At 38.5% G+C, this 114,014-nt stretch overlaps 2 protein-coding genes across 2 annotated transcripts; both read left to right on the top strand.

Moving 5' to 3' along the window:
- Window positions 1-9,218: 9,218 nt before the first annotated feature.
- Window positions 9,219-82,081, top strand: LOC145771456 (damage-control phosphatase 1-like). Its single transcript, XM_082583177.1, has 7 exons — window positions 9,219-9,375; window positions 26,336-26,441; window positions 48,185-48,324; window positions 61,050-61,145; window positions 65,877-66,042; window positions 78,741-78,911; window positions 80,317-82,081. The coding sequence occupies exons 1-7, from the start codon at window positions 9,338-9,340 to the stop codon at window positions 80,920-80,922; spliced, it is 1,323 nt and encodes a 440-aa protein (XP_082439303.1). The 5' UTR covers window positions 9,219-9,337; the 3' UTR covers window positions 80,923-82,081.
- Window positions 82,082-85,451: 3,370 nt separating this feature from the next.
- On the top strand, window positions 85,452-92,445 carry LOC145788495 (damage-control phosphatase 1-like). The gene is made up of 4 exons (XM_082600259.1): window positions 85,452-85,511; window positions 90,032-90,265; window positions 90,708-90,890; window positions 91,217-92,445. The coding sequence occupies exons 1-4, from the start codon at window positions 85,452-85,454 to the stop codon at window positions 91,820-91,822; spliced, it is 1,083 nt and encodes a 360-aa protein (XP_082456385.1). The 3' UTR covers window positions 91,823-92,445.
- Window positions 92,446-114,014: the final 21,569 nt, after the last annotated feature.

The following is a 114,014-nucleotide window of genomic DNA, read 5'->3' as shown; positions in this document are numbered from 1 at the left end:
TAATTTTGCAAAAAATTTTCGAGGGAGCATGCCCCCGGACCCCCCTAGAATACGCGTGCGTTCGGCACGCTCTCACTCTCACCAGTTTCATTGCTTCCCCTTGCTCAACCCACCAGGATACGCCACTGCACATCAGGTGGCGATGTCTTAAATCAAACACTTTGTCGTTCTCTTCAATTCATCAAATATTTGGCCCCTCCATTTTTTTTTCCTGGCTACGCCACTGGTGTAGACTATCGAAACCGAAAGTAGGCTACGCTGGTTTGAAGCCATGCTAACGATTTTGTTTGTGGACATTAACATAAAAATGTCACAATGCATCATTTTAATGTTTGTTCTTTGATAAAAATTAAATGCCCCTCCCCGAAAATATTTGCTGGTTGCGGGCCTGAGTACCCGTACTCCCATCGATTCTTAGCGAGGAATTCACCTTACCCTGATTCAATGTCATCAATTGTTGAAGCAACGTAAAAATCGAGTTTTCCTGCTTGAATGGAAGCTACCCAGACAACAAAATCTATCATTTTTGCATTGATTCAACGTCTGCGTCTACATTGAATTAATATAAGTGGTCACAACGGTCAGTGGCGTAGCCAAGGAGGGGGGTTGGGGGTTACAACCCCCCCTTTGGCACGCGTGTGACGTCACGATATTGAGAGTGAATGATTTCAGTCTAAAAAAAAATTGCCTAATTTTAAACAAATCTGCATTAAAAGAGCGAAGTTTGCCAATACCAAACATTCAAACATCTCAGCCAGGAATTAGCAACAAGAAAACATAGAGACTTAGCTTTATTTCCGAAAAATGCCGAAGAAAACATGATCTTATCCTTTTGCTATGCCACCGGACAGCACCATTTTACAGGAATATTCATACGCACATTTTTGTTGAAAATGCTCTCAGAATGCACCAAATTCAATGTAATTTTTCAAAATTTTCTGGGAAAGGCCCCCCAGACCCCCCGCCGCTGGGTGTCGTCTTAGGCGAAGAAACCCCCCTTTCAAAATTCCTGGCTACGCTACTGGTCTGAATTGTTTGCGCCAGCATATGGTTAGGGACTGTAATCATACAAACGACTGTCGTCAATGTGGGCCTAACAACGATAGGAAAGACTTTTTTCTTCTGTATGATTTTTATGTGACGTCACGTGATTCTCTGGATTCGGTCGGTAAAGATAGTGCTGGTGCCAGAGTTCCTGTGTGTAATGTTGATTGATTGATTGATTGAATCTTTATCCTCGGACTGGGAAAGCTTCTTGCAGAGCTTAATCCTGGCAGTTTCGCATACTTGTAGAGGCTTTGAATCACTGACGCAGGCCCGGTCACCGAGATTGACAGAGTGAAGTTTCCGATTGTTGAAGTCTTGTTGCTGAGGAACTATTCCATCCATTAGGTGCCGCTGAATGGAGAGCAGTCCTTAACGTGCGTGCACGTCTGGGGGGCGGCACTTTCAGACAGGACGTTTTTTTTTGTTGATAACGCAAAATTCAATTCAATTCAATTTATTTTTCTTTGTTAGAATGCAAAAGAAATGATATTGTGAAAAAGAAATACAGTAACAAAACCAACAAAAGGAAAAGGTGGCAAAACCTTAATGGTTTAAGACGTGCATGAAAGGATCTAATATTGCGGTATATGCATCAATAAATATAGTTAAGCACGGCCAAGTGCACGGAAAATAAAAGCAAACAGAATGGCAACGTTCAAAACAGTGGCGTAGCCAATGGGGAGGAGGGGTTTGGGGTTTACAACCCCCCCTTTGGCACACATGTGACGTCACGATATTGAGAATGATGCTTTCAGTCTCTATGTCTCTAAAACAAAGTTTGCCTAATTTTAAACGAAACTCCATTAAAAGAGCGAGTTTTGTAAATACCAAACATTCAAATATATCTCAGCCAGGAATTAGCAACAAGAAAACATAGAGACTTACCTTTATTAAGTTAACGAAAAATTCCCAAGAAAACATGATCTTATCCTTTTGCTATGCCACCGGGCAGCACCATTTTACAGGAATATTTATACTGGGAGATTTATACTCACATTTTTGTTGAAAATGCTCTCAGAATGCACCAAATCCAAAGCTGCTGCTGGGTGTCGTCTTTGGCGAGGACGTCGTCAGGCTTCGCCCGCCGGCCCTTAAAACCCCCCCTTTCAAAATTAGGCTACTGGCTACCAGTGACGTTCGGTGGCTTAAACCATTGGGAAAGCAACTTGGAAATATGCTGCAGCAAGGTAGTAGGCACGAGGGGCGTAACCGTCGTAACCGAAGGCAACACTTCCAGCGGGGGGTCTGGGGGGCCTCCCCCAGAAAATTTTGAAAAACACTTCCAATTTGGTGCGCTCTGAGAGCATTTCCAAAACAAAATCTTCGGACTTTCCCAGTCCGAGGATAAAGATTCAATCAATCAATCAAACTGGGACTAGTCTAGAATGTTGGCTGCTTTTTTAGACTGAGCACAAAAACTTATTGTCAATGTCATCTGTAAGCATTTACGACATGCATTGGACTGGTCGGACTGGTGCACTAGTAAAGAGCAAATAATTAGCCTATAAATTAAGCTAGTCCATTCTTGAAGAACACAAGTATGTTTGCTCTGAACTTGTGATGTCAGTCTGTTGACCAAAAGAATTTAAAAAACACTTGTGCTGTTTCAGTACTGGTTGGTTATGGTTAATGTACCCTTTGGAATTGCATGTTTTATTGTAGAATCTATGTTTTTTTTGGTAAGAGAACCAGCTTTATTTTCAGCGTACTCAGTAGCCTATAGTTACAAGCCCGAAAATTACTCATGCGTAGAGGCTGTATTCCTTTCGCCTGAAACCAAAAGCAGCCGCTATGAGATACGCATTGACGTCACTGGGAAAGCAACTTTAACCATAACACCAGATAACAAATCTGATTGGCTAAGCAGCTGGTGTCGTTTTGCAAAACGATTGAGGATTGGATAAAACGAAGGCGTTTTTCAATGTAGGGTAAGCAATTTTGAAAGTTGATTTCCCTGGAGCTTCAGTGATGGTTTCTGACAAAAGCGTTTGCGTTAATTGGCATTTATAGGCAAGACATGCGGTTTGGTGAGGACTTAGACTACTCACAAGCGTTACGAGTAATTCTAGTCACGAACACAGTAATTTTCAAGTTAAAATAGACTTGATTAAAATAATAAGAAGTTAAACCTAGAATTCAGTCATTATATTTTGCATAGTTTTCGCTCAGGTAAGCACTGCTTTCCTTGCTTTCCCTCACCGATCGTCACTGCTGGCTACGCTACTGGTTCAAAACATACAATAATTCCACTTTAAGTCAATTAAAAAAATTTCATTTTCACATGCTTTTTCTTGAAGGGGCGGCAAAATCTGAATCTGCCCCGGGTGGCACATTCCCTAGCTACGCCACTGGTCACTGCGCTCAGAATGTCACTGTAGCTCAAGCTTCCACAGCTAGAGCTAGGTATGGACGAATAAGCTAAGTTATATAGGCCTACTGTCCACCATAGGCGTAGCCAGGGGGGGCGAAAGGGGCCATGGCCCTCCCCCCCAATTTTCAAACTTGGATTCCGAAGTTGAGCCCTTTGTTGAAAATATAATAAAACTTGTAGAAATTTATATCGTTTTCCAAAACATCTGGCTATTTACGCCCCCAGGACTTGTTTTAGACACACAGAAAGACACCAATAAATTTTGCAAGTCGTAAATCGCACAAAGTTTATGCGATTTACGCTTCTTTTAACTAATCTGTGGAAGCAATTTCAGAATCGCTTACTCTGTTCGGTTTTTGTGTAGTTTTTGAGCTTTTGTGTAGCTGAGTTTTTGGTGTTCTTTAATTTTAGCCGCAGTTTTTGCCCGTTCGTGTGCAAGACCTACCTTTAATAAGTTAATAGCTGTTTATCTGCTAATAAATTTCATACAAACATTACCCTAAAAGTGTTTCCAGAAAGCGCTATAATCCATTATTTGAGCGTAATTTTGAAAACATTTTCCGGGGGAGCATGCCCCCGGACCTCCCTAGAAAACGCGTGCCTTCGGCACGCTCTACCCCCCAACCAGTTCCCTTGCTTAACCCACCAGGATACGCCACTGCACATCAGGTGGCGATGTCTTTAATCAAATACTTTGTCGTTCTCTTCGATCTATCAAATATTTGCCCACCCCCAAATATTTTTTCTGGCTACGCCACTGCTGTCCGCTACACCGATCAAACAGTGTTTTAGATTAAAAGACCGGTGCCGGTCTAATAGCCACTGCCAATTTTTTTGGCCTGCTTAGTGACCAGGGTTGCCAGATGGCCTTTTTTAGGCCAAATTCCAGAAAACTGGCCTTTTTAAATTGCAGTTGGCTTAAAAAAATTGATGCAAATAAGGCCAGAAAATCTGGCCTTATTTGGCCCTTTTTATGGCTGCAAGTTTTGACCGGTGTAGAAAGTATTATTTTAAGAAAATTCAATTTCAATTGTAATATAAAAGTATCACTTATCATCACTTAGAGCCTGACCTATATTTGTTTTAATTTTAATTAGTGAGTAGAGACATAGGTAGAGAGTAGAGAATGTGTTAGCGGTGGACAGGGCGGTTCTATTAAGTTGCACCCACCGTAAACCGTATAGGGTGTACCTTAAAAAAAAAAGTTTGATAATTTATGCTCTCACCCCCTACATTTGTGCCATTTGACCTAAAAACAATGTCTGTTAAATTTGAGACAGATCCATTGATATTTAGAGGTCAACCTGGGACTTTGAATTTTTATACTGGGTCATTCCATGCCAAGCGTCCTAGACCTATCAGTTTGACCCTCTTCGATTTTGCTTAAACTTGGTTAAAATGTTATTTGGCATGATTTAGCCATGCATTACAAATTTTAGCTCAGTATCTATTATAGTTTTGAAAATGTGATGCTTTAAAGTTTTAGGTACCCCCTAAACTTTTCCACATTCGGTTTTTTGGATCATTTTCAATTAACCATATCTTTTTCTCCGAAGGTTATACAGTAGAACTCGGTTAATCCGGATTCGATTTGACCGGCGATTCCATCTGGATTAGGCGAAGATCCGGATTAACCGATGACGGTTCTATCAAGCCTGACGTTACCTAGATAGAAGGGTATCGGTAAAAATCACCGAAATTGAACGCATTAGTGTGGTCATCTGCCAATTCCGAGACGCGCGATCACCACGTTAGCGATAGAATTCTTTTGAAATGCAGTATGCATGTAAAACGAATATATTTGTAGACTCTGCGTCTAACGCAAGAACACACTGGCAAAAGTTATATCTTAAGACATGCGTGTCGGAATAATCTGTAGTCACTCAAAACTTTTGAAAACAGTTACAGAAGACAAGTTTCTTTGGAAAACTTACAAAAAATCAAACAAAGTCTTCTATTGGAAAAACATCACCGACATACCGCCGAAAATTCCACCGACATCTTTTCAAGTTACAGTACGAGTTTGAGCATTTGCGCACGAATTTTGCGTTAGGAGGGATTACTGTTCATGAAAAGAAGAAATCCGTAATAATTTGTTGCGTCACATTAACGGAACGATAGATAAGAAATTTCTCGCAATAAGCCACGTTACGTTTTAGCATAAAATGGCAAAACTGTCGGGAAAATCCGGATAAAGCGATAGAGAAAGCGCAACTTTTGTCCGGAATAGGCGAAGATCCGGATTAAATAATCCGGATAATCCGAAGCCGTTTCTCAAGAAAAAGATTACAAATCATTTGTACTTCCAGTTTCATCCGGATTAGGCGAAGATCCGGATTAACCGAATCCGGATTAACCGAGTTCTACTGTATTATATAAAGTTTAATTTTTGTAAAATGATTCACTTTTAGCAATATTACATGATGATTGATGACATTGTCAAAATACAATTAATTTGCAGCATAATGGAGTAATCAAGCCTCAAAGTAGCTCTTTTCTTCACCAAAAACAAATTTTGTGCCATATTTGGAAGTCTGTAACTTTTTTATGAAAAGTAGGATGGTTATTATATTTATCATGTATGCTCTTTCCCTACCAGGCAACAACTTCACCAAGTTTGATAAGTAACATTATATTTGTTAGAAGGTTACAATGCATCAAATTGTGCACCCCAAGCAAAAAAGCCTTATTTTCAGCTCCTGAAGTGAAAATGGAGGTGAAAATCTCTTCTACCAGAAACAAGAACTGGGAGGCGGTCAACATACTCGTTTGCTGTTATATACCCATTGCTCATCTACCTCAATAGATTGTTCTAACGTTTTTTTACATATCTGCTTCCTAACCCTATGTAGGAGGTTCGAGCCGGAGTAGTCAAAAAGCAAATGTGGTGGGGCGATAACAGGCAAACACCGTAAGGTTAAATTTAGTTTTTAAAAATCATTCTTTGCCAAGAATTTTGTGCATATTAATTGTATTGTCACAATTTACTTTGTACAATTCATGATATTATAGTACAGTTGATATATATACAGGGTGACACAAAAAAAAACGTTCATCAGTAAAAATCGAATAACTTCCAAAAATTTATTTAGATTAACACAAAAATTCAGCTACATTAGGTTAAGTATATGTAGCAGACATATCCAAAGTTTCAAGTCTATACCACAAAAACTCTTTGTTTAACTGGCGCTCAAAAAATGTGCTCTAAATGAGCTCCCCGTTGCTGCAAGCACATTTGGATCCGGCGGGCAAAGTTCTCGATGACCCTCCCACATTCTTCCCTTGGGATTGCTTTTATTGTTGCTGTAATTGCTGCCTTTAGATCAGGAATAGTCTGGGGGTTGTTGCCATACACCCTATCCTTAAGGTAGCCCCACAGATAAAAATCTGGAGCGTTCAAGTCCGGTGAATACGGCGACCACTCCGGGTCACACCTGCGGCTGATCAGTCGGTCAGAAAAACGCTGCTGTAGCCATGCCAATGATTGGTTTGATGTGTGGAGGGTGGCACCATCCTGCTGGAACCACCGTCAGGGACCTCCAGTGGTTCCAGAAGGATGGTGCCACCCCCCCGCACCTCAAACCAATCATTGGCATGGCTACAGCAGCGCTTTCCTGACCGACTGATCAGCCGCAGGTGTGACCCGGAGTGGTCGCCGTATTCACCGGACTTGAACGCCCCATATTTTTATCTGTGGGGCTACCTTAAGGATAGAGTGTATGGCAACAACCCCCAGACTATTCCTGATCTAAAGGCAGCAATTACAGCTACAATAAAAGCAATCCCAAGGGAAGAATGTGGGAGGGTCATCGAGAACTTTGCCCGCCGGATCCAAATGTGCTTGCAGCAACGGGGAGCTCATTTAGAGCACATTTTTTGAGCGCCAGTTAAACAAAAAGTTTTTGTGGTATAGACTTGAAACTTTGGAGATGTCTGCTACATATACTTAACCTAATGTAGCTGAATTTTTGGGTTAATCTAAATAAAATTTTGGAAGTTATTTGATTTTTACTGATGAACGTTTTTTTTTGTGTCACCCTGTATAATGATATTATAGTTGAGTGACAAAGTCAAAACTTTGTACTCAAGTTCCTTAGCTAATGTTCTTCAAATGGTTAAACAGTTTATTTTGTAAACACTTTTTACAGGGGTATTTTTATACCACAAGATGGCGTTATTTTGGCTTTATTGCTTGGGGTGCACAATTTGATGCATTGTAACCTTCTAACAAATATAATGTTACTTATCAAACTTAGTGAAGTCGTTGCCTGGTAGGGAAAGAGCATACATGATAAATATAATAACCATCCTACTTTTCATAAAAAAGTTACAGACTTCCAAATATGGCACAAAATTTGCTTTTGGTGAAGAAAAGAGCTACTTTGAGGCTTGATTACTCCATTATGCTGCAAATTAATTGTATTTTGACAATGTCATCATGTAATATTGCTAAAAGTGAATCATTTTACAAAAATTAAACTTTATATAACCTTCGGATAAAAAGATATGGTTAATTGAAAATGATCCAAAAAACCGAATGTGGAAAAGTTTAGGGGTTACCTAAAACTTTAAAGCATCACATTTTCAAAACTATAATAGATACTGAGCTAAAATTTGTAATGCATGGCTAAATCATGCCAAATAACATTTTAACCAAGTTTAAGCAAAATCGAAGAGGGTCAAACTGATAGGTCTAGAACGCTTGGCATGGAATGACCCAGTATAAAATTTCAAAGTCCCAGGTTGACCTCTAAATATCAATGGATCTGTCTCAAATTTAACAGACATTGTTTTTAGGTCAAATGGCACAAATGTAGGGGGTGAGAGCATAAATTATCAAACTTTTTTTTTTTAAGGTACACCCTACCGTAAAGTATACACTTGCCTTGTTTGTTAATGTGATGTGTTTGCATTCCATTTGTGCAATCTTGTCGTATTTTGTTTGCTGCTAAATAATTTCAAAACCGAGTACGGTATTAGTTTTAGTTCTTATGACATCTTAAACGTATTGATTTCGTACTGGGTTGGTCTGTGAATAAGTTTATTATAAAAGCCTACGACAACACATTTCACTGATTGTTGAACACTCCACGTTTACTTCTGATCCGGTTTGCAATACGCAAAATGCTACAGAACGACAGGGAATCTTTGCATTCGTTTATTTTTGATGTTTTAGATTCGTGGTTTTAAACTTCTATACATCAAATAAGTTTTGATGTGAGTGAAGGCTATATTTTATATTGTTATTGCAAAATTGAATTTTATACATTGTTTAGTTGATACAAACAGTGTTTTATTTTAATAATTCTTCTGTAGTCATGTATAGCACTGAAAATAGTTTCCAATCCTGTAGTTGTAGACATCCCTGGTACATATACTCAATAAGACAAATTCATCCTCATTGCTTAGCTCATTAGCTCATTGCTTAGCTAGATGTTCCGAATAGCACTGTTCATGAATTGAAGTAATAATGGTTTCTAGTTCATCTGCTACTACAGTAATTTTTCATTAATCAAATTATGCAAACGAACCGGTCATTATGCTCTGACAGTGCTAAATTATTATCTGTCATATTTGATCGTAAAATGGCATTTTCAAAAAATTATTTCAATTAAGTTGTTAGCGTTTATTTAGCCTTAGAAGTAAATAAAAAATTTGGCCTTTTTTTGGCCTTATTTTATAATGGATTTGGCCTTACTATAGCTTGAGTATCTGGCAACCCTGTTAGTGACAACAACGGTTTTGTAGGTAGGCTATCATTTGGTGTTTCCGACCTAGCCTACATGTTTTTTTAGTTTTGTAAGGAAATTTTGTAGTTTTTAAAAGCCGAGTTAATTTTTTGAAAATTGGAAAAGAGAAATTCTTTGTTGCAGTAAAACAGTAGCAATAGTCATAATCTCCACAAAAAAACCAACAAAAATGAATTCTCCTTCGTCACTGTCTGCAAAGTTTACTGGGTAAGTTTCATTTCAGCTTGTTAATACAGTCGACTTCGCTTAATTCGGACACTTTGGTTCCACTCACTTTTGTCCGAATTAAGCGGAAAATCAATTGTTTGTTTTATGAAAATCAATTGTATCATTTCATAAAGGCAGGCAACGCATTAAAAATACCGTTCTGTTACCGGTACGTAATAAATGAATTGCAGCTGCGCTATACTGCAGTAATTGGCACTGATCGCATAAAACGCACAAGAATTATACCTTCTGGTTAGATGTACTGTACAGTATTTCGATACCAAGCGATTCAACAAATATATTACTTAGGTTATTCCAAAAAGAATTTTTTTTTTCTTTTTTAAGTGCTCATTTATTTTTGAGCTCCAAATGGTTAAAAAGTTAAGTTCCCAAAGTTTCATAGTGATTTGTTTACCAGGCCTCGAAACTGAAGGCGGCCATCGCGGCCATGGCCGCGATTAACCTACAAAAACCGACATTTTGTCCGCCGGTCTCGCCCTTCCGTCGGCCGCATTTGTCCGCCATGAAGTTCCGAGAAAATTTTACGCAAACGGCCTTGTGAATAAAGTACTTTGCCACTTATAATCACAAAGGATTAAAAAGCAGTCAAAGCACCAGATAAATCATAATACACACTGTCTATGCTTGAATTGTTAACATTATTGATTGACCAAGCAGCTGATGTCTGACATAATCAGGATGCAAGTGACATCACAATACACTTTATTGGTGCGATATATTCAGTCTTCGAAATTAGCGTCGGCAATAAAAATGCCGAGGCCACAAGAGCGCTTGTAAGGTTAGGATTAGACATTCCTCCCAGTCGTTATGGCACAGCCATAGATTTGTTCCTTAGTCAACACCCTGATGGAGCTCTATGAAAAAGAAAGAGGCGTGTGGATTGGTATCAAAGCCGCAAAACGTGGACGCTTCATTGCGAAAGGCGAAGACGGTGTAGATTTACAGCCAAGCCTCTTGATGTGTCTGATTCCAGTGATGACGTGACAACTTCGTGCTCCGATACAGCATCTGATGATTCCGATTCTGACAGCTAGTTCTTTATCAAACAGACTTTGTGTTGTTTGCAGTGTCGCAATTGTGCCAAAATAATGTTAGTATATACGTAAATCGAGGCAATCTTCTCGCAGGGAGCTATTAATTTGTTACCGGTACCTGGTTGAGCAATTAACGTTGTTTTATGATAATTCAATGTTGCTAGATGTCGAATTAATGTAAAACAAACGTAAATTTCTTATTGGGCATTGTTGTTAAGCAGTATAACCCGCCGGAAAATTAAATTGATCTGTGCTGACTCGAACGTTGAATCAACCCAAAATTAACCTGCCTTTCCGTCCGTGAGTTATTTAACGTGAATTACTGTAACAGCGTGCGACGTGCGTATCTTGTTGCTCGCTTTATCGCTACTTTTGGTATTATTACATCACAACAAATCAAACAGTGCGGTCGTGATAGACTACTCTAGTATATTTTTCGCTTCTCGTTTTACATGTTTTGGTACAATTGTTTCGTAATAAACGTTTACAGCAATTGCCGAGGCAATTTCAACTTTTGTCGTTTGGCCTCGGCAACGTTTCTGCCGAAATAAAAATGTGCTAATTTTGAAGACTGTATGTTGATGCGTGACGACGTTCCGATGGCTGCCATGTGCTTGTGATTGGCCGCCGAACAGCTTGCTTCAGTCGGACACGTTTGGCCGCCGGAAAAAAAAAGTTGTTTCGAGGCCTGGTTTACTGTAAGTACTGCCTAGAATTTTTCATTTTTTCAAAAATCTCAACCTTAAACCATGCAAGAGGTGACAATATATATGTCATTTTTTCAGTACGAAATTTTTTATACCGGTAGTCACTGTTCCCTATCAAGTAATTTAAATGAAAGGATGGATACTATAAACTACAAAGTAAAGATTACTATGAAGTAAAGAATTTTGCATATTTGTACATGATTTTAACCCCAATTTGGACAAAAATCATGCTTGTTTGAAACTTGTGGGAAGAACTAACTGGAAAAGGTGATCTGGTACTATGACACTTCCTCAAATGGGCGATCTACCTAATACAGAAAGCATATCACTAAGAAAACAAATCAATAGCTTTTTTTCCCTAAAGTCTGAACCTTAATTCATTTGTCCAGGCAAACACTCACAATAGTATTTCAATAAAATTTAAAATTTAATTTATGTCGTGGAACCGGTTTTCGTTCATTAGAACTCTTCAGCACAACTGGATCGAAACAAAATTACTTGAAACAAAAATTAGCCTACAAAATTAATAGATGTCACTGTCAGCATAACTGTACGGCACAAAATTTTGCAACACAGTACATGCCTTCAAACTCGTTTTTTTCGGCAGCCATTGTGGCTTACCGGGAGCTCCTTCTCGGCGGCCAAATCTGCGTGCTTGGAGGCCAAAATACAAATAATAACGATAGCACAAGTAAATAGAATTAAACTTGCAACAATGCTAAAATGATCACTCAGCGTTGTTGAAGGCTGGGCCTGGGCGACGTCCTACAATAGAATCGTTACACCACGCAATAACTGCTTTATCGGGATTGTAATCTAGGACTGCGGGACCATCTAACAACACTCGCACGAGTGTCTCCAATGTGGCTGATTTTAAAGAAGTTGGCCACTCCCCTAGACTTCTTTTTAGCAACGAAAAACAACGTTTGACATGAGTTGACAATGACCGCAAGGTAATAAAATAAGTATTTCAATGATGTGAAGGACATTACTAAAAAGAAGCATAATTTTTGCAAAATATGATCAAAAAATGTTTTCCCCTCTGATGTCAACTAACTTAGTTCTCTTTTTTAACAACGATTCAATGTCTGACAACATCGAATCGACATAAAAACGACAATATTGCCAGCCGATGTAAATTAGCACTTCGGATTAAGACTTTGTTAAAATAAATGTCGGGAATTACAAACAAGACTTACAGCGCTGGTGATCGCAGATGGATATCTTCCATCAATAACAAAAATCTTCCCGCACAATGCAACAGTGGCGATTATGACGCGCTGACGTAATTTTGCGTCACTCTTTGATACTACATATTTTCGACAGTTAATCCACGATCATTCTATTGCGAAATTAAATAATTGGCTAGAAGAGACCGGCGACCAAACTTGGCCGATTGAGGAGGTAGCACCGGCATTCATTCAAGCGCTACTTAGTGGCCATGGCCGCAGGCTGCTTTAAGGCTTGACAGTAGGTGACATCATTATAACATAGCATGATGCCCTTCTTTGTATACCGGACACTTGTAGGCTATCATTGCTCAATACATAGTGAGCTGATAGATTAGCATTATTGCTATATCTTATCTTGAAACTTGAAAAAAAATTTGCCTTTTAGTAAACAAAAGTGCCCTATTTTCGTAATCTTGCCCCCCTAGTCAAAAATCGTTCCGGCGCCCCTGGATACCAGGATATTGTTTTCTGTGTCTTTCCACAACTTGAATAAACTGTTTTTGTAATTCATCCTGGGTCATCAACACATTGAAGTCGCTAAATAGTTTTCCAGCTTTTCCAGCAGAGTTGTTTACTACTTGATAGCCTTTGACGATATCTTTTGCCACTTTATAGCTTTCCAGAGGATCCCACAGTTCAATATCTTGATGAAAAAAAATCAAGGCAAGCTATTTTATTTAATTTATCAAAAAATAAAATAAATGATCTTGGCCATCTACCGTGCATGGTTGAAGGCACCTGGAAACCGGAAGCGTACGCCACGCTGTGAGCTTTCTCCAAGAAAATTAGAGCAACTTTAATAAGATCCTGATAATCATCCCTCGGTACTACTGTTGAGTGTAAAATGAAGAAATTTTACTTTTTTTTTTCTTGAAATCCGCGAGAGTGGTTTGCAAACGAGGATCATCACAAACTTCATAATGCATCTTTGTTGAGGCTTGACCACTTCTTGTTGAATCTTTTAAACAACAAAATGGTTAGAGCTAAAGATGAACCACAGACAGCAGAAAATACATCACCGCATATAATTTCGTGTATGTGATGCCTACCCTACAGGCTAACCAAACCAGTTTTCATTCCATTTCCCTTTCCAGCAAGTGACAAGCTCCATTAATAGACCCAGTGTTTGAAGCTGTAGTGTCAAATGACATCCCAACAATCACATCATTCCAACTCCAATCTTCAACAGCCTCGAAAACACGCTTGGAAATCAGAGCCCCTTGTACCCCTTTCAACGTTCGAAACACCTAAAAGCTTTTCATCATTCTTACAGGTGACGATTATTGTAATTCTATCTTCTTTTTCCTCATTCCCGTTTATTGATGGAACAATTTTTCCATCCCAATGAACCATAACTCCTTGCCATCCTTCATTCCTTCAACGCTTCTTTTCAGTCACTCGGTTTTGTATTCTGGTTTGAGAGGACGATAGGTTTGAGGACTGCTATAGCAGCCAGCCTTTAAGAATGGATGAACTTTTAGTATCTGAGTGCCTTGGGCAGCACATTAATAGGTATCCACTATCCATCCGTATGTTTAATCGCGGTGCGCGTAGGGATGGGCAAAATAGAATACCGAATATAGAATAACCGGTTGTGAAGCCTAACCGGTTTCAAAATGCATATGAAATCGGATAATTGAAACCGCTTTAACGATCGACTTCGTAGTTCGTACCGCTCCGTCTGGTCGCAACGAATTCGCTGCAGCGAAAGTAGAATTGTTTATCGATTTAGTGCAATCCGCCATAAGAAAAACGTATGAGTTTCATTGTTCGCATTAAAGAGATCTTTCTTGTCAAGCGCAATAGTTTTGTGTATCTGCCACATCTGCTTCTTCAGAGAGATGTTTTTCAAGTGCAGGTTGAACTGCCACTAGTGTTGGGCGATATTGAAAAAAACGATGATGATGATGATGATTATGTGCCTGATCTGATACAGACGTTGGCGATCATGGTCTTCCAAACTCCAAACAGAAAAAAACGATACGATATTTGAAAAAATACTTGATATTTCGATACTTTTGTTCTAATTAAGAAAAGAGTTTCTCAGTCTTTGAAATTAGCGTCGGCAATAAAAATGCCGAGGCCACACGAGCGCTTGTAAGGTTAGGGTTAGACATTCCTGCCAGTCGTTATGACACAGCCATAGATTTGTTCCTTAGTCAATACCCTGATGGAGCTCTGCGAAAGAGGCGTGTGGATTAGGGTGGATCAGAAAAAACGAATTTTTAGGTTCAGCTTAGTGCATCTGCCAAAAGATGCAGTTTGGGCTATCTTTTACATTGGTACTTGAAAAAACATTTTTTGACCCCGTTTGACCCCTATCCAAGAGCTCTCTAGTGACCGCCGAGGCAAAATTCCTTAAATTGACTATAATTTTTTTTCTAGTGGGTGCAGGCTAGTGGTTTTGGTGTCTATCCCCACTAAATCAAGTCTTGGGAAGTCATTTCTGCAGTCTAAAATCATCTATGGGCTAGCAAAATGACATCAGAGCCTTTATTCAGCAAAAATGCTTGAAAAAGTTGGAAATTTATTGTTTTTTTTAAAAAAGGGCAAAGAAAACCAAATTCATAATGCTTCTAAAGGTATTGCTGTTAATACACTGAAGCAAACATATAAAAGCAAACAATTACCGTATGAAGTTAATTGCAAAAATGTTGCCTTTAATTTGTGCATCCAATTATCCATAGCATTACAGTAATGGACACAAAATGCATGACAACGAGTTCAGGCGAAATCAGTATGTTAGTGTTTTGTTGAGGAGCTTATATCAAATCCTGCAGACATATCATTCTTAAAAGGAATGATGGCAGACAGGACAGCCACAATAGCCGGATTTGACTCTATTTTATTCGCACGAGTCAGAAGGAAAGAAAGTAGGATTCTTAGTGCAGAAAAACGACAAAAACACTCTAAAAAAAGAAACGCAAAAACTGCTTTTACTGTAGCTCTTAAGATAAGGAACTTTTCTGGTCAGGTTGTTTACATCACTTTGGTGAAATCGTTGTGTCATGTATCTTTGAAGATTTGAAGCTAAAGGTTTTAAAATAACCAGAAATGAGCATCTTCATAAGACTCCGCAATAACTGGGGTTCTATTCCACAGTGGCTAACTGCTAAGTACACTGGATATCAACAGCTTTCCAGTAACAACACACGATCTCATTCAGAACCTCAAAGATGACGTTCAACTTGCACAAAGCAAATACAACTTCATTTGAGGCGACTATAAATAACTTATGAACTTGTGCAATGTGCATTGCTTATATCAGTCCTGGTCTACAAAATGTGAAATTCTACCGTTCTGGGGCCACACACAAGGCCAGATGGATGGCCAAATTGATTCATTCCTATTAATTGGTGCTACTGGAAAATCAAATGGCTAAGTTACCTAAGGGAACTATCACATCAGGTTCACAAATGGCTAAACTGAAAGATCTCATGAATTTTATTTCCCTCGTCTACTGTATATATTGGTTTCGGTGTAGTGTTGCTGTAGATGCTCCTTGGAACCGTTTGACTATGTACAAGAACATTCTCAGATATGGAGCAGTGCATAAGTTAATATCAGATGCCGCTGAACGTAGCTTCAAACGTCAATTTTGGTATCTCTCTGCTGAGATGGTACCACTGGACTGGCACTGTTCAGCTCTGAAGTTCAGGAAGAGGTAAACATCAGATGGCTGATGAACTTATACATGTAAAACCTACAGATCCTGTTTTTACACCAGCAGATTGGTTTGGCACTGGCCAGCTACGGACCACGTTTTCCATCAGAAATCAATCTGGAATCAAAACTGACAAATTTTATCACAAAGGACTCTCGGTTCTTTTTCTCTGTTTTAGAGATAAATGATGATTTTCTTCCTTTATCAGTAGAGAAATGGTCTGAATCAGAGTCGTACCAGAAAGCTGTTTACAATGTGGCTGAACATGGAGTTAAACTGAGCACCGATTACCTACATTGTGCCAGAAACGAGGAACATTATCAAAACACTTTACAAATAGTGGAAGCTAACAGAAAAGACACACCTAATTTGAGAAAGGAAAAAAACTAATATCCTCTTGCACAGATTAGACTAGTCGATCACATTGCCTTCTGTGACAAAATGTGTTAGTAAAAGTTTACAGTTACTGTATACATACAGATTCAATACCAGGCTTTCATGTAGCAAACTTACTAGCCTATATTGGTAACTTTCTATGGTATTTGATCTATTTCGATTGTGAAATTAGAATTTTAGACCACTTCCGCTCACTGGAGTTGTATTTTTAGCTATTCCAACGCTATCTTTTTTTGTATCATTTTAGCTATTCCAACGCGTAAAAAATGTGAATTCACAGACAACTCGTATAGACAAGCATGTTCTTTTAATTCCCTGTACGATAGATAGTCGAACAGGCAAAAGTTTTATGCATATTATTTTGTTGAAACATACAAATTCTGTTGAGAAGTGTGAAAATACCGGTAATTCAATATTTACTTAATGGCAAACCTAAAAATTTGAATGGGATGGTGGCCCACATAAACGTGCCCCAATTCTACTGATTTTTGGACCAGCAAAGATTCTTGGCTAGTGGAACAATCTCACAAATCTACAAGTCAATAGTACAAAAAAAAGTAAAAAACAAGGGGGTTGAGTGCACACTACCCAGGATGTGTTCAATGGGATGCTTATTGCTTAATGCTTATTCAGAAGCCAAATGCAAGTTTTGCCTCTATTAAACATTATATAAACTCAATTAAGTTAAGTGTGATCAGATACTTACAAACATTGAAATAAACAATATCTAAAGCTGTAATAAATGCAATAGTTAAGTTTACACTATCAAATAAATATATATATATGCGGCATGCAGCTGCACTATTGTATGCTTCTGTAGTCTATTGGACCTCATATCACCTCAACCACCTCATTGGACTAGAGGCCAGTTTGCACACAAATGGTCACATCCTTGTGTGTTTTACCTAGGTTACACTTTTTTTAGTATTTCATCCATAAAACTGCCCAAAATATCTAAAAATGCCATTTGTTTCCCATAAAATGCCTTTTTAGAGCAAAAATGTCATTATGCAATTTTGGCTGCCCATGCATCATTTTAAACTGCAGAAGTGACTTCCTAAGACTTGATTTAGTGGGGTTAGACACCAAAATCATTAGCCTACACCCACTAGAAAAAGTATTATGGCTAATTTAAGGAATTTTGCCTTGGCGGCCACTAGAGCGCTCTTGGATAGGGGTCAAACGGGGTCAAAAAATGTTTTTTCAAGTACCAATGTAAAAGATAGCCCAAACTGCATCTTTTGGCAGATGCACTAAGCTGAACTCAAAAATTCGTTTTTTTTGATCCACCCTAGTAGGGTGGATCAAACGAATTTTTTTTGATCCACCCTATTGCCCAGCCTCTGTCGATCGTTATGGTGAAGTCCAGTGATAAGAGGGTTATCTGCTGTTGTTTGTTCAATTTCAAAGTTAATAGCTAGGTGCACTTGATTGAGGGCGTTTTGGATGGCAAGAGCTTCCCTGTGTTTCTCGGCAGTCGAGTGTAGCAGGAACTCAGCGATAGACACGTGTTTCGCCCATGAGGCTGGGCTCAGCAATACCGCATGGATGGCTAGTGTGGAGGCTACGCCGGTAGGGTTAGCGAAACACAATGCTCACTGTTCTATGGTGAGTAATTAGGTAGTGCTGACGCCAGGAAAATCGCTCCTTTTCAACAAGAGCTTCCCTGTTGTTGAATGTTGAGTGTCAACAACAATGTGTCGTCAACGTATCGTCTGTAGCACCGGCGCCGAGTCCCGGGCGGGCGGGCCGCGCCCGCCGGACATTTCAGGAATTAAAAAAAAAATTAATGCAATTTAAGTCCCAAAATTTCTGTAACCATCTGCCACCTTCTGATCCTAGCCTACTTACCTTATTCGCAGGGTTTTGTCGCCATATGATAGCCCCTACTAGACCTATTAATTAAGCTATTAGTTTTCGTCAATTATTGCCATTGTAACATTCATGCAACGTTAAACAACGTTGATTCGCCGTTAAGCGAGCAAAAGTGTCCGGCCGCGCCGTTTGTCTCCACTCTGCCACTCGTAGCCCAGTGCTATAAATTAAATAAATTGCGCAAACATGCGAGGAACTTCATTTGCGCAAAAGTCAGACCTCAATTTCCACTGCTTTTACATCGTTTTAACATCGCCAGATGTTTTATCGTTGTAAAAACTGTAGCATTGTTCTTCAAAGGAGTAATTTTCTCTCAAAAGACGTTATCAATTAACTCTGCTGCCAAAATGCTCTATTTTGTCATCTCAATCATCACAGTTGCGTCTGTTACGTCACTGATAAGAAATGTGCACACCTGTTGGTTTGGCTGGATGAAACCGTTGGTTGTCATTAGTTGCAATTCAGCTCCTTCGTTATATAACTGTTCTAATTGTAGATTCAATGTAAGCTCGGTTCAATAGCGCAGTTTATCGCTAAATGGCTTCTCGGGAGCTGAATTGTCGTGAAATCGCTTCTGCGTTGCATTACAGCATCTTGTTTCTTATCTGTGCGCCCGCTAGGAGCGACTAACCCACCGATGTATCGTGTGTGTGTTATCGTGTTGTATCAACAATAGTAATGTAATTATGGAACTAGTACAGTATTGCAGTTTTCGTCCCGCAACCCGCACATACCAATCACAAAAAATATGCGGAACTGAATTACCAGGACCAGACGTTGTTGCGTACCAATTACATTTATTACTTGTTTCCAAATCGTGTTAGAGGAGACATATACTTAAATGTAAAACTAGGCTAGCCCAACAACCTCGCAAAATCGCCCTTTTGAAAAACACACAAAATAACCTTCATGATGTGACAGCGTGTTCGCCCGCCCAGCTATTTTGAAAACTCGGCGCCTATGGTCTGTAGAGGGTGAGGTTCGTCTGGTTCTATAGTGTCTGCTTTTCAAGGGTATCCATGAAGAGGTCGGGTTTTTGATGGAAAATTAAGTTACTTGTCACTCAAGCCTACCAAGTGTTTACCTTTGAGTGCCTCCCCAGACGGCAAAATCCGTCATTTTTACATCAATGTAAAATCCGGTATCAATGTAAAAATGACAGATTTTGCTATCTGGGTAGCAAATATCCTAAGAATCAAGACAATGTCCTTTAATGCAAATGTTGATATCATCTGGACAACAATTATAAAATTATATAAACAAATTGATGGTGTGGCAATGGGCTCTCCTCTGGGTCCAACACTTGCTAATTTCTTTTTGGCACATATTGAAAAAAAGATATTTTCTGAAACTGATGTGAACTGCCATCCTCAATTGTACCTATGTTATGTTGACGACGTTTTTGCTATATTTAATGATGATAATTCTTGTATGCAGTTTCTCAACATTCTCAACTCGCAACATCCTACTATAACTTTCACGGTAGAAAAAGCCAACCAGACCATTCCCTTTCTCGATGTCGAAATTAAAATTAATAAAAACAAATTTGACACTTAGGTTTGGCGAAAACCAACCAATACCAACCTCCTTCTCAATTTTAATGCTGTATGTCCTTCTACCTACAAATCTGGATTAATTAAATGCCTGCTCAAGCGAGCACAAGATATTTGCTCTAATTTTGATAATTTCAATATTGAAGTCAATCGTTTATGGTCTTATTTTATTGCGAACAACTACCCTACATGGTTTTTCAATAAGGTGCTGAAGGGGTTTTTGGATTCATATTCTACGCACTCTCAAGCGAACGAACGTGAATGGAAAAACTTTCTTACAGTTCCCTTTGTGGGTAAAGCATCGAGACGCTTTGTCAGTAATATGTCAAGTTTTATCAAAATGAAGTTCAACGTGGATATTGTTCCTGTGTATAAAACGTTCAAAGTTGGCTATTATTTTCAGCTTAAATCTAGGACTCCCTCCTACTTGTGTTCAAATGTCGTGTACAAGTTCACTTGTTCGCATGACGCGAATTCTACATACATCGGTATGTCTACGCGGCATTTGGCCACGAGAGTGAGGGAGCACTTAAATTTAACTAATTTGAACAAGCAAAGTACCATTAAAGATCACATATTCGATTGTCAAACATGTTCTAATAACAAACCATCCTTGGAGTCGTTTGGAATTATGCGTAAATGTTCCACCGAATTCGACACTAAAATCCACGAGGCTTTGCTAATAAAATCATACATTCCTCGCCTCAATACACAGTTCTTTGCCTCAGGCGCTTCTTATTTATTCAACGTCTTTTCTTGATGCGTCTTTGCCTCGTGTAATTTAAACGCCATGTGATGTGCCTTTCTCCTATGCTCTGCCATTTCATTTTGCATTTCGTTTTTCAATTCAGTGTTTAGATTAGTTATTCATTTTCAGTGTAGATATGATAAGCAGTTATTTTTTTTTGTTACTTGATAAGGGCTGACGTGTGTATGGCCGAAAACGTTTGTAGCTTATAGTTTATGTTCAATTTTAATGGATTATGTTAAATGCCGTGTGGTTGCTTGGTTGTATATGTTTACAATTCAAAACTGTAGCCTAGGGAACTAACCGGATCGGATAGGGAACAATAGGGAACTAGCCGAATCGGACTGTAGCTGAATAGGGAACTAGCCGAAACAAGCTATTTCGGTATTATCACCTAGCCAACCTGACATCATTGTTTTATGCGGGCCGTTAAGGTTTGACATCAACTTCAACGATCATGTTACGTAGTAAGAACGATTGTAATCCTACACGCAAAAATAAAAAAATAGATCTCTTAAAACAGCTCTTTCTGCTGTTTTGTCTCATGAGCTTTGCATATTGCTCAATAAGTGCATAAAGTTTAGACTTGACAAGAAATTATTAAATTTGAAAAGTAAGTTTGAACGTATTCAAAACTTTTACTTCGGCCGACGTCATTTCACACTCTGTAATCTAAGTCGGCAAAGATTTTTCCGCAGCTAAAGTGCGTTCATTTTGGAAACTCCCGATCTGGAGACAACAGCTTGTCCCATGTATAAGTTGAACTTGTCTTTTTGAGGTGAAAATCACTTGCAAACAGCTCGACCTATACGCGAGTATATACGGTATTATATGAAAGACTAGGCTATAAAGATTTTCGATAAAAAACAGAAGCGAAAACACTTCGCAGTTGTTAACGCTTTGAAGGTAAGTAATTAACAAAACAAAAGCAAAACGAGGTTAATGAAATTGATAGCGGGTTTCCACTCTGCTTGAGATCATCATTTTTTGCGTTTTATTTCGATAACTTCACTGTCTTGATCGTTGTTATTACTCGCACGAAAAGGAAATGAATCCGCTTGTTTTCCAACTGTTCCAATTATGAGCTAACAATATCAGAATTTTTACGGAATGGCCCGTTTCGGTGAGTCCGATTCGTTGAGTTTCCTATTCGGTGAGAGCCTTTTTCGGTGAGAGCCCTATTCGGTGATTTTATTTTAGACTATAGGGTACTGTAGCCTAATTATCATTGCCGTTTAGGGTTAGGGGTTAAGGGATAAGGGTTAGGGGTTATGGGTTAAGAATTATGGGTTAAGAGTTACGGGTTAAGGGTTACGGATTAGGGTTAGGGGTTAGGGTCTTATTTCAACGTTTAGCGACGTTAAAACGATGTAAAAGCGGCAATGATAATTAGGCTGCGGTACCCGATAATTTTCAAAAAACAATCACCGAATAGAGCTCTCACCGAAAAAGGCTCTCACCGAATCGGACTCACCGAATAGTAGCAGACCCGAATTTTTACGACTAGGTGTACTGCATGCGTAATTCTAATCGTCTCAAGCAGCAGTTCTAATAAATTCAGTTTGCGACCTAGTGTCATTATAAACAAGACAGTAAGCTTAATCAAAGACTATTTTAATTGAGTAATATAGTGTTATGGTTATGCAGGCCTCGAAATTCATGTCCGCTGTCACAGCATGTGATCTCCGCGGGAAGTACCATCTAGATCGGTCATATTTGTCCGCCGAGAAATAACACAGGAACTAGCGATACAAATAGTTATTGCATAGCACAAATAATTGTTGCAAGAATTTCCCACGCATCTAGAAAATGTAAATACTGTATATTAGGGTGGCCCTTAAAAATCATTTTTCTGAAATTTACTGCTCCAAACCCTTAAAAAGTTTCGTCCTTACAAAAAATGAGGTCTTGCAAAAAAATTTTTAATTTGAAGATAATTTAGAGGGTGCACAAGACCCCTCAAGTTCCGCATCCCCCTAAAAATGCAAAATTTGGATATCTCGAAAACCGCTTGAGCTAGAGATGTGCTTTTGGTGTCTAAAGATGCAGAAGACAAGGTTTTCTATATGCTTTCTGAACATTGAATATGCCTATCTTGAGTAGAACAGCAATAATTTTGAAAAAACTACTTTTTAGGGGTTTTGCGTGTAAGATTCATAGTTAAGCAATAGTGCAGACCAAAAACCACAATTTTACAATTTACCTTTCTAACCTGTTAAATTGTGATGTTACAAGTAAACAAATAGAACATTGCAAACATGTGTTTTAGGGTAGTAGGGTGGTCCTCACACAAATAACAAGGTCGGGTAAGGCGGTCCTTACGAGAAAATGCATGTAAAGTCTGAGATTCGGTAATTTGTTTTTGAAAAAGGCTACAAAAGCACTTCTTGTAGTCAAAAATAGGAAATCAATGCGCAATAAACTATATGCTACAAGGCATAAGCTTAGCATTATGACAAATTATTGGGCTTTATCGGAATATCAATCACTGACGGCAAAATTAACTAGCTTTTCGCATTGTTTTGGCATGAAAATCACATAGTTTTTCTGTCCGCATTGTTAATTGTTTGCCAACACATGCTTGTCAGCTTTATTGCAGTTTGGAAATCGTTTCCGAAGGTCTGCAACCACCTGCATCAGATACTGAACCTGTTCTTCATTGTGAGTGAGGATGCGGTTATTATTCCTCTATGAAAGCTACACCTCGCTTAGCGTGGTCATCTGTGACAGTTAGAGTGTCTACTATGTTTGATGCCTCACAGTAACCATCACAGATTGCCCAGGTTTCTGGATCCTGTTCCAAAAACTCAGTTGATATGTCCAGTTTTTTTGAACAGTGACAATGACCCCTTAATGACCTGGTCAGACAACTCCAGTCGATCAGCCATTGCAGAATTGATTGTCCGTCGTTAAGGGGCATCCTCAGTTTCTTCCCGCTCTTGTATTGCTTTAACCATGAGTCTTTAGGTTTGGGCCGATACAGACTGATCAAAAAAGGCAAGGGCAGCTAGTTCTTCAGACAGATACCACAGGTGGGAGGAAAACGTGGATAATACAGCATTCGACACTGCATTGTTAATGCTGGAATATGTTTTAAAAGACTTCAAAAGATTTAGATCGTTATTCGGGGTTGCAGCAGGAGATTCTATCTATGCCTTAAGGTACAATTTTGTAGCAAAAATACACATCTGCAAGAGCCCACTCCTTTCTCTTTCTGCAAGTTTGAACTGGTCATAAAACATCCAAACTTTTAATGAGTACAAAATCTTCGACATCCATCTAGCATGATGCATTGGGCCAGGAATTATAAAATGAACACCTCTCGGAGGAATAGCTCCCATAAAAATTAATGAGAGCTGTATAAATTCTCTGTTATCATCATCGTCACGTAAATCTTTTCTTTCCTTCAAAGATTTTTTAGCCCAAGCTATTATAGATCCACATCGATGATTGCATCAGCTATTTCTTTGTTTTCAGCTATTGTGGTGAACCTCGTATTGCCTATAAACTCCCAGCGTGTTTGAAATCTTTTAAATACCAGAATATCTGGTGAAGCAGTGCTTCTCATGATTGTGGCAAAAGCTATTTGTACTAGCAGCTCATGAATATGATGGCAGCATGCTAGATACAATAGATCTTTTTTCAGCTCTTGTTCAATGAGGACACATGAGCCAAGCTTTCGCCCTGTGTTGGAAGCAGTAGTGTCAAATGATAATGCAATCACTTGTTCTTTTAGGCCCCATTCATTGAAAGCTTCTACAGCAGCTTTTGCTTGTTTTGATCCCGTTCCGTTTGGCTATTTTGCTACTTGCAACAGCTGAGAAACCCCATTACCAGTTACAATAATCGGCAAGCGGTCGACATGCTGTTTGGTTGTTAAGTCTCTGAGAAGCTTTCCATCCCAGTTGACAACCGCAGGAACATTAGCTCGGAACTCAGCTTTAAGTTTTACATGAATTTTATGAAGTTTTACATTAGCTCGGAACTCAGCTAGACTTAGGGACATGAAAACAGTACTTACAGGTTGTTAAAGGTTATGAACATTGTGTATCTGATGCCCAGGTCGCTGGATTTCTAGCCACTTTAAACAGGTTAGAAAGGTAAATTGTAAAATTGTGGTTTTTGGTCTGCACTATTGTTTAACTATGAATCTTACACGCAAAACCCCTAAAAAGTAGTTTTTTCAAAATTACTGCTTTTCTACTCAAGATAGGCATATTCAATGTTCAGAAAGCATATAGAAAACCTTGTCTTCTGCATCTTTAGACACCAAAAGCACATCTCTAACTCAAGCGGTTTTTGAGATATCCAAATTTTGCATTTTTGGAGGGATGCGGAACTTGAGGGGTCTTGTGCACCCTCTAAATTATCTTCAAATTTAAAATTTTTTTGCAAGACCTCATTTTTTGTAAGGACGAAACTTTTTAAGGGTTTGGAGCAGTAAATTTCAGAAAAATGATTTTTAAGGGCCACCCTACTGTATATATCCCGTAGCTTCCATATAAGCAGGAAAACTTTCAATTTTTACGCTGCTTCAACAATTGATGACATTGAATCAGCGTAACAAAGGTGAATTTTTAACTAAGAATCAATGGGAGTTACTGTACTTCTACACCAATCACGCGCAACTTAGTTCAAGTCTTACGTCACAATGTCTGGCTTTGATCTCTGAGTAATATTGATAAATCAAGGTTGGTTACAAAATTAGATTATACGAGTAGGCTATTACAGCAAGATGCAACAAAAGTTGTTAAGTTTTGGTATTACAGTTAGAAAGAAAAGGCTCAGGGAAAATTTACTTTCGCTCACATGACACGCAAAAATAAACCCAAAGAAACAAACTTTGCACAGCAGAATAGTAGCGTTAGTGTAGAAGTTTTGCGACTTGTGCCCAGAGCATTGTGACGCAATAAGCCACACGACCTGGTCGGTGGAAGTTAATCAATTATGCGACGTATTAAGCAACTACACGGCGCTTTTCCGCTTTGACTCTTCAAGCGCACGTCGTTGGTCTGATGAAAGCCTTTCAGAGTGACTTCGCTGAAATTTTAAAAAAGCCTTCTAAACCGCAGCTATAGTTCTCAAATGGCGAAGAATTATCAAGATAAAGTGATTAAGCATGACGATCGACGTTAAAACTGGTGTGTCCGCCGTGAGATTTAATTTGTCCGCCGAGATAGCTGCTCAGACCAGACACGTTTGTCCGCCGTCAACAAAAACAAATTTCGAGGCCTGGTTATGCCATCATCACCTTCCTTGCCCCCCCCAAGGTTTTTTGAAAAGTCGGCACCTATGATAGCACATTACCAGGGAACTGTGTTCCGAAAGCTAGTGTAAATTGTTATTACCACAGCGAACTCGCAGCATCAGGCTAAAACAGGTCATTAATATTTACATTGTGAAATAACTTTTTATTGTTGTTCCACAAATAAGGAAAACGAATAGCTGCAAACTAACTGTGGTTGGTTTGTGTGGATGAAATTTTTGTGAAATAAGGAAATGCAAACCGTGTTATTAAAGATTGCACTGGTGCAGGCAATGCAATAAATTTTTGTATTTTTCTAGTTTGTTATTCCACACATGATATTACATTTAAGAACAATTGGACTTAAACGTGTCGTAGGGCTACTGTATTGATAGTGTCACTACCCCTCAGTCTTTTCAAACATAACATTTTGAAACAAAGTATTTGCATTAACAATATTAACCATGAAATCTTTTAATATGCAGGTCCTTTGCTTATGATACTGTTAAAGATCGCATTCCCAGAATATTAACAAAAGTGATTGACGTCTGTCATAGACATGTCAGTGAAGTCAATGAAAAATACGGAGAGGTTGGTAAAACGCAGTTGTCACATTATCTTTTTTAGTTGGATAAAAACGCCAATGTGGCAACTCGGGATCAAAGTGTCATTCCACCATCACAGCGCCAAAACCACTTCTGTCATAATATACATTGTAACTTCAGTGAATTAATGAATTAATCGAATTTTTCATGACTTTGCTGCTCAAGAGATGGAATGACATTTTGATCTTGATTATTTTATTGCAATCTTTTTTATGATGTTGGTAAGAGCGCAGTATCCTTCCATTTGCCAAAAAATACTGTTGGACAAACTAATATTTTTAGCAAAACTGGAGATTGGATAATAACTACAATTAGAGCAAACAAGTTTTTACCGAATCAGAATTACTGACATTTCGCTTTAATTTATTGAATTAGACAACTAGAATTATCTATAGTTGTCCAAATGTCCAAGTCTGCTATCAAGAGCTTACCAAAGAATTGTTTTTTGATATTTAGCAAAAAACGATTCTTTAGTACCTAAAGCAATATTGCTTTGACCACGTTTGAGTGCAGTACATGAATTAATACGAGTAATACGTGAGCATGAGTGACCAGTTTCCCATATCGCAGTACATGAATGATGCAACTTGGTCATTTGGCTTACTAGATTTTGATAGAAATTCAGAACTCAGAACAAAGTGGTGCTGTGATGACAGTTGTCGATAGGACTTGTTGTGATGCATTACCTGCAGTCCTGGGACATGCAGGTAATGCAAGTGACATGCAGGTAAAATGTTTGCATTAAGGTATATTCTACAGATCAAAGAAAACTCTCTAATTTTGCCGAATGCCGACTAGAGCTGGGCGATATTGGTAAAATCATTTCGATACAATATTACCAAAAATAAAACGATATTATCAAACTTTCGATATTTTACGGCGAATTGCGAACTATGATTTTAATTAAAGAGGCAAATCTTCTGCGGTTACCCCAAGTAATGAAAAGAACACTAATTCAAAAGCGTTTTGAATCTTTCAGACAGTTGCTCACATTTTCTTTGCATTTTATTCTCCTTCGCTTTTTCTCTTCTTTCTCTTCTCTTCTTACTTTTGATTAGGAAACTTTGATAAAGAATCGGCAATTTTTTTTGATACCGATTCCGATTCTCCAAAAATTGCTGATACCTGCCGATTTCGATTAATCGGCACATCCTTAGTTTTCATGGAAATAATTGTAACAGACACTTATGAAGTGTTTGTTACAATTATTTCCGTTTTTGTTAAACTCTGAATTATCCAACCAACTGCAGCTCAACTTCTTGCTTTACACTATGTCTCTCGCTAGGTATTCGACAGAACAAAGCAATTCCGCAACAACGCTGCGTTGACATAAAGGCGGTACTCACTGCATTGTTGTTGCTACGGCAACTGCCACACGCTGGCAATTCCTGGTGAGAGAAAGCCACGTTTGATCTTTCCTCCGAATGGTCTCACTTTCGTTATGTTACAATCAAACTTCGGTTCCATGTCAGCATAAGGGAATATGAATATGACATCATAATGAACATGACAATAAAATAACCTGAATACTGAAAAGTTTGGGTGTTCATCAGGACAATTATCGTTTCTAGCACTAGTTGCTACGTTCATCTGATGAAATTGAAAGTAAAGTTAACAACAAACAAGATGGTTTATTGCTTTACTGACGTTTCGCGCAACATGACAATGCGCATCTTTAGAGTGAATAACATACAAAATAAAATCTCACCAGGTTATATACTGCAGTGCGATTGAAGGCAAGAAAAAATAAAACACGCAATATTTAAAAAAAAAAATTGGCCAATGATGTGTGAGCGGTTACTTTCCACGTTAAATTACGTAAAAACTTCCAACAATATAGTGATTCCTCTAAACCCGAATTTTTGGTAAAATAACCCGAAACACAAATTTCAAATAAAACAGGCTAATGTGTGTTCAAACTCAAAAACTGAAATGGCACAGGCAAGAAGATTGCTATCCCTATTTCTGCACTAAAAATTAGACCAAAACCGCTTTTCAGATTGCAGCAATCAGCAAATATTTCACCTAGGCCCAAAACCCTGTCCCTAATAAAATTGAAAACTTTCTGACCGTCTGCACTAACTTTGCTGTTAAATCTCTTCTGGTGAACCTAGAATTGCCATTGAAACATCAATAAAATCGGAAAATAATACTCTAACGCCATGTGGCAAATAAAAGTTCAAAACAGCAACCTCTAGATGGCGATAGTAAATATTGTGCATTCAAGCAATTTTATCAATGCGCAATAGCGTCCATGCTTTTATTATATCCGTTTTGATCTGCTTGAAGCAGAGAAATGTCAGTGTTCATAATAAACATGTTCATCTGTTTCTGCAAGTCCACCAATAATCCAATATCCACTGCTTCTAGCAAAGTGAATTTTATGGCACAATTTCTCCATTTTTTTGCAATGTCGCATTGCTGTGTTGAATAATTGTGTTATTGTAAAAGTAAAACTAATGTAGTACTTATAGTACAACCTAAAATTAAATACTAAACCTAAGTAGCGCTAACGCTAACCTAAGTACACTAACGCTATAGTAGCGTTAGTGTAGAAGTTTTTCCGACTCGTGCCCAGAGCATTGTGACGCAATAAGCCACACGACCTCGTTCGGTGGAAGTTAATCACTTATGCTTATGCGGCATATTAAGCAGCTACACGGCGCTTTGACTCTTCAAGCGCACCTCGTTGGTGCGCTTGAAGAGTCAAAGCGGCTAGTCCGGCTATGAAAGCCTTTCAGAGTGACTTTGCTGAAATTTTAAAAAGCTTTCTAAGCCGTAGCTATAGTTCGCAGAATTATCAAGATAAAGTGATTTAAGCATGTCGATCGACGCTAAAACTGGTGTGTCCGCCGTGAGACTTAATTTGTCCGCCAAGATAGCTGCTCAGACCGGACACGTTTGTCCGCCGTCAACAAAAACGAATTTCGAGGCCTGCATGTATCCAACATTATCCATCCATCATCCAATTACAACCGTTCAACAAGACGAATACAAAAAAACCGCAATTTAGTTTACAATCCACTGCCATCAGTTTACATTGATATAACCAATAACGTCAAAAAGAATAAAGTGTTATTCGGCATGGTTGAATAATCTCGGAATGGCCCGTTTCGGCTAGTTCCCTACTCGGCTACAGTTTTGAATTGTATTTTGTATTTTATTCCACAATATTCATATCGTTTCTTTTGCATTCCGACCAGGGATATCTAGAGAAGGGGATATGAAGGCTCGCAGCGATTGCCTTATTCTCATGACACTACCAGGGCGGTAGTTTGTAGTGCTGTAAACATGTGGTTCTTTTTAAAATCGTAGAAAGTTTTGTAGTGCAGCTGGTACAATGAGCTACAGGAAACAGTTAGCAAATGCTACGTAGAGCATATTTAAAGAATACTTGTTTACAGAGACAGTTGAAAAGTTACCAGTAAGCTGTTTTTTTTTTAACAAAGCCTTTGCAGCAGGCTGGATGTAACGCAAGTATACGGGTAGTTGAATTAACAAGCAACCATGAGCATGCTGTAAATATCCAGGCCTGATTCTAATAGCGCAATGCAAGTTATCATAACAAGATTTATTAAACTACTATTGGTGCCAATTGTCATTTTACGATAAACACAGATTATTTACGATAAACAAAAGCCCTTCTATTGTCAGGCGTAATAAAAGCCTTCGTATCCCCTTCTTTAGATATCCCTGATTCCGACAAAGAAAAAGTCAATTTCAAGCTCATTAAGAAAGAATTTCTAAATGCTGTCGCCCCGTACATCGATTGCATGTTCAACATAGTCCCAATTGCGGTGCTATCTTGAACAAAAACAGGAATACAATGTGTGTTCATTATGAACACCAAAAAAAATGGCGGAAAGGTTGTGAAATAAAGCGTTCAGCAATTTCAAATTTAGACTGCTTAATCAATGAATCTCAGCCCATAAAATAAGAACAAAATCGTATTAAAAAAACGTAAAATTATGATTTTAGTCAAATTTTTCCCAAAAAAGTGTTCACAATAGCCCCTCCTTACTGTAAATTGAAATTAAATTTAGCGCAAAATGTTTGAACTATTAAATTGAAATGTTTGCTCACATAAAATCGATTTGTATTCTACGTCACCGTCTGTATGCAAACTTGGAAAATATTATAATCCTCAACTATTACAAAATTCTAAATCCAACGATGCCTTCTGTTTATTTGAAGAGCTTGTTTCCAAAACCGCTTAGGCGCCACTTTTACCAAAATTGAGTTTAAATTGTCATTAGGTAGAGTATTACCATAGGTACCTACTATCAATTCCTTTTTTTCCAAAACTTTCTCTTTCTGCTTCAAATTCGACACTAAAAATTGCGTTTTCTTCCAAAACCGCTTACGCGCCATCACACTTTGTTTCCAAAACCACTTGCATCCACAATTTACCAATCATATTAAGCCATTGTATCATGTGACATATCGCTGATTGTTAAACCGTTTTCGTCATCGTTTCGTGATAAGCAGCAGTGTTACCATTTGGCAAATTTCACTACCAAATTCGAGATTTGGCAGAATTTTACGTTGTTTGGCAGTAAAATTTTGAGTTGGCAGAATTTTGGCAAACATTTTTGGTGAGTTGACAGTCAGTCTCTGGTCAGTTTGGCAAAATTTAAAATGTGTTTGGTAGTTTGAAGCATCTACTATCTGGCAACACTGATAAGCACTGTTATAGGCGTGCAGCCTATATTGTTGCAGCAACCAACTTTGCTTAGACTGCTTAGTAGCCTACTTGAGCTTTATAACTGTGTTTTTTTGCTTTGTTTAAAGTGGATTTGGATTGTGGTGATGAATTAGTAGTGGTCAGCTTGGAAAAATGGTTTCAAAAATTGGTTTCTGTCATTCTGGCAATTTTTATTCTCCAGTTTATTTCCAAAACCGCTTATATCCACATTTCTAATTTTATAAAAAGGCGATTCTAAGCCTTCTAATATTCCTTAGATCTGGACAAACGTCATGGCTCAATTCAGTAGGTAGTTATATACATCGTTAGAAATTAAAAGCGCATTACATTTACCAAGCGAAACTGTCATAAACGTTTTTTGTGGTTTTCTCGAAATCACCGAAAGTGGATGTAAGCGGTTTTGGAAACAAGCTCTTCATTTAGAGAATATTGTATTTTATTCCACAATATCGTTTCTTTTATAGTTGGAATTATCGAAGCTTTAGATGAGTGGGGTTTAGACATAACCACTGAGATCTTAAATCATATTTATGACACCGGAAGGGTCTGCTACTATTCGGCTAGTCCGATTCGGCTAGTCCGATTCGGCTATTACCCTTTTCGGCTACAGCCCGATTCGGCTAGTCCGATTTGGCTGATCCGATTCGGCTAGTTCCCTATTGGGCTACAGTCTTTATCTGTTAGTTCCCTATTCGGCAATTTTTTGAAAATCCAACGATAATCCTTCTGTAATCCAACATCGTTTCTTTTGCATTCCGACAAAGAAAAACAAATTGAAATGAAATTTAGCGAAAAATGTTTGAACTATTAAATTGAACTGTTTGCTCACATAAAATAGACAACGTCTTCTGTTTATTTAGAGAATGTTGTAATATCGCTTCTTTTATAGTTGAAATCATCGAAGCTTTAGATGAGTGGGGTTTAGACCTAACCATTGAGATCTTAAAACTAAAAAGCGAATTAAATTTATTTTTGAACTATCAATGTTTGCTCAGATAAAATTGACATGTATCATGCGGCGTCGCCGTCTGCATGCAAACTTAGAATATATTAGAATCCTCAACTATTACAAAATTCTAAATCCAACGACACTTTCTGTTTATTTACTGTAGAGAATTTTGTATTTTGATCTCGAAGCTTTAGATGAGTGGAGTTTAGACCTAACCACTGAGATCATAAATCATATTTATGACACCGGTTACATCCCTAGTGATATGGTACGTTCCATATTCATAACTTTACCAAAGAAAACCGGAGCAACAGAATGGTCACTCCACAGAACAATTAGCCTTGTGAATTACGTAACAAACAGCTTACTCCGAATCATGTTGATGAGATTGAGACCAAAACTACAATCGGAAATTTCAACAGCACAGTTTTTATTTGTTCCAGACAAAGGGACCACAAAAGGAATTTTTTATATTAAAAATGATAACAGAGAAATGTATGTCCGGTTCTTCTGTTTATTTAGAGAATTTTGTATTTTAATTCGACAATATGGTATCTTTTGCATTCTTGCATTTTATCCAGTGTTTACCTTTGAGTGCCTTCCCAGACGGCAAAATCTGTCATTTTTACATTCATTCAACGTCTGCAGACGTTGAATCAATGTAAAAATGACGAGTTTTGATGTCTGGGTTCGTTCAAAATATGTGTTTTACATGAAAACAACAGTTTTCATGATTACCAATAGGGGTTAATGAGATAAAGTCTCAGCGAAAACGTGTCAACGAAAAAAAGACAGTTGCCAAATAGCGTTTGCAATAAAAGATGAAGTTAAAACCTAAGTGGCAGTTTAGAGTAAACCTGGGTTTCGGCGTTACATGACCTGAAATTCCTTTGGTTAGTTCCTTCGTTAGACTCTCAGTTGATGTTACTTGATCATGGCAGAGGAATCGATTAGTACGCAGCGCAAAGGTGAGGTTTTTCTACATAATGGCTACATGTTTCAACTAGCTCAATATAGTCCAGACGGGCTTAAGAAATACTGGCGTTGTTCCCGACGTGATGAGAAATGCAAGGCTCGCATCAACACTTGTGTGGCAACAAATCAGGTAATAATGTGTGTTATGATGACTATATTTTGATCATTTGAGAAAATGTGCCAAGAAATGTCAAGTACTTGAATTGTAATAATTGCAACCGTTGTTCACCTGCATTGACGTTGGACCTGGGAATGCACCACGGACTGCCCTACCCTAATAATAACAACTGCTTTGATAGTGACGTTGTGCTATTACTTATTACTAGGGCCATTTTTTTACCTAAAAAATTGAAAAATATGACTTTATTTTTTGAAATATATGATAATATATGACTTTGTTTTAAGCATCAAATTTATGCTAATCTCTAATTAATAACTCGTATGTAAGTTTTTACATGTATTTTGAACAATAACACACTCGAACAACTAACAAAACACTTCTATTTCACTTGAAAATCACTACAAAAATTCAAATGTCTAATGCATCCACTGGCGCCGACTTGCGGGGTGGCCAGCCACGCCACCCCATAACCTCTATGGCATGATGGCAGCCACCCCGTTTAGGTTACATTACTTACTGCAAATAAATGTAATTTGAACGGACGTTTAAATCTTTTTTTGATTATTGGTTTTCGCTTCAAGTCAACGTAAAGCAAGAGGTGAACCAATACAGTATTGCGAAGAAAATGATTGTTTTTGTCACAAGCATGATACTTGCGTAACATCAAGCAAGCTACGTGAAGATTACGCAACACGTGGCTACGATTTGTTTCCTTGTTGTTGCGATCGTTTTATTTGTTACTTTTCATAAGTCATTGTTACATTTGTTAGGTTTACAATGGGATTTATTAATCAATAAAATACGATCTTTCCATTGCCTCTCCCAAAAATCTTTTTTGAAAAATTTTAAACTGCTTAATATCGCTATAAATTATGACAGCTATAAAATACTCGGAAATAAAATTAGCTCCACCCCCTAAATGAATATCTATTTTCAAATTAAAAAAATGCAATTTTCGAATGCTTAGTAAAAATCAAACAAAAACATGCAGTTTGAAAGTTTATAGGTTGCCATATTGTGCTATCTGCCACCCCGTGCAAAAATAAAAGTCGGCGCCTATGTGTAGGCCTACCTACCAAACCAGCTACTTAGTAGTACGAGTCAAAGCTCTGTACTCGAAAAGTACCCTTGACTCTTGAGGTCTCAGCACTGGTTGACTTAGTCGCCGTTAAGCTGAACTATCGTAAGTCCAAATTTTTCAAAATTGCGTTTTTGGTTGTTTTGATATCTTTATAAACTACAGTTTATTTTGTTAAAGCATCGTAAGTCCATCTGCTTTAGTTTTGATGATACAGAATGATGAACTATCGCAAATTGGAGTTACGATAGTTTTGCAAAATAATAAAATGGGACTTACGATACTCTGCTCTGAAAGTAATTTTACACGTTTCACGTTAACACTCCCTTTTCTTTTAGGTAATTTTTCTTTCAATCGTTTTTTGCATGTTGATATTCAAGGCTTACTTATATTTCTTTCTATTTCGCATAACAATTTTGCTGTTTTATTGTAACTACGTTTCGACAATTTTTTATTGTTAAACTATCGTATGTCCATACTCATTTTTCTAACGTTCAATTTTTGCAAAAAAGAATTATCTTTTTTTCAACAACAAAGCTCCATGAAAGACAATGTATATATAGTTTTCATGTTTTTCCGTTAGAGAACTTTTAGAAAGATCAAACAATGTACAGCAAACACAGCGTGAACTTTAAAATTCAATTTTCTCAAAACTGCATTTTTGGAGTTACGACGGTTCAGCTTATTAGCGACGTAGTGGCCTACTGCAAGTGTTTATAATGTTCAGAGACTGGATTGTGTGTTGCAAAATAATGTGTCAAGATGATGTCACAATGCAAATTAACATCAAACAGCAAGCGCTATTACTAGGCTACAGAAAGTAATAAAAATGTTGCTTCTAATGCTAAGTGAGACTCAGCGTGAGAACTCTCATTGCCTCCCTTCCACAAATTATTATCAAAGTTCAATGTCTACAGGAGCTGTTTGAACTGCATTTACAAAGTTACTCCGGCTCAATCTTTGTATTTTGAAGTAAAAATGAAGTCATATTTTATGATCTAAAACAGAAAATATAACTTTTTATGACTTTATAACTTCTTAAACAGACACCGTAGAAACGTCGTTGTTTCACTGTTATCGGTTTGACAACTTTCTGCATTACCAAAAAAATATGACTTTAATGACTTTTACTGGCCCTACTTATTTCACAGGTAGTGAACACTGGCAAGAATCAGCATTTTTAGAAATGAAGACGATGTTCGATCAAGCTCAAACTTTCAGGAATGTCGTTTTATGATTATTCGCAAGAAAGAAAGTTTGTAGCAATGAAATCGGAGAAAAAGTCCGTTTCGACCCACCCTACTTGTTATGTACCGTATTGATTGTATTGACTTGTTAAACTAGGGATTGGAATTTTGTAATAGTTGAGGATTCGAATATATTCTAAGTTTGCATACAGACGGTGACGCAGGATACATGTCAAGTTTATGTGAGCAACATTTTAATTTAATAGTCCAAAAATAAATTCAATTCGCTTTTTATGTTTCGCTAAATTTCAATTCAATTTATTTTTCTTTGTCGGAATGCAAAAGAAACGATTGATGATGATTATGTGTCTCATCTGATACAGACGTTGGCGATCATGGTCTTCCAATCTTTTCTGTCATTTGCCATTCGTATAAAATCGTTCGTTTTAACTGTTGTGTTTGTGGCCCATTGATTCAATCTGTTTAAATAAGTTAATCTTTGACGGCCACTGCTTCTTTTTCCCATCCCAAATCTCCCTGTCTGTAAATATGACCTACAAATTGCATCTGGCGCCTTCTAACTGTTCTTATTATCATATCGTTACTTATTGTCTAGCATTCACATCCGTAGGTTAGAATTGATATTACATATGCTTTCAAAAGTTTAATTTTGGTCTTTGTTGTCATGTTGCGATTCCTGAAGACTATGCTCATTTTACTGAAAGTATCCTTTGCTATAGCGATTCTCTTTTTAATTTCAGTGTCACTTTGCCATCGCAAGTTATAGTGTACCCAAGATATTTCAATTTATCAACTTGTTTCACACCATTGAGTGCAACACACCATTGAATGTATGGTTGCAATTTGGATAAGTTTTCATTTTTGATACGGTCATACATTCTGTGTTTGAATTTAACTCTTACCCATTCGTGTACTGTTATTGACAGCACAATTTAATAAGTCCTGTAGATCGTTTGCAGATTCTGCTATCAGGACTGTATCATCATTCATCAGCGTATCTCAAGCTTGTTACATTTTGTACCCCAACCTTTACTCCATTCATATGTTCGATGTCTCTCAAAATCATCTCACTGTAAGCGTTGATAAGATCTGGAGATCGGACACATCTCTCTGTTATCATTTTTAATGTAAAAATTCCTTTTGTGGTCCCTTTGTCTGGAACAAATAAAAATTGTGCTGTTGAAATTTCCGATTGTAGTTTTGGTCTCAATCGCATCAACATGATTTGGAGTAAGCTGTTTGTTACGTAATTCACAAGGCTAATTGTTCTGTGGAGTGAGCATTCTGTTGCTCCGATTTGGTTTGGTAAAGTTATGAATATGGAACGTACCATATCACTAGGGATGTAACCGGTGTCATAAATATGATTTATGATCTCAGTGGTTAGGTCTAAACTCCACTCATCTAAAGCTTCGAGATCAAAATACAAAATTCTCTACAGTAAATAAACAGAAAGCGTCGTTGGATTTAGAATTTTGTAATAGTTGAGGATTCTAATATATTCTAAGTTTGCATGCAGACGGCGACGCATGATACATGTCAATTTCATCTGAGCAAACAGTAATAGTTCAAAAATAAATTTAATTCGCTTTTTAGTTTTAAGATCTCAATGGTTAGGTCAAAACCCCACTCATCTAAAGCTTCGATAATTTCAACTGTAAAAGAAATTTAATTATTCAAACATTTTTCGCTAAATTTGTCGGAATGCAAAAGAAACGATGTTCATTATGCAAAACCTTGCTACAACAAAGTTATCTCATGTTAAAGTAAACTGTTGATGATGTTAGAATTTAGACCCAAAGTTACCACACATCAACTCAAATAGGCAAGAGATTAGTGTGCTGGAATTGGTAATGGCACCAACCTTCACTTTCACCACTGGTGGCGCTAGTGTTGCTTCTTAATCTTCCTATTTTTCTCACACTTCTCAAAATCATGCCAAATATTCAAAAGTTGATTTTCACTTGTGAGCTATCAGTAAGTAAGGCATTAGATGAAAGTGTTTTAAGAGCAAAATGGTTGTCATTTTCGGATTTATCATGGTCAAAATCATGGGAAACAATACAAGAGTCTAAACAATGCAGGTCTAGCCAGTTCCTGTACTATTTCCTGATCACCATACCTCATATCTCCTCTCTTAAACACCTAAACTTGCGATGGTTAGTGGTTACCTCCTCCATCTTACTTCTTTTAGACAACATACACCTGCTTTTCTTTTTCTTAGTTCTAAACAGTAGGCTATACAATTACAGTATACATCAACATATTTCGGTTTCTTTTCTACACAAACTTCTTATATTGGTTCGCTTGGTTTTGAATCTTTACTCTCAGACTGACAAAGCCTTGATAGGTTATTCCTGGTAGCTTCACATACTTGTAGAGGCTTTTGACGCAGGGCTGGTTGTGGTTAGTGCTTATCGAGATTAACAGAGTGATGTTTTCTGATTCTTGAAGTGGTGTTGCCGGGGAATTATTCCATCCATCAGGTGCGCTTTATGGAGAGCAGTCCTTTGAATGTGTTGCATAAGCACATACCCTGAGAGTCAAACCAGCACCGCTTGATCTTGAAATTTCTAAATTCACAAAGTCACTCCCTATCCAACTGACCTATGCGGGTGCAGGGCTGCGATGTTTTCTTTCTTGTCGAACGACCAAAAATTCTCCATTTATTTGTCGAATAGTAATATGATGTCACAAGAGTCAGATAAGCTATAAGTCTGATAAGTTTTAGCCAGCCAGTCGAGGCTGTTGCCTGTAAGGTGGAATGTGGTCCCACTTGTTAGCTTGGTGTGTGATCAAGACCAGAGTTACCAAAATTCATGGTTTAAAAACACATGACGACTGCCCAAACAACAAAGGTGCTAGTTGTCCCTTGCACTAAACCTTACTCACACTAAACCTCGAAATACGTGTTTGTAAAATCTGACAGTGTTGCTAGACACTGTCAATCGGATTAGGCTACCCCACAGTCGTTTTGTAAATTCCCTTATCGCAATTTCATTTTACCAGTGTTTTTCGATCGCATTCACAGTCCTCGTAATTAGCGACGGCACTCGGCAATTGCCGTGGTAAATGCCGCCGTAAACGTCATAATGGCCATTCTGCTACGGCAATAAAAATGCCGCCGCAAAATGAGCACTTAATTAGAACAAAACTTGTTCAAAATTTCTTCCTGTGTTATTTACTCGCAGCGGGAGTTTAATCAGCAGAAACATTGCACCAAGACCTCACCTCGGACTATTTTACTTGCTGTGAACACTCACGCAGTCTTCGAAAATATTATATTTTATAGCATATTTTTACTTGGCAAGAACTTTGCCGAGGCCAAACGGCAAAAGTTGAAATTGCGTCGGCAATTGCTCTGAACGTTTATTACGAAACAATTGTACCAAAACATGTGAAACGAGAAGGGAAAAGTATACTAGAGTAGTCTATCACGACCGCATCGTTTGATTTGTTGTGATGTAATAATACTTAAAGTAGAGATAAAGCGAGCAACGCAATACGCACGCTGTTACGTTAATTCACGTAAAATAGCTCAAGGGAAAAGTAAGTTAATTTTGGGTTGATTCAACGTTCGAGTCAGCACAAATCGATATATAATTTTCCCGGCGGGTTATATTGCGCATCCAGACAGCAAAACCATCATTTCTACATCGATTCAACGTCTACAGACGCAAAATCAATGCAAAAATAACGAATTATGCTGCCTGTGTAACAACAATGCCCAATAAGAAATTTGCGTTTGTTTTTCGACATCTAGCGACGTTGAACCATCATAAAATAACGTTAATTGCTCAAACAGGTACCGGTAACAAATTAATACCTCCCTGCGAGAAGATTCGCTGGATTTATGTTTATCTTAACATAATTTCGGCACAATTGGGATACTGCGTGCGAGCAACACAAAGTCTGTTGGATAAAGAACTAGTCGGATATCATATATAAATCGGAATCATCAGATGCTGTATCGGAGGATGAGGTTGTCACGTCGTCACTGGAATACTTGAAGACGCAAAACTGCCTGTTCATGAACGCGCAATGCCATATGATTGGAAGCATTATTTTACTGCCAAAGAAAAATTTATCCAATTTTGTTCTACTTTTTTAACTTGACCCCTTAGCTTTTCTAATTCCGATTTGTTTCCGTCATAAAATTCTTTATAAATTTTGTAAAATACCACACTAACTTTTTCCTTCTGTTCCCTCTGTTTGATAACCTATAGCAGGTAAATTCTACTTTTTAACTGTATCCTTCACCATGATTTATATTCGCAACGACACCGGTAAACAATAAGCATTCGATGTAACAATAACTTTTTCGTAACAATTAAGCCACTATTTACAAGGTTGCAAACTTTTTACAGTTCACAAGAGCATTGTCAGCGCGTAAAATAGCTTGCGTGATGCTCTCCGCTACCGCCGTATGAAACACGAAGAATAAACGCATAAAATTTCGTTAGTTTAAACTTTAAAGCATACGGCAATTGCCGCCGCAATCCAAGGTTTGCTGATTTGGCGACGGCAATGTTTTTGCCGTCGTAGATGAAAGCTAATTTCGAGGGCTGCATTCATGTGTTAGCAGGCCTTGAAATTCACGGCGGTACATGTCCGCCATTTGTTTTGTTTGTCATATCCAGGCTTACACCTGGTGGTTGAAGATTTAGATTAAGTGGACGGGAAGGCAAGGAAGCCAATCTTCATGTCCACCTTCAGGCATGCCTTTAAGTGTCCTGCCAAAGACACAGCCGCATGCTCTTGAGCGGTGTCGAACCGGCGCCCTTTGGATTGCCGTTCCAGGGTTCTCACCACTCGGCAATGCAGCCGACACAGCATGTGATGTTTGTCCGCGAGAAGTACCATCTAGATCGGTCACATTTTTCCGCCGAGAAATAACACAGGAACTAGCGATACAAATCGTCATTGCATAGCACGAACAATTGTTGTGAGAATATAATTTCCCACGCATTCTAGCTCGCATCTAGAAAATGTGAATACTGTATTAGTGTATTACTGTATCCCTTAGTTTCCATTCAAGCAGGAAAACTTTCGATTTTTACGTTGCTTCAACGATTGATGACATTGAATCAGCGTAACAAAGGTGAATTCTTTGTTAAGAATTGATTGGAGTACAGGCACTTCTACACTAATCACGCGCAACCTAGTTCAAGTCTTACGTCACAATGTCTGGCTTTGATCTACGAGTAGGCTATTAAGCAGCAACACGGAGCTTTGACTCTTCAAGTGCACATCGTTGGTCTGATAAAAGCTTTTCAGAGTGACTTTGCTGAAATTTTAAATAGCCTTCTAAACCGTAGCTATAGTTTAGTTTCGGGAGAGAGTTTGCTTTTTTATACCAAAGACAGGCAAGACACAACAATACCACAGGGTTGAGCATTACAACAGCATATATCTTTTACATATTTACAAAATAGTTTAACATTCAAACGTTTTCGGCTTAACCTAAGCCCTCATCAGGAATCTGAAAATATTAATAAAATGCAATAAATTTCAACTTCTTGAAGGTAACTAGCTAACTAATTGTAAGCATCAAGAAATACGCAGCGGTTAAAAGCAATAGTGTGGAAAACAAACAGATGGACGGAAAACAAAATTACATTAGAAAAAGGCAACCACATGACTACAAACGAATTAGCACCACAGGGAACGTGATCCATCTAACTTAGTAAATGTTTAGTAGAATGGACGCGCCGCCAGCGCACACAATTGATAACGAAACTAATTCCATCGGGCAGTAAACAATTGATAACAGCAAACAATTGATAACGAAACTAATTCCATCGAGCAGTAACCCCGGTAAATTATACGGCTTGGTAAAAGTGCACAAGGAAGGTAACCCTCTTCGGCCTGTTGTATCTATGATAGGCTCTCCGGAATATGAACTGGCAAAATTCTTAGATAGCGTGATCAAACCGTACATTCCAAATTCGTATATGCTTAACTCCACAAATCATTTTTTAGAAAAACTAAAAGATTATTCTCCGTCTTCCGGACAGATGGTGGTTAGTTTTGATGTTAAATCTCTGTTTACGAACGTACCTTTGAAAGAGACTGTTGACATCATTGCTGACTACATTTATTCGGAAACAAAACCCACTCAATTACCTTTCAAGCGTGACGTATTTGTCAAGTTAATGACTTTAGCTACCGAAGGCATATTTATGTATAAAAACCAATTGTTTAAACAAATTGACGGCGTTGCCATGGGATCTCCATTGGGCCCTATTATTGCTAATTTTTTTCTGGCTAATTTGGAAACAAAACTATTTAAAAAGCATCTTACTTTTCACCCAAAGTTGTTCTTACGATGCATTGATGACATTTTTGCGGTATATATTTAATAAGGAGATGTCTTGTGCGGCCTTTTTGGAATTGCTGAACTCTCAACATAAAAATTTACAATTGAAAAAGCATGCGAAACTTTGCCTTTTTTGGACGTTGAAATTAAAATTAATGCTACCGAATTTGATGCTTGGGTTTGGCGCAAACCAACCCATACTGGTTTGTTTTTGAATTTTGATGCACTATGCCCATCAAATGGAAATCTGGTCTGTCTGATCATGTGCCTATTAGCTCGGGCTAAAATGATTTGCTGTAATGATGCTCTTTTTAATATTGAAACAGAGAAATTAAAACAAATGTTCTATAATAATGGTTATCCAAAATTATACTTTGAAAAAATATTGAATCGCTTTATCTCCACGAATTCCGACCAACAAGAAAAGGCTGAAAATGAATTAAATATGAAGCATTGTTTGTCCATTCCGTTTGTGGGAAAAGATTCTAAAACGTTTGCTCGCAAAATCGGACAGTTTATGAAAAGTAAATTTGATGTGGACGTTTTTCCTGTTTATAAAACATTCAAAATCAGTTCGTATTTTCAACTGAAGTCCCAGACGCCTTCGCCTCTCTGTTCAAATGTCGTATACAGTTTTACATGTCCGTGTGATTCGGCATTGACATACATCGGTATGTCCACCAGACATTTGACCACGAGAGTACGGGAGCATTTGAACTTTAGAGACTTAAAGAAAAGTGCCATCAAAGACCATATTATGGAGTGTTCCTTTTGCACAAATCGAAAATTCTCTGTTGACTCATTTAAAATTTTATGCAAAGGCAAATCCCAATTTGACACAAAAATTCAGGAAGCGCTATTAATCAAACGCTACAACCCAAATTTAAACAAACAATTACTTTCTGGCGGCGCGTCCATTCTACTAAACATTTACTAAGTTAGATGGATCACGTTCCCTGTGGTGCTAATTCGTTTGTACCGGTAGTCATGTGGTTGCCTTTTTCTAATGTAATTTTGTTTTCCGTCCGTCTGTTTGTTTTCCACACTATTGCTTTTAACCGCTGCGTATTTCTTGATGCTTACAATTAGTTAGCTAGTTACCTTCAAGAAGTTGAAATTTATTGCATTTTATTAATATTTTCAGATTCCTGATGAGGGCTTAGGTTAAGCCGAAAACGTTTGAATGTTAAACTATTTTGTAAATATGTAAAAAAGATATACTGTTGTAATGCTCAACCTTGTGGTATTGTTGTGTCTTGCCTGTCTTTGGTAGCTATAGTTCTCCGTGACGCGACAATTTATCGAAAGACAATTTATTGAACGACAGTTTATCGAAAGACAGTTTATCTACCAACAATTCTTCGAAACGACAATTAATCGAACCGACTGTTTATCGAAACGACAGTTCATCGACCGACTGTTTATCGAAACGACAGTTTATCGGACGACGAATCTCCCGAAACAAATTTTATCTAGGGTAAGTCGTTCGATTAATTTTCGTTCGACAAACAGTCATTTCGATTAACTGTTTGATTTATTGTCGTTCGATCAATAGCACAGGCCAACAAAAAAGATAAAAAATTTTGTGTCTGCAATGTAAGATGTGATTTGGGGTATATTGAGGCTGCTGATTTCAAAAATCACATCAGATTTTACCCATCACATCAGGTTTTTGAGATTTTTGCATGATATTTTTTCTCATAATATTTGTATTTTGGCCGAATTTTCTCTTCCTGTTACCGTTTTATAAAGACCTTATTAGCCAATAGTGTTTGAAAATTTGTCATATTCATGGAAATGATTTTATTTTGTATATAACATTTGGAGATGTATGATGACACCATGACCATTGGAGTGACCGACCTACCTTCCGAAGGTACACTAGTCAGAAGCTCCCCAAGCTAGATGGTCCACTGGTCAAAAGAGTCACCTAGACCATCTGGCTAGTGGACCATCTGTCTATGGTAGACCATCCAACTTATGTACCTTCTGAGAACTCTCCATAAACCACCCCTTACAGGCAGGGTTACATTCACTTTCGCCCGAATGCTTAGTACCATTCTACTTTTTGATATATAACATCGGTTTTATCTTTTTCGCTGAACGTGGAGATTTAAGCTTATGTGAAACTTGTCTATGACTCATTCTTATTTGAATTTTCATGTATTCCGATTTTTCATATTAGCAAGGTGTTAATTCTGTTTGTGGTGTGAATAAGTAGCAGAATGACATCTTCAAAAAAGAGTGAAAATGACCTTGATGTTCTTCGTTACATATGTGGCAGTTATAGGCTACTGTTCCTGACCAAAGGCAAACCATAACAAGTTTTGTGAAACAAGCTTATCTTACATAGCTACTTTAAAATTCGCCTGGGTGATCAGGACAAATCATGGGCTCCACATATGCTGCATGTAAAGCTTGTGTGGAAAACCTAAGACGATAGATCAATGGAAATCCTAAATCCACTCACAACATTCACAAAAATCATGCAAGCGAATGTTTGTCCAGAGTAACGTTTCCCTAATGTGCATGTAAATTTCCTTTTTTCTGTAGAATTGAACCTATTTTTAAGTGTCTATTCTATTCAATTTCTTCAATTTTATTTTTCTTTGCTGGCGCAAACATAAGAGCGAATGACATTACAAACACACAACTGTAGCACCAACAAATGGAAAAGATAGCAAAACCAAAAGGTTTAAAATATGTATTGGGGATTTGCAAGCCACCAAACCTACTTCTTACCACGAAAAAAATAACAATGTAGCCTACTCTTGTAAAAAAAATGACGCTGAACGTTTAGTGTTAGCAGATAAACTTTGAAGAATTGGGTTCAAGTTACCACACTTCAATAAAATTTAAAAAAAATAAAATAAAACAGGTCTTGAAATACTTCAATGTTTTCATTAATATTATGTTTGTATCTCTTGTGTAGACTTTAGACTTTATCGTGATGAATTTAGACTTTATCACAGACCTTGTTGACAAAAAGAGTTCAAATTCCATAAAACGACATTGTCTACCAATATAGAATAGGAGTCGATTTTACCCATTTTTACCAAAACAGCATTCAGATATCATAAAATCCTGATGAGATACAAAAAATCTGATGTGATTTTTGAATTCAGCACCCAAAGTATACCCTAGAATGACATTTACTATGCTGACACAAAAAGTGTGTTGGCTTGTGTAGTTGTTCGATAAACTGTCATTCAATAAACTGTCGTAGTACCTAGTTCTCAAATGGCGAAAAGTTATCAAGATAAAGGGATATTATCAAGATAAAGTGATTAAGCATAACAATCGACGCTAAAACTGGTATGTCCGCCGAGATAGCTGCTCATACTGGACAGTGGACACGTTTGTCAGCCGTCAACAAAAACGAATTTCAAGGCCTATGGCTATACAGACGAAATCGGTTAATCGAATCACCTATTTGCCAGACGTTTTGATACGATCATACGATTGATTCGTTTAACCAATTTACTAAAAAAAAAGGTTGATTGTGAATGGGCGTAATTGTTGGGAAGATGTCTGTGCTGACTAGGCTGCAACGCACAGTACAACTGATGCTTCCTACAACTGTTTACAATTCTGGTTAAACTTTAAAGAGTTTACTAGTTCTGTGTTACATAACACTATGCTGTATGTTCCAGCCAGCACAACTGGTCCTTTTTACATTGATTTATCATCTGCAGACGTTGAAACAATGTAAAAAAGACTAGCTTTGCTAACTTGGCTGAGCAGGTATGATCAAAGCGTTTTTCTGCAAACTGCCGCAATCGGACTTCTTTTAATCTCACCGATCTCTGTGGCGTCACAACGCGAACTTTGACGTTGACGTTTTTGATTCAAGCGTGCTATTTTTAGCTCGTACCAGCTGTGTAGTTTTGAGTATGGAACGTGGCCTACGAAACTAGTGGTATGGCAGAAAAACACGGCTCACACTCATTGTTTTGAAATCGCAAAGTTTTTTTTTCAAGTCTTTTGCGCTGTCTGGTAAAATAATTAATTTGTAATGTTCTTCAACTGAACGAAACTGCACAAATGAAATTATGCACTGCATTTCACAACAGTAGGCTACTTTTTTTCAGCAATTAAAAAAAAATTCTCCAAAGTTTTCTGGTAAAAACTTTTGGACATGCTTTCCAACACTTCCCTCTTAAGCCGAAATAGTTTGTCCATGTCCATTCCTTGGAAGGCCAGTCGCCGACGGATGACATCTAAAGCATTTAAACTTCTTTAGTGTGATTATTCCTTTTGTGTGCTCTTCTGTATTAATGAAGCCCAGCTGTGCGAAAATTGGTTCTTTGTAGTGCGATGTCTAGCACATAAGATTATGGCCTGGGATTACAGACACTTGTCTTTGTTTTGAGCGCATGCCTCTGTCTCACCTTTGCTTCATTTTGCCTTTGAACATTGCAGACAATAATGCAAAGCAAAAAAGAGACATTCTTTTTTCGCTAACGGGTATAATTATACGATTAAATGAATGAAGAATGCAAACTAGAATCAAATCCTGATGCATTTAACCAACTTATTCTTTTAAGCGGTATGCGCTTAACCGATGTTTTTACTTAACATCAGATTGGATTTGGTTTGGGATTTCAGGTTTTGATTCAAATAAACGATTGATACGTTTAAGCAGTATGTTATATACTATTAACCGATTTCGTCTGTATTAGTGTCTTTCTCCAACTTCAAGATTAATTCTAAAAATAAATATTATGAAAAGTTGTTTTTTAAACCAAAACTTCGTTTTAGTAAGCATTTTTTGTCTTTACTCTCAATTTAGATTCGTTGTATGCATGAAGCGAAAGAAAGATACAAAAAACGCAGAAAGCAACGTAAAGCTCTGTGTGTGGGCTACGAGATGGGCATTTTCGAATACGTAGTTAAAGATTCAAATCTATTCTAGCATGGTTATACCGAATCCATAATATTGAGTGCGATTTGATGTATCTCAGCTAAAAGTAAAATAATAAAGCAAAAACAAAATTAAGCCAAGGTTTTGCTTAGTTACGGCTACAACCTGAGTCTATCATAGAGTAAAATTATTGCATAAGAATTACTTTTTAATCATCTTTTTATGATGGAGCAATTCAGGCAACATCTCCCGATTGCTACAACTAGAGCAATGTCTTCATATCAGTGTCTATGTCTATGAGACTGCTCTATTAATCATGATCATCAAATATTAGTTAGCCTAGAGCAGTGGTTCTCAAACTTTTTCAGCTTGTGGCACATTAGAAAAAATATAAAACGCACGCGGCACACTTGCAAAAGAAGGAAAGTTGCTTTAAAAAAAATTATTTTCACGTGTCAATGCGATGGATGTGCTTGTTTATACCAATATAAGCTTCGACTAAAACGAGGACCTTGCATTGTTGACAAACATATACCCGAATTTCATCGTCAATTTCAAGCAGTCTCTCTCGTTTACAGCTTTTAATTTCAGTCAAAACAGAAAAGCCATGTTCACATAGCCATGAAGATGCAAATGGCAATATAATTTTGATTGGTCTTGCACGGGATCATGAAATAGAATTTGGAAGCAGACAGCCAAAACGCATCTAAGTTTTCTTGTGGAAACAGCGTTTAAAAAAATGGGTCGTTTTATAAATCAATGAGCTGTTCTTCTTCTGCAGAAAGATTGCTTGATTCATTGCTTCCAAATGGTGGGAAGTAATGTTAGCAATAGCTAACATAGCAGCCCAATAGTGACGTGGCAATTACCCTGCTGTATCGGCAATGCCATAATTGGTTTCATCGTCACATGTGCTTATTTATCAGCTATTGAAGGAGTTAAAGCGCTTTTAGTTAAGTCGCATGCTTGTCTGAATGGCTTATTTTAAATACTTATACAGTTCTTTTCCAAAATTTCAAAAAGATTTGCGGCACACTTGAGAATCTGTTGCGGCACACTAGTGTGCCGCGGCACACAGTTTGAGAATCACTGGCCTAGAGAATCGGCGTTAAAAAGCAAGAAGAAACTTTGTCTTATTTTGATACACTTCTCATTACTTTGTACTGCTGCAATACTATTTTGACCAAGAAGCTTCTCTATAATTGCTCAAGCCGTCAATCTTGTGCCAATAAATTTTAATAATTCGTGGTAATGCACAAACCTGTTCAAATTCGTTTTTGAAAAGACCTATATTTTCACTTCTTTGAAGACTTTCATTTTAGTTTATCATAATAAGTTTTAACTGGAAAATTTTGTCGCTTTTTTACATAACCATAGCAATGGCAACTGTATTGAAACTTTTTGGATTACACAACATTGCAAACAGTGCAGCGCCACATCACTTAAAGAAAGAAGTACCCGTAATAGCATTTTGTTGCATTAGCAGCTATTATATTGATCCCTTTTTTAGGAAGGACGCAAGGATGCAACAGGAGTTGTTTCAAAATTATCTCAACTGAGAAGTGAGATCATGACAGATAAAGTAGTGCCGATATTAGACGATAAATTGATTGATGTTGAAGTTTGGAATACTAGAAGAGAAGAATATTGGTTTGTAAAAATTTGAAAATTTCTTTAGTCTTTTGGTAGGCTGTTACCTTTTATCTTTTTTTCACCTCATGAGACTTCTGCTGGAGTTGATTTCATACCTACAAATAAATAGGCCTACTACATTTTAATCACATCAATTAAATTACAATATTTATTGGAGTAAACATCACATGAGTGATTGAGTGCATGATGGCTCAAATTTTCCAAAATTTGTTCTGTATCAGTGTAGTTATGTAACATGAAGTTGCTTTGTATGTTCTAAAACCTTATGCCTGAGCAAAAACTATGGTTAACATGTGCAACGCATGGCTTCTCAGCATAACATTTCTGAAATCGAATATTTTTCTGATCTAGGAGCATACACCACAAAATTTTTGTGTAGCTGACCTGAGACCCTTTTTGAGAGTGCGCTGTGATATTTTGCTGAAGCTTTGCAATACCCTCATGTAATTTCACAATGTAAAGTCTACTCAAAACGACGTGAAGCACCTTAAGTCAGTGTTATAGATTTTTTTTTGGTGCAACACACATGGAAGAAGTTACTTGATTCCATGACGTACTTATAATTAGCAGGTATGTTATGCTGAGTTGCTGACACACAAACCAAAATTAATGCTGTAATCTGTATGCTAATTAAATGTTTTCTGTAAATAAAACTAAATAAGAGTTAATTGCAACCTTTACGAAGAATTTCTCATGTTTTTCATTTGTAGTCAATATCTCGTGCAATCACAATCATCGCTTCAGTAGTTTTTGCCATGCATTAGTTCTTTTATTAACTTATTGTTCACGTTGCTTTTTTTCATTTATTCATGTTCTTTTATACTCATGGTTATTGCTCGAAAGGATTAATTTAGACTTCTTTGTACTTATAGACTCTATAGAGCCCAGCTGTGTTTAATTAAACTTTGGAGTACAAAAGGTTTGACAATTGGACTTATTACACGTTGGTCGTTGGTAATAAAAAAGGCAATTCCTAAGTTTTCTGCTGGTGGGTTTTGGAGCTGCAGACCCTTGAAAAGGTCCAATGAGTAGCCTACTTTTCAGTACAAGCCTCACTTTTTGCAGGGAAACTATGTTTTGTTCTGTTAGCCTATCTCAAAAACAAACTTACCAGTAAGAAATATTTTAGTTTCCAAATTTACAACAAATTGTAGGCTACTTTATGCACTGGTTTCAAAACACCAACTTCAAAGGAACAGTTTTGGCCATTTTTATTTAATAGAGGCCAAGTAAAGGTCACGGCCCTATAAACTGCACTTTAGGGTGGTCCTTAGTTGTACTGTACACTGAAAAAATTTTTTGGAAATTTGTTGGTCTGACCCTGCCAAAACATTCCTTTTGGTTAAAAAACACCACTTGTAAAATTTCACTGATATTCATTAATGTTTAGACTTTAGAGGTGGCTCAATGGATCTGAAATTCCACCCAGATGAGGTATAGAACGCATAAGCACTTCCATAGTTCCATAGTCAACCTTCCTGCGTTCTTCTTGATAGCTTTCCGCTTCTTAAAAAGTCCAGTTACTTTTTTAATATAATCCTGCCTGTAGCGAATGGGAGTCCTTGCCCGATTCCAAAACCCTTCTGCATTTTCAACAGTCTTAGTAGCAGAAGCATGGACAGTTTCGTTCAGCTTGCTACAGGTTTTGTGCTTGGAACCTTTAATATCTTCCTCATAATTCTCAATCAGATACACATGTTTACGTTTTTCATCAGCCATCAATAACAAAATGTGGAAAAAAAGGCAGTATGTAATCAGTACATATATCCTGAGACTCCTTATTTGAGAGAAATTTCAGATCCATTGAGCCACCTCTAAACATTAATGAATTTCAATGAAGTTTTACACATGGAGTTTTTTAACCAAAAGGAACATTTTGGCAAGGTCAGGTTAATAAAAATAAAAAAAAAATATAAGGACCACCCGTCCACCCTACTGCACTTTGACATCTGTGCAAGGTCACGTCTGTGCTGTGATGATGTCTTACTGTATTAATACCATAAATGCAATTGTGCGAAATCAGCAACTTCAGAAAGGAATAAGATACAGTAGAATTCGCCAATAACGGCTTCGTTTATAACGTTAATTCGCCTATTACGTCACATTTCGCTCGGTCCCGGCAGAATTCCTATCTTTTACGTACATTGTAGTTCGGCTACAACAGCATCGCCCATAACGTCAATTCGCATATAACAGCACCCTTTATTGGTCCCCAGATGTCTTTTGTTCGTTTATAACGTCACTTCAAGCTATCACCTTCACCACTAACGGTCAGTCTTTTAATCCAGTTAGCGCTGCTGCTTGCAAAATGTCTTCTCTTTATTTTGCTACGTCATTCGCAGCAAGGACTTTAATTAACCGAATTAACTTTTTTCCCCGCGTGAAAAACTATCACGGGTAACAAGCAGCTCTACAGCAGCTGACCTTTAAACTCAAAGCAACAGTTGTACGTGCAGTACTGTATAAACTATGTAACGAGCCATATTGCGCAAATTTTCTGTACCTTTTGCTGTAGGTTATTTTTTTTAAACAATTTCTTTGTTTTCTGTATTTTCTGCGTGACTTGTCAGTTTGGTGGTACACAGTAAACCTGACTGGATTATACACCTCTTTCTTTAATCAAAAGACAGTTTTGGCATAGTTTGCGGTAGTTCGTCTATAACGTCACTTTTTGCAATCCCCCTAGAGGTGCCGTTATAGACGAATTCTACTGTAATATCTTACAGATAATTGCTTAATTATGAAAAACCAGGAGTTACATAGGAGTCAAAGGACCCCAACTTGCCTTTTTGTAATACTTCTTATTGGACATATTGAAAAATATCCGTTCAAAAGGGATAGTATGGGGCATTGTGCTGTGCAGTAGGGAGGGCCGTCAATGAATTTTTTTTTGTCAAATCACTTAACAACTCGGCTCAAATAGGAGGCTTAGGTTACAAACAAATAATCTGAAAGCCTTTATTTAGATCGGGCCGTGGGAAAACGCCATACACAAAAATCAATGTCATCCAAATAAGATAAAAAACTTTGTTCTTCTGAAAAAAAAAGCGTAATAAAAAAATAGAAAATACACAAAATGACGCTAAACAGTCAAAAACAATCAAAGAAGGGTGTTATCCTTTTTGCCGTCAAAGTAAAGGCCTTCAACTATTGTGCCGAGCAAACTGGAAGCGAAGTTATTCGTCTCTAAACGGAGCCGTTTTTGTGCACAAACGAGCTTGTTTTTGTCGACTACCATCGTCGGATTGAAATCATTGTTTGTGTCCAGTTATGTTGCGAGGGAAGCTGCTGTTCGACTTGGAATTCCATACCTTTCCGCCTCACGCACAATTGTACGAAGATCGATAGTACATCGCTCCTACTCTTCTTAGAGTTCTTCTCTGCCTATCGAGCACTCTGAAGGGAAGCGCCTTCTGGGAGATTCTTCTGTATTGTCGTCATCCAAGACATTCTTCGCGTTCCTTCTGCTCATTTTCTTGCTTCTTTCTCGAAAGCAGTTGCTCCTTCTGCTCATCCCTCTTCTTCTCAGATTTTACCACCTCCCAATCGACGTTTCCAATGAAACCAATGCGTGCTCCGTGTTGGTCCTTAACAAAATCAACCTCGCGTGAATGCAGCAATTTGTCAATGACGTCGAAAAGAGTGTCGAGGCAAAGACGCCTTCATTGAAGCTTTACATTCAGCCGTCTTTCTCGCCGTGGGGATTTTATTCTTCGTCTTAACGATGGCCTATTCCTTCAGAATCTTCTTGATCACTCCCTCACGTGTGATGATTGCCAGTGTGGCAAAATCTTAAATACTTGTTATCTTAATCCCCACTACCTCTGCCATTTTGCGCAGCCCCATTTCCTTCGTGTAATCTCCGGTGTCCTTCTTCTTCACGATTTTGTATTCTTCTTTTACTCAAGCACAATATCGGAGAACGTCACCACTGGTGGGAAGAACCAGCTCATTCATTTCCAGGCCTCGAAATTCACGGCGGACATTTTACAATGTCTGGCTTTGATCTCCAAGTAACATTGATAAGGCACGGTTGGTTACAGAATTTGTTAAGTTTTGGTATTACAGTAAGAAGGAAAAGGCCCAGGGAAAATTCACTTTCGCTCACATGACACGCAAAAATAAACCTAAAGAAAAACGTCTAGTGAAATTTACACTGCAGAAAATACTAGCCTTAGTGTACAAGTTTTCCGACTCGTGTCGAGAGCATTGCGGCGCAAGAAGCCATACGACCTCGTTCTGTGGAAGTTATGCGTTGTATTAAGCAGCTACACACTACACAGTGCTTTGACTCTTCAAGTGCACGTCGTTGATCTGATGACAATCTTTCAGCGTGACTTTACAAAAATTTTAAAAAGCCTTCAAAACCGTAGCTATTGTTCTCAAATGGTGAAGAATTATCAAGATAGTGTGATTAAGCATGACGATCGACGCTAAAACTGGTGTGTCAGCCGTGAGACTTGATTTGTCCGCCGAGATAGCAGCTCAGACTGGACACGTTTGTACGCCGTCAACAAAAACGAATTTCGAGGCCTGCATTTCTTTGGCAATGCCAAACACCGGATCAGAAGATTGAGTATATGCGCCTTTATGCGGCCATGTTATAACTATTACAGACCAATTAACTGCAATTAATTGATAAACTGCCACCGGTACTGATTATTTGTATTCAATCAATCAATGTAAAATACGACTTGTAGGCTACCACTACGAATTACTGTATTGTATACCTGCAGAGGTGGGCAGTAGCGCGCTACTTTTGTAGCGGCGCTACTTTTTTGGTAAAAGTAGCGGTAGCGGCGCTACTTTTTAGTTGGAGTAGCGGCTGCGGTAGCGGCGCTATTTTTATTCCAAAGTAGCGGGAGAGGCGCTACTTTTTTTCAGTCGCACTCCCGCTACTTTTTAATTTAAATTGAAAAAAATGCATGTTTTTTTGCAATTCTGGCGTGGTCAAGCACCTATATAATCGGCTTGGTTGCAAAGTTTCGGTCTTTTCTAGCTGACGTCAACTTCTTCGGCGAATATCTCCGTGTGATGAAGCCTATCTGCCAGGCTTTAGACATTCTCCAGGGCGAGTCCAAGGCATATTACAGAGTCTTCCTTCCAACCATCACAATTTGCAGGACAAGTATAAAGTTTTACCCATATTCCCGCAATGCAGGATAAAAATACAAAACAAACATCAAAGATGAAAACTTATTTTATTTGGGAACTAGGCCAACTACTTTTTGAGATAAAAAGAAATTGACCTCTTGTCGTTATGCACCAATAAAACCATGATGCATAACTTTAATTTTTTTTTTTGGGTAGAGGAAAGATTGACGAAAAGTTTGGCAAAAACAGAAAAGTGATAAAGTTTCAAAGTCCTGCAAACTAGTTCAAATTGGATGGATTAAGTGCAACCATACTTCTTTTAAACATGTCTATGACAGCACAATGGTAAGGGAAAAACAAACATGACTATGACATCACAAAGGAGTATTGAACCTCTTCAGGGAAAATAAAAAACATCAAAATGTTTGGCCATCTTTCACTACATTTAAATGTGATTTGGGCTAAAAGTTGGGACTTTAGCACTACACTGCTTTTGCCAAACTTTTCATCAATCTTTCCTCTAGTCTACCCAATAATTTTTTTTTTTTAATTTACGCATCATGGTTTTATCGGTGCGTAACGACAAGAGGTTAATTTCTTTTTATCTAATAAAGCAGTAGCCAAAACTTGTTTTAATGTTCATAAACAGATAGCCCACCCAGAAAACATGGGGGTACAGCTAAAAATTATGCAAATATGTTGAGCGGTTCTTGAGATATTGCCGTTTTTCTATTGCTCCTTATCTATGAAGCCATCTAGTGGCTAAGTTTATTTCACTTATAACTCGAGAACCGCTTGTGTGGTTTTCATCAAGTTTGCACCAAATGCACATCAACTGGAACAACTCTTGACGTTGTACTGGAAAAGGTGTGGTGTGCTGGTCAAAAGTGCCTTTGTGAAGCAGAGAAACAGGACACTGACCACCTAGTCCTAACATGCCCATTAACCAAAATGCCAGATGGCTTCGAAGCTGTACACGAGTGTGGTACTGCATTTAACAACTGGCTGAACCAAATTACAGCCAATACTTGAGATGTGCCAACCATAGAACACTGTTACTACTATTTGAGACGATGAGAAATGTTTATGGCTCGTGTGTTGAGACTTGAGAGCTACAAAATTGCAATGAAACAATATACCAGACATATAGTCTGATTTGAAGTAAGTTATACGAGTTATGAGACTGTTTCTTTGTTGAAAGAGACGCTATTGCAATGAGTTTACCCTAAGTGCTGCATATTGTGACATTTAATGTCAAAATAGGTAAAAAAAACAAAAAAAAAAACGAATAAAAAACAAAAAAAACGATAAAAAACAAAAAAAAACGAGCTCGTTTTTTTTAAAAACAAAAAAAAACGTTATCCATAGGCGCCGAGTTTTCAAAATAGCTGGTCGGGCGAACACATACTGTCACGTCATAAAGGTTATTTTGTGCGTTTTTCAAAAGGGCGATTTTGCTAGGTTGTTGGGCTAGCCTAGTTTTACATTTAAGTCTATGTCTCCTCTAACACGATTTGGAAACAAGTCATAAATATAATTGGTACGCAACAACGTCTGGTCCTGGTAATTCAGTTCCGCATATTTTTTGTGATTGGTATGTGCGGGTTGCGGGACGAAACTTGCGAGTTTAATATCAGTGACGTAACAGACGCAACTGTGATGATTGAGACGACAAATTTAGAGCATTTTGGTCCTGGACAAGATGTGCTTACTGCTTATGCAGCATCTCCTTAGCTGTGATGAAATACCAGAAGATGTAACATTCCAGCAATGGATTAGTACAGATCGGGCTAAATTGATCACATTAGTTGAATCAAAAACTGAATTCACAGAAAAGCTTTCATGTCAGATTATGAAATTGACAAGACATAGTTACACTGCTGAGGCACAACATAAGTATATGAACAATATGAAGACAACCATAAAACCGAAAACTGAAATCATTGTTCAAGGTAACTTTGCAGAAAATTACTCATATGTAGTACAAGATGAAGTGCAACGCTTCCACTGGGATAATAGGCAGGTCACTTTACATCCGTTTATTGCATATCGTCGACTGGCAGATGGATCACTTGAACACAGAAATGTATGCATCATAAGCGATATCATGGAACACAACACCACGCAGTTTATGCTTTTTTACAAGTATTTATTGATTATTTGAAAGATGAATTTCCTGAACTTGAAAAGATTTATTATTTTACAGACGGCTGTGTTGGGCAGCTGGCCAATACAAGAACAAGTCAAATTTCATCAAGTTATGTAATCATGTCAAAGATTTTGGCATCAGGGCAGAATGGCACTTTTTTGAAACTCCTTATATCTTATGAAACTCTTTATCCTTGAAACTCCTTCCATGATTGCATCTGGCAGATGTCGTTACACTATTTCCAAAAACGATACAATTAAACTTCACAGGTTGTGTAAAAACCGGTCAGCTCAGTGATTGCTGTCTATGGAAAACTTTTAGAACCTAACATTTTGTCTGTTGTGTCTTGACTAAACTGTGTCATTTAACTCATTTTTATGCAGTATTAATTGGGAGCGTTTATGTATTACATCATCAGAATTTGAGATATTTTACCCCCTCTCCCATTTGCCATCATTTCCCAATGTTATAAGCTTATTTTAAAAAAAACAAACAACCCTCATCATCATTTTGGACCCATTCTTTCTGATGATGCTATGTGCATATCGTTTCATTTGTACATACCATACTATTTTTGAAAGTGATTTTAAGAAAATTTGTTGAAAAATCATGAGACATGCAAACTTTGAGTGAAAACTATGGCTAAAATAGAAATATTACCTCTCCCATTTTTTCATATGTTATAGAGATAGTGTCAAAGAATATTTTTCATGTAGACAAGTTTTTTGTATCACGTGATCCACAGGGTCATAGTCAAGGTCAAAGCAAAGGTCAAAAGGTCATTACCCCCAAACATGCTTATTTTTGAAAATTAACCACAGAAATGAAATCCTTGACCAATTTCCTGCAAAATGACACCAATTTTATTAAAATACACCCAGTGGTTGCTGAGAAATGGCATTTTGAAATAAGCCGGGTACCCCCATTTTCCCCCAAAATACGAAATTTCACAGGCCCATATCTCCAAAATCACTGGCCGGATTTTGATAAAATTTGAAATTCATGCTTTTTTACCCAGAACTCACACACAAACCAAATTTGAAGAAAATCGGAGGTGGTGGTGTTAAAAATTTCATTTTTTTAGGTGATTTGATGTGGAATGACCCTTCACTATTGTGAATAAATTTTTCACTGGAACAGAACCCAATTATCCTTGCTTCAGTCAGTAGGTTAACACCCTACCTGTTCTGCCTTCTCTGAGCACTGATACTTACCTGATACCTGAGTAGGCCGTATACCCTGCCTTCACTTTTATACTTACCCTACCTGCAATGCCCATACCATCACATTTTATATAGGCTACCAAGTAGGCTATTTGCATACCCTGCTTATATTTAACCTAGTTACCTACCCCTATAGCCTAGCTTACTCTGAATCCAGGCAACCCTGCCTGCCAAGAAGGTGGCGGTGTCAAAGCTGCAATTGAGATCTTACTAGGAATTAACATGTTCAAGTGGCTACCAGTGTGTTTTAAGCTCTGAGCACACATGTTTCCAATATATTTTTTCGCAATTTCGCAATAAAATTTTATGTTTTATAACAAGAAACCTGTAAAAAACTGGACTGTCATGCATTCCAAGCTTTATTACTCCACTGCAATATCCCTGGAATGGGGTGATTTACTGATTAGTTGGACTCTGTTGTGCACCGGCTCATGGCGTTCAATTCAAAAATTGTTTTCAATTTCGCTATTTACTTGACAAACCTCCAAAGAGATTCAAGTTGCTAAGCAATCTGTTCCCGACGGCCCTCCCTATTGTGCAGGTGCTGTATTTTTATGTTAAAATGATTTTTTGTTTGATTTGCGTTAGATCAGTGGTGTCTACTGTAGCCTACTGTCCTTCCGCCTTGAACCAAAATACCTCGGTGTGATATTAGGCAGATTGCTCACATACTGCCACCATTTGGTGACACTGCAAAAAACACTCATCTCCCACTACCCTGCTCAAGCGCTTGGCAGGTTCCAGCGAGGGCTGGCACTTTGGGTATAGCAGCCCTCGCCCTTGTCTACTTCTCAGCAGAGTAGGCTACTTTGCACCTGTTTGTTGCTCACTGCCACAACATCGATACTGCCATCAACAGCTCTCTGTGCCTGCGTCCCACACCATTGGACAGTCTTCCCATTCTTCCTGGCATCCAACCTTCAGCTTCGTTGCGAAGAAGATCATCCCTTCACATTTCAACAAGATGGTACACCATCTCACACCTCAAAAAAGATGCAGGACTGGTGCTCATGTCAATTTCCAAGATTCTAGAGCAAGAAAATGTGGCCTCTCTCTCATCGCCTGATTTAAATCCCATTGACTTTTGTGTGTGGTCGGTAGGCTTACGTCATCATACGTCCTGGTTTAGGCAGGACAGTCCCGCTTTTTCATGTTTTGTCTTGACCGGTCAGCCAAACTGAGTTTCACCAGTTCTTTCAGGCATCACCCCTTCTAAGTTTCGCTGCAGAGCTGCCACATGCTCCCTGTCTCGCTGGTCACTGGAGCCACATCACACGTTCCACAGCTACATCACCAGACCGGCAATAAAGAAATGCCTCTAATCTAAAAGTTCCTTGCTCAAACACAATCCTTGCTGGAGCACAACACCAGTGCCTCATCCTGGATCACCAATACCTGGCAAGAGGAGTGGACACACAACACCTCCAGACTCCACGCCTTTGTCCCCTACGCTGGACCCATGTCACCAAGAAAGGAGCTCAGCCGACCTGCCTTGGTACATCACAGCTAAGAGGTTTTGGTCTTTGGAGGCTTCTCGCTTTGAAGTCACAAAAATATGGCAAGCCTAGTTATTGCAAGCAAAAGCCTGTTCCGTTGCTCACCCAAGTGTTAATGCTCTGAAGCAATCATTCCTGCGAGAATCAGGGTAGTCGGTATTTTATCCAACCCAAAAAAAAACAAAAAAAACATAAAAAAACCCAGAGCATCATATTTGTCCAATTTTATCAGAAAATTGAAAAAATGAACCAAAGTACTACAAGGTACTTAACACAAACTTCAAATTAGGACTTAAGGATGTGATTGTGAAGGAAATTTCCAAGGATAAGTTGAAAACACAGTGGATATTTCTGTACACAAAAACAAGTAATGCCACTTTGTACTACACTAAAACTCATAGTTAAACAGCCCTAGTGCATTATTTTATTGAGTTATGCCAGCATGTACTGTGAGTGAGAGGCACTTCATTGGTAATAAGTAGTATTTGAGGTGAAATAAGCATGAATCTACCTTTTTTGCATCTTTTTTAAGTAAAACCCAATAAAACCAAAAAAAAACGTTTTTTTAAAAAGAAAAAAAACCATGCGGGTCGGGCTTTTTTAAAAAAACCCTGGGTTTTTCTCAACCCTGGCGAGAAGTGGCTAAAACACCCCAGGATGAGCTACGTGCCTCAGTCAAAAACTACCAACAAAGAATTGAGAAAGTTATTCAAGTGAAGGGTAGGCTAACCACATTGAAAATAAAGAAATCTATTCCTTTTATTGTGAGCTCTCATTCTGATACCTTTTTGATGAATTTTTATTTATTTTCTATTTATAAATCGTTTATAAGTTGGTCCAAAGACTTTCTGTTCACCCTGTATTTTTGGTCTGTTTTTGATTATTTTTGTATAATCTTTTTCTTGCATAGTGCGTCTTCTTTTTCTAGTTTCGTATTTTCTTGTATCTTTATGCATTTTTTTTGTATAGTGCGTCCGAAAATTTGCAATATTTTCGTTTGGTTATTTGTATGATTTTCTTTGACTTGCATTTGTGTGTGCTTTTTACTCCTGTAAAATTTGTCAACATTGCACTAAGTTCAAAGCTTGAAAGCATCATTTCTCATGGTAAAGCATCGTTTAGCATGCCAGACTTTGCAAATTTAATGCTTTAGTAAAACATAGAGATTTCGTTGTGCTGTACTAACACTTCAAGTGATTCCTCTGAGCAGCGCAAGTTCAACAACAAATACAAGAAATAGCAAGTCCCGCGTAATTTAGATCCTTCGGTATACTGGGCTTGCGCCATTTGAACCGCTGCATGAGGACTTGCTTCATACTTTTAATGAGGTCTTGTCTAAAGAGCACGATTGGATACACTTGCACTCAAAAAAAAATTAAAAGTCTAAACCTTAGATCAGGGGTTCTTAAACTTTTTGAGCCGCGCCCCCCTTTGACGTTCCATCCAAACTTTCGCCCCACCAGACTACAAAATTAGCAAACATTAAAGTGTAATGATTACAGGAATTTATATTTAGCTTTCATCAATGTGAGGGATGTAATTGTTTTTCGGAAACCAAAAGTTTAATTCGAGGCTTTGTAGCTGATAATGCACACTTCAGATCGGCTTCACAATCAATAAGTTTGTTTCGATATTTTGTTTTTATGTTCAAAATTGTAGAAAAGCCACTTTCGCACAGATAAGTGGACGAAAACGGAAGAAGTGTGCGTATCGCCACGCTACCCACTTCCTTGTATGTGTGCAAATATTTAACCCAAAAATCAGTTAGTGGCATTGCTTCATAATCGTCTTTTGCAGTGGAGTTACACTTTATTTCCAAGAATTCCTCTTGCAAACCGTCAGGAAGAATGTCCTCGTTAGCACGAAAGGGATTTCTTGTCATCTTCCATTCTGGAAGGTCGGTGTCACCCAAGTCTGGGAAATAGCGTTCGAATTCTTGTTTCAAAAGCTGAAGGTGAGCCTCCTCTTCAGCCTTAAGCTCACCTTCCAGTTCAAGTTGCTTTTTGTCAAGTGGAGTATCTAGGTTGGTAAATGAAGCTGCATTTCCTATTTGTATTCGGCGGTGCCACAACCCCAGCTTTGCCACAAATGCTCGAATGGAATCATAGCTATTAATCCGGTTAGTATTTCTGCCCTGCAAGAGCAGATTTAAGTTATTAAGGGCCTCGAAAATGTCCACGAGGTATGCCAACTCCAGCTGAAACTTCTCTGATGAAATGGCAGAAGGAGATCTTGCTTCCCATGAGCTTCCAAAAATAGCATCAGTTCATCTCTCATTTCATACACGCCGGCTAACTGATTACCTTTCGATAACCAACGAACAGATGTATGGAAGAGGAGAGTCTTATGGTTCGAATCCATATTCTTGCACAGCTTGGTAAACAGTCTCGTATTGACGGCACTGGTTTTGACGAAGTTGACGGCTCGTATGATTACTGTAAGCTTATCTTTCATTGCAGCTGGTAGAGTCCTGGAGGCCAGAGCCTCACGGTGAATCACGCAGTGAGATCCAATGGCATTGGGACTTTTTTGCTTTATTCTGGCAATAAATCCACTTAGTCACATGCGTTTAGTCACATAGTTCGACATCGCTCGCGCCCCCCCCCTTGTGAACCTTTTGCGCCCCCCAGTTTAAGAACCGCTGCCTTAGATGTTCTAAATCTCAAGAATATCGTACTCATTATCAGTGTTGGGATTAGTAGTTATATGTCATTTATAATAACCAACACTGCGCTATGATGACATTTGACTTGCTTTCAGTGATGTTCACGGTAGCGAGCCATCATGGTTCACAGCACCTTGGTTGTATGTGGAATGCTTTATGTACAGAAGGATTGCTGGAATATTAAAGTCCAGGTAATTTACCCATATATATAATCAGGGGCGCAACTAGGGGGGCTGTCTAGTCGGCATGACAGCCCCCTTTAAGATTTGCAACTTCAAAAAGAGGGACGACTAACTAGACTGAGACTTACGTACTACTTAACGTATGTCAGTTCAAGCTACGTTCTATGCATACCAAACTTGTTTCACGCTCAAGTCGTATAAACCGCAATACAAAATATTAACAGACCGTCATTTATTCACGCAATAATGATGTCATAAAAACAAAATGGCTGACTTTCCAGGGTAGTAAAACTTGAAGTGCGGAAACCGGCTCAGCTTTACGCTTGCAACGGCATGAAAAAGAAGCTTTACAAAGCCATCATTTTAACAAGTTTCATTTTCAAGTTCAATCGTTTTCTTCTTCTTGCCTTTGTTCTCTCAAAACAACACACGCGCGCGCACACACACGTAACGGACCTCTGTTAATCACATGCAGAAACGGATTGGCATGCACGACGCACGTGACTTGCGGGCGTTTTGCGGATGGCGGAGCATTTTTTCAAAAAATTTTTTATATAATTTTTTTCCTTTTTTCAGTATTATTTCCGAATCCAATTACCCGATAAAAAAGCAGTTTTTAGATTCGATTCTGGATGGATTCGAATGGAATCTTAAGGATTCGAAATTCTACTTTAATTTTACTTTGGGCATCCCTACTTAGGATGCAACCTTATTAACCCACAAAACGAAACTGCAGCTGGCTTTAGGCTAGTCTGATTTGTAATCTTTGTATGGTCGCAACTTCACGCATTCTTAAACCAATTTTGATATCAAAAAGACGGCGAATAAATTTTCTTTACAATCTTGTCAAACTTGACGTGTATCCAGGCCCTAAGCTTGTGTGGACTACTTTTTAAAATGTGTGCCTGCAGAGCAAACAATGTGCTGCGTACTTTCGAAAGCGCGAGAAACTTTTTTTAAGAGTGAGTAGCAAGCGCAGACAGAGCGAAAATGGTCGCTTTGCACGTCACAGAATTGGATCATTGCGCTGTCAATTACACTAGGCTAAAATTCTAACAATCGAACTGTGATATATCCGCTTCTACAAATACTTGTTAGTTTTGTCTCTCGTTGCCAACCCCCTTTGATTTTTTCTAGTTGCGCCGCTGTATATAATGCACCAATGAAACTGTATCAACACTTTGGTTAATTCAATATTATACATTTTTTCAAAGTTGTTTTTATCTCAATTTAAGTCGAAGAAATTCGTCATGGGAGTAGCTAATTACAAGCATGTTATTTGAAAGTGTCCTTCCCGGCAGAGCTTCACCTACCCTTGAGTAGTGGCAAACCGACGTTACAGGCGCTCACCGGCTACCGCCCTGCCACGGAATGGCCCGTTTCGGCGAGTCCGATTCGGCGAGTTCCCTATTCGGCGAGAGCCCTTTTCGGCGAGTGCCCTATTCGGCGAGTTTTTGAAATTTTTAAAAGGAAATTATCGGGTACCGCAGCCTAATTACAATTGCCGTTTTTACATCGTTTCAACGTCGCTAAACGTTGAAATCGTGCAGAAAGGAATAAAAATAAAATGTTTGAACTATTAAATTAAAATTCTTCATGTCAGTTCAGTTATTTTAATTTTTGACCATCATATGAAAAACAATACACGTCAACATAGCAAAGGTAGAAGCGACAAAACGCGAACGTTAAAACGTGCTTGAATTCGTCACGTCAGTTCAGTTATTTTTATTTTTGACCATCATATCAAAAACAATACACGTCAACATAGCAAAAGTAGAAGCGACAAAACGCGAACGTTAAAACGTGCTTGAATTCGTCATGTCAGTTCAATTGTTTTTATTTCTGATCATGATATCAAAAACAATTCACGTCAACATAGCAAATGTGTAGAAAAAAGTAGAAGCGACAAAACGCGAACGTTAAAACGTGCTTGTGACTGAAGTAAGTTATTGAGTTGAAAGAAATTTATCACGGTTGCATCACCTTCAGAAAAATTTAAGATATGAAGGAAAAATAAAACAAAGAAAATGTTACAAAAAAAATAATGTTTATGTCTATAAGTTAGTACTTTTGAATAGTTAAAATCATAGGCGCCTAACTATTTTTTTGGCCGTGGGGGCGAAAGCGTGTTTTATCAGCAGCAACGTAAATTCAGCGAAATGTCACGCAGATGGATGACGTCATTATGTCGTCACACTAGGATTGCTGTTATAGCCACACTCGGAGTTATCGCTACGTTCGACCTACCGTTAATTATTATAAACAAACGACCAAAACACATGCTATGCGTCTGCGTTGGCTAGCGGTTGATGGACTGCGACTCTTTAAGCTAAGCACAACATAAAGTTTAGCAACGAACTAGATTTATTAGCATGAAACAAGAGACGAAAAGGTTTACTAAAAGGTATACTGTAAATGGAATGAAAATACTAACTTGATCATATGCTTGAAAATATACCTGTTGAAAGCAAAATCATTCATGTTTACATCAATTCAACAGCACATCACCTTTAATAAATTTAAAGTTGCTGACATCCGCAAACAGCTCTTGAAAAATAGTTACAGAGAGACGTTTGATTAAGTTTTCGACTTGACATTGCTCCCTTTTTCAATATCGCAACTTAAGGCTGACCAGCTTTCAAGTTTCAATTCGCTGTAATACGCTCGTTTCCGTGTTGCAAATGAAACAAAAGATGCGCATATTCCCCGCCTTTGATCGGGTTTCTATGGCAACGGACGTGTGTGCGCCATGCAGTTTGCGCTAGTCCATTGTTGTGTTGATTAGGCCGCTTGTGCGACTGTGGGCAGTGCGGTTTGTACCAGCCCTTGTTACGTTGGTCAGTGGTAACCTCGGGCCGAGACTTCAAGTTCATTTTCACAGCAACCGATTCACTGCCGCGACAATTCTCTGCAGAGGTTTCGACTTTCGAAAGCGACAGCGAGGCTGTTTGCACATTAAGTTAAACGCACGTTGCGTCAACGTAGCAAATTATGTTGTTTTTGGGTGCATTCAAAATCTGATGACATTGAATCGACGCAAAATGGTAGATTTTTGCTATGTCACAGGCAGCAAAATCAGTCATTTTTACATTGATTCAACGTCTGCAGACGTTAAATCAACGTAAAAATGACATATTTTTTGTCTGGAGTGGGATTGTAGCATCGCTACTCGTTCTAGTGATTATTTACTGCGAAGCTGTTGCGGTTTGCATTTAAAAATGTTTTCCTGCTGCCGATCGCTAGTTCATCTATTGTTTTATGTATCAATGCCGCATAAAAAGTTGCTCCCACGCGGAAATATGCGTGGGGGCCTGGCCCCCACGGCTTAGGCGCCTATGGTTAAAATGATTAGTTTGGATCAACAAATGTGTGACCTACACTCCTACAGCTTAGATTGAAAGGAAATTATCGGGTAGGCTACCGTAGCCTAGTTATCCCGACCAGCAAAAATTTGTTCCAAGAACCCAGTTAGCCTAACAGTTCATTTTTACATTGTAGTAACAGAATGAAAAGGCTAACCAAACGTGTGGCCTATCGTTTTAACGTCGCTAAACGTTGAAATCGTGTAGAAAAGGGTGCTTTTGCTGACTAGGATACGTTGAAACTGAGAAACATTCACAGAAGCCCTACGATACGTTGCATTTTTAAGATAATGTATTCAGACGTTGAATCAATGTACAAATGAAATGTTATGCTAAATGGGTTCTAGGAACAAATCGTAGGGCTTCTGTGAATGTTTCTCAGTTTCAAAGTATCCTAGTCAGCAAAAGCTCCCTTTTCTACACGATTTCAACGTTTAGCGACGTTAACACGATAGGCCACACATTTGTTTAGCTATTTCATTCTGTTACAACAATGTAAAAATGAACTGTGTTCTTGGCACAAATTTTTGCTGGTCGGGATAATAGGCTACGATACCCGATAATTTCCTTTCAATCCAAGCTGTAGGCCACACATTTGTTGATCCAAACTAATCATTTTAACTATTCAAAAGTACTAACTTATAGACATAAACATGATCTATTTTTTTTTTTTTTGTAACATTTTCTTTGTTTTATTTTCCCTTCATATCTTAAATTTTTCTGAAAGTGTTGCAACCGTGCCAAGTTTCTTTCAACTCAATAACTTACTTCAGTCACAAGCACGTTTTAACGTTCGCGTTTTGTCGCTTCTACCTTTTTCTACACCTTTGCTATGTTGACGTGTATTGTTTTTGATATCATGATCAGAAAGATAAACAACTGAACTGACATGACGAATTCAAGCACGTTTTAACGTTCGCGTTTTGTCGCTTCTACCTTTGCTATGTTGACGTGTATTGTTTTTCATATGATGGTCAGAAATAAAAATAACTGAACTGACATGACGAATTTTAATTTAATAGTTCAAACATTTTATTTTTATTCCTTTCTGCACGATTTCAACGTTTAGCGACGTTAAAACGATGTAAAAACGGCAATTATAATTAGGCTACGGTACCCGATAATTTCTTTTCAAAAATTTCAAAAACTTGCCGAATAGGGCACTCGCCGAAAAGGGCTCTCGCCGAATAGGGAACTCGCCGAATCGGACTAGTCGAATCGGACTCGCCGAATAGTAGCAGACCCGCCCTGCTAACATGCAGTTGGTGAAACAACATTCTACTTTTAAAAGAAACCCCGACTCCATGGCCAAGTAATTAGAGTATGCAACTCAGAAAGTATGTCTCATTATTTAATCATTGAAAGTTTTGAATTGCAGTCGATTTTTGAAAGAATTCGATCCGTTTTCTGAACAGAAAGATTTCTCCTTGCAGCAATCCATGAATGGGATAGAAAATCTTGCTACACTCCACAACAAAGTGATTAATACAGTTTGTAAAGACGATGAAGTGATGTTAAAGCAGCATTTTGTTGACTTCATTGAGGTATAAAATAGGTGATGAGCGAACTCTATCTGAAAAGTTAATTGTCCTAGATTGTATTAATAGTTTGCCACAATAGCCCAGTTGCTTAATGCTTAAGCTCTCAATTTTATAATGAAGAAACGTCAAGTTCGAACAGTACTTGTTGGATTGTCGATGTATGCTTGACTGACGCATTTCAAGGATAGCTCTTCATTCAGCGGTCTTTAGTCGATGGATAATTTAAACAACAAACTTCAATAAGCGGTGACTTTACTCTATCGATCTCACAAAGCTGGCATAGAAGCTCTCTCAGTCCGAAAATGAAGATTTTCATAATCAATCGACAGTAAGATTTATTAAAGCGGTGGGATGGCACAGCGGATAAGGTGCTCGCTTTCCAATCATGCAATCCTGGTTCAACTTAAGCTGGTTGTTGAAAAACACCGCTCACCTCTACCCAGGGTGTAATAAATTGGGTGGGCGTAGTTGCTGAAGTAAAGGCGGCCGAGAGAAAGGAACTGGCCACCCTACTCTCATTAGTGCCGAAGGCTTAGTATAATGAGAACCTTATCTTCTCACCCCCCGATGTTTGGATTCAAGTATGGGACTCTCCTTTACCTTTTACTACTGTGCCTGATGCCATAATGAGACCCTTCAAAGGACAAATCTTTTGAGACTTAAAGTAGAAAACGTGTAACATCTGATCTGAACTTGCACGCATAACTGTTCAGGGCTTGTATAATGCACAATGAATTAGCTCAAACCAAAATCAACCTAATTTTTTCCAAATTTATTGACAAGATCTTCAAATGATAAAATACGGTCTTTTTGGAAAAACGTTTCCACTTCATCACCAATAATATTTCTGACTTTGTCGTTGTTCAAGGTTTGCTTGGGGGACTGGGGGTGTTGAAACTTGGAGGAATACAATGAAAAACTGTTGAAGGTTGTTTTGGTCCGCCAATGCTTTTCACATACTGAAGTAGTGAAGTGTGTTGTGAACGCGATATGTTTTCGGTACACGACAACTGGGCGAGACAAAGTGGGCGATACCCACTTGGGCGAGACCAGGTGGGCGACAGACCAGGTGGGCGACGAGTCAAGTGGGCGAAGAGCCAAGTGGGCGACGGACCAAGTGGGCGACGAGCCAAGTGGGCAATGGCCAAAGTGGGCGACGGAATCGAAAGTTTAGCCGTTCGGAAAAAATATGACTTTTAATTTTTACTTTAAAATACAATGGTTGATTTGTAGAAGGGAAGCCATGAGAGTTCTCACGCTGAGTTTCACGAAGCATTAGAAGCAACATTTTCATTATTTTTTGTGTAATAGCGCTTTGCATTGTGACATCATCTTGTCACATTATTTTGCAATTTGCGGCGTCAGGGTTTATCGTGAAGCTTAAGAGAAACCCCTCAGGAAAGAGACAAACGAATGGCCAAAGAGTGGTTGAAGTCAGTTATGAACGTTCCCTAACCGTTATCAAAGCTTGTCAGTATAAAATATGACTTTTAATTTTTACTTTAAAATACAATGGTTGATTTGTGGAAGGGAAGCAATGAGAGTTCTCACGCTGAGTTTCACGAAGCATTGGAAGCAACATTTTCATTATTTTTTGTAGTCTAGCATAGTCTAGTAATAGCGCTTGCTGTTTGATGTTAATTTGCATTGTGACATCATCTTGACACATTATTTTGCAACACACAATCCAGTCTCTGAATAATATAAACACTTGCGGTAGGTCACTAGGTCAGCCAGTGGTGAGATCTTAACTACTGAGTAGCTGGTTTGGTAGGTACATGCATTAGACATTTGAATGTTTGTAGTGATTTTCAAGCGAAATAGAAGTTTTTGTTAGTTGTTCGAGTGTGTTATTGTTTAAAATACATGTAAAAACTTACATACGAATCATTAACTACGGAGATTAGCATAAATTTGATGCTCTAAAAATAATCCATTAAAATAAAATTTTTGACAGAATATCTAAAACTAAAGTCATATTTTTCAATTTTTAGGTCATAAACAAAATGGCCCTAGTAATGACTGTCAGTCGCAATGTGTTCTGTAAACTGCTGATGCGGCTACGCAACGTCTAGACTAGAGCATTCGGATTAAAGTTTTATTGGTACTTTCACATACAACATTGTAAATGTAAGTTAATGGCAAGTCTCTATGAGACATTGGATTTTCCGCGCACATACGATTTATAGCGTCAAGAACACTAATTGTGCGCTGTTTTTTTTTTTTCGGTCATTGACCGATTTTTTAGAAAAATGTCCGAAAAAAATATAGCCTAGCCTAGCCAATTCGGTCAAAATGTGCAAACAAATATATAGTCAATTCGGCCAAGTGTTGCAAGGTTGAGTTTCGCTGATGAACGTTGAAGAAACGTTTGTCTGTTCCAACTTTTCTCAGGTAAAACACGACAACGTTTCTCAGCGAAACTTAATGTTGTAGCGAGTCAGGAAGTGCAAATTTTGGTTTGTATCAGCTACTTGAAAGGAAATATTTTCATCAGAAAAAATGACCGAAATAAATAAAAAATGACCGAATTTTTACAAGTCATTTCGGACAAATGACCAAAAAGTCTCAGCGAAAAAAAAACAAACAGATTGCGCGTGCTATGTTGGTGGCTGCAGCGTTTTTATTAGCATTGATGATGACCGGAAGTTTTTGCAAAATACTCCATCGATAATGATGTTTGAAATTCTTGATGATACGTTGGTCTGAAAGATGGACAGAAGAAGTTGTGTTTGCTGGAAATAAAACACAACTTCTACTTGCTTAAGGTGAGTTTTGTCAATGTTGTTGTTACGATGGTTGTTCAAGAGCTTTTCCCTTGCCTTCCATATCCGTGAAATTTGCGCCTGTGCCACATCAAATTTTGCTGCAACAACTCTCTGCGGCGTTTTCCTTTCTAACTCTTTGATTACAATTAGGCTACTCTTACTACCACTCTTTGACCTTTCGTTTGTTTCTTTTCTGAGGGGTTTCTCTTAAGCTTCACGATAAACCCTGACGCCGCAAATTGCAAAATAATGTGTCAAGATGATGTCACAATGCAAATTAACATCAAACAGCAAGCGCTATTAGTATTACTAGACTACAAAAAATAATGAAAATGTTGCTTCCAATGCTTCGTGAAACTCAGCGTGAGAACTCTCATTGCCTCCCTTCCACAAATCAATCATTGTATTTTAAAGTAAAAATTAAAAGTCATATTTTTTCCGAACGGCTAAACTTTCGCTTCCGTCGCCCACTTTGGCCGTCGCCCACTTGGCTCGTCGCCCACTTGGTCCGTCGCCCACTTGGCTCGTCGCCCACTTGACTCGTCGCCCACTTGTCTCGTCGCCCACCTGGTCTCGCCCAAGTGGGTATCGCCCACTTTGTCTCGCCCAGTTGTCGTGTACCGATATGTTTTCACGTGGAATGCTCTTGATCCACCGATCTCTTTCTTCATTTTTTGGAAGTCTAAAGACAGTTTCTTTGTTGTTTTTCGTCATAGTTTCGGTTGCATCTAGTCAAACAACATTTTCGAACTATGTTAAATTACTTATTGATACTAAAGCACGCTTTTTAAAACTTGACTGTATTTAAAACATAATGATAATGAATGATGCATCTTGAAAAAAAAACTTGCATAGTATTACAACACCATGCATGTATAATTGGATATCATTTAGCACGTTTACCTAGTAGTCCAGTCGTTGAAGGGTTTTACCTTGACTTAATTGGTGTAAAGCTGAAATTTTGAACATTGGTTCTGTTCATTGTGTACAATGACCAAAAAAAAATCCCCGTGAAAATTTTTTGGTGAAAAAAAGTTATCCGCTATTTTCGAAATTCCGCCATTTTTTTTCAAAATGGCGGATGTACAAATAGTGAATTATTCAATTTTATGAAATTATTGTTAGTGTTGGTGCTCATTTAAAAGTAAATTTCATACTGCATACTGCAATTATTTCACATTGGCAAAGTTTTGGTCCACCGTGATTGCCGGAGGAAGTTTACGGATACACGGAAAAAGGGTTCAGGGAAAATGCCTGCAAAGAAATTACGATCTGTGACAAGGAAATTCAAGCTTCTGAAGCCTCCAGTATACTTAGTCAAAAGGGTGCTGATGGGATTAATGCTGCTAGTACTAATAGAGGGGACAACACTGTTGCGACAGCTGGTCGGAAAGTACACATAGAGTCATAGACTGTTGTAAAAGTTATAGGTTACCAACCCAATCGATATACAGCTAAGGAAGAACAGAGAGGAAAGTGGGTCCTGCGTCACGAGGAAACGAAGTGTTTGAATTCTGGATGGCAATTTCCACAGTAAGACTCATTGTTTGTTTTGTGGGACTCGAGCTCACGGACAGACCTGGCTTTAGTTTTGTTAAAACAGATGTTTTTGCAAGGACTATATTAGAGTAATGTGAGAGACGTTCTGACGATTGGTCATGCGTCGTGAAAGGTCGTATTGAATATTACGGTAGCGATTTGCATGCTGCAGACTGTTTATACAGTACCATCATTCTTGTAGTGTTAATTTTATATATGGATTTAACGTACCCTTGCAATGTGGTAGAGTACCTGAGGCAAAACGTCGAAAATCTGGTCGACCGAAGGATGAGGAACAGGACCAGGTATTTCTAAAGATGTGTTCCCATCATGAACAGAATGATGAAGAACAGTTAACGATATCAGACCTCAGATCTAAAATGAAGGAGTTTTTAGCAAATGATGATTGCCTTCTTTGTGGATTAAAATATGTGAAGACCCAATTATAGAAACATTGCGGTGAATCTATTTATATAGCTGAAGGTCAGGGCCTTCATTGCATTGTCACGATGAGAGAGAAGACATCCGAAATCCTCCGATCTCATTAGGCTACCTAAAAACAAGGCATGAGGATGATGAAGAGTCACAAAAGAGAGAAATAATTAAAACTGCAGCAAGGCTTATCAAAAATGATGTTGCATCTGTTAATGATCACTATCCAAGCACAGACGCACTCAATAATAATAATCGTGTTTTATTTGCGCCCATTGCGATACATAACATAGCCTACAGTAACACTGCGATCACAGATGCGATAGCCTCCAACAGACGACAGGGAGCAGCGAAGTGACATTTAGGCCTAGTCTTCGAGTCAGCTGCTCCCCTTATTTTGGCTTGCCATTAAGTGTCTGTGCCGAGATACAGCCGCGTGCTCTGGAGCGGTATCAAACCCACGTCCTTTCGAACGTCGCGCAGGCGTTCTCACCACTCGGCTACGCAACCGACACTCAATCTCGGTCCTGCTCTAATGTAGCCCACTTGCCTAAAACTTTGCGAACACTGTTGAGTTCCTTAGTTGTAGGAAAAGACACAAAGCAAAAGGTTGCAAGTATTAGCCAAGCTGTCAGACCACGAGCGGTGATTGCACCATTGCAAATTGGTCTTGCTGTTCAAGGACATCATTTATACAGGTCGAGATTTCTTGTTGATACTTTACAGTTTACACAATATGGGATATTGTTCTTCTTACGCAGAAGTCCTGAAGTTTGAAAAGAATGCAGCTGATTGTGTAGCGTCAGAAGCATAGGCGCCGAGTTTTCAAAATAGCTGGGCGGGCGAACACGCTGTCACATCATGAAGGTTATTTTGTGTGTTTTTCAAAAGGGCGATTTTGCGAGGTTGTTGGGCTAGCCTAGTTTTACATTTAAGTATATGTCTCCTCTAACACGATTTGGAAACAAGTAATAAATGTAATTGGTACGCAACAACGTCTGGTCCTGGTAATTCAGTTCCGCATATTTTTTGTGATTGGTATGTGCGGGTTGCGGGACGAAAACTGCAATACTGTACTATAGTTCCATAATTACATTACTATTGTTGATACAACACGATAACACACACACAATACATCGGTGAGTTAGTCGCTCCTAGCGGGCGCACAGATAAGAAACAAGATGCTGTAATGCAACGCAGAAGCGATTTCACGACAATTCAGCTCCCGAGAAGCCATTTAGCGATAAACTGCGCTATTGAACCGAGCTTACATTGAATCTACAATTAGAACAGTTATATAACGAAGGAGCTGAATTGCAACTAATGACAACCAACGGTTTCATCCGGCCAAACCAACAGGTGTGCACATTTCTTATCAGTGACGTAACAGACGCAACTGTGATGATTGAGATGACAAAATAGAGCATTTTGGCAGCAGAGTTAATTGATAACGTCTTTTGAGAGAAAATTACTCCTTTGAAGAACAATGTTACAGTTTTTACAACGATAAAACATCTGGCGATGTTAAAACGATGTAAAAGCAGTGGAAATTGAGGTCAGACTTTTGCCGCAAATGAAGTTCCTCGCATGTTTGCGCAATTTATTTGATTTATAGCACTGGGCTACGAGTGGCAGAGTGGAGACAAACGGCGCGGCCGGACACTTTTGCTCGCTTAACGGCGAATCAACGTTGTTTAACGTTGCATGAATGTTACAATGGCAATAATTGACGAAAACTAATAGCTTAATTAGTAGGTCTAGTAGGGGCTATCATATGGCGACAAAACCCTGCGAATAAGGTAAGTAGGCTAGGATCAGAAGGTGGCAGATGGTTACAGAAATTTTGGGACTTAAATTGCATTAATTTTTTTTTAATTCCTGAAATGTCCGGCGGGCGCGGCCCGGGACTCGGCGCCGGTGGTCAGAAGCCATTGTTCTAGAGAACATAGACCTACTCGAAAGTACAATGTTATTTGCAGCTGACAATATTGATCATAATATTATCACCCTGGATGGGAAGGGGACTTTCCACGGCATGGGAATGGTTGCTGCCTTGACACCGAGTCAGAAAGCAAACCGTATGATTCCAAGGCACAACATATCACAACTCAACATCATAAAGAAGTAGGATTGAAATCATGCAACTCCGCTTTGCCAATAAAGCGCAGAAGACATCACTGGCTGGTTATGTACCTTTTTCTCAGGATCAAACCCTGAGCAATATTGTGAATGGTGTTGTGGCGAGGATGACGTTAATGTACATGAACATACACAAACGAAAAAATGATCGACTTGATCAGTAAAACACATCGGGGTAGTCTAAAGGCTGCGAAGTGATCAATGCTCCAGGGGATGCTGATGTTCCGATTGTGAAGGCTACTGTTCTTAATGCAGTGTCACACTTGACAACGTTGATTGGAGAAGACACAGATCTGTTGGTCCTGCTTCATTATGCGCAACAAGCAGACAAAGATCTATATTTCCGTTCCGACAAGGAAAATGCTGACAAAGTGTATCATATGAACGAGCTGAAAATGGTGATGGGTGAAGAATTATGTTCCCAATTACTTTTTCTACATGCCTACACTGGATGTGACACAACATCAAGAATCTTTGATGTGGGTAAGAAAATCTGTCTTTTACAAGCTGGTAAAGGGTAATGCTACTCTGAAAGACTGTGCTAATTACTTCCTTCTTCCAAAGCAGACAGCAGCATCCATTGTGAACAAAGATTTTCAAGCGATGGCTGTGACTTTTGGGGGCACGCGGACGGATTTCCTCTCGTCATTGCACTACAGCGTACTAAGAAAAAAAGTAGTCTCTTCCCAATCATTTGTGACACCAGAACGCCTACCACCTACTGAGTCATCGAAAAAATTTCACTGTCTAAGGGTTTACTACCAAATAATGGTGTGGCTAGGACAGGAGAGTGATATGGAAACTTACGGGTGGGGTTGGAAACTGGAAGGCAGTCAGTTTGTGACATGAATGCATGCTGACCCAGATTCCCTCTTATAGATTATCCACTGCAACTGCCTGTGGCACTGCCAGGTATAGCTGTAGGCAGAATAATCTACCCTGTACCTCAGCATGTGGACAGTGCAACTTGATGCCTGTGACAATACGTAGGCTACAATCAGTCATTACTGGATGAAGATAATGACCAGGACTTATTAAGTAACTGAATGTAAATAACTTAATAAGTGGTCTGCGATTCTTGTACTGCCAGTGTTTCACTATTGTTTTTTTTTCATATAAGCCTTTCCATTAAACTAATTAGTTAATTTCATTTTGAATTGTCTTATTGAATTCCATACCACCTTAAACCTAGGGATAGACGCCAGAATTAGAGCTCTAGCATGAATATTAAGTGAATTATTGTCATTATACTATTTTGGCGGCCATCTTGAAAATGACAACTTTCCGGTGCTCAGATTCTCCTTGATTTTTAATATACAGTAGAACTCGGTTAATCCGGATTCGATTTGACCGGCGATTCCATCCGGATTAGGCGAAGATCCGGATTAACCGATGACGGTTCTATCAAGCCTGACGTTACCTAGATAGAAGGGTATCGGTAAAAATCGCTGAAATTGAACCCATTAGTGTGGTCATCTGTCAATTCCGAGACGCGCGATCACCATATTAGCAATAGAATTCTTTTGAAATGCAGTATGCATGTAAAACGAAAGTATTTGTAGACTCTGCGTCTAACGCAAGAACACACTGGCAAAAGTTATATCTTCAGACATGCGTGTCGGAATAATCTGTAGTCACTCAAAACTTTTGAAAACAGTTACAGAAGACGAGTTTCTTTGGAAAACTTACAAAAAATCAAACAAAGTCTTCTATTGGAAAAACATCACCGACATACCGCCGAAAATTCCACCGACATCTTTTCAAGTTACAGTACGAGTTTGAGCATTTGCACACAAATTTTGCGTTAGGAGGGATTACTGTTCATGAAAAGAAGAAATCCGCAATAATTTATTGCGTCACATTAACGGAACAATAGATAAAAAATTTCTCGCAATAAGCCACGTTACGTTTTAGCATAAAATGGCAAAACTGTCGGGAAAATCCGGATAAAGCGATAGAGAAAGCGCAACTTTTGTCCGGAATAGGCGAAGATCCGGATTAAACAATCCGGATACTCCGAAGCCGTTTCTCAAGAAAAAGATTACAAATCATTTGTACTTCCAGTTTCATCCGGATTAGGCGAAGATCCGGATTAACCGAATCCGGATTAACCGAGTTCTACTGTATTATTCTTAATGAAAAATACTAGAAAAAACATTTGGAAAACCTTCTGTAGGAAATTTTTGGGGTCTTGACCTGATATATATTGACCTGACCATAAGTGAACAAAATTATCGTTTTTGGAACTATTATACATTATCGTACCGGCAGGCTATTATAGGCTATAATATTTTGTTTATGTCACTTCGTTTAAAGTCAAATATAGATGTTATTGAGTACCTACTTGCTTATTAATTGTGACAATGATAATATCATATTTTAAAGAAGCCGTAGTATGACGATACTTCGAAAAAATATTCAAATTTTGTTTATCCGCCAATTTGAGAAAAAAATGGCGGATTTTCAAAAAAGGCTGATAACTTTTTTTCACCAAAAGATTTTCACGGGGATTTTTTTTTGGTCAATGTACATAATCAACAGAAACAATGTGCAAAGTTTCAGCTTTACACCAATTAAGTCAAGGTTCGGCCCTTTTTTTCGCTTCAACGACTGGACTATAGCACATTCTGGCTGCAATGTATATACTCTTTTCATTGCTATATCATGTCTGCTATGTCCATGAATCTAATTCCGCAAGTTAGATATGCACCTTACATTCAAATTTGTGTAGTCTAAGCTTTTAAAGTTGTTTCTAAATTTGACCGACTGATGTGCTTCATAGAAATTGAATTACTAAAAAATTTTACCAACAAACTAGCTCCGACTTCTATTTTATGCTTAAAAACAATCAGCAAAACCATCGCTTAATTTTTTTGAGGTGAAGCTGTATTTAATCAACAACATACCTTTAAAGAACGACATTTTCACAACAAATTAGCTAATTTCTTGCGGCGAAGAATCATCCATGCGGCGAAGAAAGTACAGTAACACAGAAGCGGAGCAGCCAACTCAAACTCTTAAACGATTCCAGACAAAAACTGCTGACTCAGCAAAACGCTTATCTGCAGTCACAAAAAACGGCGCACGTACACGAGGCCTCCAAGTGAAGATGTTCACAACGGTTAACATGTTGTACTGTCGAACCCGCTTTGCGATCAACATTCCTCTCTTATTGTGATGGTAACATGCCACAAAATGTTTGCTGACCAAACGTTTTGCTTTGCTTCCATCATGGCACATTATAGTGCAATCAAATTACTGTCGCAACACAGCAAATGTTTATAAGCAGCGAAAGACTCAGTCATCGAGTTGGCTGTTTTTGTTTTGGCATGCCATTAAGTGCCTCGTTAAGACACAGCCACATGCTCCTCAGCGATGTCGAACTGATGGCCTTTCACTCGGCCACGCAGTCGTAACTGCAGTGTTTGGAAAGAAATGAGTAACGTCATCATGTATAGGCTAACCGTAACTTTTGCTCGAATGCAGCTTCGGCTCGTTTTTGTGTCGATAGTATTTTTGCAACCTACACATTCTAGCTTTCATTATCTTTAATTCATTGAAATGCTGGATTTTCTGACATTATCCTACGTCTAAAAACTTGATACAGTAGTCCCCGCTTATTAAGCCCATGGTTAATAGGCCACCCGCTTAGTAAGCCCAAATTCGTCCGGTTCCAAGGTTAGCTTAATAACCGGGAACTGCTGTACTAAGTTACACTTAGTCGAATAATTTGTTCAAATTGGATGAATTGGATTATACGATTACCGGTGTTTGGTAGCTGCTCGGGACTATCTATATTATCCAGAATACAGAATTTATCTATATCCCACAAGCCGGGAATGACATACTTAATCATCTGCTTCCTATTTTGTATTCTCTATCTTACAATTAGCTTCTGTGTTTTTCACCGTTCACGTGCAGTTTCAAATGTTATAAATATATTAAAAACTATAGACTTTTTGAATGAAAATAATCATTTCTGAATGTAATAACTAAGCTAGGCTTCATAGAAGTACGGATGCACAACTACAAGAAAAGCAAAGGTGCGTTAAACAAAAGTGTTGCCAGATGTTTTTCAAACTTTTCTGAGGAATTATTATTTTACATGACCATAATCGTGTCTCATGTAAGTAGGTGACCGTGTTGTTGCGCAGTCTGCTTCAGGCGGTGATGGCGGCTGAATGTATATTATTTTACAGTAACTGTAACCAAAACTTTCCAGTACAAAACTATTCCAAAATTAATCTAAAGTAATTTAATTCTTTGCAAATTTATTCGTGAAGCCATACATTCCTGAAGTATCCTTTGAATTTTTGTAAAATGTCATGTCTTTAAATGCTCAGTATATATATATATTTTTTTCAGGGTTGAGAAAAACCCGGGTTTTTTTAAAAAAGCCCAACCCGCCCGTTTTTTTTAAAAAACCCGGGTTTTTTTGGGTTTTATTGGGTTTTTTTTAAAAAAGATGCAAAAAAAGGTAGATTCATGCTTATTTCACCTCAAAACTACTTTTTACGAATAAAGTGCCTTTCACTCACAGTACATGCTTGCATAACTCAATAAAATAATGCACTAGGGCTGTTGTTGCTTGGATGTTGCATCATCCATTAATTTCAAGATCAAGTTGGATGTTGCATCATCCACTGGTTTCTATACCAAGTTGATGCTACCGTGGTAGAAATCACATTATTGCATCATTTGCTTTAGATTTGAAGGCAAGGAGCATTTATGCCATCATGTTTAAATATTTTTTATCATATATATATATTATATATAGTAATAGATGAGCAATTGAGCGATTGCGTGGCCAATGGCTATTTAGGCAAATGCTCTGAAACAGCCATGCGTTAGAATCCAGAATCTGTAATTGGTAAATAGCCTCCTAAATTGCATTTCACATCATATACACACTATACAGACTACAGTAGAGTAGCACTTTCACCAGTTTAACTATAAGGCCTTCTTGCATAAATGAGTTTTAATGTAGTATACACAAAGTGGCATTATTTGATTTTGTGTACTGTACAATATCCACTGCGTTTTCAGTTTATTCTTGGAAATTTACTTCACAATCACATACTTAAGTCCTAATTTAAAGTTTGTTTTAAGTGCCTTGTAGTGTTTTTGTTCATTTTTTTAATTTTCTAATAAAAACTGGACAAATATGATGCTCTGGGTTTTTTATGGTTTTTTTTAAGTAGGTTTTTTCATAAAAACCCACCCGGGTTTTTTTGGGTCGGGTAAAATACCGACAACCCTGATATTTTTTTTCAATTTATGTTTGTAAGTAAATTCACAATCTAATATATAATTGCAATATAAAATCAAATATAGTTATTACTATCTGAAGCCTTTACAAATTGTTTCACCTAACGGATCATCAGAAGGTCTGAAAAAAACATGCAAACAATAAAGAATCGATAATTCTGAAAAGATATTAAATATTACAACTGTAATTTAATCTGCCAAAAAAATCTCTATCTTTGATTTAACAATTTGTAAAGGCTTCAGATAGTAATAACTATATTTGATTTAATTCGCTCTGCTTTGCCTTTTTGCTTGGCATTGAGCACTTTTTGTAGTATTAATAGTTTTCATTGTTTTAATTGCAATATAACGTTATTATAATTTGCTTTGAATTAATTTTGTGCAACTTCAAGCTTTGGGCTACCACTACTTTAAATATTTTTGGATATATATAGCCTATCGCAGCACTTTATATAGCCTAAGCCCTACCACACCCTTCGCTTGTGAGATGCTGCAGTCTAGTTGGTCATCCCGTACTTCTATGAGTTTCTGGTAACTGAGGTTTGTTTTTGTCAGGTTTCTTTGTGGGGCAACAAATGCGACCTGTCAATATCAGGTGGTGATGAAAACCACAGTGCGAGCTTGGATCTTCACCATAACCTTCAGTTGTTTCGCAAACGTCAGTTGGTAGATGACTCCTTGCTTGTGTGGGATGGATTGTGGAATGCAAGGAAAAACAAAAAACAGGCAACGTGTTCATCATTATTTGAAGGCTCGTAGAAATTAACTTAACTGGTCAGTTGTCAGAGTTTCAATTTCAGACAATGGATGCCTTAACAGATGGCACTGAAACAATTTTTGTTATGATGCTGATGATTTGGTATTGCTTAGGCATGGACTTCTAGTATTTAGAAGTCCATGGCTTAGGCTACAAGCTAATGATAGTGGGTATGGGAAACAGTTGGAAAGATGTGGAATAAAAGTACGTTAGGTAGTTTATACTGAGAATGATGGGAATTAACTGAATGGATAAGATCACTAACGAAGAAGTGTGGAGACTGGAGACGCTCTGGGTGTACCCCTGGCGTCCTCATCACAACTATCAAAAAAGGCAAATGACATTTATCGGGCATGTCTACTGTCTAGTTGTCTACCGCAAACGCGGAATTGAACATTCGGCAATGATTGGACGACTCAGACGGTCAGAGGCATCGGGGGCGTCCACGTTTGGAAATCTTCAAAAATCTTTCAACATGGACAAACTAAGATTTTGTAAACTTAATAAGAACTGTATAGCTTTGGTAGAGAGATACTTTTTGAAAACCATAGACAGATAATCGATAACAGCTTCATAAGATTGAATTGCATAATTCAAAAAATAATACATAAAATACATAATTCAAAAAATAATATTAATAAGAACTATGGACAATCGATCGTTGTGGAGACTCACGGTAGCCGACATCTTATTCAGGCATGGTCCATGATGATGATGAGATGGGACAACTAATATTTATAAAAGGTGAATGTTAATAAAACGAAACCATTGAGAACTGGAAGTCTCCAAATTAAATATTGACAGTTGATGTTATAGACCCATGTGCAACATGTGGCAAAAGTGTGATATGAGTATTTCTATTCAGTGTATTAAATGCAAGTGCACGAGATGTGTTGGTATTCATGGAAGATTGATGAGTGGTGAGATGCGTTACAAGTGCAGAAGATGTAAAGATATTATAGGTGATGAAAAGTACGAGAAGTATCTGACATTGGAATGTGATGAAATAGAAGTTGTTACCGGATATAAGAAAAAAATAATTGCACCAGTAAAGCGGTAACGGCAAGGATATGTGCTGGTTAGAAAAAAGCTGTTTCTCGCGTGGATGTTATTAGCATTGTGGACTCATGCGGCTCTGAGTACTTGGAAAAAACAGGTACCATCCTTCCAAGGTTGCCAGATTTTTTTAAAATTTCTAACCCCCATTTCAAAAACTAGCTCAAAAAGCCCAATCTCTTCATGAAAAAAAGTCCAAAAAATGAATACTAAATAAAATAACCCAATACACAGCTTGATTTCCTTTCTGCTCACAATCTTAACGCGATGTTGGGTTGAAGTTGATAATCATTTGATTGAAATGCTTTATTTTTACAGGTCAGGGTGGACATAGTGCTGGACAACAGTGGATACGAACTGTTCACCGATCTGATCTTGGCTGATTTTCTGCTGAGTTTCAACATCGTCGACAAAGTCGTGTTGCACCCGAAACCCGTGCCCTGGTTCGTGTCTGATGTCACTCTTCGTGACTTTGGGTGGACTTTAAATTATTTGATGACGTCATCAAATACAATCGTTGTGAAGTTGGCAAGAAAATGGAGAAACTATGTCAATGAGAAAAAAATTATTTTGATCGAAGACGAGGAATTGCTAAAGTTTTATTCACTGCCCGATCCGTATTGTTTGATGAAGAAGTCGGCACCTGTGCTTCACGACAAACTTTCTCAATCTGACTTGATTATTTTTAAGGGGGATCTGAATTATCGCAAACTTGTGGGTGACTTGGACTGGCCTCATGACACGGATTTTAAGCTGGCTCTCCGAGGATTTAGTCCTTCCAACTTATGCTCTTTACGAACACTCAAAGCGAACGTGGTGGTTGGCTTGCAATGTGGTCAAGCATTACAAGCAGAAGCTCAAGACAAGAGCTGGATGGTAACTGGAGATTACGCAGTTGTACAATACTTACCTCGACAAGTCTGATAACTGTATTCTATCAAACTGGATATAAAGCGCCAATTGTTTTTACTAAACATCAAGATTACACTTACTTGCACCAGATTTGCTAAACAGCTAAAGTAAAAGCTTTGTAGTCGGATAATTTCTAGGTGGCGATTTCAAAAATAACCTTGGGTGTTCCACTATTCCTGTTACGCCAATTTTAAGTGCAACTATGCATAAATAACTATATGCCAAATCGCTTATTTTACAGAGTCATTCACTAGCCTATATGCGTTTATACCATGGTTTATAATATTATTGGTTCCCCACCTTTTTAGGCTTACGGCACACCACAGAAGAGAAAAATATTTTGTGGCGCATCAACAATCTGCCACTTCGGATACAGCAGGTTGTTAGAAGAATTCTTATGCGTTTTATGCCAAACACTTTCGATATGGTATATATAGCTTCTCGGCTTGACTTTCAGCTCTAATGCAGTAGAGAAAAGTAAGCAATGTCGCTTTGTTAATTGTGCCTTTGGGAAGGCCATCACAATTCAACATACAATAATAGTACTAGTAGTAACACGGCAATTTTACTTGGAGATTGAATGCTATTTTGAAACGGTTATTGGAAGAAAAAAGTAAAGTTTTACTTATTTCAAAGTTAGTGTGAAATTTGTTCTTGGTTTCTCGTGCAAACCTCCTATTTGTGTGCGTGCACATTCTATAGAGCTCCCCTCATGTCTTGTTTAAACATAAACAGCTTTTTATTTCAATGTTCGTCAACACCGAAAGTCCAATCTTGCATAGGTATGATGATGTGGAAAACTAGAGTAAAATACTAACGCCCTTTCTCCAATGCAAAGATATTCAATTATTCATTTTGAATTTTTATCCAGAATTTTTTATTTTGACACCTATCGTTTAAAAGCCCTATGTTTCCGTCGTTAATCATCTATCAGTTCTTCTTCCTCTTTAAAGTGCCTCTGACAGGTAAATAAATTCGCTAAATTTACCTAAGATACCAAAAAGATGACACTAACAAACTTCCCTGACCAGCAAATCGTAAAAAATATCAACAGGCCACTAAGTTACACGCTTGCAAACTTTCGTTGACATCGGCGAATCTGGCACTCATTCAATTGCGAAAATAAAAACGGCAACACCGCTGTGACGTCACAGTAAGCGGGAAGGATACATTCTTTCTCTGTGATGACTTTGTAAAGTATGGTACGGCTACTGCAAAACGTGAATGTGTGGGGCTCTGTTGGTCTAAAGCATGTGCAAATTAAGAATTACCGAAATGAAAAAGTGAACTTATTATTACTATCAGGTTTCGATCAAATAGGTTGAGTTTACTTTTATCAAACAGCATCTCAATTCAATTGAAATTGCAGTTTCATAGGGCTACAATTTTCATACTTTTTTATTTGTCCTAATCTGGCTATAGGCATTTGCAGTGTAACAACAGTATCTCACAAACAGTACCTTTAATTCATGGTTGAGGCAATGCCTACAAATTGCTGTTTAAGTGACATTGTCAGTGACAAAGACCGTGTGCTTTCTTTTCACACTTTCCCACAAAACAAGGTACTGAGAATAAAATGGTCAAAGTTTTCTTCAAGTGTTCGAAAGTGGGATGGGCCATACAAAACTAGTCGTATATGTTCACTTCACTAAAGATGATTTTGTTAATACCACTCAAGTAAAAATGTCTACAGGCATGTGTTGGAGTGAATACTACAAGGTGATGCTCTCGGAAGCAACAATCGGATTGTGATGCCGTCATGCATTGTTTGGCGAATCCGAAAAATTTTTCCAGATCCAGATTGCCGTTACACCGGATTTCAATGGCCAACTGAAGGCACATTATGAGAGAGAGAGAGAACTTTTATTTATATTTGAATAATGATGATGAGTTAAATATGAATGATGATTCGTACGATTTCTTCATTTTTCACTTCAAGTATATTTTAGGTTTCGTAGGAACGTATCCAGTACAGTTTTATTAAACTGCAAAAAACAATAAATCTTCGAAAAAAGCAACCGCTTGTACCAACTCCGACCAAACTGTGATCCATCAATTACATCTAGGAAGCGTTTGTTTCATCCGTTGCTAACGACGCCCACTTAGGATGACGTAATACCACCAAAGTCGTCCCAGAGCAGTGAAATATAGAGTTTCGCCTGTGGTGGCGCTGCGGAGCAGTTGTTTGATTAAATTACGCCCTAACCAGTCGAGCTACGAGGTTAAGATTAAAAAGTTCGCTAAGTTTAATTCTGCGCTAAGAAATGCTTTAAAAAGTTACTATACTTGGATACAACCTGTCAGGGGCACTTTAAGATATAAAATATGATGAGAGTCCGGTGGTAAAAATGAATCTCTTACCCATGCATCATTTTTTATGCATACCAAGGATTCACGGTGCTGGGTAATAAGATTATTTCTTTCTTTTTCATTTCAGAAAAATTGAGGACAGATGACAAATGCATGGTGGTGTGCCACATTAAGAATTTGTGATTTCGTAACAAAAACAATCGTGCATGAAAATTTTTTCAGCGACAATGATCCTAGCTAACCATTTGGAGACAGATAAAAATTGAATATGAGAAACAGCTCGTGGCATGCCAGAGTAGTGTAAATGTCCGTAGCTGGTCGTTTAGTCGACAGGACGTTTGGTCGACAGGACATTTGGGTTAGGTTAGGGTTAGTTAACTAACCCTAAAATGAATCGTTCTGTTGACCTAACGTCCTTGCGACCAAATGTCTTGTCGACCAAACGTCATGTCGACCAAATGACCGGGTACCGTAAATGTCATCCCTCATGGGAAACACTGCCATAAGGAGTTTGTTGAGGTTCGTAGAGGAGAAAATTTCTTATATAGTAAGTTGTATTGATCGAATTAGAGCAGGTGATGTTGTGGAGGCTCTTCCCATATTAAGAATAGAATATTACAGTGTTGAATGAAACAAGGAACTGTCCATAAAATCGTTTTCATAAAATTCCATACCCCCATTTTCGCACTGTGTCAACCCCCTTTGTCCGTGTTGACAACTTTACGGATATTTGTGAGCTTTAAACTCGAAATGTTTTCCATTCTTGAAGAGCTCCTGAAGAGAATCAAATGAAAAACTGCAACTTCGAGCTATAAACAACATTATACTCGCCATCTCCGAAATGAAAGTGGCCATAGCAAAGGGCGGCTCGCTAGTGTGTGCTGCGGTGTTGCAGTTTGTTCGCCCTGTTAGCTCAGTGGTTACGCGCCCGCCTCAAGATTACGCTGTGCTGGTTCGACTCTCGGGGTGTGCGCTTGAGCAACGCATTTCAGGACCGCTCTCCATTCAGCGGTAGCCTACCTGTGAAGAGGGGTGCCGGAACGGTTTTTGACTGGGGGGGCAGGATTATGAAAGAAAAGGGCACTTTTATTGCTGAAAGGCCAATTCTTTTTAAAGTTTTAAGATACGGTACAATATAGCAATAATGCTCATCCATCATCGAGTAATGATACAATTGCCCGGTATAGGAAAAGAACAATGGCACTGGAGGGCATCATGCTATGTTATGATGATGTAGGCTAATTACCTATTGTGATACAGAATTTTGTGTCATGAATATTATTTTGAGGCAGAAATGAAAGATTATAAAGAAATAAAACAGAGTAACCTTAGCGGGTTTAACATACTTTTTTACACACAAAAAATATAACATAATTAAAATAAACTCAAACGTTTTCGACACGTACGCAGTAGCGCACCAGCATGGGGCTAAAGCCCCGCCACAAAAAATTAAGTTTTTGTATGTTCCCCATTTCTACCTTTTGCTTACAGGTTAGATATGAATAAGACACAACAATACAACAGGGCTGAGCATTATAACATTATATTTTACATATTTACAAATAGTTTTAACAGTCGAACGTTTACGGCTTAACTTTAAGCCCTTATTAGGAATCTGAAAATAAGTTAATTAAAATGCAATAAATTTCAACTTCTTGAAGGTAAATTTACATTAAGAAAAGACAACAACATAAATAACTACAAAAAATGTGCACCACATAGAACGTGATATATCAAGTAAATGTTAAAGAGATTGGACGCGCCTCCAGCAAATAATTGTTTGTTTGAAACAATTTGGTGTCAAATTGGGATCTGCCTTTGCGTAAAATTTTAAATGAGTCAGCAGAGAATTTTTGATCTGTGTAAAAAGAACACCCCATGGTATGGTCTTTGATGGCACCTTTCTTCAACCCTATCTTAATACGAACTGTTTTCGTACTCGGGTATAACACGTCACGGGCTATCTTTGCCCCGGGATAATTGTTTGTTTGTATATCTTTATCCTGCATTGCGGGAAAGCGGACTTGAGCGCTATGCATCGGTGTACGCCTTCCGACGTACACCTGACCCACGCTGCAGCCGACGGCAATGTCTATTTCCGGTTGTCTACTCTGCTTATGACTTAAATTTGGTACTACCCATTACTCGAAATCGATCACTGGGTAGAGGCAATTATCGTAAAGTTTCTTGCCCAGAGAAACAACAGCAAGTGCGGGTGGCTGGAGTAGAACATGCAGGCTCTCGACTGCGAGCCCAAAGCGCTAACCACTGAAACGGTTATCGATCACTGGGTAGAGGCAATTATCGTAAAGTTTCTTGCCCAGAGAAACAACAGCAAGTGCGGGTGGCTGGAGTAGAACATGCAGGCTCTCGACTGCGAGCCCAAAGCGCTAACCACTCGGCCACTGCTGCCGACATCGCTAATAACGGGAGCTATGAAAATCACAGAACCAAAATATATTACAAGATAATAGCAATGTGTATTGTGCGGTAGCCACTTTAACAAGTCGAAATTCTGCCACTAAAAATGACTAGAATGAAACCGCCAACCAATCATTAGCTACGGTACTGTTTAAGTGACGTAAAAAATGACAAAAAGAAGATGATAGAAAGCAAATTAAGTGATGGAGTTTTTGTCAGCTGGTTAGCTTAGTGGTTAGGGCTAGAAAGTAGTCATTTCATTGACGCGGGTTCGATTCCCACCACTGCTATTGCTCTTTTTCTTTTCTAATTACCAAGTAAAGTTCAAAACAAGCATTAACTCTCTGGATGAGTGCTAGAAGGGTCACAATTGGATGGTAGCCTCTTATAACATGTTCTGATTGGTTGGCGGTTGCATTGTAGTCATTCGCAGTGGCAGAATTTCGACTTGTTAAAGTGGCTACCGTATTGTGCGTATAGAAATTAAATTTTTACCCAACAAATTTATTGAACTAAAGTGTTTGAGATGAAAAGACGTCAGAGAGTCGGTTTTTATTCTACTTTCCTAAAAATAGCTTCAAAATTGAAAGTTTTGAATTATTTATAACAAAGTAATGTTAAACTAAACAAAAATTACTTTTGCTCATAAATATAAGGCATTTTTGGGCGTTTTTACATTTCAAAGTAATTGCAGTAACATTTATATTGCATTTACATTAAATTATATATATCTAGCATTGCACAAAAATGTCTAGCCACCTGAGACGAAATGCTTATTGTGAAGGGCAGGAAGGTAAAAAAATGACCAGTGTAGGTTTAAAAAATTCGCAAAGAACAAAATCTAAAAGTCAAGAAATTCTACATTTCTAGCATATTTCCTTTTGAGAAATATTTCACTACTGGAGTGGGGCGTCCTCATTAAACCTCGTGTCGCTACAGCTAGGGACGGGGGGGCGGCCGCCCCTACCTGTAGCGATACGAGGTTTAATGAGGACGGCTAGCAATTTTTTGCAGATGGAGGGGCAGGGGGGCAAAGGTGCCATTTTAAATTCATGTAAGCTACTGCACATTTTGCAATATAACAATTTCTGTTATTCGCATTTAGCCTAATTATAATCATTCATTTTTGCCTCAAAATAATATATACGGCACAAAATTTTGCAACACAGTAGGCTACAGGCCTTTAAACTCGTTTTTTTTTCGGCAGCCATCGTAGCCTACCGGGAGCTCCTTCTCGGCCGCCAAATCTGCGTGCTTGGAGGCCAAAATAACGATAGCACAAGTAAATAGAATTAAACTTGAAACAATGCAAAAATGATCACTTAAGCGTTGTTGAAGTCTGGGCCTGGGCGACGTCCTACAATAAAATCGTTGCACCACGCAATAACTGCTTTATCGGGATTGTAATCCAATACAGCGGGACCATCTATAACGACACTCGCATATGAGTGTCTCCAATGTGGCTAATTTTAAAGAAGTTCGCCACTCCCCTAGAATTCTCTTTAGCAACGAAAAATAACGTTCGACATGTGTTGACGATGACGGCAAGGTAATAAAATAAGTATTTCAATGATGTGAAGGACATTACTAAAAGAAGCATAGTTTTGCAAAATATGATCAAAAAATGTTTTCCCCTCTGATGTCAACTAACCTAGTTCTCCTTTCTAACTAACCTAGTTCTCCTTTTTATTGTCCGACAACATCGAATCGACATAAAAACGACAATATTGCCAGCCGATGTAAATTAGCACTTCGGATTAAGACTTTGTTAAAATAAACGTCGGAAATTACAAACAAGACTTACAGCGCTGATCGCAGATGGATATATTCCATCAATAACAAATATTCCTGCACAATGCAACAGTGGCGATTATGACGCGCTGACGTAATTTTGCGTCACTCTTTGATGCTACATATTTTCGACAGTTAATCCACGATCATTCTATTGCGAAATTAAAGAATTGGCTAGAAGAGACCGGCGGCCAAACTTGGCCGATTGAGGAGGTAGCACCGGCGTTCATTCAAGCGCTACTTAGCGGCCATGGCCGCAGGCTGCTTTAAGGCTTGACAGTAGGTGACATCATTATAACATAGCATGATGCCCTTCTTTGTATACCGGACACTTGTAGGCTATCATTACTCAATACCAGTGACGATCGGTGAGGGAAAGCAGTGCTTACCTTAGCAAAAACTATGCAAAATATAATGACTGAATTCTAGGTTTAAACTTATTATTTTTATCACGTCTATTTTAACTTGAAAATTACTGTATTCGTGACTAGAATTACTCGTAACGCTTGTGAGTAGTCTAATTCCTCACCAAACCGCATATGTCTTGCCTATAAATGCCAATTGACGCAAACGCTTCTGTCAGAAACAATCACTGAGGCTCCAGGTAAGCAACTATCAAACTTGCTTTCCCAGATTCAAAAATGTCAAAAAACGCCTTCGTTTTAACCAATCCTCACCCGTTTTGCAAAACGTCACCGGCTGCTTAGCCAATCAGATGTGTTATGGTTATGGTAGGTTAGTTGTGCTTTCCCAGTGACGTCAATGCGTACATTCGCTAGAGCGACTAGACTAACTCGTTAGAATGGTATCTCGTCACGGTAAACGCACAGCATCATAATGCCAAAAAGCTTGTTGCTGTTTTTTGATGTCTCCTCGCCATGTACTTTAGCCTACTGTACTAGCTTTCATAGTCATGCCTTTGCCCTTTTTACAGCGTTGATATAACGTTACTTCGCCAATGAACGTTCAGGTGCGGATGCAATATTTAGTTTGTTAAGCTTCTATACGCAGGAGGCAAACTTATCCAGCTTTTTGTACAAATTGCTTGCGGTTGTAATGTTTAGGCCAAAGTGTTAGTTTTTGTAGTGTAGGCTTAACTGAATATCTGAGAATGAACATTCATGACGAATTAAACATTTAGACAACTATTATTCCATGTCTAACACAGGATTTTGGTCCTGCAACGTTAAAATTAAGATTGTTCATGACTTCTAAACATTAAATGGATGTATGATCACGACATAGGCGAAGCACAATTTGACAGATTTTTATTTTTGATTTGTTTTGGAAATGCTCTCAGAGCGCACCAAATTGGAAGTGTTTTTCAAAAATTTCTGGGGGAGGCCCCCCAGACCCCCGCTGGAAGTGTTGCCTTCGGCAACACGCCTTCGGGCTTCGCCCGACGGTTACGCCCTTCGTGCCTACTACCTTGCTGCAGCATATTTCCAAGTTGCTTTCCCAACGGTTTAAGCCACCGAACGTCAGTGCTCAATACATAGTGAGCTGATAGATTAGCATTGTCGCTATATCTTATCTTACAACTTGAAAAAAAATTGGCCTTTTAGTAAACAAAAGCGCCCCTTTTTCGTAATCTTGCCCCCCCCCCCAGTCAAAAATCGTTCCGGCGCCCCTGGCTAGGGTTAACTCCCTAAAAATTAGATGCTCCCGCACTCTCGTGGTGTAAAACTGTATACGACATTTGAGCAGAGAGACGAAGGCGTCTAAGACTTTAATTGAAAATGCGAACTAATTTTGAATGTTTTGTAAGTAAGAAAAATGTCCACATCAAATTTACTGTTTACAAAATTAGTGTTTTTTTTTTCAAACCTTTTTCGTGCTAGTTGTTGTTTTCGCACTTATTTGTGTTGGCAAACGGAAAGCTAATTCTATTTTGTTATACATGACAAAAAAGTCGAGATCTATAGAAGATTGCGAGAGTGGACGTCGGGATGAGAGTGCTGATGGTTCTAATAACTGGACAAATATGATGCTCTGGGTTTTTTATGGTTTTTTTTGGGTTTTTTTAAGTAGGTTTTTTCATAAAAACCCACCCGGGTTATTTTGGGTCGGGTAAAATACCGACAACCCTGATATTTTTTTTCAATTTATGTTTGTAAGTAAATTCACAATCTAATATATAATTGCAATATAAAATCAAATATAGTTATTACTATCTGAAGCCTTTACAAATTGTTTCACCTAACGGATCATCAGAAGGTCTGAAAAAAACATGCAAACAATAAAGAATCGATAATTCTGAAAAGATATTAAATATTACAACTGTAATTTAATCTGCCAAAAAAATCTCTATCTTTGATTTAACAATTTGTAAAGGCTTCAGATAGTAATAACTATATTTGATATAATTCGCTCTGCTTTGCCTTTTTGCTTGGCATTGAGCACTTTTTGTAGTATTAATAGTTTTCATTGTTTTAATTGCAATATAACGTTATTATAATTTGCTTTGAATTAATTTTGTGCAACTTCAAGCTTTGGGCTACCACTACTTTAAATATTTTTGGATATATATAGCCTATCGCAGCACTTTATATAGCCTAAGCCCTACCACACCCTTCGCTTGTGACATGTTGCAGTCTAGTTGGTCATCCCGTACTTCTATGAGTTTCTGGTAACTGAGGTTTGTTTTTGTCAGGTTTCTTTGTGGGGCAACAAATGCGACCTGTCAATATCAGGTGGTGATGAAAACCACAGTGCGAGCTTGGATCTTCACCATAACCTTCAGTTGTTTCGCAAACGTCAGTTGGTAGATGACTCCTTGCTTGTGTGGGATGGATTGTGGAATGCAAGGAAAAACAAAAAACAGACTCAGACGGTCAGAGGCATCGGGGGCGTCCACGTTTGGAAATCTTCAAAAATCTTTCAACATGGACAAACTAAGATTTTGTAAACTTAATAAGAATTGTATAGCTTTGGTAGAGAGATACTTTTTGAAAACCATAGACAGATAATCGATAACAGCTTCATAAGATTGAATTGCATAATTCAAATAATAATACATAAAATACATAATTCAAAAAATATAATTAATAAGAACTATGGACAATCGATCGTTGTGGAGACTCACGGTAGCCGACATCTTATTCAGGCATGGTCCATGATGATGATGAGATGGGACAACTAATATTTATAAAAGGTGAATGTTAATAAAACGAAACCATTGAGAACTGGAAGTCTCCAAATTAAATATTGACAGTTGATGTTATAGACCCATGTGCAACATGTGGCAAAAGTGTGATATGAGTATTTCTATTCAGTGTATTAAATGCAAGTGCACGAGATGTGTTGGTATTCATGGAAGATTGATGAGTGGTGAGATGCGTTACAAGTGCAGAAGATGTAAAGATATTATAGGTGATGAAAAGTACGAGAAGTATCTGACATTGGAATGTGATGAAATAGAAGTTGTTACCGGATATAAGAAAAAAATAATTGCACCAGTAAAGCGGTAACGGCAAGGATATGTGCTGGTTAGAAAAAGGCTGTTTCTCGCGTGGATGTTATTAGCATTGTGGACTCATGCGGCTCTGAGTACTTGGAAAAAACAGGTACCATCCTTCCAAGGTTGCCAGATTTTTTTAAAATTTCTAACCCCCATTTCAAAAACTAGCTCAAAAAGCCCAATCTCTTCATGAAAAAAAGTCCAAAAAATGAATACTAAATAAAATAACCCAATACACAGCTTGATTTCCTTTCTGCTCACAATCTTAACGCGATGTTGGGTTGAAGTTGATAATCATCTGATTGAAATGCTTTATTTTTACAGGTCAGGGTGGACATAGTGCTGGACAACAGTGGATACGAACTGTTCACCGATCTGATCTTGGCTGATTTTCTGCTGAGTTTCAACATCGTCGACAAAGTCGTGTTGCACCCGAAACCCGTGCCCTGGTTCGTGTCTGATGTCACTCTTCGTGACTTTGGGTGGACTTTAAATTATTTGATGACGTCATCAAATACAATCGTTGTGAAGTTGGCAAGAAAATGGAGAAACTATGTCAATGAGAAAAAAATTATTTTGATCGAAGACGAGGAATTGCTAAAGTTTTATTCACTGCCCGATCCGTATTGTTTGATGAAGAAGTCGGCACCTGTGCTTCACGACAAACTTTCTCAATCTGACTTGATTATTTTTAAGGGGGATCTGAATTATCGCAAACTTGTGGGTGACTTGGACTGGCCTCATGACACGGATTTTAAGCAGGCTCTCCGAGGATTTAGTCCTTCCAACTTATGCTCTTTACGAACACTCAAAGCGAACGTGGTGGTTGGCTTGCAATGTGGTCAAGCATTACAAGCAGAAGCTCAAGACAAGAGCTGGATGGTAACTGGAGATTACGCAATTGTACAATACTTACCTCGACAAGTCTGATAACTGTATTCTATCAAACTGGATATAAAGCGCCAATTGTTTTTACTAAACATCAAGATTACACTTACTTGCACCAGATTTGCTAAACAGCTAAAGTAAAAGCTTTGTAGTCGGATAATTTCTAGGTGGCGATTTCAAAAATAACCTTGGGTGTTCCACTATTCCTGTTACGCCAATTTTAAGTGCAACTATGCATAAATAACTATATGCCAAATCGCTTATTTTACAGAGTCATTCACTAGCCTATATGCGTTTATACCATGGTTTATAATATTATTGGTTCCCCACCTTTTTAGGCTTACGGCACACCACAGAAGAGAAAAATATTTTGTGGCGCATCAACAATCTGCCACTTCGGATACAGCAGGTTGTTAGAAGAATTCTTATGCGTTTTATGCCAAACACTTTCGATATGGTATATATAGCTTCTCGGCTTGACTTTCAGCTCTAATGCAGTAGAGAAAAGTAAGCAATGTCGCTTTGTTAATTGTGCCTTTGGGAAGGCCATCACAATTCAACATACAATAATAGTACTAGTAGTAACACGGCAATTTTACTTGGAGATTGAATGCTATTTTGAAACGGTTATTGGAAGAAAAAAGTAAAGTTTTACTTATTTCAAAGTTAGTGTGAAATTTGTTCTTGGTTTCTCGTGCAAACCTCCTATTTGTGTGCGTGCACATTCTATAGAGCTCCCCTCATGTCTTGTTTAAACATAAACAGCTTTTTATTTCAATGTTCGTCAACACCGAAAGTCCAATCTTGCATAGGTATGATGATGTGGAAAACTAGAGTAAAATACTAACGCCCTTTCTCCAATGCAAAGATATTTAATTATTCATTTTGAATTTTTATCCAGAATTTTTTATTTTGACACCTATCGTTTAAAAGCCCTATGTTTCCGTCGTTAATCATCTATCAGTTCTTCTTCCTCTTTAAAGTGCCTCTGACAGGTAAATAAATTCGCTAAATTTACCTAAGATACCAAAAAGATGACACTAACAAACTTCCCTGACCAGCAAATCGTAAAAAATATCAACAGGCCACTAAGTTACACGCTTGCAAACTTTCGTTGACATCGGCGAATCTGGCACTCATTCAATTGCGAAAATAAAAACGGCAACACCGCTGTGACGTCACAGTAAGCGGGAAGGATACATTCTTTCTCTGTGATGACTTTGTAAAGTATGGTACGGCTACTGCAAAACGTGAATGTGTGGGGCTCTGTTGGTCTAAAGCATGTGCAAATTAAGAATTACCGAAATGAAAAAGTGAACTTATTATTACTATCAGGTTTCGATCAAATAGGTTGAGTTTACTTTTATCAAACAGCATCTCAATTCAATTGAAATTGCAGTTTCATAGGGCTACAATTTTCATACTTTTTTATTTGTCCTAATCTGGCTATAGGCATTTGCAGTGTAACAACAGTATCTCACAAACAGTACCTTTAATTCATGGTTGAGGCAATGCCTACAAATTGCTGTTTAAGTGACATTGTCAGTGACAAAGACCGTGTGCTTTCTTTTCACACTTTCCCACAAAACAAGGTACTGAGAATAAAATGGTCAAAGTTTTCTTCAAGTGTTCGAAAGTGGGATGGGCCATACAAAACTAGTCGTATATGTTCACTTCACTAAAGATGATTTTGTTAATACCACTCAAGTAAAAATGTCTACAGGCATGTGTTGGAGTGAATACTACAAGGTGATGCTCTCGGAAGCAACAATCGGATTGTGATGCCGTCATGCATTGTTTGGCGAATCCGAAAAATTTTTCCAGATCCAGATTGCCGTTACACCGGATTTCAATGGCCAACTGAAGGCACATTATGAGAGAGAGAGAGAACTTTTATTTATATTTGAATAATGATGATGAGTTAAATATGAATGATGATTCGTACGATTTCTTCATTTTTCACTTCAAGTATATTTTAGGTTTCGTAGGAACGTATCCAGTACAGTTTTATTAAACTGCAAAAAACAATAAATCTTCGAAAAAAGCAACCGCTTGTACCAACTCCGACCAAACTGTGATCCATCAATTACATCTAGGAAGCGTTTGTTTCATCCGTTGCTAACGACGCCCACTTAGGATGACGTAATACCACCAAAGTCGTCCCAGAGCAGTGAAATATAGAGTTTCGCCTGTGGTGGCGCTGCGGAGCAGTTGTTTGATTAAATTACGCCCTAACCAGTCGAGCTACGAGGTTAAGATTAAAAAGTTCGCTAAGTTTAATTCTGCGCTAAGAAATGCTTTAAAAAGTTACTATACTTGGATACAACCTGTCAGGGGCACTTTAAGATATAAAATATGATGAGAGTCCGGTGGTAAAAATGAATCTCTTACCCATGCATCATTTTTTATGCATACCAAGGATTCACGGTGCTGGGTAATAAGATTATTTCTTTCTTTTTCATTTCAGAAAAATTGAGGACAGATGACAAATGCATGGTGGTGTGCCACATTAAGAATTTGTGATTTCGTAACAAAAACAATCGTGCATGAAAATTTTTTCAGCGACAATGATCCTAGCTAACCATTTGGAGACAGATAAAAATTGAATATGAGAAACAGCTCGTGGCATGCCAGAGTAGTGTAAATGTCCGTAGCTGGTCGTTTAGTCGACAGGACGTTTGGTCGACAGGACATTTGGGTTAGGTTAGGGTTAGTTAACTAACCCTAAAATGAATCGTTCTGTTGACCTAACGTCCTTGCGACCAAATGTCTTGTCGACCAAACGTCATGTCGACCAAATGACCGGGTACCGTAAATGTCATCCCTCATGGGAAACACTGCCATAAGGAGTTTGTTGAGGTTCGTAGAGGAGAAAATTTCTTATATAGTAAGTTGTATTGATCGAATTAGAGCAGGTGATGTTGTGGAGGCTCTTCCCATATTAAGAATAGAATATTACAGTGTTGAATGAAACAAGGAACTGTCCATAAAATCGTTTTCATAAAATTCCATACCCCCATTTTCGCACTGTGTCAACCCCCTTTGTCCGTGTTGACAACTTTACGGATATTTGTGAGCTTTAAACTCGAAATGTTTTCCATTCTTGAAGAGCTCCTGAAGAGAATCAAATGAAAAACTGCAACTTCGAGCTATAAACAACATTATACTCGCCATCTCCGAAATGAAAGTGGCCATAGCAAAGGGCGGCTCGCTAATGTGTGCTGCGGTGTTGCAGTTTGTTCGCCCTGTTAGCTCAGTGGTTACGCGCCCGCCTCAAGATTACGCTGTGCTGGTTCGACTCTCGGGGTGTGCGCTTGAGCAACGCATTTCAGGACCGCTCTCCATTCAGCGGTAGCCTACCTGTGAAGAGGGGTGCCGGAACGGTTTTTGACTGGGGGGGCAGGATTATGAAAGAAAAGGGCACTTTTATTGCTGAAAGGCCAATTCTTTTTAAAGTTTTAAGATACGGTACAATATAGCAATAATGCTCATCCATCATCGAGTAATGATACAAGTGCCCGGTATAGGAAAAGAACAATGGCACTGGAGGGCATCATGCTATGTTATGATGATGTAGGCTAATTACCTATTGTGATACAAAATTTTGTGTCATGAATATTATTTTGAGGCAGAAATGAAAGATTATAAAGAAATAAAACAGAGTAACCTTAGCGGGTTTAACATACTTTTTTACACACAAAAAATATAACATAATTAAAATAAACTCGAACGTTTTCGACACGTACGCAGTAGCGCACCAGCATGGGGCTAAAGCCCCGCCACAAAAAATTAAGTTTTTGTATGTTCCCCATTTCTACCTTTTGCTTACAGGTTAGATATGAATAAGACACAACAATACAACAGGGCTGAGCATTATAACATTATATTTACCAATAGTTTTAACAGTCGAACGTTTACGGCTTAACTTTAAGCCCTCATTAGGAATCTGAAAATAAGTTAATTAAAATGCAATAAATTTCAACTTCTTGAAGGTAAATTTACATTAAGAAAAGACAACAACATAAATAACTACAAAAAATGTGCACCACATAGAACGTGATATATCAAGTAAATGTTAAAGAGATTAAAATAATTGTTTGTTTGAAACAATTTGGTGTCAAATTGGGATCTGCCTTTGCGTAAAATTTTAAATGAGTCAGCAGAGAATTTTTGATCTGTGTAAAAAGAACACCCCATGGTATGGTCTTTGATGGCACCTTTCTTCAACCCTATCTTAATACGAACTGTTTTCGTACTCGGGTATAACACGTCACGGGCTATCTTTGCCCCGGGCTAATTGTTTGTTTGTATATCTTTATCCTGCATTGCGGCAGAGGTGGGCAGTAACTAGTTAAAAAAGTAACTAGTTACATAACTAGTTACTTTTTGAGTAACTGTAACTTCGTTACTTTTTTGAAAAAGTAACGATAAGCGGTAACTAGCTACTATTTTATCGTTTTTCAACAGTTACTAGTTACAGTTACTTGATTTCCCAAACAAAAATTGGTCGTTTGTTTTTCAGTTTATGGCAGTTTTTTTGTAGTGGTCAAATTATTTGTTTGGAAGAGATTATAGGCATTTGGCGACAAGAAGCGAGGTTGTGTACAGAAAGGAGCTGTGTAAACTGCGAGATAGGATTTTGCGGTGTACCAGCGACAGAAAGGAGGCCGCGTAAACTGCGAGGTAGGATTTTGCAGTGTTCTATACGGATTGATGTCTGTGACGCCACAATCCGTTGTTTGTTCCCCCACTAAGCTGTCTGTTTTTAGAAATTTCAGCTTCTCCTTTTTTGTAAAGCGATTCTTTTTTTGTAGATTTTGGTTATATAGCTTTGAACACAGGTAGACGCGGTAGTCAGTAGTGGAAAGTCAATATGGATTAGTTTTTGTCTAAAGTATCAGAGACTGAAACAAACCCCACTGGTAATGCCACCAATATGCCAATATCTGGACATTCTGCAATCAGAAGAGAAGGCATATATGGGCATGACGAGGAAAAGACTACAAGAACTTCGAAACAGCGACAAGGTGGCTGTCTGCCTGCCATTACAACCCGATTGTTGAAATCTTTGGAAAACAGATTTGGCCATGTTTTTGATGATAGTGACTGCCAGTTAGCTGCTGCTTTTCACCCACAATTCCGACTTTCTTGGCTTTACAAGGGTGAAGAAATTAAGACGTCTCTACATCCCTAAATTGTTAACCAATTACAGAACCACAGCAATTTCAACATCGACGATGCAGCAAGCAACAGCGACACTGATGTTGACAGGCTTGCAACAGATGACTTTTTTGCTCTGTTATTTGAAAACACAAAATAAAAGGAAGTTAGTGCCGCAAAAATTTTAAATGAATTTTTTGAACGTAACCCAACAAAGGCAGTTGCGTCTGATGCATTTCCCAATGAAGCCATGAGGCGTTTGTTCTTGCGTCCGCCCCGTTAGCTCAGTGGTTACGCGTCGGGCTCAAGATCACGCGGCGCTGGTTCGACTCTCGGGGTGTGCGCTTGAGCAACGCATTTCAGGACTGCTCTCCATTCAGCGGCACCTAGTGCATAGAATAATTTCTCCGCAACAACACTTCAACAATCGGAAAACTTCACTCTGCCAATCTCGGTAACCGGCCCTGCGTCAAGAGCCTCTACAAGTATGCGAACAAGTACCAGGAATAACCTATCAAGGCTTTGTCAGTCCGAGGATAAAGATTCAAAAACCATACAATACCCCTATCCCCTCCAGTGCTGCTGTTGCAAGACTGCTCTCCCTTGGAAAGGATATTTTGGAGCCAAAGCAAGCTGGACTTAGCGATCAACATTAATTTTGAAAAAGATCTTTCTGAAAAGAAATTGATGTTGTGACTCTTCGTTCATTTTAGATACCCGTATAAAAATATTGACACGCTGTATTGCTTATCACGGAGTGTCCTGTGCATGTCGTTTTTTTCAATTTTTTATTGTTTTCAATTCGGTTGACGGACGTTTTGGTTTTGGGGTTAGATTATGGATTCTTAGAAGCATTATAGTATGTGGACAGCTAGCAGAGTGGTCGCTGTTTTGCAGTTAGGCAACAGCTACGAACAAAGTATCATCTTGCCCTTTATCATGTATTTTTTATCTTGTACTTCATAGAAAGAAGAATAGTTCTAGATCAGTACTCATATACATCCATTTTCTTTGAAAAGTAACTGTAACTAGTAACTGTAACTAGTTACTTTTTAAAAAACGGTAACTGTAACTGAAACTAGTTACTTTTTGAGCGAAGTAACTGTAACTCAGTTACTTTCAAAGTAACTAGTGCCCACCACTGCATTGCGGGAAAGCGGACTTGAGCGCTATGCATCGGTGTACGCCTTCCGACGTACACCTGACCCACGCTGCAGCCGACGGCAATGTCTATTTCCGGTTGTCTACTCTGCTTATGACTTAAATTTGGTACTACCCATTACTCGAAATCGATCACTGGGTAGAGGCAATTATCGTAAAGTTTCTTGCCCAGAGAAACAACAGCAAGTGCGGGTGGCTGGAGTAGAACATGCAGGCTCTCGACTGCGAGCCCAAAGCGCTAACCACTGAAACGGTTATCGATCACTGGGTAGAGGCAATTATCGTAAAGTTTCTTGCCCAGAGAAACAACAGCAAGTGCGGGTGGCTGGAGTAGAACATGCAGGCTCTCGACTGCGAGCCCAAAGCGCTAACCACTCGGCCACTGCTGCCGACATCGCTAATAACGGGAGCTATGAAAATCACAGAACCAAAATATATTACAAGATAATAGCAATGTGTATTGTGCGGTAGCCACTTTAACAAGTCGAAATTCTGCCACTAAAAATGACTAGAATGAAACCGCCAACCAATCATTAGCTACGGTACTGTTTAAGTGACGTAAAAAATGACAAAAAGAAGATGATAGAAAGCAAATTAAGTGATGGAGTTTTTGTCAGCTGGTTAGCTTAGTGGTTAGGGCTAGAAAGTAGTCATTTCATTGACGCGGGTTCGATTCCCAACACTGCTATTGCTCTTTTTCTTTTCTAATTACCAAGTAAAGTTCAAAACAAGCATTAACTCTCTGGATGAGTGCTAGAAGGGTCACAATTGGATGGTAGCCTCTTATAACATGTTCTGATTGGTTGGCGGTTGCATTGTAGTCATTCGCAGTGGCAGAATTTCGACTTGTTAAAGTGGCTACCGTATTGTGCGTATAGAAATTAAATTTTTACCCAACAAATTTATTGAACTAAAGTGTTTGAAATGAAAAGACGTCAGAGAGTCGGTTTTTATTCTACTTTCCTAAAAATAGCTTCAAAATTGAAAGTTTTGAATTATTTATAACAAAGTAATGTTAAACTAAACAAAAATTACTTTTGCTCATAAATATAAGGCATTTTTGGGCGTTTTTACATTTCAAAGTAATTGCAGTAACATTTATATTGCATTTTTAGCATTGCACAAAAATGTCTAGCCACCTGAGACGAAATGCTTATTGTGAAGGGCAGGAAGGTAAAAAAATGACCAGTGTAGGTTTAAAAAATTCGCAAAGAACAAAATCTAAAAGTCAAGAAATTCTACATTTCTAGCATATTTCCTTTTGAGAAATATTTCACTACTGGAGTGGGGCGTCCTCATTAAACTTCGTGTCGCTACAGCTAGGGACGGGGGGGCGGCCGCCCCTACCTGTAGCGACACGAGGTTTAATGAGGACGGCTAGCCCCTAGCTAGCAATTTTTTGCAGATGGAGGGGCAGGGGGGCAAAGGTGCCATTTTAAATTCATGTAAGCTACTGCACATTTTGCAATATAACAATTTCTGTTATTCGCATTTAGCCTAATTATAATCATTCATTTTTGCCTCAAAATAATATATACGGCACAAAATTTTGCAACACAGTACAGGCCTTAAAACTCGTTTTTTTTTTCGGCAGCCATCGTAGCCTACCGGGAGCTCCTTCTCGGCCGCCAAATCTGCGTGCTTGGAGGCCAAAATAACGATAGCACAAGTAAATAGAATTAAACTTGAAACAATGCAAAAATGATCACTTAAGCGTTGTTGAAGTCTGGGCCTGGGCGACGTCCTACAATAAAATCGTTGCACCACGCAATAACTGCTTTATCGGGATTGTAATCCAATACAGCGGGACCATCTATAACGACACTCGGATATGAGTGTCTCCAATGTGGCTAATTTTAAAGAAGTTCGCCACTCCCCTAGAATTCTCTTTAGCAACGAAAAATAACGTTCGACATGTGTTGACGATGACGGCAAGGTAATAAAATAAGTATTTCAATGATGTGAAGGACATTACTAAAAGAAGCATAGTTTTGCAAAATATGATCAAAAAATGTTTTCCCCTCTGATGTCAACTAACCTAGTTCTCCTTTCTAACTAACCTAGTTCTCCTTTTTATTGTCCGACAACATCGAATCGACATAAAAACGACAATATTGCCAGCCGATGTAAATTAGCACTTCGGATTAAGACTTTGTTAAAATAAACGTCGGAAATTACAAACAAGACTTACAGCGCTGATCGCAGATGGATATATTCCATCAATAACAAATATTCCTGCACAATGCAACAGTGGCGATTATGACGCGCTGACGTAATTTTGCGTCACTCTTTGATGCTACATATTTTCGACAGTTAATCCACGATCATTCTATTGCGAAATTAAAGAATTGGCTAGAAGAGACCGGCGGCCAAACTTGGCCGATTGAGGAGGTAGCACCGGCATTCATTCAAGCGCTACTTAGCGGCCATGGCCGCAGGCTGCTTTAAGGCTTGACAGTAGGTGACATCATTATAACATAGCATGATGCCCTTCTTTGTATACCGGACACTTGTAGGCTATCATTACTCAATACCAGTGACGATCGGTGAGGGAAAGCAGTGCTTACCTTAGCAAAAACTATGCAAAATATAATGACTGAATTCTAGGTTTAAACTTATTATTTTTATCACGTCTATTTTAACTTGAAAATTACTGTATTCGTGACTAGAATTACTCGTAACGCTTGTGAGTAGTCTAATTCCTCACCAAACCGCATATGTCTTGCCTATAAATGCCAATTGACGCAAACGCTTCTGTCAGAAACAATCACTGAGGCTCCAGGTAAGCAACTATCAAACTTGCTTTCCCAGATTCAAAAATGTCAAAAAACGCCTTCGTTTTAACCAATCCTCACCCGTTTTGCAAAACGTCACCGGCTGCTTAGCCAATCAGACGTGTTATGGTTATGGTAGGTTAGTTGTGCTTTCCCAGTGACGTCAATGCGTACATTCGCTAGAGCGACTAGACTAACTCGTTAGAATGGTATCTCGTCACGGTAAACGCACAGCATCATAATGCCAAAAAGCTTGTTGCTGTTTTTTGATGTCTCCTCGCCATGTACTTTAGCCTACTGTACTAGCTTTCATAGTCATGCCTTTGCCCTTTTTACAGCGTTGATATAACGTTACTTCGCCAATGAACGTTCAGGTGCGGATGCAATATTTAGTTTGTTAAGCTTCTATACGCAGGAGGCAAACTTATCCAGCTTTTTGTACAAATTGCTTGCGGTTGTAATGTTTAGGCCAAAGTGTTAGTTTTTGTAGTGTAGGCTTAACTGAATATCTGAGAATGAACATTCATGACGAATTAAACATTTAGACAACTATTATTCCATGTCTAACACAGGATTTTGGTCCTGCAACGTTAAAATTAAGATTGTTCATGACTTCTAAACATTAAATGGATGTATGATCACGACATAGGCGAAGCACAATTTGACAGATTTTTATTTTTGATTTGTTTTGGAAATGCTCTCAGAGCGCACCAAATTGGAAGTGTTTTTCAAAAATTTCTGGGGGAGGCCCCCCAGACCCCCCGCTGGAAGTGTTGCCTTCGGCAACACGCCTTCGGGCTTCGCCCGACGGTTACGCCCTTCGTGCCTACTACCTTGCTGCAGCATATTTCCAAGTTGCTTTCCCAACGGTTTAAGCCACCGAACGTCAGTGCTCAATACATAGTGAGCTGATAGATTAGCATTGTCGCTATATCTTATCTTACTACTTGAAAAAAAATTGGCCTTTTAGTAAACAAAAGCGCCCCTTTTTCGTAATCTTGCCCCCCCCCCCAGTCAAAAATCGTTCCGGCGCCCCTGGCTAGGGTTAACTCCCTAAAATTCAGATGCTCCCGCACTCTCGTGGTGTAAAACTGTATACGACATTTGAGCAGAGAGACGAAGGCGTCTAGGACTTTAATTGAAAATGCGAACTAATTTTGAATGTTTTGTAAGTAAGAAAAATGTCCACATCAAATTTACTGTTTACAAAATTAGTGTTTTTTTTTTTCAAACTTTTTTCGTGCTAGTTGTTGTTTTCGCACTTATTTGTGTTGGCAAACGGAAAGCTAATTCTATTTTGTTATACATGACAAAAAAGTCGAGATCTATAGAAGATTGCGAGAGTGGACGTCGGGATGAGAGTGCTGATGGTTCTAATAGCAGGGGGTTTACTAGGCCAACTTCTAATCTGATTGAGAGAACGAATCCTGATGTTTCGGCAACCGGTGGGTTGTGGGCCGTGAGTGCCTTTAAATATTAATCAAAGAGATGGGCATTGGCCTATTGTCGCAAATCACTCGGCCGACATTTCTGAATTAGCCCCCCCTTAAATTTTTTTCTGGGTGCGCTACTGCACGTACGTGTATCCTCATCAGGAATTAAATCTGCAATGTAGGCTGTTGTATTTCCGATTGATTAACTTAGATACACCACACTTCAATAGATTACACACAGACCACTTTATTGTACTTTTTCTCAGCTAATCTATCACATGGTCTCTAGTCTCGTAACAGTCGCACGTATTACAAAACGATAGTGAATGTAACAATGGTTTCTATGACGAAACACTACATCCCTCCTTTTTTTTAAACTTTAAAATACGGTACAGATCACATAGTTATTAGTTAATTCAATTTTATTTTTCACTGCTGGCGCGAACATGTAGAGAGAACGATGAAGAAAACACACGATTTTACACCAACAAAAGGAAAAGATGACAAAACCAAAAGGTTTAAAATATGCATCAATAAAACAGTGTTTGAAAAACATAATCTTAAAAATGCACAGCCACCAAACCTAGAAAAGAAAGCGAAAAAATAAAGATTTTATTTTGTTAAATGTAAAATAGACCTACAATTAACACTTGCAAGAGCAACAAGGGCGATTTAACACAAAAGAAATTCAAAAAGTGACAAGTGAAGTTTCCAAAAAATATAATTAGGCAACTGTGGTTAGGCTACCATTCAACAAACTGTATAATTTAATGAGCAATGTGATGACAAAAATAAGTAATTTGCACAATTTAAAGTTGTATTTTAAGGATAACTAATCACATCTCTGTCCAATACAGGTAGCTTTTTTGATACGATCGAATTTCCATTGGAAAGCCTACTTCTTGTCTTCTCTTTTTTTTTCACATTTTTCTGACATTTCACGTCGTAATTCCCTTGCAAACTTTTGACGAATATGAAATTGTAATTTTTCGTTTATATTTTCTTAAATTTAGCTTATCTTCAGGTCCTAAATTTGCACAAATCCAGTTTTTAAACTTGGACCTGGAGAGCAAAAATCTTGCTTCCGACATCCAAAAAGTGCGGGAAAACTTCAAAATTGAAAAATAATGCAGCTTTAACATTGAAAAACAAGAACATGAATGAGCATGAGCTTTTATGAATTGCTACAGCTGCACTTTAGTGGGGACTCAATTACGAAACAATTGATGACACAAACGGTATGTAGGCTACACAGAACATCAGACCAGGCTATTACTATTTCGACGATATGCCTTAATATGCAAGTATGAAGTAAGACATAAACAAATAAGAAAATTGTTAGTATGTGGTAGGTTTCTCCAATACACGTAAAAACAAAACTACACGATATTACCACATACAGTAAACATGTTTATGTGAGAACATAGTCATTAAACCTTGTTGGTTTAGTTATAGAGCGAGAAGATCTACGTTCTGGCATTTATAAACAAGGGGGTGATAGGTTCATTGAATCTGGTTCATCGACTGTGACTAGCGGTGAGTCGTAAGTAGGCTATCACTTTCACGATAACTATTGTCTGGCCTGATATATTTCTTAAAGACGAATTATGTTTTAGTTCAATACCATCCTTATCCATAACAGTAACTTCACCCTTTTCTTTCGAGACAACTGTTTGAGGGACAGGTTTAAATGTAGGAGACAATTTAGAAGTTTTAGGATTTCTAACTAAGACTTCATCACCCATTTTTATTTCCGATAAACAAATATAACGGCCCCCTTAATATACGGCCCCCATACGGCCATACGACCATACGGCCCCCATACGGCCCCGATAAACGGCCCCCCTTTTTTCGTCAGCATAGCTTTTGCTTTTTAGTTTGTTCTCCCAATCACGATCTCTGACTTCTTTGTCGAACTGTTGTGGCTCACGACACCATTTTGGAAGTTTCGTTTTCATTTCTCGTCCAAACATCAAATAGTACGGAGATGCACCAGTGGATGACTGTGGTGTCGATCGATAAGCCATCAGGAACTTACTGATCTCCTCTTTCCATTCTTTTCCGTCCACATGTGCAATTTTGATCGCTTTCATCAAGGTTCTGTTTTGTCGTTCCATCTCTCCATTTGCTTGTGGCCACAATGGCGTCGACTTTTCATGCTTTATGCCGTACTCGGTTAAGAATTTTTCAAACTCTGAAGAAACAAATAGTGGCCCATTATCAGTTCTCAAAGAAACTGGCACACCGAATCGTGCAAACATAGGCACAATTGCGTCTATTATTTTCGTCGTGGTAGTAGACTTCAAGACAGCTATTTCATAGTACCTACTGTAATAGTCTATATTCTATAACAACTAAAATGTTTTCACCGCTTGGCAACGGTCCAAGAATGTCAGCTGAACAAACTTGCCATGGACCGTTCGGAGGAACCACTCTTGTCATCGGCTCTGGTCTTGCATATTCGCTTGTCACTTGGGAACCATGGCATTTTCTACACAACTTCTCTGCATCACTGTCCATTTTAGGCCACCACACTTTCGTGCGTAGTCTGTTCTTAGTTTTAATGATTCCCTAGTGTCCTTCATGTGCGAGCTCCAAAACGCGTTCTCGCAAAAACTTTGGAATTACTAGTCGTGTTCCGCTTAAAATTAATTCACCATAACAACAAAGTTCATCCTTGACATGTAAATAGCTAAATTGAGAACACTTTGACCAATCGCCAGATTTGACATATTTCCGAATTTCTTCAAACTCCTTGTCACGAGCAGACTCTCTTTCAATTTTTAGCGGTGTTAATGCAACTGGAGTACTGCTTATTGCTACCAACCTCACAAAATCGTACTTTTCATGCGAACTGTCTTCTTTTGGTTGTGTGGAGTTGAGTCTTGATAAGGCATCTGCAATGTTCGTACGTCCCGGTCTGTAAACAACTTTGAAATCATAAGCTGGTAACCTTAAAACCCATTTTTTTATTCTGGCAGATGGTTTGGACGTTTTGTTATAAATAAACTGTAAAGGTTTATGATCTGTTTCTAGCTCAAATTCCTTCCCGAACACATACAGATTAAAGCGTGCCCAAACTAATCCTAAAGCCTGGTCTACACTACAAGCCCGAAAAGCGCAAACGCCTGCCTTGTCCAGCCTCGACTGACTAAAAACCGTCTACACTGGCAAATTTGATCTTGCGACCGTGTGCATTCAAGCGCTAACAACGTCACTTTCTGCTTGGTACGTCATCTGGCGGGAAACTCGCCTTCAACTGATTTAACCCGCGAACGTTTAGATTAGCTGTGACTTGATAAGAACGGCAGTGGTTCGCATACTTAGCTAACACTCTAAGTTAGATAAACAGAAGCTTGCATCCTCTTCGCGTATATACTTCAACTTAGGAGATGCGATCAATCTAAGCTTCATTTTCTGTTTGGCTATAACGCTTCTCAATGTCAGAAAGACTTCTTGACGCATAGGCAATTACGCGCCATAGCCCATCCTGTAGCTGTGTAAGAACAGCTCCTAAACCGACTGGTGATGCATCTGCAAATGCGTGTCTTGCAATCGGTTCGGAAAAATGCTAATGCATTAGCTTTGGTCATCAATGATTTCAGCTGTTCAAAAGTTTGTTGCTGCTCCTGCTTCCACTCAAATTTAATTTCTTTCTTTGTCAGATCAAGTATAGGCCTAGCGATCGTAGCAAGATTTGAAATAAATTTAGAAGAGTATTGAACCAATCCCATAAATGATCTTGCTTCACTTGAAGTTTTCGGTGGTTCTGCATTCAGTATTGCTGCGACTTTTTCCTCGCTAGGACTGACACCTTGCTTGCTCAGATTGTGTCCAAAAAACGTCAGCTTCGGTAAACGAAATTGGCATTTATGTTTGTTCAAGGTTAATCCGGCTTCCCGTAGTTTTTCTAAAACATTAATCAATCTTTAGTCGTGTTCTTCTTTGTTCTTCCCGTACACAATTACATCGTCTGCGATGTTGGCTACTCCTTGGCATTTCTTTAACACATCGCACAGAATCTTTTGGTACTTTTCTGGAGCGAAGTTGATTCCAAACATTAAACGTTTATAGCGATAAAGTCCTTTATGTGTCACAAATGTTGTGATGTAACGACTTTCTGGCTCTAACATAATTTGATGGAAACCCCACTTTAAATCGAGTTTACTAAACATAGTGCTACCATTCATTCGATGCAACAAATCTTCAATTGTTGGAATGGGATGTCGTTCCCGGATGATTGCCTCATTTGCTCAACGCATGTCTACACACAATCGTACATCCCCATCTGGCTTTGGGATAATAACCACGGGTGAAACCCAACCTGTAGGTCCCTCGGGAACTTCTTCAATGATGTCTGCGTCGAGTAGGTCTTGCAATTTGCACTCAACTTTACCCTTAAGTTGAAATGGAACTTTACGTACTGGTTGAGCTACGGGCTTTACCGATGTGTCAATGTGTAACTTTAATTCATAATTTTTTAAAAGTCCCACCCCATTAAACAGTTTAGGCAGGGTAACTATCAAAAACATCATTACACAGACTGTTTACACGTGAAGGTTTATACGCAATACACTTAATTTTTCTGCAGTATCTCTACTTAAGAGACTAGGTGCATCACAGTTAACTACAATAAAATCAGTTACACAGGCACGATCAGTGTTGGGCGCGATAACTAATTTTTCAGTTAAGCGATAACGATAATCGATAAACGAAAAATGCCTAAAGCGATAAACGATAAATCAAAAAAAAGTTAAGCGATAACGATAAACGATAAATTATCGCCGATAATGTCCGATAACGATAATTTTTTTTTTCTTAATTAGCGCTGCCCCATCCTATGCAGCACGAACTGTTTTCATCAACATGCCGAATAATCGAACATAATATACTGTAAAGGGACAAAACTTTTTGTAAGTTATGCATAAATAGAATCGCAATAGCGGCAGTGGGTATCGAATCTTCAACCTCTTGATCCAGAATCAAACCCCTGAGATAACCGCCGTGCTTATAACTATACCTTCAGATACCAGTTGGATGCTTTTACCAATTGAGTTACACTGCCGCTTACGTGCAGTAGGCAAAATAATTAAATCAAATGAAAATACCATAAAAATTCCAAACTTTGTATTTTGCTTTCTGCTTAAAGGCCTGTTTACAGCAAAGTCAGCAATAATTGAAAAAATTTCCAAAAACGCAAAATGCTTGAAAATTTATCAGTAATCTTAAGCGTTATTGGTAGTAAAAATGTGCATACTGTGAAATCCATCAAGCTTGTCAAATTATTCGTGTTTGTTTTAGAACAAAAACATAATTATCGTAATTTACTGATAATTTCAGATAATTTTTTTTTGTTTTCTTTGTGAACACCATCATTAAAGCAATGGCAGAACGCTGAGTTGTTGAGATAAGAATTACAATGTAGGCACTGTATTAGTGGAAATAAAAATATTTGATTGAGGTAGGCTATGTCGCATAGGTAGGCTACAATAAATGAGAAAGGTTATACTGTATTGAGCATAATTTTACCATGCAAAAACTACTACAAGATGCAAAAAATGTGATGTCGGTCTGCATGTTAAATGCTTCAAGCAATATCATATTCCGCAATGACTTGTTTCAGTGATGTTGTGTTACTTTGCTAATTTTCATCTTCACATTTTTTGAACTTTCATTTCAATAAAATGCTCGATGACAATAATGACATGACAAGACATGAACAAGACATTTCCCATTTATCACTTTGAGCGATAAGTAAAACGTAATAACGCTTAAGCATTACGCACAAGAAACTTGTGAAATTTGATAACGGATTTGCCTAGCGTCTTATATATATGGTCACAGCGGTAAACCATAATCTCTTCGTGGGAAAATTTTAACATAAAGTTCCCGAATCCGTTCGTCTGTATATAATGACCGAAGAAACACACACTTGAACTTCTTTTCAAACAGTGTATTTCTGTAAAATTAGCCCGCGGCTATCGAAATGGAGATGCAATGCCTACACCTCTAAAACTGTCACTACGATACAGATTACTTGGATAAAAGACGGAGAATTTGTCCAGCTAGCAAGCACCAAATAAACCAGTTAAATGTGCGACCGACTTCCAACAAACAACTTCAAGAATGAATCAGAAAAATTTGTGATAACTCAAAGGCACGTGAGCAGTTCGTGTGACGCAATATTTCATGTTTAAACCGGTTTCAACTGAAACAGGTTTAAACAGGTCTTACGGACGATGGTGCAATTTTGGCTCATGTTTTAGGAATTTCCATGACGTAATATTCAGTAGACCCGAACGGTTTCTACATGACGTTTGACCAGGCGAACAACCGTCTGGAACATAGCGTCCCCTAGTTATGACAGTCTGACATGGCATAACTAAAAAAGAATTGACGACAATTGTGAGCCAATGAATAAAAACACATGATGCACAAATTGTTTGAATCACTCACGTTTAAGTTAATACGCAAATACAAAGGGCATGCAAAGAATGAACAGCAATAAGAATAAACACGACGATACATGAAATTGGTACCATAGGTAGTAGGTACACGCAAAAAATGACGCTATCTACAATGGTTGCGATAATAACCGACTGTTCTGGGCTCAGACAAGTGTCGGCCACCGCAGACAAAACCAGGCTCAAACCCTAACACTTAGGTGTTCTTTACGGGGGCGAGGCACGAAATATCCCTCAACACATAGTCTACTTTCACTTTCCCCGTACTCTCATCATAGTTGCAGACGGCAACTTTAGCTCTACGAACCACAGGCTTCCCTTTCCTAATTTGTGGAACTACCTCATGCACCCTCCCAAGTTGATACTTCCCACGTTTACCAATGTCCTGGAGAGAACCTACCACTACAAGTTGACCAGGCTCCAAATTCTCGGCCATTTTTAGCCATTTTTTCCGGCCCTGAAGACCTGGCAAGTAAAAATCGATCCATTTACTCCAAAACTGCTGAGAAAGTGACAAATTGAACCGATAATCCCTTCTTAATTGGTCACGATCATGTGGTTGCCCATTAGCACAGTATGGGTCTAAGTATGGGGTCAAAAGTGAGGCAGGGGTGATGACAGTAAAATCCCTAGGGTCGTCACTCAAAGGTACCAACGGGCGTTCGTTCACGATCCGAACGGCACTGCCTGTGTACGTAAGCAGTTCAATAAATTTGGGCTTACGAATTGAAGAGTCCAAAATGTGAAAAAATGCAATTTTAAATTGTTTAACCATTGCCTCCCAGGCGCCACCTTGCGCCGGAGCATACGGAGGTATAAATTCCCAGTTTATCTCTCTCTGTCTCAGGGCGTTGTGAAATTCAGCTGATCCTATCAACTCGGGTAACTTCATTTGAAAGAAGCATTTAGTCACATCAGCCATGAGACCAAATCTACCAAGCCGAAATCTAGCCAAGACATCTACCAGAGGGTTTAACAAGTCAGGACCCGAAAACATTACATCATTAACACAAGTTCCTCGAAATTCAGACTTGCCATCGTATACAATGCGCTTTTTTTAATTGTGACGTCACAAAATATGGTAAATACCATTCAAATTCCTTGACATTTCCTGCTTCACCAGTACGCTCAACATAGCCATTTGATTTAAGATCTTTCATGGTGTCAGTAAGGAAATCACGAAGTTCAGGTTGTTTTAAAGCTTTCTTTCTTAAAGCAGCAGCTCTATCTGACGCCAACACAAAATTGTTAGGTAGATCAATATCTTCCTTCAACGGAACAGGTATCTCAAATCGACCATCTTTCAACTCAATATTCGGTTCGACAAGTTCTCTAGCCAAAATATCATTGCGAGACAATTCACAGGTTTCATTTTGCAAAGTCAAATCCTGAATGACTTTATTCAGGTCTGCTATTTCCACATCGCGAGACTCAATTTTAAGCTGAAAGCCAGAGATGACATCCGACTCTGAAGACGTCTGCACTCTGCACACTTTAGCAACGCTTTCATCTAAGGGTGACTTACCACCACAAGCCAACCAGCCGAGAGGAGTGAGCAAAGCATGTGGTTCACTACGATTTTCACCAACACGCTCTTTTTTGCACACATCAAATAAGCGTTGTCGTTGCCAATCAGTACATCTACAGTACTACAATCATTCAAATGAAACATATTCACGTCATGAAATTGACGGAAACCATTTAAATCTTGTTTATGCGGTAAAGTTTTAACATCGTCAGCCCAAGCTGGGTTAACCACCGAAGTTATATCACAAAACAGTTCATCTGTCTCTAACGACTGGATGTTGAGTTTGACAAGGTCAGCACAAGTAGCTTTCTGACCAGCCAGGGTATCCATTTTAAACGACGCTTTATCGTACGGTTTAAGATCAAGTTCACACACCAAATCACTCGAAACAAACGTCAACTGCGAACCAGGATCATGCTGACAATACACCAACTTCGATTTGCCAGTCATTGGATTCAAAACACGAGCAGCAGTAACGCGGTTAAAGGCTGCTTTAACATTTCCAATCTTAACATTACGCACAGGAACTCTGGTACGAGCATCATCTTTCCCAACCGAATCCAGAGAATCACGTGACGTCACATAAAAATCATGCAGAAGAAAATAGTGTTTCCTATCGTTGTTAGGCCCACACTTACGACAGTTATTTGCATGAACGCAATCCCTAACCATATGCTGGCGCAAACAATTCAAGCATTTGCCAGCTTTCACAATGACATCTCTCCGATCTTTAGGTGTCAAGCGCAAAAATTCTTTACAATTAGACAAAAAATGATATTCAACTTGACCACGTGACGAACAACAAATGCATGCCGGTAGGTTTTTACGTCTGGCTTCACCACCGCGCGGTGCGCCAACAACAGTCGAGTACTGCAAACTCCCTGACATCACATCATCGTGGGGTTTTACGGACGTCTGCCTAACCGGACATGAAGGCAATTTTCCTTTGCCAAACTTTTTAAAATGCTGCGACTCACCAGAATCGCCCATTAGCATAATGCTAAAATCAGTCGACTTACGCGTTTCCTCCCGTACTACAAATTCAAACAAACTCTGAAAAGTAGGCTCATCAGTGCCACCATACTGATCACCTAAAAAGTCAAGATAACGCTGCTTAGCGTCAAACGGGAGTCGCTTAGCCAAATCCAAAACAAAACGTCCTTCCAATTTGTCACGCTGACCATAAGCTTGCGCGTAAAGCAAACACTGCGATAATTCATCTTTAAACTCTTTCAGATCACTGGAAGAGGTCGAAGTCAATTTGCTACCATAGCGATACTTTCTAATTTCCGGTTCTGCAAAAAGACCTCCACGAACCCCAAAACGCTGGGACAAGCGAGCTAACGACATTTCTATCCTGTCTTCTTCTGACAAGCCAGGGGTGTCAGAAACCAAATTAGCAATCGTTTGCGCAGCTGTCCTAACACAAGCTGCTTGTAACAAAGTCAAACGAGTCCCCTTAAAGGGCGAAGCTGCCATTAAGGCCGTAACACGATTTTTAAAGAAGATAAATGGCATATTATTACCATCGTAACCAATCAAGGCCGCCTTATCGAAAAACGTCCTACTATTTTGGTATTCAAAAAAGCAATCCTGCTGTTGAGAACTCGATTTAGCGGGAGAAGACAAGCTATATCCCTTAAGGGGCTGAGTGGGCTCAGTCACGTGCACAGCCCGATCACGATCCTCACACACGTTAAAATCAGGAGACGCGATACGCCTCTCACAACCACCCAAATTACGTGTAGCTGGGCGATCAAAACCTAGCGGCGCAGAAAACTGTGAAGGGGGCAAAGCATTACTACTAATGGCGGCCCCGTGACCTGTACGCTCTGGGGGAGGAGTTCGGTTGTAATTCACAGACCTTGGCTCTACAGCATTCGGAAGACCCTTAGCCGCGGCCCCAAGACCTCCTGAAACAGCTGGAAAACGTGTGGATTGCCCTGGTCCACTCACAGGTTGAACGGGCGTTTGGAAAAGGTTATGTAAATTAAACTGCGATTGATGTTCATTTCTGGAATGCCTAGAAGAGCTCTTCTTAGAGCTACGCCGGGAGCCCGCCTCTGATCGATATTCAGCTAAAATTACCTCTTTTCGTTGTTCAGCCCTCAACTGAGCGTCTTTGAGTGCGAACTCAGCAGCTCTCGCTTCGGCCTCAGCTCTCGCGGCGGCCTCTGCAGCTCTCGCAGCAGCCTCAGCTCGTATGGCCTCAGCTCTCGCTTCGGCCTCAGCTTGTATCTGGAGCTCCTCTCGTTTTAACTGTAGGTTAATTTGTGTAACTATCCGTGACGAGCTCTCAGACATCCTAGTGCTTACGTTTGAGGCGCTATCCTCAGGATGTATGTCAGCATCCAACCTATCTGAGAACTCACTTTCTTTTTGTTCGAAGTTATGTTTTAAAGAGTTAAATTCGGGATCTACCCTATCACGAAGTTCTGCCAAGATTGCAGAGTTAAAGATTTTAGTCAAAAGAGCATGGAAATGCAGCAATTCCTCTTCTAAAATAGATAACTTAGATCGAAAAATTAACAGTTCCTGCTTATCACTCAAAGAACCTAGGGCTACAGAAAGTTCCCCAATTTGGGTCAAAATATCCCGTCTAAGATGCCGGGCCTCTCGAACTGACTTAGCCTCATCGTTATTGGGTCCCTCCCCAGAATGGCCTGCCCGACCGCAAAGAACATCATCAGGCTTAAACTCAGTCGAGTCTACGACGGTCGAGTCCTTGTCGCCACCGAGTGTAGACATATTAAATGTTGGGGCTAAATTAACAATTAAAAAAATGAAGTTACACAAACACACAAATTTATTAGGCTACAGTAGTTATAAAAAACTTAACTGCCAAGACCGTAAAAATACAAAAAAGAATTTAAATGCACGATACCGTAGCTGTACGGGTATGAAGTCCTAAAGTCCACAAAACTTGCTTGGATTCTTCCACTTGAATCTACAAGCACAGATGGATTGTCTTTTAATCTTCTTTTTTGCCAATGAATGTCAAAGTTATTTTTCTTCTGTACCAAACTGAGAAGAAATGTCTTTACTTTTCTTTGCTTCTGTAAGAGTGTAGACTACCAACCAACAAATCTTCTTTTATTTTTTTTGTTTTAATTTCTTCTTGACCTACCAACTGACAAGAACTCGTCTTTTATTTTTTATGGTCACAGCGGTAAACCATAATCTCTTCGTGGGAAAATTTTAACATAAAGTTCCCGAATCCGTTCGTCTGTATATAATGACCGAAGAAACACACACTTGAACTTCTTTTCAAACAGTGTATTTCTGTAAAATTAGCCCGCGGCTATCGAAATGGAGATGCAATGCCTACACCTCTAAAACTGTCACTACGATACAGATTACTTGGATAAAAGACGGAGAATTTGTCCAGCTAGCAAGCACCAAATAAACCAGTTAAATGTGCGACCGACTTCCAACAAACAACTTCAAGAATGAATCAGAAAAATTTGTGATAACTCAAAGGCACGTGAGCAGTTCGTGTGACGCAATATTTCATGTTTAAACCGGTTTCAACTGAAACAGGTTTAAACAGGTCTTACGGACGATGGTGCAATTTTGGCTCATGTTTTAGGAATTTCCATGACGTAATATTTAGTAGACCCGAACGGTTTCTACATGATGTTTGACCAGGCGAACAACCGTCTGGAACAATATAGGACGTTTTTTTTCTCAAAAAGTACAAACACAATTAGGAAA

This window comes from Aplidium turbinatum, chromosome 1 (genome assembly GCF_918807975.1).
Source record: "Aplidium turbinatum chromosome 1, kaAplTurb1.1, whole genome shotgun sequence".
Lineage (NCBI taxonomy): Eukaryota > Metazoa > Chordata > Ascidiacea > Aplousobranchia > Polyclinidae > Aplidium > Aplidium turbinatum.
The sequence above is the reverse complement of the archived record's forward strand: the minus strand, read 5'-3'. Positions and strand labels throughout refer to the sequence as shown.

What these genes read in the sequence shown, in the direction of transcription:
- LOC145771456 (XM_082583177.1), top strand. Translation starts at nt 9,338, where the DNA reads ATGAATTCTCCTTCGTCACTGTCTGCAAAGTTTACTGG. An exon ending in CTGTCTGCAAAGTTTACTGG is followed by an intron (nt 9,376 to 26,335) that starts GTAAGTTTCATT and finishes TTTAATATGCAG; the next exon opens with GTCCTTTGCTTATGATACTG. An exon ending in ACTAGAAGAGAAGAATATTG is followed by an intron (nt 48,325 to 61,049) that starts GTTTGTAAAAAT and finishes ACTTGCTTTCAG; the next exon opens with TGATGTTCACGGTAGCGAGC.
- LOC145788495 (XM_082600259.1), top strand. Translation starts at nt 85,452, where the DNA reads ATGCAGGCTCTCGACTGCGAGCCCAAAGCGCTAACCACTGAAACGGTT. An exon ending in ACAAAAAACAGACTCAGACG is followed by an intron (nt 90,266 to 90,707) that starts GTCAGAGGCATC and finishes ATTTCTATTCAG; the next exon opens with TGTATTAAATGCAAGTGCAC. An exon ending in AGAAAAAAATAATTGCACCA is followed by an intron (nt 90,891 to 91,216) that starts GTAAAGCGGTAA and finishes TTATTTTTACAG; the next exon opens with GTCAGGGTGGACATAGTGCT.